Here is a 144179-nt window from a genome sequence, read left to right as displayed (position 1 = left end):
GCCGTAATTGCTGAGAGTAATTGTAGGATAAAACCTCCTTTTCTCTGTGTGCGAAACTCAATCATTCATGATCATTTAATTATTATTGAATGTTGTTATTACGTGCATAATAGTAAATAATAAGTAACATCCAAAGACGTTATTTATTAATTATCTTGTCTTCGGTAACGCAGCGACAAATAAAGGGTGATCGACTGAGCAAAAAGCTAACATTACTTTCTATGTTCAAATTTGTGTCAATTCCTAAGAGACCAAACTGCTTAGGTCATCGGTCCCTAGACTTACACACTACTGAAACTAACCTATGCTAAGAACAACACACACACACCCATGCCCGAGGGAGGACTCGAACCTCCGGCGGGAGGGGCCGCGCGGTGCGTGACATGACGCCACAAACGGCGCGGCCACTACACACGGCTTAATTATTATGAAAACCCGAAATTTATTCGCCGTTTCACTGAAGATGTTAGTGGCTGCTCGATCTGAGGTATAGATATAGCGAACAGTCGGGCATATACAGTGGATAACAACATAAAGGTCTTACGTCAGAGAAATCGACGACAGCATGTCGTCGGAGGACGGCTACGGCACGTAAGTGAAAAAAATGAAATGATCGTATGGCATTGTTTGCCGGAAGGCCCTATGCGGGAAAGTTCCGCCGTCGTATTGTAAGTGCTTTTTAGTTGACGCCACTTCGGTGACTTGCGCGTCAATAATGATGAAATGATGAAGAACACTAAACACCCAGTCATCACGAGGCAGAGAAAAAACCATGACCCCGAAGGGAAGCGAACCCGGAAACCCCATCGCAGGACGCGAGAAAGCTACCGCAATACCGCGAGCTGCGGACAGCACGTAACTGACTTGCGTGCACTCAGGTTTTAACCCGAAAATTGCTTCGTTTATTTCTGTGTTTTGTGTTATTTTGGGCAACTCAGGTACCCCTGGTTTATTCATCCGTAGTGTTTGTATGGCCATAATCTTGTGAGTTAACAGTTCTTTGCATGCTGACACTCTAGTAAATATGTTTTCCATAGTGATATTGCATCCCATGCCATATAATGTACTCAGAATTCGATGGATGATATCAGGCACTTTATTTGATTCTGTAAATGGTCCCTGTGGTTGCATGCCTACGTAAATCTCAAAATTATAGGCATATGAATACTTGATGTCCACCATCATAATGATCTTTATACCGAACTTTATTGGTTTGTTTGGTATATACATCACTAAACCGCAGCGTCCCTTGAAAGTGATTAATTGCTCATCAGTCGTAAGATTTTCGCTTGGAGTGTAATATTGCTTAAAGTTCTGAAGCATTATGTTAGTAATTTTGTGTATTGCATCCAGACGGTCGTTTATTGGACGAGCCTACCTGTCTCTTACATCATAAAAGTGGAGAGCTTGGAATCATCTCTCTGTCATAGTTGTATACACTAATTCAATGCCAGTACTTTTCGAATTATCTCAAAAGCCCTTCGGATATCTTCGCGCTGCACCGAAAGTTACAGTTACTAATTAAATGTCTATAAAGGCCTTGATTTCTGTCAGGCCACAATGAGATGCGTCTCTTTCGCTTTGATATTTGCTTTTTATGGTGTCAGTGTCAATGTCTGTCAAACGAACGAGAATGTTCTAGATATCACCATCGCAAAACAGCAGAAATGTCAGAAGAGCTATTTTAGCGTTTATTGGGCCTGGTGGACGAGCCATAAATGTGAGATCTGGTTTCTGATGTGGGTGGTGGGAAATTGCTCCATTTCGTCCCATTACGAGATTGAAAGGTAACCAAAGCCGACAGAGGTATATCTTCATCAGCATTGTCTTCTTCGCCTTCCTGTTCCGTGTCAGACTTGTGAGGCGGCACAGTCGGGACATTTTGTTCCATGAGTCCTTCTTCCCCCTCACTTTCGTTCAAAACGTCACAATCTTCTTTATCCTCCAGTAGCCATCTGTGAATCTGTTCATCCATCTTATTTATATAGACCGATATCTGAAAATACAATATAAAGACTAAGAAATGATTGTAACTAAAAAATGCGTACAAACGACAATAACATCCACAATACTTTTGTAGTATTCATTACAGTAATTGTACGATATTAACCTGGTGCAATCAGAAAGTTAACGACCACGAACAGTCGTGCGGGGTAGAGATATAGCCCACGTACTTCAGCGACAATTTATTTACACGTCTTTGCACCGCGGGAGTCGGCACGTAACTAGCGCGACGTAGGATTCATACCTGAGGAATACGTGAAACGGCGCCATTCTAGCCCACCAATTGTTGAAAACAAACGAGCGTTTTTCTCGCTGGGCCATATGTAGCCTGCGCGTGCGGTTTACTGATGCGAGATGCTCCAAAACTAGAGAAATTTCCATATTCAATAAAGCAGACCGTATCAATGGTTTCTTGAAGTTTTACGTGGAAAGTGAATTCGAGTTGCCGTATTCACAGCCATTCAGCTTGCTGTTTCTCAGAACTGTGATCCAACTGTATTCAGAATAACATAGCAGTCGTAATCTTTTCACTAAATGATACAGATAATAACTGCATGCACTCGACACAAATTCCACTTGACTTGGAGGCAATTAAAAGTAAAGCATCTGCAACAAAGTTGAAAACTCTGTTTATCCTCCATAATTTTAAAGTATAGGTACTGATAACATCTGAATTGGAAAAAGTATATTCGTCAGCTATTCATACACAAAAATCCAGTGACGCCCGCTTCTTATTTAATTTCTAGGGCTCAAAACAATGTGACAATGTTTTTGCGTATTCTACTCATTAAAGTGTTATGGAATAGTATCATGGAGTAATTCATACCAACAAAGAAGACACTGATTGCACAAAGCCTAAAAGCTCGACGTCCCAGATTAGGCCTCATTACTTGGAACAGATGACACTGGAGACGAACACTGGGTGGTGATCAAAGTCTGATGAGCAGACGGTAGTCAAAGGAAATACAAGAAGAATAAACTCAGATGTAAATGGTTATGTCCTTTGAAACCCAAGTAGCTGCTTCGTATGTGAAATGTCCAACTAACCTACACTCCTGGAAATTGAAATATGAACACCGTGAATTCATTGTCCCAGGAAGGGGAAACTTTATTGACACATTTCTGGGGTCAGATACATCACATGATCACACTGACAGAACCACAGGCACATAGACACAGGCAACAGAGCATGCACAATGGCGGCACTAGTACAGTGTATATCCACCTTTCGCAGCAATGCAGGCTGCTATTCTCCCATGGAGACGATCGTAGAGATGCTGGATGTAGTCCTGTGGAACGGCTTGCCATGCCATTTCCACCTGGCGCCTCAGTTGGACCAGCGTTCGTGCTGGACGTGCAGACCGCGTGAGACGACGCTTCATCCAGTCCCAAACATGCTCAATGGGGGACAGATCCGGAGATCTTGCTGGCCAGGGTAGTTGACTTACACCTTCTAGAGCACGTTGGGTGGCACGGGATACATGCGGACGCGCATTGTCCTGTTGGAACAGCAAGTTTCCTTGCCGGTCTAGGAATGGTAGAACGATGGGTTCGATGACGGTTTGGATGTACCGTGCACTATTCAGTGTCGCCTCGACGATCACCAGTGGTGTACAGCCAGTGTAGGAGATCGCTCCCTACACCATGATGCCGGGTGTTGGCCCTGTGTGCCTCGGTCGTATGCAGTCCTGATTGTGGCGCTCACCTGCACGGCGCCAAACACGCATACGACCATCATTGGCACCAAGGCAGAAGCGACTCTCATCGCTGAAGACGACACGTCTCCATTCGTCCCTCCATTCACGCCTGTCGCGATACCACTGGAGGCGGGCTGCACGATGTTGGGGCGTGAGCGGAAGACGGCCTAACGGTGTGCGGGACCGTAGCCCAGCTTCATGGAGACGGTTGCGAATGGTCCTCACCGATACCCCAGGAGCAACAGTGTCCCTAATTTGCTGGGAAGTGGCAGTGCGGTCCCCTACGGCACTGTGTAGGATCCTACGGTCTTGGCGTGCATCCGTGCGTCGCTGCGGTCCGGTCCCAGGTCGACGGGCACGTGCACCTTCCGCCGACCACTGGCGACAACATCGATGTACTGTGGAGACCTCACGCCCCACGTGTTGAGCAATTCGGCGGTACGTCCACCCGGCCTCCCGCATGCCCACTATGCGCCCTCGCTCAAAGTCCGTCAGCTGCACATACGGTTCACGTCCACGCTGTCGCGGCATGCTACCAGTGTTAAAGACTGCGATGGAGCTCCGTATGCCACGGCAAACTGGCTGACACTGACGGCGGCGGTGCACAAATGCTGCGCAGCTAGCGCCATTCGACGGCCAACACCGCGGTTCCTGGTGTGTCCGCTGTGCCGTGCGTGTGATCATTGCTTGTACAGCCCTCTCGCAGTGTCCGGAGCAAGTATGGTGGGTCTGACACACCGGTGTCAATGTGTTCTTTTTTCCATTTCCAGGAGTGTATATAGGTGAGGTCTGGAAATATCTACCAAGCAATAGAAATGAAGAAGTCCAGCAATGGTACAACCTTGGCATACATTTCTTAAGATTCTGGATATTTAATATGAGAATGTAATGGTTATTCAAATAATTTGTTTTTAGCACGGTACGTTTTTAAGACGGATAAAAAAGTATAAGATAATTGTTAAATGTTTTTTACTCCAGTCTTTGATCACAATATCAATTCATTTGACGATGACCGGTTTCAGTCCGTTATGACCATCCTCAGATCTTTTTTTACAACATGTCCTAAAGTGATAAGGCCATAATGGCATCGTCGAAACATGTAAATATAGTCAGCACAGCACCGTCACATAGATCCAAAATGAGGTGTAGAATAGGCCACATCGTCCACACAGTCATTATTGCTGTTGACTACTGACTATAAGATAATTTCTCCTAGCCCCATACATACAGATAGTCCTACAGATTTGTGCTTGTGGATTTGAATTTTGTATTAGCTATGGAAATACTTTAGAACTTAAAACGTAAAACGTTGGCTGCTTGCAACTGATAATAGCAAGGAGCTGAACTATTCAAGCATTAATTAAGTACTACGTGCACTCTACGTTTTCTGTTGTAAATTCCACGAGTACTTTGATAGCTATTGAAAATTCGCAAGCACAAATTTTCACGGTTATCTGCAGAGGGTTAGGAACCTGTGTGGTGCCCGCAGATATTATTTTACACTTCTTGAACCGTTTTAAAAACGTGTTATATTAGAAAGTTCTTTAGTTAAATTATAATTTTCTGCTTTCTCAGTCTATATGTGTGTAAAATTTTTCATTCCATTCAAAACATTTCGGTGAGTCCACAACAGTCATGTGGTAAACTACAGTATTATTTCAGTTTCTGTTCAAATGAATCACCCAATACAGCGCTTCCTCCTGCGATTATTTCAGGGAAAGACCTCTGACGTAAACACCAGAGAGAATCGCGCTCACACAGGGCCTTAGCTGCCACTAAGGTAAGTACCGGAGAGAATGTCTCTCACACAGGGACTTAGCTGCAACCGTATTTACCGCAAGACATTCGAAAGTGGAACAAGAAAAGGGGCTAATAGCAATGGTATACAAATTACTCCAGGCCTCACTCCAGACACGAAAAAGGGTAAGTATTGCAATGTCACTGAGTTCTGAGCTGTGTAGGGAGTTTCATGTCTCTAACTCAACTACAGTATACTTTAAAATGTTGCAGAATTTGTACCAGACATATAGATAAAAATGCGACCTAATAAAAACCTGTTAAAATGATGTACTACTTTCGAAATACACTGAGCACTGAGAAATGGATGTAAGGTATAGGAACAGGCATGTAATATGCAATATGTTTAGGAGACCAAGAACGAAGCGCTAACATTCAAAAGGTTGTAAGATGGTGCTCCAGATGCAGTCTTTCGGTTCTGCTATTCGATCTTAACAGCGAACAAACAATCACAGAAATAAAGTGAAGCTCAGGAGTGGACTTAAAATTCAGTAGGCAAAGATGTCCTTGGTAACACTGGTAAACTCACAGAAAGTGAGGATGAAGTTTAGATGTTAATAGGAATAAACAATCTAAGTGGCAATATTGTGTATTGTGAGTGTAACAGGACGTCCTCCTGTAGCATTACTTTTCCTCAACAGTAGTTGTCGATACCAGTAATATTTTTCGAATTTTGGGCAGATCAGTATTACCTCAGTTGCTTTCCTGAAAACTTTGATATAATTTTATACATAGTATGTTATATTTCAAGCTAAAATTCAGGAAAAGCAATTACTTTGTAAAATATTTTAGTCTCGATATTATAATCGATAGGTACTGTTCTGAATGTACAGTTAAAATTATTTTTCTTAGAAACATTTGAAATTACATGGATGTTTTTGTCGTGCAACCACTCCGCCACAGGCTGGGCATTATGACCAGGTGCTCGATCGTATTGAAAGATGCAATCGCCAATTTGTCAAAGAGAAATTGAAACGTCCCCTTAGAAAAATTATAAATGACTGTGTTTAAACTGACACAATATTTTTAGCGCAACACAATCTGACTTTCAAAAATTCCTACAAAAGAATGGCCCTGACTAACAATAACCTATACCTTTCATGAATCACTTACCTCACAAAAATCTTCGTTACTCGATCTACTGCATTGCAGCGAGCGCCACTACTGCCAGCTAAATAAAAGATTTTAACTACTGAAGGCACTAACTACTGATAGGCATAGTTGGCAAATGAAAGATTTTGATAGAGAACAAACAATGTATTTACGTTAATAGTGTTCAAAAGTCATACTATATATATATATATATATATATATATATATATATATATATATATGCTCTCAAAATTCCGCCATCTCTCTCCCCACATCCACCACTGCTGGCGGCTCACCTCAAACTGCGCAACGCTGCGCGCTGTTAACAGCCAACAGTCCAACACTACAACAGCGAATATTACAACAATGCCACCCAGCCACAGACTGCACACAGCACAGCCAGTGATTTTCATACAGAGCGCTACGTGGCGTTACCAATATAAAAAGCTGAACAGCCTACTTACAAAATCAGAACCGCGCTTTCGTGGCTCAACAGTAAGGGTGAGGACGGGAGGGGGGTGGGGTGCGGGGGAGGAGGCAAAAGTATCACAAGTCACGAACACACGTGAGCGAGCATATACTTCGAACTATACTATCATTCTAATGATGAGATAACCGTTAATGCTCTTAAGCTGACAGTTATTAGCGTACATCACACTTCGTGTTACAGCAAGAAAGCCATCACCGTAAGATACAACAGTAGAATTGTATCTACTCTCTCTTACTCTTTTAATGACATCATTATCATTATATCGGTAGTACAAAATTTTAAATAAAGCAATCTATCAAACTGCGTCAAAGTAGTGTTAAATGTAAAGTTTCACCATTTCTCTAAAGGTCCACGCAATGTTTTGACTATATAATGCTGAAAGGAACGGCATGTCAAGAATATCATTGTGCAGACAGAACAACTGGTTGGTTAAACGGAGTGACAGTGGGTTGATTGTTAAAGGTCGAAGCGTAGCTCCGCAGGGTCATTATTTTTAGAGTCATGAGTGTTCTGACTTTATGTTGTCCGTCACTAACTCATCTCTTGTTCCAACCTCTTCGTCTCAGAGTAGCAGTTGCACCATACTTCTTCAATTATTTGCTCGACGCATTCTCATCATTATCTTCCCATTCACTTTTCTCCATCCCCATTGTACGATAGAAGCTATACCCTGATATAAAAAAATGGCTGTGAGCACTATGGGACTTAACTTCTGAGGTCATCAGTCCCCTACAACTCAGAGCTACTTCAACCTAACTAACCTAAGAACATCACACACATCCATGCCCGAGGCAGGATTCGAACCTGCGACCGTAGCGGTCGCGTGGCTCCAGACTGAAGTGCATAGAACCGCTCATATAAAGAACCACCTCTTCTTTATTAAACATTCCAATTATCAATTTTCTTCTACAGTATCTAATCTCTAATACTTCGATCTTATTCTTATACGGTTTTCTCACAGCCCATGATCCACAATCATACAATACCGTTCTCAAAACATACATTGTCAGACACTTCACCCTGAGATCAAGGTCTATGACTGAGAGCAGCATGTTTCACTTTGGTCGGAATACCATCATCGCATGTGTTAACGCGATTCCTACGTCCTCGTTCCTTCATGCCACACGTGTTACTGTTCTTCCAAGGCAGAAAAATTCCGTCTCTCGGTCTGCTTCGTTGTGCCCTTTCTGTTGTTAAGTCTATCGCTGATCTCGTTCCTGCTGCCACTCATTACCTTCATCGTCTTCGGGTTACTGTAAAGTAACAGTGGGTGCTCATGACACTCTTCATTCCATACAACACGCCCTTCGATTATTCTTCACTTTCATTGAGGACAACAACACACATTCTCAGTGGCTGGTGCGAGGACTCCTGGACATATCTCAAATATCCGTCGATGTCATTATACACTGCTGGAAATGGAAAAAAGAACACATTGACACCGGTGTGTCAGACCCGCCATACTTGCTCCGGACACTGCGAGAGGGCTGTACAAGCAATGATCACACGCACGGCACAGCGGACACACCAGGAACCGCGGTGTTGGCCGTCGAATGGCGCTAGCTGCGCAGCATTTGTGCACCGCCGCCGTCAGTGTCAGCCAGTTTGCCGTGGCATACGGAGCTCCATCGCAGTCTTTAACACTGGTAGCATGCCGCGACAGCGTGGACGTGAACCGTATGTGCAGTTGACGGACTTTGAGCGAGGGCGTATAGTGGGCATGCGGGAGGCCGGGTGGACGTACCGCCGAATTGCTCAACACGTGGGGCGTGAGGTCTCCACAGTACATCGATGTTGTCGCCAGTGGTCGGCGGAAGGTGCACGTGCCCGTCGACCTGGGACCGGACCGCAGCGACGCACGGATGCACGCCAAGACCGTAGGATCCTACGCAGTGCCGTAGGGGACCGCACCGCCACTTCCCAGCAAATTAGGGACACTGTTGCTCCTGGGGTATCGGCGAGGACCATTTGCAACCGTCTCCATGAAGCTGGGCTACGGTCCCGCACACCGTTAGGCCGTCTTCCGCTCACGCCCCAACATCGTGCAGCCCGCCTCCAGTGGTGTCGTGACAGGCGTGAATGGAGGGACGAATGGAGACGTGTCGTCTTCAGCGATGAGAGTCGCTTCTGCCTTGGTGCCAATGATGGTCATATGCGTGTTTGGCGCCGTGCAGGTGAGCGCCACAATCAAGACTGCATACGACCGAGGCACACAGGGCCAACACCCGGCATCATGGTGTGGGGAGCGATCTCCTACACTGGCCGTACACCACTGGTGATCGTCGAGGGGACACTGAACGGCAAGGGAACTTGCTGTTCCAACAGGACAATGCACGTCCGCATGTATCCTGTGCCACCCAACGTGCTCTAGAAGGTGTAAGTCAACTACCCTGGCCAGCAAGATCTCCGGATCTGTCCCTCATTGAGCTTGTTTGGGACTGGATGAAGCGTCGTCTCACGCGGTCTGCACGTCCAGCACGAACGCTGGTCCAACTGAGGCGCCAGGTGGAAATGGCATGGCAAGCCGTTCCACAGGACTACATCCAGCATCTCTACGATCGTCTCCATGGGAGAATAGCAGCCTGCATTGCTGCGAAAGGTGGATATACACTGTACTAGTGCCGACATTGTGCATGCTCTGTTGCCTGTGTGTATGTGCCTGTGGTTCAGTCAGTGTGATCATGTGATGTATCTGACCCCAGGAATGTGTCAATAAAGTTTCCCCTTCCTGGGACAATGAATTCACGGTGTTCTTATTTCAATTTCCAGGAGTGTACATGCTGGAACAGCGCGTTTTCTGTAAATTCTCTTGGGTCCTACGTACTGGTGCACAGGTTTGGTCTTTTAGGTTATTGCAGTGGGGTCAAATCAGGGGAACGTTGCGGCCAGCTATAGCATCTTGCCACAGTGAGGAAACGCGTGGATGAGGTCTTTTCTAGAGTGAAGTGAATAGTGAGCCTGCCACCAATCACAATAGTGCCACACACATCTACGTATTTCAAACGGTACGTCCTCTAGGAGAGCCGGTAGCACTTCGGTGAAATACTGAGCGTAACTGTTGCCCGTTAAGATCTCATAAGTAGTGCATGGACCAATCATGTAATCTATAATAACCAGACGCGGAACGTTAATAATACTAAACTTCGTCTCTGATGTTCTACCAGTCTCAGTCAGTGACACTTAACACAGATGGTAGGTATTTGCGCGCTGGGCTGAATTATTCCTGACACACTCGCAGTTTGCCTGGAACTAACATGGCGGATTGTTGGATTATGAGCAACAGCTGCCACAATATTTATTTCGTTCCTCAGCTTGTTCCAGGCTTGTTCATTGCCCTCTGTAAAGTATTCTAGCACCATTCCGGTGACAATTTTCTTCACATTTGCTCAGTTTCATTTCTGTTGGACAGCTTGCGTTGGGATACTTCCGTATGATTTAATTGTTGTCCTCTCTTCCCTTCTGCATGGTAACAGTGAATGTAGTGTCTAGTTTCTCTTAGTTTTTGTGACTTATTTATTGTTTCAGTCAGAGCTGCACGCTACACACGTGAATGACACAGACGGAAGGGGAGCTAAATTTCCTCAAAGCCCCTTTCATACATGTATCACGTTGTTACAATTCCCAGTTTGCTGCTTATGTGATATGACGTTCTGAAAACAATCCATTTCATGAATGTTTATCATTTACAATTGCGACGCTAACAGCACAAATTTCTGTAGATCTATTTGCAAAAGCATAATTGGTACTGGTATCTCTGTGATTAGCATAGTTACTAAAAGAGATTGTACACCATTTAGTGTGGACTTTCTTACAACCGATCTAGGCCAAAACAAAACTGCCTGTCTTGGTGCCAGAAAAAATATGAATTTTACAGTTTAGCTGAACAACTTATATGGGGTAATTCGCGAAGAAATGCAAATATTTTAATAAGTTATTCTACAAATAAAACTAAAGAAAAAAGTTCATATGAACATTGGTCCGCAAATGTTTAGTTACGGAGTTGAGGTTAACAAAAGATTACGCCTGAAACTTAGCAACTTCGCTAATTTGAAGCCATCGCAAAACTGTACAAGGTTAAAGTAAAGTAAGATTTCCTTTTATTTTGTTGTTATTGATCTGGTGAATCTAATAAAACATGTCCCAGACGTGTATCTGCACTAGTTTTCCACAAGATCCAGAGAAACAAAGACGTAATTTCATAAAATTTTTGATTTATTAACTACTTGGACCAATTTGTTTTTTTAAATTCCAGAAAATTGCACGAAGTTTACAGCAGAAGTTGTAGAGAATTTAATTTTGGAAAATAATGGTAATAACGTTAACTAAGACTGTGACGTCACGAAAGGCAGTGCGGCTATATATAGAATGCAGCAGCAACCGGAAGACAGTCACCACTTGACAATGGCCAAGGAGTACGCGGCCGAAAGCTCGTGGATTTTAAATCACATGACGCGGCTCGAAGTCCGAGAAACCTTTAATAGTTGTATGAATGCGCCAGATAATCTGCTTTCATTAATACTGTATCATTATCATCATTTAAGACTGATTATGCCTTTCAGCGTTCAGTAATACTGTAGCAGACATGAATTCATGTGAAACCGGAAAAACAAAGCTGTTGTTATTATGTTCTTTCACTGAACAATACAGAAAAACACCACATTTCAGGGTTAGGAAACGACTGAAACAACTCACTAACGTTTGCCAACAATCACATAAATGTTTCTACATTCTTAATGTAAAGTCAACAAATTTCCGGCAGCCGGGGTGGCCGAGCGGTTCTAGGTGCTGCAGTCTGCAACCGCGCAACCGCTACGGTCGCAGGTTCGAATCCTGCCTCGGGTATGGATGTGTATGATGTCCTTAGGTTGGTTAGGTTTAAGTAGTTCTAAGTTCTAGGGGACTGATGACCTCAGAAGTCAAGTCCCATAGTGCTCAGAGCCATTTGAACCAAAAAATTTACTTCTATAGTGGATGTTCTGGAAAACTGCTGCAGATACACGTCTGGGTCATGTTTTATTAGGTTCACCAGACCAATACCAACAAAAAAATGGAAATCGTGCTTCACTTCAGCCTCGTACAGTTTTGCGATGGCTTCATATTAGCGAAGTTGCTAAAATTCAGGCAAAATATTTTATAGCCGTAGCGGACCTATGTTTATTTGAACTTTTTTCTTTAGTTTTACTTGTAGAATAACATATTAAAATATTTGCATATCTTCGTGAATCACCCTGTATTTTAATTGTGTAGTAAATAACGTCGGGAGGGCTGCGATGCTCTTCTCAGACCATACTGCTGTCTGGTGGATAGCTGCAACACCAAACCCAGTAACGAAATCCATAAGGACCTGACTGGTGTGCAGGCTCTGCAGTTCACACTGAACGTAAATAAATGTAAAATGCTGTTCAGAAATTGGTGAAGAGGTCCACGACTGTTCGATTACACTTTTGAGGATAGAGATAACCGTAAAGTACGCAGAAGTAATCTGCGAGAATAATTTAAAGTGGAATGGCCATGTAAAACTGGTTGTGGGAAAATCAGATGCCTGGGTAAAATATCTGAATCTTAAGGAAATGTCTCGACCACGGAAGAACCGGCTTACAAAACACTCACGTTTTAGAGTATTGCTCCAATCTGGCCCCTTTAGGATTAATTTAGAGCGTAGAGGAGACTGGAAAAAAAGCAGAAGGTTTCGCCACGAGATCGCATACTCGACGCGAGAGCGTTATCGAAATGCCAACAAACGCCAGCGACAGACGCTGTAACGGAGAACAGTTACTTCACGTAGACGTTTACAACTCAAATTCACAGAGTGTACGTCCTGGGAGTAGCCGAGCAGCAAATTGCTGTCTCTCTCATGCGTCTTGCGAAATTATGTTGACGAGAATGTCAGAGAAATTATACTTCATACGGACGTTTAGCGAAAATGATTTTATTCACGCGCCATTCGTGCATGGAACACGAAATGAGGAAAAAGGATAGTGGTACAGAAGTAGCCTCCATCCAACTCAATAAAGTGACTTGCTTGAGCTTTTATGTAGATTTAGATGTAGATGTAGAGGAAAGGGAAAGAGAGGCATCTGTCGAATACTATCCATTCGACTTCTGATTATTCGAAACAATCAAGACAGGAGGACTGATAATGTCTGCGTTCAATACTGTCACTTTTTCAAGCCATTAATTGGCAAATGAATTCATACCCAGACGTTTGACCTACTGGTTACTCCGCGTTCACGATACGTTTCGTACGGAACTCGATATTGTGGTATATAACTCTCCTCGTTTCTTGTTTCTAACTGAAATGCTCGTCCCGCGGAAAGCAATCCACGATCCGTTGAGCAGACGGTCATACGTGGCTATTTTTATGCAGCAGTCTCGCTCCGAACTATGAAACGTAAAATTCCATGTTTGGGTGTGATGCGTGGAAACAGTGGGAAGCTAACTACAAATATTCAAATTTCATTTAGAGCAATTAATAAAAGTTGCATTAATACGTAAAACGAGCTGCTAGCCATTCTGTCGCGAACGTAAGGTATTTTAATACTTCCTAGCAGACGGAAACCGCGAGCTAAGCTACAAAAATTCAGTTTGGATAGGATATACGTGTATACAATATATATGTGCCATGTGGGTTCGTATTGTTTTGCACGGAGTGACAAAATACCGAAGCAGATGAAAGCAGTGCTCCCGGTCAGGACTTGACAGCCGTGTTCAACTTTGCTTTCCGCGCACCTTATACCGTCCGTTCAGACGCTCCAAAACCGGTTTTTACTCCTGGCGTACGAGCGACGTCAGCGCAGTCTTCAACTACGGTGTCATCTTGAACTAACATGTGTAAACAACGATGTGCGTTCAGCCAGTCACTTGTGGGCAGGCATTGTTAAGTAGCGGACGTACTCCGTAGTGTGTCAGTTGTTGCGCCACAAATCGCAATGATGCAACCAGCACCGATTCGATTTGACGTTTTACGCGGTAAAAATGCTACGGAGACACTTGAATCCATGAAAAAGGCTTACGCCGACAATTCTAGACGCTCGTTTCAGTAGTTAATCCTGTTAAAGCACAGTTGTAACGTGAGAACAACGAGTGGTTAGGACATCCCACCTCAAGTCATTCAACGGAAACAATAACAAAGTTCGCAATCTTTTAAAAACCGATCATCACCCATCATGCAGAAGAGCCATCGCTGAAAAAATGAACATATTCAAATCAAGTGTTGAAGACATTCTGCAATACGTTTTGAAGGGGAGAAAAGTGTGTGCAAATCTAGTTCCACACGCTATGCTTCCACTTAAAAACAACGACGGGTGGACACCTGCTGGGACTTGGTTGAAATGAAAAACGCGGACAATTCGTCCTCGGAAAAAATCGATACGTTTGAGGAGACTTCGTGTTATCATTAGGAACCTACTTGAAACGACAATCGGCAGAATGGGTGCCTGATATTTCGCCAAGCCCGAAGAATGTGCGGATGACAAAAATCGAAAGTGAAGACAACACTCAGCGCCTTTTTCTGACACTCACGAGATTATCGACAGAGAATTTGTTCCCACCGGTACCCCTGTAAATTCCATTATCTGAGTGCGCTGGATCGGTTGCGCTTTAGGATTTAGAGGGTTTGATCCTAATAATGGAAGGTGAATGTGTTCTTCCTGCTGGACAACAAATGCGTCTGCTCAAACTGCTGCATTTGCACTGCGGTTTCTAACGGAAGTGCCAGTTCTCAGTCTTATCCATATTGACCCTATTTGTTGCCGAGTGAATTTTTTATTCTTCAGAAATAAAAATTCCAACATTCAAGTCGAGTTCAACATCTCAAACAACTTCTTTCATAGTTCCGCATGGTTGTATCAAGGTTCTTTGCGTTGTGCTGAAATTACGAGAGTATGTATAACACACGAAGCTTTAAAACCGCTATTATTACTTTTCTTTATTTTCTATTAATCTAGCCCCGAAGTTTTCGGACTGACGTGATAATTCACTCTACGTGACGACTGACCATTGCGATGGAGTTTTCATCGAAAACATTCTCAAATAAATCAAACGTAATATATTTCTCTGCCCTTTTTGATAATTTTGTGCACCAAGTTTAAATGTGTGCCGGCCATGAAGTTACCCCATAGACTTTTGTACGAGCGACTAGATTGCATTATTAGCTTTGACACAAGAACTACATGCATGTTGACTAGGAGAAAAGTCCAAGGGTTTTCGTTGCTTCGGCGCTCTAGAATAACAACAAAAACTTAAAACATAAGAACAGCTTATCATCCAGTGGCGCCACAACACGCAGTCTATGTACACTGCGCTCAACGATCGGTTACAGATAGTGAGTTTGTTTGAACTAAGGCTGAAGTTAGAAGAACAACAAACACAGTGCACAGCCCTCTAGAAAAACTGTGTCTAATATTTGCACAAAATTGCAGGTCACAACCGTCTACAGAAACGGTAGCAGAAGTGATACGCTCTACCACTGATATCTTAAAATATAAAATTTGAATCTCAGCTCAGACCTCTTGAGGTACCTACAACAGAACGGCCTTCTCCATGCCAGTCAGTACGCATTCCGAAAACATCGGTCATCATATCAAAGCAAACAGGTAGATGCAGCAATTCTTGAGTTCCGAAAGACATTTGACTTACTGCCACGACAACTCTTACTTCCGAAAGAGCTCCCCGAAAACATGCATCTAATCAACATGATTGCTCTGCAGGTCACACTTAAATGCCTGGCACAGGACATCGAACCAAATTCACACAATTTTTCTACCAATCCATTTTCGAACAGCGCATGGGACAAACGAATACATGCTATGAATCTTCCCTTGTGAACTCTGATTTCTGTTACTTTATTACCACGATCGTCTCTCCCATTGTAGCTGCTTTAGTCAAATTGTTTTCGCTTGCGGTGGAAGAAGTTGGAGATTGAAATACAGTGAAAAAATGAATCTGCAAACTGAAACGCCGTTATGTTAATGACTGCCACTCGAACTCGCTTACCATATCCGTGATCCTCTCTTCCCTACTTCGCGATAATACAAAACGAGGTGTCCTTCTTTGGACCATTCACAAACCTGATGCTGTCCAACAACGGCAGATCGGAAAGCCTACTAAAACAACTGAAGAAAAAAGCGGAGACATAAATACAGAAACTTACGATACAGGAACCATAACGTCAATTATGGCTAGATGAAAACTTAAAGATGAGACAAGTGTTTACCAGATTGGCAGTACACAATTTCCACCATCTTATCCGCAACGACAAAAGTCTCATCCACAAGAGAAACCTAAATCGGGCAAGGTAGAAGAATCCTTTTACCCATTCGCCAAGTGTACAAGTTAGGTGAGTCGACAACATATTCCTGTCATGTGACGCATATATCAGATGTGTTTTCCTGTGGAGGAATCGGTTGACCTATGACCTTGCGATCAAATGTTTTCGGTTCCCATTGGAGAGGCACTTCCTTTCGTCTACTAATCGCACGGTTTTGCGGTGCGGTCGCATAACACAGACACTAAACTTATTACAGTGAACAGAGACGTCAGTGAACGAACGTGCAGATCATAACTTTGCGAAAATAAAGAAAGTAAACTTTTCACTCGAAGGAAGACTTGAACCAAGAACCTCTCGTTCCGCAACTGCTTACGCTAACCACGGGACCACGGTGCCCCTGAGATCAGATTATCGTTGATGTTGCCTATCTTGCACATGGACTACTCAGTTTGTATATTTTGCTTATTTTTTTCATAGTTCCACACAACTTCTTCTTGTTTTCTCGATTGTTCTGTGTTCAGTTTTTCAAGGCCTATCCACTGTGCCAACTTATAACTAAATCTGATGGGGGTGCGATAGGGGGGGATTCCCTTCTCGGCAGGAAGACTCGGTGCTCTTCTTCTATTGGCTGCCGCGTGGCGGGGCGCCCTCGTGACGGCCCGCAGCAACTTTGCTGCCAACCTGCGTTTCTTCTCGTGGCAGGCGCAGTATCACAGCTATCGATACTGCATATATATCACTAGAGTTAATAATTAATAAAATAAGAAATGAAAATGAAAGAAGAGAAGTTTCAGCATTGGGTTAGTGGCATGAAGTGCACAGATCCAGTTACACGAATACATAAATGTCTTAGAAATTGACAAGTCCCAATATCCACATTATGTGATACACATTTTTATCACACTCTTTCTATGCACTTGTGGGTATTTCGTTTTCTGTGATGTAACATAAACGACACAATAAATAGCTCACTTTAACTAGAGGAAGGTGACTGGGCAGCCAGTTGGCACAGTGCGTTCACGCGGGTCGCCAATGTATGCCGCCTGGAACAGCTCGGAAACTGTTATCTACTGTGTTGTGACTTCGCTCGTTTCCCAGAGTCTCCTAGTGGCATGGCCCGACTAACGATGCGATCACGTACCGTGGGTTGCCAGCAGCTCACGAAAGTAGAGAGGCAGGGGGCAGGATCTCTCCAACACAAATTTCGCTCTTCGCGTCGTAAAATTAGTACTCACACGCAAAAATTAGTTTAAAACGGTGCAATACACACACGTACGGAAACATGAAACATCTGTATACAGAAAACTTCAAATATGTTACAGATATCACAAATTACTTTTATAGCTTTAACCATAAATTAACGGTTAGACATATGTTCTTTTAGACACATCCTCGCCAATTCTTAAGATCGCAAAAATTATTTTCAATGAGGCAGTTAACGTTAAACACTTGATAAAGACTGGGTGAACGATTTCAAGCCGGCCGGGGTGGCCGAGCGGTTCTAGGCGCTACAGTCTGGAACCACGAGACCGCTACGGTCGCAGGTTCGAATCCTGCCTCGGGCATGGGTGTGTGTGATGTCCTTAGGTTAGTTAGGTTTAAGTAGTTCTAAGTTCTAGGGGGCTGATGACCTCAGAAGTTAAGTCCCATAGTGCTCAGAGCCATTTGAACCAGTTTTTGAACGATGTCAAGTGGGACACAATATAGGTAACAATACGAGAATCGTTCACTTTGTAGGACTATGACGGCATGCCCACTTTTGCAAATTTGAATATCATTTATAACAGACTGTTCGTCTCACAATAGACGTGTTACTGAAACTTCCAGTTACAGTGTTGTTTTACATACATGTTTAATGGTGCTGTCTACATCGATACACAAAACATGGCATAAAAGTGATAGCATCTTGGCATATGACAATAATGGCTGTATACATAATAGCAGGATATGCCATAACCCGGGTCTAGGTTACTGATTTAAAGTAAGCAAGTATTTGTAACCTTGAAGATCTGAAGATCGCGGCTTAGCCGTGCCGAAACTACTAATCCAGTGTACCTACATGAGATCGAGGCAATAAAGACTTCATATCTGAAGCCTTCTTTATGCTGAATTCGTGCCCCCTCTTCAGCTAATAATCTTAGGTATCCGTAATATATATCTGTCTCTCTCTCTCTCTCTCTCTCTCTCTCTCTCTCTCTCTCTCTCTCATTGGACATTTCGCTGGATGTATAACTTTTGCCTGGTGATTGGTGCTGTGTAGTGACGTCTCCTCACGTGCGCGACTAACTTGTAGTGTCGATTGTTTCTTTCTGCTGCAGGGCTACGGCACTACTTATGTCTGGTGTCGCGAGTCGCTTTGTTCACGTCAGCTTAAGCACAATTTTAATGTCTTCCCGTTTTCTGCTCTGTGGCGTTTCAGCACACTGTTGACAGGGGTAACTGGTACGTTATCTGTTCACGAAGCTTTTCATATAACTTCTTAGAGTTTGCTGTAGTATCCAGAATCCAAAACTACTGTAATTATTCGGTTATTCAATCACTGGATTAAAAGATTCATCTACAAATTGCACTTCATCTCTCAGTAATTCAGTTTTACTATCTTCATTTTGGCACCTAATCGTTTGAAATCTGATATCAGACTCACGAAACTGTTCACAAGTTATGGAGGGGGTCGCATCTGAAACTACTTCTAGTTTACTGGTGATATGGCATGTTGTCGGCGTCTTTTATCTGTATGTCGGAGCAGTGAAAGGTTCCAAACTGTTATATCATTCATGACCTGCTTTTTCCACCTAGAAAAATCATTTTCCTCCTCGTGTCATTACGAAACCGTTCCTCATTGCGCACATTTTCGCGAGTGTTCACATTATTGCGTGTCTCGGTACCACTACTGACTGTCGCTTTCCTGACTGCGCGGCCAAAATTATCTCGTCATGGAGTGTCACATTCCTGGAAAGGTTAATAACGATGAGACACGTTTTTCACCGATTCAACAGGCCTGTCCTCATGGTCAATATGTTCTAAACAATCTACAACTCTTCATAAAGCTTCACAATCATCAGACGTTCGTGATGTTGCCAACTGTTTTCTTATTTTCCATGGTAAATGCTTTATGAAAATTATGATTAAATCGCTCATAGAATCATTCAGATAACTATTACTCCCCCCCTAGTGTTTCTGAAGAAAATTACGCATCGACCCTTCGTGGCAGACGTACTTCTGCATGGACGATAATTATGATTTGATGCTTCATTGTTTCTCGTGTGAGCAACATTTGAAGAGAAATGCATTTGCAAAGTCCACAAGTACGGAATACTGATCGGACAACTGTTTGCCTATTTTCTAGCACCTAGACCCATGTGTTGTACACAAATATGAATTTTGTTTCTGATTCACTCTGAAATGCTGCAAACACAACTCTTGATTGTTTCGTGAATTCCATGTGATGTAACGGTTTGCAAAGATAAAATAATTTAAATTGTCCTCGACTAAGCATGTTATCGACAATAATATTTCTACAACAAACTGTACCAAGAATATCTTGCATGACCGTTTCATCCTATTGTCGGATAACATTTATATCGGCTGGTGCGTTGGATATTTTTACATTCTCCATTGTCTCTTCCAGTTCCCGCATTTTTTACACTAAATCGGAACATTGTTGTTGTGAGCCCGACACTACTTTTATCTGTCCTGGCCACGCTAAGTCGACAACAGCAGGAATTATAATGTCGAAGGAGCCAAAATCAAATCGAGACCACAACACAAGGCAGATGTCTACAGGGCATGTAATTGAGAGATCAAAAGAGATTGCTCTAAACATGCAAACGTCACAATCACTTAATATAAACACGCCAAACTGCTAAGCTACTAAATACACAACTAACTTCAGTCGGCGTCTGCGGCCATTCTTCCCCGTTCGGTGTGTGCCCACATCGCTGGTTCTTCGTCCTCCTTTGCCATGGTTCTGTCGGCAGACACAGGCACGTAAAGATAAAAGTGCCCAGGCCTATGACTTAAAAAGTCTGGGGAAGGACGAGGGAGAAACTGGAAGCCTGGCCAGCGGTTCAAAATACGGCAACCGCTCATCTCGTCCAACGTACTGTGCAGATGGCATCTGAGGGAGTTAATCAACCTCCATTGGTTGTTCCTGACACACTGTGGAAGACAAACACCGCCGTGAACCTAAGTCATACTCAGGTTGTGGGGGTGTGGAGTCCTATTGCCTCATATGCAGGGGGTTAAAAACTGACTTCGTCCGTACAGAGTAATCACACAGAGGGTGCTCCTGAGGTGGCGGCTCACTACGCATCTGTCGCTACCGTAAACGGTTACTGCGTCTCGTGCACCTATCGTCTCCGACAGCGACTTCAAAATTTGGCCGACCCCTGTGCTGGACTGTCATCCTTCCTGTCCACTCTGGTAGTCGCCCAAGCGTTAGAACCCGAACCATCGCACCCTTCTGGAAACTGGGCGTAAAAGAAGACTGCTTGGGACGCGCGTGTGGCACAAAGGATGCAAACAGGTTTGAGGCTGTCATCTATGCACGAGTTCTGCCTGACTACGTCTATTTACCAGGCTGGTGCAGAACCTGGATAATAAATGCGGACGCACCTCCTGTACTGGCACTGTTTGTACTGCCTTCCTCATATGGGTCTTAAAACTCCAAACCATCTTCCTGGCCTCAGGGTTCGATACTGGATGAAAACGAGTAGTGGTCAGGTGCAGGGTACCATTGTTTCAACAGAATGCCTGGAAGTTCGACGCAAAAACCGGGGGTCATTATCTGAGGCCGGTGTGACTGCCGCACCATCTGTGGCAAAAATAGTTGTAAGTGCCATGATGGTTGATCTCGCTGTTGTGGTTAGCATCTATCCCATACAGGGGATGTTTCACAGGGTGTCCTCCAGTACCAAACACATCACCCAAAAAAAAAGAGAATGACGAAATCCACGTGTACTCTGCAAGACTACACTGGTCTTGTGGCATTGATTGAGACACTACAGGCGACTGTGTTTACATCTTCACGGCAAACCCTTTTAATTAGTAACCCTTCCAGTTGGCCACTTGGCCCATACACCTGTTTAATTGATTCTGCATCTGGAAAATGATTAGTGTTGTTGGCATGCATTAGAGGTTATCACTTTTATCAGAATGTAAATAACCTGAATGCTCAAGTAATTTAATGAAATGGTGGGCTTGTAATTACTATAGTCAATTACTGTTGGGTGGTTAACATATCAACATGGGACAATCTTTTATAAAAATTGTGGCATACAATAAGACAAAAAACACAAGTTAAGTGAGATGATAAATTAATCATGAACAGTTGGCAACACAAATAGTTAACATTCCATTGGGGGGCGACTGGTTGAGAATGACTAATGTTTGTCTGATTAATCTATTTACTCTGCTCAAAACATGGATAACTTAATCTGAAATAGAGTTTGACGTTGCCACAGCTGAGAACGAGTGGTGAGAAGTAATTCTGTTTTCCCTAACAAGCCTGTACAGCAATACTATACCCCCCCACTGTCTCAGGTGACGGTCGCGATGCAAGCGTCTGCAGAGTAGCAGTGTGTGGCGCCCACAATTTGCTACCGCGGACACGAAATATACACTCCTGGAAATGGAAAAAAGAACACATTGACACCGGTGTGTCAGACCCACCATACTTGCTCCGGACACTGCGAGAGGGCTGTACAAGCAATGTTCACACGCACGGCACAGCGGACACACCAGGAACCGCGGTGTTGGCCGTCGAATGGCGCTAGCTGCGCAGCATTTGTGCACCGCCGCCGTCAGTGTTAGCCAGTTTGCCGTGGCATACGGAGCTCCATCGCAGTCTTTAACACTGGTAGCATGCCGCGACAGCGTGGACGTGAACCGTATGTGCAGTTGACGGACTTTGAGCGAGGGCGTATAGTGGGCATGCGGGAGGCCGGGTGGACGTACCGCCGAATTGCTCAACACGTGGGGCGTGAGGTCTCCACAGTACATCGATGTTGTCGCCAGTGATCGGCGGAAGGTGCACGTGCCCGTCGACCTGGGACCGGACCGCAGCGACGCACGGATGCATGCCAAGACCGTAGGATCCTACGCAGTGCCGTAGGGGACCGCACCGCCACTTCCCAACAAATTAGGGACACTGTTGCTCCTGGGGTATCGGCGAGGACCATTCGCAACCGTCTCCATGAAGCTGGGCTACGGTCCCGCACACCGTTAGGCCGTCTTCCGCTCACGCCCCAACATCGTGCAGCCCGCCTCCAGTGGTGTCGCGACAGGCGTGAATGGAGGGACGAATGGAGACGTGTCGTCTTCAGCGATGAGATTCGCTTCTGCCTTGGTGCCAATGATGGTCGTATGCGTGTTTGGCGCCGTGCAGACGAGCGCCACAATCAGGACTGCATACGACCGAGGCACACAGGGCCAACACCCGGCATCATGGTGTGGGGAGCGATCTCCTACACTGGCCGTACACCACTGGTGATCGTCGAGGGGACACTGAATATTGCACGGTACATCCAAACCGTCATCGAACCCATCGTTCTACCATTCCTAGACCGGCAAGGGAACTTGCTGTTCCAACAGGACAATGCACGTCCGCATGTATCCCGTGCCACCCAACGTGCTCTAGAAGGTGTAAGTCAACTACCCTGGCCAGCAAGATGTCCGGATCTGTCCCCCATTGAGCATGTTTGGGACTGGATGAAGCGTCGTCTCACGCGGTCTGCACGTCCAGCACGAACGCTGGTCCAACTGAGGCGCCAGGTGGAAATGGCATGGCAAGCCGTTCCACAGGACTGCATCCTGCATCTCTACGATCGTCTCCATGGGAGAATAGCAGCCTGCATTGCTGCGAAAGGTGGATATACACTGTACTAGTGCCGACATTGTGCATGCTCTGTTGCCTGTGTCTATGTGCCTGTGGTTCTGTCAGTGTGATCATGTGATGTATCTGACCCCAGGAATGTGTCAATAAAGTTTCCTCTTCCTGGGACAATGAATTCACGGTGTTCTTATTTCAATTTCCAGGAGTGTACAAAGTCACGGCCGGCGAAGACTCAGACGGATCGCAATTACTGTCTAATCGAGTCCTAAATTCTTCGCAGAAGACACTCGCGTCCGCTGCCCATTATTGGACCAATCTGATTCATTGATATGGCAGTGTGCACAACGAGATCAAACGTCAAGGCGGCAGACCTAACGCGAATTAGATTGCCCTCGGCACAGTGAGTTGTTCGAGATGACTGAGGTCGAAATTGTCGGTACAGCTAACTCTCCACGGCTGTCTCCCCAGTCAAGACCAATGCCAGAGTGAAGTCACACCTAGGGCTAGTGTTCAAGAGCAACCCAATCATAATGGCAGTGAAGACCAGAATCCTCTACAGACCGGAGTCTGAATCAGAAGAACAAATATCTGCGCTCCTCCCTTCCCATTAAAACTTGGTCAAAAACCCCCACAAGGATTTCGTGCCAATGACAAGACTCAACGAGCTCATGTCTCCCATCTAACTCATCTGCTTCACCCTTGGCCAATCCTAAACAAAGTTAATAACATTCTTCTCTTTTCTGTAGAAGCAGCCAATTCCAGACGAGTAATTTCCCGCACAGAGAGGAAAGATGTTGCTTTCTCGACGCTTTTTCTACTGCCACTTTAGGCACCGTGTTTTGATGAGATCACAATGAAATTAATACCCTTAGCTGCATACAGGCGTTGATATAAGTCAACGGGGACAGTTGAAAATGTGTTCCCTGACCGGAACTCGAACTCGAGATCTCCTCGTTACATGGCAGACGGTCTATCCATCTGAGCCTACGAGGACACAGGGGATAGTGTGGCTACAGGGACTTATTTCTGGCACGCTTCCCGTGATAGCCACATTGGCAACATTGTCCCGCACCATATTCATAGTGCTCGTGCCCATCATACTCATTACTCGCAGCTTTACCGCCGATTCCCGAAAGAGTTTGGGCACTGTTTCTGCTTCCGCACAGAAGAAGACGGTCAAATGGCAAGTGAGTCTTATATATATATATATATATATATATATATATATATATATGAAGATGGTACCTGTTCTTTCGGACATGCCTACAGCGAATAACACGCTTATGACAGACATCGTTATGTGGACCGCTCAAAAGTTACAGTGTACCTGACCAGGAGCCTATGCTAAACGAAGAGAAGTGCTTTTGTGTTCTAACGCACACCATTTCAGAGTGGCCATAAATCATAAATGTTGCGTTCCATTTATAATTCTTTCGAAGGCCTGAGGCTTGGCAAAAAGCTCGGCAAGCGAGGGACGTCACCAGCTGATGGCTCCCTCGATAGCGCCCAGTCTACAGTGAACATGGGAACTTGCGAAATTTTAAGGCTGCCATCCCTGCTCACAATGGAAGTTTGCGGAAGTTTACGACACTCTCGAAACGGCTTGGCTAGGAGAATACATTTCTACTGCGCCCCTTTATCTGCCATGGCTAGAGGCACATAACAAGTAGATCCAGAGAGATGTGTTTTTTCATCTCTTCGGTCAAAAGCATTGTCTGCTCACTGGTGCGAGAAATTCTTGGGACCAGGTCTCTGTCTCCAGTAAGTGCTTTGAGATCCTTTTTTCTCTAATAGCTGCACATGGCTTCCAAGCCCCAAATGTCTACTGTCAGATTAACTGTTAAATGACCAAGCTGCTGCTGGTTCTCAACTCTAAAAAATGCTATTTGAATAAGAGCCATCATAAAGATGCTGCATACATTAGCAACGTACACGCTTCCATCAATGCCTGCTCATGTTGTTAACTTTTTGTCATGTCACAAAAATGACGTCGTGGGTGTAAAATAAACTTTAAAGAGTAGCATTGAATATGAAAAATAGTGAGAGAGTGACACGTCCTCTCTCAGCTCCATCCCCCAGTCCTACAGATGAACTGGCTGAGGCCAAGACAAAAGCTTCTGGTGAGGGCTGCCTGGTTCCGCGAACAAGTGTGACACTGCCTCACTCCACGTTCCACATGAGTGTTTACTGCAGGTCACTATACATGCTGCTGAGCTAACACTTTCATGCGAGAAAAATGAAGCAACTGAAGGACATGAGGACAGAATGAAGGAGTAACTACCAACAGACATTTATCATCTTCTGTTATAAGCGACAACACTCACTGAAGTACGCTGAGCTCTTCTGAGACTGAAATAAGAACGAAAATAGGGATGGGTGTCCTTAGGTAGGTCCAGTAGCCATCCCAACTGAACTGCTGCAACCGCACTGTCCAACACTGGGTCATGACTTATGATTATCACTACTTCCCTAGCAGTTATGGGAAAACCTTGCAACGTTGTGTGTAACACATTGTCAATTGCAAGACAAACAATGTCCTACCTATCAAACTCTGCATGGGGACCCACAGGCAACGTGGACATTGCATCAGCATTTGCATGCTGTGTGGTGGGCCAAAAGCAGAAATCATAAAAACAACTGTTAATAATGCCCAGGTCTGCAGTCTCTGAGCAGTCTTGTCAGGGAGGCCAGTATTAGGATGGAACAACGATACAAATGGTTTTTGATCTGAGGCTAAGTGAAATTTGGATCTTACAGGAAAAGGTGTATTTTCGTAGCACCATAGACTATGGACAGCGCCTCCATCTCGTCTTGGGAGTAATTCCTTTGGAAGGGCGACAGTGCCTTAGACGTGAAAGAAATCCACTGCTCTGATCCATCCAGATTTCTGTGGGACAGTACTGCAACAATGCCATACAAAGATGTGTCAGCAGCCAGTTATAAGCTTTTGAGTGGTGTGTAAACAAAGTTTGAGCAACAAGAACGGCCACTGACAAGTTTCGGACCAAATACATTTCACACCTTTCTTACAGAGCTGTCTGAGTGGTTGTGAGACATCCAGTTCATTTGGTATGAATTTGTTATGTTAGTTTACCTTGCCAAGGAACAACTGCTACTTCTTCAAGTTCTGAGGGGAGGGAAATTTATCAATCGCCTTGATGTGGTCATCGAATGATTTAATGCCCTCCTTCCCTTTAACACATGGCACACGTACTTACCACTGGGTGCAAAAAACGTACACTTTTCCTACTTAGAACGCAGTGCTTGAAACACTACCATCATGTTTCGGAAATGATCTTCCCATGTGGCACCCATGACAATAAAATCCTCCAGGTAAGTTGCACGCTTTGTGATATCTTGAACTTTCTGTTCAATAAAACGCCGAAAACATTCTGGGGCTGATGCAACACCAGATGGTAACATGTTAAAGTTGTAGAGAGCAAACGCTGTTTTAATAGCCAAGAACTGCTGTACTTACTGTTGTAAGGCAACTGCAGAGAGGCTTCCCCCAAATCAGTCTTCGAAAAATAGTGTCAACCAGCCAACCTCGCCAATACCTCCTTGGTGCGAGGGTTTGATTAAGCTAGTTCTCATTGCGGGTTTAAAATAGCCACAGAGCCGAATTGTATTACGGAGTTTTTAATCACAAAGAAAGGGGATGCCCAATGAATCAGTGCTACAAGCTAAAAAACTTCTAAATCTGTCCAATTCAGCTTTAACTTCATGCCAAATGGCAAAGGTCGAGCATGGCGAAACTTAGGTGTTACTGAAGGCTTATGCTGTATGTGGGCAAGAAAATCTCTTGCTTTATCCAACGTTCGCTCAAACAACTGTTTATAGTACTGAAAAAGCGACTCATGGTCGTGAAAAGGAATTTATGAAGACACTAAATTAATGTGATTAACAACTTGTAAATGAAATGTCACAAACGGGCCAAACCACCAATAATGTTACTTGGTGCTCCACACTTTTATATTATGCCGCCACAACCAACTGACACTTCAGCGAAACGCGTTGGTGGTTGTAGGAAACCACTGTTTTGTCAACTGCTTGTAAAGGAGGGCACCGGATAGATAGCCACAACGATGAACGAGGCCGCAGCCCCAGTATCAACCTGAAACTCAACGGAGAGTTTCAAAATACAGAATTGCATGCAAGGTGACAGGCTTTGGGGGCGGGGGGCATGTGAAGACCGCAGTTTCTGTAGTAAAAATCGCGGCAAAGTGGCAGTCGAGAATCTGGCGTGTTTACATCTAAGATGGGTGTGTGTCAGCCGTCTTGACAGCAGCAGAATCGTCCTAGTTTCGGGACTGACCGACAGATGGCGGTACTTTAAAATGAGTACTGTCAGTTTGGTGTCCAGCCACGTGACGGGGAAACTCAACGGAGGGCATGCTGGTTCATGGCGGGCTTTCTCCGGGCCGCTTTTAGCATAGAGCTAAAGTGAATGTATGATGTAGTAGAAATACATAAAATGAGATCCCAATGCGGCACAAAGGAACTTGTAGGAGGATTTTAAAGCAGAAAATTAGCCAGTTGTGCTCATATAAACGAGCCTCCAGTGGCCCTGGTAGTTTTTGAATTATAATAAATTCAATACTATAATAACTAAGCAAGACTGTAATTTGAACATCTTGGAGACGCTTTGACAAAATTTTGCGAACGAGGTGTCAAATGAAAGGTCTGAATGAGTAGTATAAAGACAGCTACGTAAGATTTTTACGTGTTTTAAAAATTCAAATAAGGAGTTGGAATGCAGTTTTCGTGATTAAAAACTAAGAATTTTGATAGGTACAAGGAACTATAAAGATAGCGGCAGAACGGAAAAGTAGACATAAGGAAATAGGTAATACAATAATAATATCAGGTATTAATGCATTGAAAGTATTTGAAATAATGAAAAGTTCTATATAAAGAACACGTGAATCTTAATAGTATGAGAATAAGATCCCATACAGAAATTCTGATGATGAATCTGAATTCAGCAGAAAATTTCCGTCTGAATAGAAGTGTTACATGCATTTTATTGCATCTATACTAAGTGTAAAAGTAAATTTTATGTGCAAACAAACTTGATTTGATTTCAGAGTGTTCAAACAGTCATTCAGTTGAGTTGAAACGCGTAGCACGTGTGACTGGAAATAGTCCGTGCACGAATTGGAATTAGAATATTTTCGTACCGCGAAGTGGCGTGGAACTTGTGACTTTCAGCAGTTGGGTTCTGCTGGACTTGAAGAATTCTCTGTGGTGCGTTTGTGAGACTTGTGAAAATTTCGCGCAGGAGTTGAACTTAGAATATTTTCGTACCTCGAATTCGAGTCGAACTTCAACTATGAACAATCGCTGTGGGCCATAGTGATTTCAGCTTGCGGTTGTACTTGGGACAGTGTTTGGTTTATTATTATTTTTTTCAGGAAGTATTCTCCGCTCGGAACTTTGTTCATCTTGGGGTTTGGGTCTATTTTAAAAGAAAAGTTAAGTGAATAATTGCTGAATGATTGTGATTAATATTTGAGTACCGCTGTTGAACTTACTCGGTAAATGTGTGAGTTCAAATCAAGAACACTTAACAGTATTTCAGTCATATCTGTCCTGAACAAGTTAAAATAAACTCCAGTTGGTTAAAACTGTGTTGTGTTCACTAAAAATTATTCCTGCCTGGTAACATCTGTTTTCATAAACATGACATTAATTTAAAATTATTGGGGATAGTGCAGCGGATATGGTTGGCACCCCTCAGACGTAACGTAGCCAATTTAGTAAATAACTCCAACCACATTTTACGGAACCTCAAGGGGATGCGTGCTATGTAGGTGCTTGGGTGATAATTTTTTTTGTGCTTCTGGCTCGAGTCATCTAGTTTTACTAGATAACTGACTGAACTAAAATTATTGTGATCACCCAGTGCAACCACTGTGTTTCTCCCGATCTCGCGCGTAGAGAGAAACCGTAGCACATCGCAAATGGTTTTCTCGGCCCAGCGAAGCTCGCAAATGGGCATTTCTCGTCCGTAGTACCTGGACTGCAGCACACGCATGTGCCGTCTGCCAGATGTGTGAGCTTGGCGCGAAAAGAACAACATTGCTCAACATTGCCAACAAGACGCTGCGTAGTACAGACAGCAGCGCTGTGGCCCTTGGGGTTGCATTGGAAACAAATTTCATTTTAATGGTGACATTTCCGCCACTTATGTTTGATGAGGCAGCCGGGGCAAGTACTAGAATCAAAGGAACCGTCTGACGCGAGGAAGAACGGCCGTTACTGTCTTCCTTACGGATCAAGAATTGCGACGACCACAGCGCAATGAAGTCGATCCGACGGCGGGGATAACGGATTTCTGGCATCCACCTTATTAAGGTGCTTAACAGAGTGGCGGCGAGACCACTTCTGAACAATTAAAGGTGACCCCGGCACGTCAGGCCCTATGGAACGAGTATCTGCTGTCTCGTCTGATGACGTACTACAGGAAGAACTACAGTCCACTTCCGTTACGTGGTACTCATCAACAACAGCTTCCTGGGCTGCCGCAGACGGCTTGTACGACCCTTCTAACTGCACCGCATCAACTACTGAAGGGTCACGCCACTCTAAAGTCTTCGCTTGAAATGATTTATCCGGGGCCAAGCGAATAACTCCATCAAGGATAAGTGGACCTGCTTAAGATACAACACGCTGACTACAGTCAAACTTACAATCTCCAAACAAACACTGTAACTCCGTTACCCTCTTCGCGTATGACTCGTTATTCCGCTTTCGATGTTGACTGGACGCAAGGCGCGCTGCCGCATCATGCGATTTACGTTCAAAATAGGGACAGAAGGCGGCACACAACTTATCAAAGTTCAACGAGGCAGGGTTCATGTGCAGACAAAGCTTCGGTACCGAACTGTATAGAAAGGAAGACAGGAGGAGTGCACCCGTATCAGCCTCTTTTATTCCTTTGCAGTAGAGGGAGAAACGTCTCAGGTAATTGTCCCATCTCTCTGTACCTATGTGAAATGGCCCAATACGCGGGGGGTGGGGGGGGGGGGGGGAGTGGGGGGGACCGGAGTCGGTGGCACCTGTTGCCTAGGTTGCTCCCGTGATTCCAACACCTGTATAGGCTCAGTATGTTGTTGCTGTAGTTGCTGCTGTTGAATTTGCATACGCTGCTGCCGCAAATCATTAAAGCCATCAATTTGCAATCAGACCGTTATACGGGTGTTTTCCTGTCACTGCCACTCCAAGTCTTCAACAGCGGAAACGTCCGATATCAAAAATCAAGTCGACACAGGTGTACAAACCAGAACGTCAACCTCGCTCGTAAACAAGAGATCAAACGGGAAGAGTTATAAATCAGTGAAAACAGTCTCGATCGCGCTTCCAAATTATGTATTTGTTGGCAACCGATTTCGGCCCTCTACTCGGACCATCTTCAGGCTTACACCGCAATTACGGCTGCAGGTGGTGGCAGACGGAGCGAGATCCGTAGAAGTACAACTGTCCGTATTTCTACGGATCTCGCTCCGTTTGCTGCCACCTGCAACCATATTTGCGGTGTAAGCCTGAAGATGGTCCGAGGAAAGGGCCGTAACCGCTTGCCAACAAACAAAAAATCGAATGAAAACGTGATCTAGATTGTTTTTGTCGATTTTCAACATTTTATATCGATCGCTGTGCTCCAGGCAACAATGCTTTCTATAATTTAGAACAAGAAGAAATTCCCCTAAACATGCAAACGTCTAAGTGACCGAATATTCGCACTTGAAGCTGCTAAGATAGTTCAAATGGTTCAAATGGCTCTGAGCACTATGCGACTTAACTTCTGAGGTCATCAGTCGCCTAGATCTACTTAAACCTAACTAACCTAAGGACAACACACACATCCATGCCCGAGGCAGGATTCGAACCTGCGACCGTAGCGGTCGCTCGGCTCCAGACTGTAGACCCTAGAACCGCACGGCCACTCCGGCCGGCTGCTAAGATAGTAATCACACTACTGACATGAGTGGGCGGCAGCGTCAACTTTGCGTCTAGGAAACCAGAGGCTGTCTCTACCCTGTACAAATGGTTGCTACCGACTCCTCTCGCTGGCCCTCTTCCCAGTTCGCTGGCTGCCCACATCATCGGCCCCGCGCCCTCCGTTGCCATGGCATCATCGGCGGACGCGAATACAAAAATTTCAATGACTGGTTTCCGCTGCCGTCGCGCGCACTTTCAGCACGAACTGCATCATTCTTGTTAATGTACTATGCAGTAGAATTTGTCACACAATTTCTTGCCCTGAGTTTACTTGTGTCTGAATCTTAACTACAGCTGCTCCTTTCTGCTGGCAGTGTCTCATGACCTAGCTTATAAACTCAGATTCTTTCTCGTCGAGATATTTACTATATTCCTGCGCAAAATTATAGAACTGAATCTGCAACTCCTTATGAAAATCTTCTGTTTTTCCCTCAAACCTTTTGTCGAAATCTATTTCACTGATTGACTACCTTCCTACAGTTTTTATTCCGATTTTCCTCAAAATCATCGATCTTTCTGCTAGTGTCCTTAAGGTGTTCGTTCAAACCCGCGCTCAAGTTTTGATTAATATCACCGAGTTTTATTATCATAGGTGTCATGTTTGGTATTCCAATTGTAACGCCGGAAATGCATATCCTCCTATTTGCATCTATTGTACTATAATTTTTTCCTTATTTTTGTTACCTGAATATATAACATTTCTGTGTCTTCGTATATTGTAATTGTTTTACTATTTATGTATACATATATATATATTTATGCATTTATGTCGATGTATAATTGGTTTGTTTCGTAAATATTATTTGTATTTTTACGCTGGGTCTTGCCTAGGGAAGACTGCTATCGAACGATTACATCGATAGGTCGTGTGAAGAATCAAAGTGTGTAGGATCTTTGGTAGTGTTAACTCTGTCGCGTGGAGCGCGGGCAGAGGCAGAGAGAGTCTGGCTGGAGTAGCGAGTGGAGCAGGTGTGTTGTGTGAAGCTCCCGCGAGTTGCTGCGCTTTCGGGGTTTGGCAGCATGTAATTGCGCTCGATTTGCGATGATAGTTTCTGACATGGTGTCGCGGACGGGAAGCATTAGCTGGCGCACATCAAGAGCCCGTTTCGCCTGGTGACCGTGTCGAGAAGAAGGCGCGCGAACATCCAGCTTCTGCAACAGCGACGGCCGACAATGAGTGACTGTCGCAATCCCCTCGATCGACGGCTTCAAACATTCAATCAACCAACAAGGAAGACTGGAAGCACGTAAAGTTTTAGAACTGTATGGCAGACCTCAGCTTTTCAAACTGTACCATTTTCGTAACTATAATTACAGCAACTTAGCGTGAACATTTGTTGCTCATTGTCCCAATTGCATTGCCAAGCAGGGTCCCTTCCTTTTCCGAAATGAACCCGAGTGTCGTTGAAATTCAAAGGCCAGAATCATTGATTTCACTGCTTTAATTTCAAAGTTCAGTTAAGGTATTCATAGCTGGCTACAATATTTAGATTACACAAGCACAAATTAAGAGTGCGAGTTTTGTTACCATATTTTAGCTTACCTGTGACTGCAGCTCAGCTTGGTACGTACTAAATTTTACTATTGTTCAGAATCATTTAATTCAAGTTCAAAGTTAAATCTCTTATTTCTAAATTGCGTAGATTCAAGTAGCTTTTGAAATGATTGTTGAGGTAGTCCAAGACTAACCGTGTTTTACTGAATTTCAATGTGCTTCAGAAAGAAAGCTCACTATTAACTTCAGTCACTAAATTAACTTTCGATTTTCCTGTTTTATTAATTCTTTTGCTAAATTAAGTCAGAGTGTAGCGAAATTTATTACTTCTGACAAACTTTCAATTTTCACACTACACGTGTCAACCTTCAGTTGCCACGTTTCTAGTGGTAATTTATCTTTCTTTTTCAGTTACTATAGTAATTGTCCTTAGGACTGGCGACCGTAATTTCCCCAAATTTCAAATATCTAATTACCGCTAGTTAATTGTTAACGTAACGGCCGCACATTTACTTTCTTTATTAACTTTACCCCTTTTCAAAATTTATTTCCACCTCCCTCTTTACCGACAGATTAACTTCGGTGACGATTGCTTTTCCCAAATTCCCATTAGGTACACGCGGTTTCATTTTTCACTGTCATTAAGGTCGATAAGTGAGGGCGAGGTTACACGTGGCGACCTGGTGACAGAACAAAATTCAAATTTGAGGTTGTTCTGGACACGAATTTTGCATTGTGCAAATCTCGTAACAAAGTACTGGTTACGAAATGTTCGCTACGTCAGCCAGAATATTAGTGTGAGGAATCCTAATTAGATTTGAGATTTGGCATTTATATTGAAAATTATTAAAATGAGTGAAGGCAACAATTACCAAAATTTGGTAGGCTTGGATAAGGAACAATCGGTCGAACAGTGGGAAACGCGCACCGCGGTACCCATTGTTCAGGGGCAGGCGGCTAGCATGAAAGATGCGACCGCCGAAACGCAACAAAGAGCAGAAATGGAATTCCACACTTTAGAAAATGTTTCGGAATCGGAAGTGAAAATCAAATGTGAATCCCTTGATGACGAATACGGGGGGACAATTAAAGAGGAAGCCGCTACGGAAGTAAAACCGGTAGTTTCCGGGAATTTAACTGATTTATTGAATGTTTTGATTAACGAAATCAAGAGTCAATCGGCCAAGCAAGAAGCTCAGTATGAAAAAATTGAACGAAAGCTAGACAGTCAGAACAAAGCTATTAACGTTGTTAACAACAATGTTGGAGTTGTTAACACGAAAGTTGATAAAATCAAAGAAGATATTGTTGTGATTAATACCGAAATCGGTAATCTTAAACAGGAAATGATAGGCGTTCAGGCGGAAATTGCGAGCATTAATACTCGTTTTTATTCCGAAATTAGCAGAATCGAGAAAAGTGTAGGAGAATCAGTTGCTCCGATCATCGAGAATAAGGTGACGGAACAAATTCAATTAGTGAAAAAAGAGGATCAAAAGAAGGTGGAAACTTTAAAGGCTTTAGTATCCGAAGTAGATACCAAAGTGACGAAGCAGGCTAATACCTGCGAAGAGAAAAAAAGGGAAGTAGAAACGCTTGCGACAACCACTTGCCAACTAATTACGAGAGTGTCGGAATTAGAAAAGAAACTTGACAAAAAACAGAGCTATGTGCCAATCTATGCACATAGTTCGGAATTGTTGACGAAAGAGGAGCGGTTCGTCCCCTTGAAAAAAGGCGGTATACACGCGACGGATTTCATTAAGAATTGTGAAAGAGTTTTACCCAGATCATGGACTAATGAGAGAAAAATTAATGCGATTATTGATGTGTTGGCTGGTGATGCCAAGCGTTGGGGCTTAAACCTCAACATTACGAAGCTGACTTTTGACGAATTTAAAAATTTGTTTCTGGCTGAATACTGGTCAGAGCAAAAACAGCAAAGTGTCTGGCGCGAATTTGTCGTATCGAGGCCTTTCGATGCGAATTCTCGCGGTTCGATGAAGGAGTTTTGTGAGGGCTGGATCCGCAAGTTGGAATATTTGCGTGATCGCCGCACGGAATCCGAAATAGTCTGGGAACTCTACAAAAAGCTTCCAGCTGATACAAAACGCTACGTAGGAAGCAATTGCAGGACAATCAATGATTTCCTGGAAAGAGTTGAGGACGAGGACAATTGGCGCAATACTCGCGACAGTGGTAGAGGCCGTGGTAACAACAACGGGTACCACAGCAACCACAACAACGATAACCATGGGAATAATGCATACCGCAACCATGACAGCAATAACAATAATGGTTCGGACCGTAATAACAATCGGTACAATGCAAATAATAACAGGATTGACGGAAACCAGTATCATACTAACGTGATACGGGCTTCGCAGAATAGTAATAACGCCAGAGGGTGTGATCAGCCGCCTCAGCAGCATCCGGGGACCGTATCTGCTGGGACGAGACAGGGAAACCATTAGCCGCGCCGGTGAGGGGCCGACCGGGCGTGGAGAAATTTTGGCGGCCCAATAACAGTAGAAAACCCAGGTGTCGTCGTTATGAAAATTTCGTATGGAATAATCAACGGCGGGAGAGTGTGCCAGTGTTAAGAGAAAGGAGTGCGCCCACAAGTAGTAGATCAGCTGTATACACGGCAGTAGGAAGTACATTCACTGTCAGTGAGAACAATTTAAGTAGTGTTCCGGAAATCGATTATAAAGTGGCAGCTGTAATACCCACAGCGGAACTGGAGATTGAGTTTAAGAATGATTCGCAAGTGTTGAGAGATGATCAGATGTCGGATAAAACGTCCGTCATCGAGCGAGGGGATGCAGAGAGGGATGAGGTCTGGTTAAGGCAGTTCGGTCGCTTATACGACGAACTAAGAGATTATAGGGGCCTGTGTGGGAGAAGTGTTTATGGGGAGCGCGTGCAGGATTTTCCGCGTCTCGTCCCGCAGGAAGATAGTGTTTGTGAAATGATAGAAAGTTCTGGCCCTAACCGGCAGAATTTACTAGAAATAATTGATGTTAATGGGGAGCACGAGCCAGATTCGTCGTGTTTCGTCCTACAAGAGTTAGATGTTGAAGTAGTAACGGGAAGTTCTGGCCCTGACCGGCAGACTTTACCGAAAGTTATAGTGGGAGAAGTGGCCGACCCATCCGAAGCAAAACTCCAGTTTAAACATTGCGAGAGTATTAAGGAGAAAGATTACGAAAATTTTAGTGATAGCCGGACACGATTGGTAGAAAAGCACATAGATTACAGCGTGTATGAGGTTAGAGCTGACATTATACGGTCAGACGATAACAGTGTGGGTTGCGCAGATTTAGAGGAAGTAATTGCAGATACTACTGGGCACATTTCTCCAGGTAGATTGGCAGATGAGATCAATCTGACCAAAGAGGAATCAACGAAGGTGACAATTAGTGAATTGATAGCAAAGCAACACTCACTAGTTGACGAGTTACAGGAAAAGGTTTCGGTATTGGAGGCGAAGCTACACACTAAGCCTCAGGACAAACGTGTTGAAATTAAAACTGTATGTGAACAGAAGCTGAAAAAGCCGCCATATAAGCCGGATTTAGGATCAAAGCCGGATGGTTTTTTCTGGAATGACCTGGATATAGACGAGGATTTACTGTGGGAAAATAAAGAAACAGCCGAGGACAAGTGTAGACAGATAGTGGTGTCTGTTAATATGCACGGCCTACAACTAAACGTGTTGATTGACACCGGTGCAGAATTGAGTGCTGTATCTGCGAAAATATTTGAGTTACTGAAAGACAGACCCGGCATCGTAGTTATGCCAGTAACAGGAGTGAAAATTATCGGTGCTACTGGGAAGGCGAGTAAACCGGTCACAAAACAGATTTTTGTCAACTTCGAGATATGTGGGGCACGATTTGAACAAGAGTTTGTCGTCGTGCCAGACTTAAGTACGGAAGTAATTTTTGGGTTAGATTGGCTATTAAAGTACCGTGCAGTGATTAATTGGGAAAGCAAAACTTTGACATGTACGTCACAAGATAAAACAATAGTAGTTAGTGTTGATGAGGCAGGAGACGGTGTGCATAGGCAATACCAGCCTATACACATTGTTAACTGGCCGGATGACATTGACGTAGGAATGAATTTGAACTACCGTAACGTGAGGAATTTCGGCATTGACAGAAGTGTAGAAAGTGAATTGGAAGAGATAATCAAATTCCCTCCACGGATTAACATTAGTATTGGTGTGAAAAAAGATCGTTTGCGAGAAGTAATGAAGCTAAAAGCCGATGCTCGCATACGTCGTCATGACGCTAAAGCGCGTTTTGCTATTTTTGCAATCGGAGACTTAGTACTTGTAAAAGCTCATGAGAAATCGAGCGAGATAGACCATGAAATCTCTAAATTTAAGTTTGTTTATAATGGACCATATAAAGTCATTGATATACGTCACACAAATGCTAATTGCTTAGAGTACCCAAGCTCTGGAAAGCTATTAGGTATACGGAACATTGTAGACCTGAAATTGTACCAACCAAGGATTGATTAATACCACAGAAAGGGTAATTTCTACAGTATGTAAATATAGAGTGTAAGATTTAAGGATGTGCCATGTTGCGATGCTTTTGCCTGACCTAGAGGTCATTAAAGAAGTTGTAATTAATAAGTAATTAATTTTGATTAATCAATTTAATTTTGATCAATTTAATCATGATCTAATCAACTGAAAAATCCAAGCTGCTAGTTTAAGTTTTCAGCTGAGTCACAGTAGATTATCGTCTAAAAATTGGTTTATGGTTAATTAGGCGAATGCTAAATTTTGTTGATGTTTTGAGCATATGCATTTCCGCTGTTTCTTTTTTGGGACATTTTCTGAGTCTGTTAAGGTTACACGAACATCCTCAGACAATGTGTGGCACGTGTAACGCCGGAAATGCATATCCTCCTATTTGCATCTATTGTACTATAATTTTTTCCTTATTTTTGTTACCTGTATATATAACATTTCTGTGTCTTCGTATATTGTAATTGTTTTACTATTTGTATAAATATATATATTTATGCGTTTATGTCGATGTATAATTGGTTTGTTTCGTAAATATTATTTGTATGTTTACGCTGGGTCTTGCCTAGGGAAAACTGCTATCGAACGATTACATTGATAGGTCGTGTGAAGAATCAAAGTGTGTAGGATCTTTGGTAGTGTTAACTCTGTCGCGTGGAGCGCGGGCAGAGGCAGAGAGAGTCTGGCTGGAGTAGCGAGTGGAGCAGGTGTGTTGTGTGAAGCTCCCGCGAGTTGCCGTGCTTTCGGGCTTTGGCAGCATGTAATTGCGCTCGATTTGCGATGATAGTTTCTGACATGGTGTCGCGGACGGGAAGCATTTTCAAACTGTACCATTTTCGTAACTATAATTACAGCAACTTAGCGTGAACATTTGTTGCTCATTGTCCCAATTGCATTACCAAGCAGGGTCCCTTCCTTTTTCGGAATGAACCCGAGTGTCGTTGAAATTCAAACGCCAGCATCATTCGATTTCACTGCTTTAATTTCAAAGTTCAGTTAAGGTATTCATAGCTGGCTACAATATTTAGATTACACAAGCACAAATTAAGAGTGCAAGTTTTGTTACCATATTTTAGCTTACCTGTGATTGCAGCTCAGCTTGGTACGTACTAAATTTTACTATTGTTCAGAATCATTTAATTCAAGTTCAAAGTTAAGTCTCTTATTTCTAAATTGCGTAGATTCAAGTAGCTTTTGAAATGATTGTTGAGGTAGTCCAAGACTAACCGTGTTTTACTGAATTTCGATGTGCTTCAGAAAGAAAGCTCACTATTAACTTCAGTCACTAAATTAACTTTCGATTTTCCTGTTTTATTAATTCTTTTGCTAAATTAAGTCAGAGTGTAGCGAAATTTATTACTTCTACAAACTTTCAATTTTCACACTACACGTGTCAACCTTCAGTTGCCACGTTTCTAGTGGTAATTTATCTTTCTTTTTCAGTTACTATAGTAATTGTCCTTAGGACTGGCGACCGTAATTTCCCCAAATTTCAAATATCTAATTACCGCTAGTTAATTGTTAACGTAACGGCCGCACATTTACTTTCTTCATTAACTTTACCCCTTTTCAAAATTAATTTCCACCAGTTTCATTTGCATTTTTCCTTTCATTTAGATGTAACTATTTCCTCACTCTTTACCGACAGATTAACTTCGGTGACGATTGCTTTTCCCAAATTCCCATTAGGTACACGCGGTTTCATTTTTCACTGTCATTAAGATCGGTAAGTGAAGGGGAGGTTACACAATTTTGAAAAAATTCCTTTAGCACATTCTCTCTTCCTTCGACGTCAACTTGATTATTCTCTATCTCCGACCGATAGTACAGACATATAGACAGCGTATTAGCGGGGCATTCGTCTTAACGGACAAAATTAGCACCCCCATCGTGCACATCTTGTGAATGTCTTCCTTCAGGATAAAGACATCGCGCGACTAGAGCGGCTAGCATCGAACAGGCCTGGGATAGATTGAAAAGGGCTGTTTATGGATGACGTGACCCACGAACTACCCCGAGGGACCTACGCCGAATAGCCGTTGAGGAATGGACAATATGGACCAACAATGCATTGATGAACTTGTGGTTAGTATGCCACGACGAATACAGGCATGCGTCAGTGCAAAAGGACATGTTACTGGGTATTAGAGGTAGCAGTGTGTACAGCAATCTGGAACAACACCTCTGAGGATCTCGCTGTATGGTGGTACAACATGAAATGTGTGGTTTGCATGACCAAAAAAAAAAAAAAAAAAAAAAGGCGGAAGTGATGTTTATGTTGATCTCTGTTTCAATTTTCCGTACAGGTTCCGGAACTCTCGAAAACGAGGTGATGCAAAACCTTTCTTGACGTGAGTATGTGGCCGAAAGAGACAGCCCTTCAGGAATTGTGAAACGAACCCTGTCGTCCAGGACTGTGTGCCACAAACAGCGCAGAATCGCCACGAGATGGGGAAATTAACAGGCGTCTATTGTGCCGAATGAGGCCTAGGCGCTGTAGTGTGCGAGTGAGACCGACACCTACGTCATAGGGAAACCCCGTAGAAGCTGTTGAGGCCAGGAAGAAGTAGCAGTGTTAAATGCGGTTCAACCCCTAGACGAGTTTGAGCCAAGACATTTCGAAAAAGAGGAACCACATGTGAGCCCGAACATCTTTGGGACGTTAGCTCGCACAGACAATGTTAATACTGTAGCAAGCTCAGATTTTTGCAGATGTAGCATTTACTTAGAAAGAAGTAGAATTACAGAAAGTTGCACAAACATATACTTCAATTTTCATAAGATTGCACATTCGTTCAGTGACTGGCCACTTGTTTTATATGTTCAGAAACGTAAAGTTTTGCAACTCACAAAACGAAAATAGAATTTTGTCCGATGACTACAGTACCACTGAATGAGGACTACAGTCAGCTCAGACAAATATGTGAATGCAACTAGCTGCGGGAAGCCGTAGTAAAGCAGTTGAAAAACTGCAGTTCTTCGTTAGGATGCTGTTATAATGGAATCAGACTGCAAAGAAGGGAGTTACTTAACAGTTGTGTGATCCGTCCTACAATATTACGTAACTGTGTAAGACCAATCCAAAGATACTAACGTGCAGCTCCGAACCAATTCAAAGAAGGGCAGCGTGAATGGACAAATTTTCGTATGACCCACGGGAGACCGCCATGGAAGTACTGAAAAGCCCGTCCTGACAGACGCTGAAATCAACTACTATGCTTAGGGACCATAAGAAAAAGGTATCTATACTAATTACGCTCTGCACAAAGGCGTTAATCATAGGGTCTTCTTAAAATCCTTACGCGAATGGGACTGGGTTAAACCATGATATTGGGTACAGTGGGGCGTACCCTGTGCCATGTACTTCAGAAGAGTATAGAAGTAGATCTAAATGGACAGTTACTGACCAAGAGCGTCCTGGGGCTAAGGAAAACTTTTAGTATTTTGGAAGACGATTGGAACTTGTAAGCAGCCGTAAGAAAGTTCCAGTTCCGACCCTGCTAAAAACCTGCGTTACACATTTTAACCATTTTATTGAAAGAAAACTACCTTACTAGATTATATTTTTTCCTTGCCTTTAGGGCTAGGGAGGCGCGTCCCTCCCTCCCACCTCTCCCCTGGGAAATGATGACTTCTGTACTGACAAATAAAAAAATGCCTCCAACTTCATGACTCCTCAGGAATTGGCACTCCAGCTTTACTGTAGGTATTGAATTGTTCAGAACACTTCTCCCCACAGTTCCAATTGGCAGTATTATTACAGTGTTATGAAAAGTACCGTGCGCAGACAGTTGGTAAATGCGATTTACGCAACGGCCTGGTACAGGAAGGAGTCACACCGAATGAAATTCAACAGAAAATGTATTGCGCAAGAAAGTGTGGGTCCCATTGTTGTTTCTATCCGTTGTCGAAAGATCTGTGCACAATCGTTACCCCAGATGCTAGGACTTGGAATGACTTCAGATTTTCCAGGAACTACATTCACTTTACGAAAATGAAAACGACTTCATTATGCCTTCAGTTGTATCAGAGAAGGAAACACGAATACAAAACTACGAATCGGAGACGAAAGGTGAGTCCCTGGACTGTCGACACGAAGGCAAGCGCAAAGAAACAAATGCAGGATCTAGTAGTCGTCTCTCAGAATCATGACATGACGTTATCCATGATCATTAACCTGAACAAGGAAAAAGAAGCACTTGAGAGCGACGCAGCACGAAGCTGTAAACTTTAATACCACGGCTAAGATGGATCAGACAGGAATGGGGAAATGTTTTCCCGCAGTACAGCAACGTAAGAGAACTTCATCGCAGCGAAACGTCAACCACTTTAGCTCACCACTACATGGCACTCGATACTGTTCAGTGACCTCTGACTAGCACTGTTTGCAGTCATGGAAGAATTGCGGGGACAGCAAGAAGTTGAGGCAACTATGGGAGTCTGGTTACGGCAACAAAGTGGAAACTTCTTTGCTGATGGGCTCGGAAAACATGCTTCTCAGAAGCGTATGGAAATCAACTGTCTCGTGATCATGTGCAAAATTGAATATCAGTAATTAAAGTACAAATTCTAAGGATAATTTCTGTGTCTTATCTGTTAAAATACTTCCACCGAAACCCAGGTTACGAATGAGGAAACATTACCTTTTCATTCAACCACCACGGATGTAGACAACTTAGCGACGTGATATGTTTCCAGTCAGAGACGTACACTATGGTTCACGCTTAATGAGAAACCATACAGCGGTTGTACTAGAAACATACCACATTACCATACCTAATATACACTCCTGGAAATGGAAAAAAGAACACATTGACACCGGTGTGTCAGACCCACCATACTTGCTCCGGACACTACGAGAGGGCTGTACAAGCAATGATCACACGCACGGCACAGCGGACACACCAGGAACCGCGGTGTTGGCCGTCGAATGGCGCTAGCTGCGCAGCATTTGTGCACCGCCGCCGTCAGTGTCAGCCAGTTTGCCGTGGCATACGGAGCTCCATCGCAGTCTGTAACACTGGTAGCATGCCGCGACAGCGTGGACGTGAACCGTATGTGCAGTTGACGGACTTTGAGCGAGGGCGTATAGTGGGCATGCGGGAGGCCGGGTGGACGTACCGCCGAATTGCTCAACACGTGGGGCGTGAGGTCTCCACAGTACATCGATGTTGTCGCCAGTGGTCGGCGGAAGGTGCACGTGCCCGTCGACCTGGGACCGGACCGCAGCGACGCACGGATGCACGCCAAGACCGTAGGATCCTACGCAGTGCCGTAGGGGACCGCACAGCCACTTCCCAGCAAATTAGGGACACTGTTGCTCCTGGGGTATCGGCGAGGACCATTCGCAACCGTCTCCATGAAGCTGGGCTACGGTCCCGCACACCGTTAGGCCATCTTCCGCTCACGCCCCAACATCGTGCAGCCCGCCTCCAGTGGTGTCGCGACAGGCGTGAATGGAGGGACGAATGGAGACGTGTCGTCTTCAGCGATGAGAGTCGCTTCTGCCTTGGTGCCAATGATGGTCGTATGCGTGTTTGGCGCCGTGCAGACGAGCGCCACAATCAGGACTGCATACGACCGAGGCACACAGGGCCAACACCCGGCATCATGGTGTGGGGTGCGATCTCCTACACTGGCCGTACACCACTGGTGATCGTCGAGGGGACACTGAATAGTGCACGGTACATCCAAACCGTCATCGAACCCATCGTTCTACCATTCCTAGACCGGCAAGGGAACTTGCTGTTCCAACAGGACAATGCACGTCCGCATGTATCCCGTGCCACCCAACGTGCTCTAGAAGGTGTAAGTCAACTACCCTGGCCAGCAAGATGTCCGGATCTGTCCCCCATTGAGCATGTTTGGGACTGGATGAAGCGTCGTCTCACGCGGTCTGCACGTCCAGCACGAACGCTGGTCCAACTGAGGCGCCAGGTGGAAATGGCATGGCAAGCCGTTCCACAGGACTGCATCCTGCATCTCTACGATCGTCTCCATGGGAGAATAGCAGCCTGCATTGCTGCGAAAGGTGCATGCTCTGTTGCCTGTGTCTATGTGCCTGTGGTTCTGTCAGTGTGATCATGTGATGTATCTGACCCCAGGAATGTGTCAATAAAGTTTCCCCTTCCTGGGACAATGAATTCACGGTGTTCTTATTTCAATTTCCAGGAGTGTATATTGACCTCTGATGACTACGGTGATCAAAAGAGATGCGACAATTCCTGCTAGTGTTCACAAATGTGGTCTTGGAAGATGCGAGCTGGGTGAACAACGGCCTTGTCGTCTTGGAACATACCATCACCACTGGGGATCAAAAGTTGTACCATGGGATGGATATGATCAGACAAAATCTTCACATAATTCTTGGCACTAATGGGGCCTTGCAAAGCATCAATGGGGCCCTCGGAATACTACGACATGGCTACCAAAATTATCATAGAACGCCCACCATCTTTTACTCTCAAGAAGTAAACTTGACGAGAACTTGGAAATATTTTTGAAAAAGACTCATTCGACCAAATAATGCTATTCCATTACTTCACATTTCAGGTATATTGGTTTCGGCGCCACATCTTCCTGTTCCGGCATTTGCAGTATGGACGACTGGTTTGGGAATCGCAGCCCGCCGTGTAATTCCCTGCTTACGGAGTTCACTTTGTTGTTTAGGATCTGACAAGGTTCGTGACTGCGAAATACAGTTCTGGAGTGACCTTTTGAGCTGTTGTACTCAGTATTTTTCACCACAATCCCCTTCAAACACCCTGCGTGATCAGCACTTAACACACACTTTCGTCCCGGTTGTAGCTTAGCAAATGATGTTTCCCTCCTTTCCTGTATGCGGTATAAATCTTCGATACCAAACTATTCGGCTCTCTTGGTTACGGAATGACCCAACAATATAACCACCAACAATTTGCTCACATTCGAATTGACTTAGCTCTGGCATAATGCACTCACAATTACGAGGCTGAGTGAAATGAAAACCTTAAATTTGTAATAACAAATCGATATTTCACGCCGTTATCCTGTAAGTTGGTAAGCGTGCTACAAACAGCGTGCAGAATGGCCTGTAGGTGGCAGCATAGTGCAGATGCACACATACCGTCGCAGTATCAGTATAAAGATGGCCGCCTCACTTGCGTCTTGCACCAGGGAAGAACAGCGTTCTGTTATTCGGTTTTTGCGTAGTGAAACCTAGTGAAATTTATCGACGAATGAAGGTTCAGTACGATGATGCATGTTTGTCACAGCAGCAAGTCTACGAATGGAGTAGGAAGTTCGCAAATGGTCTGACTTCAGTGGAAGATGCTCCTCGTCCAGGTCCACAGAACAATGCAGCAGTTGAAGCCATAGTGAAGGAAAACCGCCGATTGACACTGAATGACATTGCAGCATGTTCTCAGATTAGTCATGGGTCAGCACACCACACTGTGCATATGCCCCCGTTTGACAAAGTGTCTGCAGGATGGTTGCCACGGCAGCTGACTCCTGATGCTTGTGAAGAACTTCTTTGGCGCTTTGAACGAGAAGGTGATGGCTTCTTTGCAAGAATCGTTACTGGGGACGAAACCTGGGTTCACTTTCACCAACCGGAAACGAAGAGAGTGAGCAAGGAATGGCGCCATTCGGCATCATCAAAACCAAAGAAGTTTCGAACAGAAACATCAGCAGGGAAGGTTATGATGACTCTCTTTTAGGACGAAAAAGGCGTCATTTTGGAGCACTACACGCCTAGAGGGACCACTGTCACCAGTGCTTCATAACCATATCTTCTAAAAGATAATATGTGGCCTGTAATCAAATCAAAGCGACGTGGATCGCTGTCAGCAGGTGTCCTTTTGCATCATGACAATGCAAGGCCCCACACTGCCCGTACAACAGTTGCAACAAACACAGACCTGCATTTTGAGTGTCTTCCTCATCCACCATACTCACCAGACCTTGCCCCAAGTGATTTCCATATGTTTGGACCACTCAATGGGAGGAAAGAAGTTCCGTTGTGATGAAGAGGTACTCCACACGGTGTATGAGTGTTTGCGTGGACTACCAAAAGAATTTTTTTCTAATGGAATTTATGCACTTTGTAAGCGCCGGAGGACTTGCATTGCCCGTGGGAGAGATTATGTTGAAACAGCATTGTACCACTTCTGCTCGATAAATAATAATTAAAAATATTTAAGGTTTTAATTTGAATCACCCTCGTATACAGAACTCTGTCCCGAGACCGAGTAACACTCACAGAGTACTGAGTACATTGAACATGCGCCTTTCGTGTTCAGATACAACAGTACAATCTGTGATCTTGCCTATCACCTGCATTTATGTTCAAGCACCCATTTCTGGCGAGGTTCCTATAATTTCGTTCAACCCATGTATCTCTCTGGCCACATCACGGCTCAGCATTCGGTCAGAAACGCAATGAACACTGATCCTTAATGACTGGTTACTGTCGCTATGCCACGAACGCCACGTGCCATTAATCCAAACGGCACAGTTTGTTCGGTTTTAGCGCTTACAGAAAAGCTGTTACGAAGCGAGAGCTTGTAGGACCTGGGTCTGTTCGCCAGCAGCTGCGGGAGTCTTCAGTGTTTGCACAGCAGATTGCCTCGCGATTATATTACGTCACTGCCACGGTCAAGTACAAAATACTTACTTGCCGTGACTTGCGCGGTCCCTTATCTGCCCTCCGACACCGCTGCGCATCCGAAGCCGTCCTGGCGTCTGCAGTGGCAGGCAGTAGCCATTGAAAGCTTCATTCGCCAAAGACCGAGTCGCGATAGACATTCCGCGGCAATCAGTCAGCGCTTGCCCAAGTAGGAGTGAAAGGGCGCGTGGTTCGTGTCGGATGACGTATCGCCGTTCTGGATCTGAGCAGCGCTCAAACAATAGTGCGAGATTCGTATAAACGTACATTAAGCGTGACCGATGCCATCTAATAACGCGTGGTAAGTTACGAACATTTACTGTTTCCGACGTACGTACGCTACAGCGTGTGCCGAATAGTAAATGCGAAGAGTCTAGATGAAAGTAACGCCTTCAATCTGCAGCTGAGAAGTAGAAACGTTTCTCCTCACAACGAAACTGTTCACTGCAGAGTTGATATTTAGGCACATCACTGCATCCAGTTGGTGACTGACGAATGCAGACACTGCCCCGGAATGTGGCTCTGGTATAGTCTGGTGCTGCTCGTAGTGGCTGCTGCCTTGTTACTTCTGTACCTGTACTCCGTCAACCAGCACTGGATGAAACTGGGGATCCCGCACCCCAAGCCGGAACTTTTCTTCGGAAACACACGCCGCTTTTTTCTACTGAAGGAATGCCTGCCAGAGGCACTAGACAGGGTCTACCACCAGCTGGAGGGGCTGCCGTTTGGAGGATTCTACCTCATGATGACGCCGTGTCTTGTCGTGAGGGACCTCGGCCTCATCAACAGAATATTTGTTGGGGACTTTGGACATTTCCATGACAGGTAAGAGCATACCATTGACAAACACTGGTATTGGAGAAATTGATTTTTTAACCGTTTTGTTATGGCAGATGTGCTGAAAATGGTTGTCTTAAAACACGATAATTTTTCGAACCAGCTGTTGCAGTACGAAATATAGGTACGTAAGTGAATCCACTCTTTCTCAAGTTATGAGAGAGCAGAAGCTTATCTACATATTGCACAGTACCAAACCACAGTTCTTAGAGTCGAAGCAGATCAAAGGGATAGTTTGGTCGCGGCGGAGGTTCGAGTCCTCCCTGGGGCATGTGTGTGTGTGTTTGTCCTTAGGATAATTTAGTTTAAGTAGTGTGTAAGCTTAGGGACTGATGACCTTAGCAGTTAAGTCCCATAAGATTTCACACACATTTGAACATTTTTGAAAGGGGTATGGTGAACGACGAATGAATGAGACATCATTGTAGCCTAGTGTCCATTTTATTCATTCTGTTCATAGAGCAGCAGGCAAGGAAAACTAAGAACAAATTTCTATGCTCACGGTGTCGGAGATGACAAACAGCTAGAGTGGACTGGACTGTTGATCGCAATAGAAATAGTATCTTTAAAAGAGGATATTGTACGGAAACCACCAAAAGTGAAATTATGAAAATGAAATCTAGTATTATAAAGTGGTTGATGCTAGGGCAAGATTATAAAATGAGGCACTACAAATAGGAGGTCAGATTTACTATAAGGGCAAGTAAGTAATTAACAATGCATAAAGTAAGCAATAAACGAAAACATTTAATAGCAACAAAAAATTTTCTCTAAAAGTGTAATAATTTAACATCAAATACAAATTTAAGTACTAGGAAGTTTCTTTTGAAAATATTTGCATGATGTTAATCGTTGCATGGAAGCGGAATGTAGACGATCAGCTCTGTCTAAAAGTGGAGAATAGAATTTTTTTCAAAAATAATAACGCAGACGAACCTTCAAGATTAGATATCTACACTGTGTAAGTACTGAAGACCTTTGACGACCACTCCGTGCAACTAGCATCGCAGCCAAGTCGAAGGCATCAAAGCCAACGGACTTACACGAAGGCGAATGGGCATGTGTAGAACAAAGGAGACGGGAAGCTGCTCTGAAGCAGCTCTCCACGCCATTATATAATTGGAAGTCTAGTCACCTCTGCACAATTACCGCTTTTATATATTGTAAGTAAGGTGCCTGTTACTCGCCTTTTCAACTGAAATTTTCACCTGTCATTTTTCATCCATTTGTTTTAGACGTCATCATTGGCTTATAAGTCCCCTTTGTTATTTGTATGTCCATTCGCTTTTGTGTACGTGCGTTGGTATCCGTGCAGGCACTTCTGTACCTGATTTTCTTTTTAAATACTTGTCACAACATATCTACTGAGTGCACTAAACATTGACGCTTCCACCTTTCGATTCCTTCCACTTGGCTGTGATGCTAGTTGTACCGACAAATGGCTCTGAGCACTATGGGACTCAACATCTTAGGTCATAAGTCCCCTAGAACTTAGAACTACTTAAACCTAACTAACCTAAGGACATCACACACACCCATGACCGAGGCAGGATTCGAACCTGCGACCGTAGCAGTCCCGCGGTTCCGGACTGCAGCGCCAGAACCGCTAGACCACCGCGGCCGGCAGTTGTACCGACAGATCGTCAGATGTCATCAGTACTTACATAGTCTACAGATGCGATCTTCAAGGTTCTTCTGTGTTGTTATTGTTCAAAAAATTCTGTTCTCCAATTTTCGACAGAGCCCATCATCTACGTTTCACTTCCATGCAATGATATTTTCAGAAAAAAACTTTCTAGCACATACATATTTGTATTCGATGTTAAATCGTTACTCTTTCAGAGAAAATTTTTTCTTGTTACTTAATGTTTTCATCTATTTTTTACTGCATGTGTTGTTAATTACTTACTTGCCCTTATAGCAAATTTCACCTCCTACCTGTAGTGTCTCATTTTGAAATCTTGTTGCCCTAGCACCAATCACGTTACAATTTCAAGTTCCATTTTCCTAATTTTACTTTTGGTGGTGTTCTTATGATATCCTCTTTTCAGGACTCTTTTCCTATCTCGTTCAACTGTCCATCAAAGCCCTTTGCCATCTCTGACATCGTAAGTTTGAACATTTGCTCTTTGTTTTCCATGCCTGCTGCTCTACGAACAGAATGAATAAAATGGACGCTATGCTACAATGATATCTCTCTCATTCCTCGTTCACCATATTCCTTTCATCTGCTTCGACTCTGAGAACCGTGATTTGGTACTGTGTAATACGTAGATAAGCTTTCGCTCTCTCATAACTTCAGAAAGAATGGATTCGCTTACATATTTATATTTCGTGGATAGTGTGCTATGAATTGCATCGTCAAAGCACAACTCCCGCGACGAAACTCACACTTTAGCGTCTTCAAATTAAACGAGAGACTTGTTCTTGGACTTTGTAATACGCCACAGGCAGGCATAATCTAATCGCAGACTAGCTAATATAGTAGTTTCAGCTTTGCAGAAATGTTCACAGGAGCGTATTCTTCTTCAAACAGCAAACATTTGTCGTGTCATTCACATCTCTGTAAACTGCTTATTTCACAACCTCTACTATGCAAGTTATCTTGAAGAGTTTCATCATACTGTAGATGAATAATTGCTCAAGTGGCCAGTACCTTTTGTGGAACACTTCATATTCAATCTGAGTCACTCGTGTAAAAGTGAACACTGATATCCAATGTTTGCTACCTGTAGCACGTGTTGTTCTGGAAATCAGAGATTAAATTCTTGTGGACTCCAGTTGCTAATTTCTGTGCTGCAGGAAGACACTGTTCAAATTGAAATTCCATTTTAGATATGATGTGGCTTTTATTTCAAGAAATGTATCACAAGTTTGCTGTATTGAATTTCATACATTCCTTCCTGCCGGTTTTGTTTCTAACCCATCGTCCAGGAAATCAGTAGAACAATACAATTTTCACATGTCATACAACATGCTACAAGTGCACATTATACTATATTTTAAGTCAGAACACATACAAAACGATCACCGAGTGGGTCACTATGGCATACTCAATTGGTCAGTAAAATTTTGATGTTTACGTATGTCAAATTAAAATAACGCACTAATTTTACACCTCATACCGGAATTTACCTGCAAAAAATTTCGCATGTGCTTCAGTTGTACAACACGGGACGATAACGCACACACGTTACAGCATATTTGTGCGTGCTACGTCACTTAATAAACAACTTTTTCGTCTCACACTGGATTTTAGATGTTTTACATATATAGATAGCATAATTCTGAACCTCCGTATCTCGGAAATGGATAAAGATATCAAGAAATTTTCAATGTTGTTTGATTTCTGGCTCATAGGATGTAACAATTATAGCCATTTATTGTGCGTAGGCATCTTGGAATCCGCCGCTCGGTTTTGACACGAAAACATGGTAAAGAAGTGCTATTTTCCTAGTTTTCTCTGGAACTGTCATTGAACTAATGATGCCTCCATAAACCCCTTATAACACTGTAGACCAAATCAAATGCAAAGAGAATCAACCGATCTGCTCCATTTGCCCAAGTGCGAGGAAATTTGTAATGTTTATACTTTTTTCCAAGTACTGGGTATAGTGACAGTAAGACGATCCTTCTGTTGGGTATACAAATAGTCCCCAGCCGAAGGGTTATCATAAACAAATAGCAGTACCTTTCGATCACCAACAGAACAAAAGGTATGAGCATCAGAAAAATCCCATTTTTACACGCAGCGTTTTGAAAGATATTTGTTAGCATGCTGTCGCACGCGTATCGATTCTGTGCAGGCTTCCTACCGGTGTGCAGAAAGGTACTTTTAGTAACTCTACAGCCCCAGGTTTTGGCACTTCAGCTGCGAATGTTGCGTAGCAGGAATGACAGCTGTCAAGCCACTGTGTGAGAGCGATCGTTTCTGATTTTCCCGTCATCGCCATTTCGCGAGATATGCGCTCTAAAACCTGCTATGTTGCCTTGGGATCCACGCTGTCGCGATTTTGACAGTAATCTTCCACACAATTCTCGACGCCTCTAATTTCATCAGCTGTGTATCTATCTTCAGTGCAATTATATCCAAGTCATGGTGACTCTTCGTAAATAAAATCGCACGTGGTACCACTTCACATTACAGATAACAACCAACTGTTAAACTGCCTGTAGTGTCAAGTGGTCCCATGTGTGATTTTATTTACGATGAGTCGAAATCGATCTACAGTAAACAGATTAGAAGCTTACGGCCTATGCTGTCTCTCCTCCTATCTTGTATCTGAAAACTCAGAGTTTTTTTTGTATGTTCACTCATGCCCATGATATTTAACAGCTTGCCTATAGTGAATAAAATGTAAGCGAGAGAGCACAATTTTGTTCTCCTACTTTTGCAACCAACATTTCTGAATTACTCAAAAAGAAATGAGAATAGTTATTAATTTTGATATTTTTCGTCAATCTTACAAGGTTTTAACACTCAAATTAACCTTGGATTTCGGCGAAGTGTCCACTGCAATAAACTAGTCAAAACTTTTGATTAATATTGACACGCCACTAGAACGAAAATAAAATAACAAACAGTAACAAGTCAAACGTCATTTCTTCTTAGTTATAAGGGCGTTTCATTTATACTCCTATTTCGTCGCAGTACTGTACAGGCATTTATACTGCTTATAATTGCCATTTGATTATCAATAAGACTTTCGAAAATAACTTGGATGGAAGGAAATGATAAGCTTTTAAGTAATACTATCAAACATTCCTATAAATCGTGTCAATACACAGTTCAGAACCATTTAATATAAACTTTTCCTAACATAAATGGTCGTGTCTTGACAGATCTAACTAGAAAGAAAGACATTCTTGCCTTTTGAACTAAAGTATAGACATATAAGCAGCGAGTAATTAACACATTACGGTATCCTTACGTCTCATATTAGACATGTAGCTGCTGCTCGCCATATAGAATTCCTTGACCACAACACTTGATGGGCTTGTCGCTCATGCAATTAGTGCAAAGGCTCAGCCTAGGAAAGAAATCTTGTATCCACGGTAGTTGCATAGTAAAGGCGACTTAGTAATGTAGATACAAAAAACCGGCTGCCACAGTCACCGCTGTACAATATTTTAAGGCCCAGAATTATCCACTCGTGTACACTGGCTGGTGACAGCACTGCGCCGTCGTTATCTACAACTGACTGCCGCTGAATGCTAGTCTCTTTAAGCAGTGCGCTAAACTCAGAAACGTAGGACTGCCCCGACTTTTGAGGCCGAAGACAACGGTCATAATTTTCTTAGCAAATCCTTCCCTCCGGACGATATCAGTTATTTACAAACAAGAATAAAGAAAATAAAATAATGTACAACATAGTTTTGAATTAAGTAGTTTTTTGTAATCAGCCTTCCGACTGGCATCATGTGGCCCGCCACGAATTCCTTTCCTTTGTCAAATGCTTCATCCCAGAGTAGAGCTTGTATCCTACGTCCTCAATTATTTGCTGGATGTATTCCAATCTCCGTCTTCTTCTACAGTTCTTACCGTCTACAACTCCCTCTAGTACCATGGAAGTTATTCCCAGGTGTCTTAACAGATATCGTATCATCCTCTCCCTTCTTCTTGTCAGTGTTTCCCACACATTCCTTTGCTCTCCGTTTCTGCGCAGGACCTCTTCATTCCTTACCTTATCAACCCACGTAATTAAATTCGTCTGCAGCACCACATCTCAAGTGCTTCAATTCTCTTGTGTTCCGATTATCCCACGGTCCAAGTTTCACTACCGTGCAATGCTGTACTCCAGACGTACATTCCCAGCAATTTCCTCCTTAAGTGAAGGCCTATGTTTGATACAAGCTGATTTCTCTAGGCTAAGAATGACCATTTTGTCAGCATTAGTCTGTCTTCCTTGCTCCGCCCGTCATTGGGTATTTTGCTGCCTAGGTAGCAGAATTCCTTAATTTCCTCTACTTAGTTGCCATCAATCCTTATGTTCAATTTCTCACTGTCCTCAGTTCTGCTGCTACTCATTACTTACGTGTTTATTCGATTTATTCTCGGTTCTTATTACAAACTCATTACACTGTTTATTTCACACAGCAGATTTCGTAAATCTTCGCTTTCACTGAGTATAGCTATGTCATCAACGAATCTTATCATTGATGTACTTTCATGTTGAATTTTAATTCAATTCTTGATCCTTTCTTTTATTTCCATCGTTGCTTCTTCCTTGTATAGATTGAACAGTAGGGGCTAAAGACTATATGTCTATCTTACACCCTTTTTAATCCGAGCACTGTCTGTTTGGTCTTCTACTCTTGTTATTCCTCTTGGCTGTTGTCCATGTCGTACACTAACTTTCTTTCCCTATAGTATACCGCTGTTTTCCTCAGAATATCGAACATCTTGGACCTTTTTGTCATTGTCGGACGGTTTTTCCAGATAGACAAATCCTTCATTTTCCTTTCATCTTGTTTCCATTATCAGCAGCAACGTGAGAATTGCTTCTCTGGTGTCTTCAACTTTCTTGAAGCAAAACTGATCGTCACCTAACACATCCTCAACTTCCTTTTCCATTCTTCTGTATATTATTCTTGTAAGCAATTTAGATGCACGAGCTATTACGTTGATTGTGCGATAATTCTGGCACTTGGCAGTTCTTGCAGTCTTAGTGATTTTGTGGACAATATTTTTCCGGAAGTCAGATGGTATATGGTCAGACTCCGTAAATTTTACACACCAAATTGTATAATCGTTTTTTTGCAACTTTCTCCAATGATTATAGAAACTCTGATGTAATGTTATCTATCCCTTCTGCCGTATTTAAACTTACGTCTTCAATAGCTCTTTTAAATTCTGATGCTAATACTGAATGCCCTACCTCTTCTATATCGGCTCATGTTTCATCTATCACACCAGGCAAGTCTTCCAAATCATAGAGGGATTTAAGGTACTTATTCCACGTAAATTTATTTCGTTCCTAAGTGACTTGTATATCTGTATTCCTAAATTTTCCTGGACATTTTTGTACTTCCTTCTTTCACTGATCAGCTGAAGTAAGTCTTCTGTTGCCAATGGTTTCTTCACAGCTACCTTCTTTGTACTTATATTTTTCTTGCCAACAACTATGATTGGCCTTTTTAGAGATTTCTATTCCTCTTCAACTCAAGTGCCTTGTGAGCTATTACTCATCGCAGTATCAGTTTCACTATCACACTCTCTTGGGTCGAGGTTTTGTATATATATATATATATATATATATATATATATATATATATATATATATATATATATATATATTCACCGTCAGCTTGCGACGTCGACATGTATACCTGAAATGTCGTCGTCGGTGTTGGTTTGCTATCAGTTCTGATAGGAACAAGCCTATCACCGAACTTTTCAAAATAAAATACCCTCCATCCTGCCTTAATATTGATATCGAATCCTACTCCCGTTACACAATTTTCTGCTGCTGTTGACAATGACCTATACTCACCTGACCATAAATCCTGGTCTTCTTTCTAATTCACTACGCTGAGCCTGGCTATATCTACATTGAGCGTTTGTATTTCTTCTTCAGATTTTCTAGCTTCCGTACCACGTTCAGACTCCTCACATTTTATGTCCCACTCATAGAACGTTATCCTTTCGTTGGTTATTCAATCTCTTTCTCATGGTGACCACCCCCTTGGCAGCCCCTTCCAGGAGATGCGAATGGGGGACCATAACGGAATCTGTTGTCAATGGAGAGATCATCATTACGCTTTTTCAGTTGCAGGCCATATGTCCTGTGGAATCACGTTATGTGAATTTAATACAGTGGTTTACGTTGCCTTCTGCAAGCTGATGCCGTTAGTCATTGATGATTATTCAGCCCTTAGGGGTAGTTTCCCACTCCAGGGACAGGAGAGTGCCCAGAACGTCTTTCCGCTCTTCCGCCCTGTCCCACAAGGACGTTGACAGAATGGGAGTAGCATTTTATGCCGGAAAGCTTCGGATGCGAAAGCTGATGATTTTTATTCAAAACTGAAGTGGTGCCTTTGTTCGAACCCGGGACCAATGACAGGGTTGCTCCATGATGAGATTGTCAGCACCCATGTGAGGTGGGGTTGGCAGACGAGATTGACCGAAAAACGGAGGAAAGCATTGAGTTTGAACAAGCAGTAACAAGTTTTATAATTACTTACCAAGTCCTACAAAAGGTTGAAAAACTAGAATGCTACCAGATTAGATGACTGTCGACCGAAGGATTAATAGGGACTGAACATACGAGGAGTGATCTCGTTATTACGAGTTACGTTTCTCTCCAAATCCGTCCATCGCCTAGTCGTCTGAGAGGTCTGAATTATTCTTCACGAACCAGAAGCCTTCACTGGCACCTGTTGACTCAGAGTGACTCATGAGAGTATACTCAGCGCTGCCAACATGATCACTAGCAATACACTACACCCACTTGCCCAACAGACATTTCCTATTTGGTAATGCAACTGAAATCAGGGGCACAGATGGAATAAGTAGAGTACAATACGTGATCCGACACTGACGCTGTGACTGGTAGCCAAGATGTTAGACCATTTAAACACATATCTCACCACCCTGACCAAGCGGCTCTGAGATGTCTGAGACAGCTATTTAACTCCATAGTTTAATGGCAAATGTAGATTAATAATGCATTTCTTTGTAGTTATGATTTCTTAAGTACTGCTTTCATTTCATGTAATGTGTTCGACACACTGTTAGTTTCAGCACTGTTACAGCAGGCAGCAGCTATTAACACGACTGAGACAAGAGGCACTAAATTATATGACAGACAGAGTAAGTCTCACCTGAAGGAACCAGTACAGTGTCACATTTAATTTGCTTTACTTCAGGTGCTACAGGATCACACATTACATGTTACCGTTACTGAAAAAGTATTTTACAGTGCAAGTAGTTGTATGACGCTGTGTGGTAGGAAGCTCGATAAAGCTAAGCCATCTGGAAGTCTGCTTCTGTTGTTGTGATGAGACCACCTATAGTTCTCTTAGTCGCATGTGTCACCTCTTGTCTGGCAGGATGAACTTCCCACATTTCAAGAGGGACCCCATGACGCACCACCTGTTCACGATGGGCGGCTCCCTGTGGAAGGAGATGCGTCTGCGAATGTCACAAGTGTTCTCCGTGGGCCACACGCGCCGCGTCTTCTTCCTGGTGCAGGAGTGCTGCTCGCGCCTCCAGAAGTCCGTGGATGCGACCGTCCGGCGACAGCCGGGCTGCGAGGTGGAGCTCAAGCAGCTGCTGTCCACGTTCACCACTGACGTCATCGGCGTGTGCGCCTTCGGCATCGAGTGCGGTGCCATTGATGACGTCAACTCGCAGTTTCGTCGTATCAGTAGCATGGTGAGTGCCACACTCTTTCTACAGTGGCTTCTAGACAGACATGCGAGGCACCGAGCGAAGTGGTGCAGTGGCTAGCACTCGCATACAAGAGGACAAGGGCACAGCTTCGCGTCCGGGCAACCTCATTGACGTTTTCCGTGATTTCCTTAAATCCAGGCAAATACTGGGATGGTTCCCTTGAAAGGTCTCCGCCGATTTCCTTGACCATTCTTGAAACAGTCTGTGCCTGTGCTCCGTCTCTAATTGTTAGGTTTGCATATTATTTTGGTCTCTCTATAATTTCTGTTGCTTACGCAAAAACTGATGTGCGTAGTTCACACAGAGCAGAACCATGCAGCTAAGTAATCTTTGACTATTGCTACAATATCTTTGTGTTGCTAGAGCGCCTCTGCCTGACAGCGCTAATATTGAGATGCGTAGCTCACACAGAGCCTTCGACCATAGATACTAGTAGACTAGCCTTGCTGTGCAGAAGCAATAGGGCTGGTGTGGCTCCAACATAAACCACGTGACTGTTGGCAAAACGTGGCGGGATTTCAAATCAGCGGTCTGCCATCCTATGTTTGTATCGTATTTCACCCACATTTCTCAGTTGACTGCCAAACGCTTCCAACAAAAATTACTTTTTTATTTGCGAAAAATTATGTCAGAACTACATTTGACCTGGATTTGTTCACAGTACCATTTATAAAATCTAACAAATACATCGAACGCCCCTCTGGTGGCCAGCGGGACGAAATTACTATAAACTATCAATTAAAGTAAAATGTCGTTAAAATTCTTTTAAACGGTAAGAGTGGGCTCCTGTCAAAACTTCTAACATTGGATTCGCCGCGTTTTGAGCTCTAGCCACTTATAAAAGAATATGGGATATGGGAATTACGTCAACTATAGGTGCCAAAATTGTCGACTTTAGGAGCAGGTCCATTTTAGAGTATCAATTTTAGGTGCACTCTAAAGGTTCAGTTCCTACTATTTTTACAAAAGTTTAAATTATCAATTTAAAAAAAAAAAATGATATTTTAGATGAAAGGTGAGACTTTGAAGATTCAGAAAATAATTTTGGAGCTTACATTTATTAAATAGTATCAGAAGGTAGAAAAAAATTCTCTTCATGTGTCGACTATAGGTGCCCTTACCTTACTATAATCTCACTTGTATATACAAAAAGGCGCGTATGTGCAGATGGCTTAAAGTTTTTCCATTTCAGGGCCTGTATCCAAAGCTGCCTTCGGTTTTCATCCTTAGGGAACCTATGAGTAGGAACGAGAAGCAGTTATACTTACTTCTGTAACCGAATTATCACAGATACTTTCGAAAATGGAATATGAGTCTGACTTTACGGGCATCACTTTCAACACTTTAATTTACGTGATACTCTATTTCAAGTGTAAAAAAACATAAAGGTCACTTCAGCAGATTTCCATAAACGCACCTGCACCATCATAGGAACACTTACACGTGAAATGTAATGCCATTTCCCCGACAATACGCTGAGTACAGCCGTAAGCGCAACACGCAACAACCATGTTTTGCCAACATTCACGTGACTTCAGCCCTGAGATGTTGGAACCACGAAAATGACGTCAGGGCCAGTCTATTATATTTATGGTCGAAGCACAGAGCCAAACCATGCAGCTGAGTAATCTTTGACTGTTGATAAAATATCTTTGTGTTGCTACATCGCCTTTGCCTGAGAGCGCTAACAAAGTTACGCGCATGCTTACATAAGCATTTTTGAGTAGCAGATGTGTTTTCAACAATGGTCAGGAAATTTTATTTGTAGCTGAGATATGACATTGCTGGAATTGTAGTATGATTATTTTTGATTCAGTTACGGAGAGGGAATCTAAGGAGATTATTTATGAGTTCTGGAATGTTGACGTATTGAGATAAGCACGCTGCCACACAGCATTGTCTTTTGTTACTGAGATTGTTGTGATAAAACTCAGGTAGCAGGTTTGTTACATGGGTTGCTCTGATAGGAAGATGAGATTACCCCTGCTTAAAGTTATTCCTTAATGTCATGTTATGTACACTATGTGATCAGAAATATCCGGACAACCCCATAAACATTCTTTTCTCATATTAGGTGCATTGTGCTGCCATCTACTGCCAGGTACTCCATATCAGCTACCTCAGTAGCCATTACATATCGTGATAGAACAGAATATGGCGCTCCGCAGAACTCACGGACTTCGAACGTGGTCAGGTGATTGGGTATCACTTGTGTCATACGGTCTGTACGCGAGATTTCCACACTTCTAGACATCCCTAGGTCCACGGTTTCCGAGGAGATGGAAACGTGAAGGGACACATACAGCACAAAAGCGTACAGGGCGATCTCCTCTTTTGACTGACAGAGGCCGCCGACAGTTGAAGAGGGTCGTAATGTGTAATTGGCAGACATCTACCCAGACCATCACAAAGAAATTGAAAACCGTATCAGGGACCACAGCAAGCACTATGACAGTTAGACGGGAGGTGAGGAAACTTGGATTTCATAGTCGAGCGGCTACTCATAAGCCACACAGCACGCCGGTAAATGCCAAACGACGCCCCACTTGGTGTAAGGGGCGTAAACGTTGGACGATTGAACACTGGGAAAACGTTGTGTGGAGTGACGAATCACGGTACACAATGTGACAATCCGATTGCAGGGTGTGGGTATATCGAATACCCGGAGAGCGTCCTCTACCAGCGTGTGTAGTGCCATCAGTGAAATTCGGAGAAGGTGGTGTTGTGGTGCGGCCGTGTTTTCCGCTTTTCTTGGAGAGGGCTTGCAGCTCTTGTTGTTTTGCGTGGCACTATCATAGCACAGGCCAACATCGATGTTTTAAGCAGCTTCTTGCTTCCCACTGTTGAAGAGCAATTTGGGGAACGAGATAGCATCTTTCAATACGGTCGAGCACGTGTTCATAATTCACGGCCTGTGGCGGAGTGATTACACGAAAATAACAAAATCCCTGTCAAAGACTGGACTGCACAGAGTCCTGACCTGAATCCTACAGAACACCTTTGGGATGTTTTGGAAAGCCGACTTCGTGCCAGACCTCACTGACGAACATCGATACTTCTCTTCAGTGCAGCATTCCGTGAAGAATGGGCTTCGATTTCCCAAGAAACTTTGCAGCAACTGATTGAACATACGCCTGCGAGAGTGGAAGCTATCATCAAGGCTAAGGGTGGGCCAACACCGTACTGAATTCCAGCGTTACCGATGGAGGGCACCACCAACTTGTAAGTCATATACAGCCAGGTGTCCGGATACTTTTGATCACACAGTGTAAATACGAGGGTCACTCAAAAAGAAATGCACACTATTTTTTTAAATCCATCATTTATTCCACATGTTTGAAAGATTTAGAGTGTGTATATACATTCTTTAGGAACAATATTTTCATATCTCCACATAATTTCCATCCCTCGCAACTGCCTTACGCCATCTTGGAACCAGCGCCTGTATACCCGCACGGTAAAATTCTGGACCAACCTGTTGGAGCCACTGTTTGGCAGTGTGCACAAGGGAGTCATCATCCTCAAACCTTGTTCCACGAAGAGAGTTTTTCTGTTTCCCAAAGAGATGATAGTCAGATGGAGCCAGGTCAGGACTGTAAGGCTGGTGTTTCAGTGTTGTCCATCCGAGTTTTGTGATCGCTGCCATGGTTTTTTGACTGACATGTGGCCGTGCATTGTCGTGCAACGGCAAAACATCCTGCTTTTGCCGATGTGGTCGAACACGACTCAGTCGAGCTTGAAGTTGGCACATATGCATCAGAATTTATGATGGTTCCACCTGGTATGATGTCCACAAGCAAGAGTCCTTCGGAAACTAAAAACACCGTAACCATAACTTTTCCAGCATCAGGTGCCGTTTTAAATTTTTTTTCTTGGGTGACTTTGCTTGATGCCACTCCATTGATTGCCTCTTCGTCTCTGGTGAAAAATGATGGAGCCATGTTTCATCACCTATCACAATTCTTCCAAGAAATTCATCTCCACCATTCTCGTAATGTTCCAAAAGTTCGCTGCATACCTCTTTTCTTGTTTTTTTGTGAGCCACTGTCAACATCCTGGGAACCCACCTGGCACAAACATTTTTTTTAACACCAACACTTTCAGTATTCTGCAAACACTCCCTTCCCCTGTCCCAGTGTAGCGTGACAATTCCTTCACTGTGATGAGTCTGTCAGTAGTCACCAAGTCGTGAACTCTCTGCACATTGTCTGGAGCGAGTGCAATTCGAGGCCTGCCACTGCGAGGACAATCCTCAATATTGTCGTGCCCGCTTTCATCACGTAACCTGCTTGCCCACCGACTAACTGTACTGCGATCGACAGCAGCATCTCCGTACACCTTTTTCGACCTCTTGTGGATGTTTCCCACTATCTCGTTTTCACAGCACAGGAATCCTATGACAGCACTTTGCTTCTGACGGACGTCGAGTGTAGCAGCGATCTTGAATACCTGCTGTGACGGTACCACTCGCGGGAACAGGTTGAACTAAGTTTGAAAACAAGCGTGATGTATACACTGTAAAACTTTCACACATGCCGAATGAAAACTGCATTTTTACAAAAACAGTGTGCATTTCTTTTGGAGTGACCCTCGTACTATTGCGAAAATTCAAGTGATTTTTAAAGTGTTACTCTTGAATGTAAAGTTTCATTTGAAGTTTTATCGCAAGTCATTTCTTACCAGTTAAAATTCCCAGCCTTCAGCCGGTTTCTGTCCGCCGCGATAGCTGAGTGGTCAGTGCGACAGCATGCCGTGCAAATGGTCTCTGGTTCGATTTCCGGCTGGGTAGGCGATTTTTCTGCTGTCAGGGACTGGGTGTTGTGTTATTTTCATCATCATCTCATCCCCAACGACGCCCAAGTCACCGAGTTTACATCAACTAAAAAGACTTGCACGAGGCGACCGCTCTACTCGACGGGAGGCCCCGGCCACACGACGTTTCAGTTGGTTTATTACGTTTACTCGGAATCGGAGCACAGCATACTGCAGCAGAGCAACAGGAAAAAAAACTGTACCATGAAGTGGAAAGTATGTGCGTACATAATGAACTGAATGAAGGGTGGGAATTTTAGTTGGAAAGAAACAACTTCTGACAAAATTCAAATGAAATTCTGCATTCAAAATTAATGCTTTTAAAATCAGCTAAATGTTCACAATAGTACGAGGGCAGTTCAATAAGTAATGCAACACATTTTTTTCTCGGCCAATTTTGGTTGAAAAAACCGGAAATTTCTTGTGGAATATTTTCAAACATTCCCGCTTCGTCTCGTATAGTTTCATTGACTTCCGACAGGTGGCAGCGCTGTACGGAGCTGTTAAAATGGCGTCTGTAACGGATGTGCGTTGCAAACAACGGGCAGTGATCGAGTTTCTTTTGGCGGAAAACCAGGGCATCTCAGATATTCATAGGCGCTTGCAGAATGTCTACGGTGATCTGGCAGTGGACAAAAGCACGGTGAGTCGTTGGGCAAAGCGTGTGTCATCATCGCCGCAAGGTCAAGCAAGACTGCCTGATCTCCCGCGTGCGGGCCGGCCGTGCACAGCTGTGACTCCTGCAATGGCGGAGCGTGCGAACACATTCGTTCGAAATGATCGACGGATCACCATCAAACAACTCAGTGCTCAACTTGACATCTCTGTTGGCAGTGCTGTCACAATTGTTCACCAGTTGGGATATTCAAAGGTTTGTTCCCGATGGGTCCCTCGTTGTCTAACCGAACACCATAAAGAGCAAAGGAGAACCATCTGTGAGGAATTGCTTGCTCGTCATGTGGCTGAGGGTGACAATTTCTTGTCAAAGATTGTTACTGGCGATGAAACATGGGTTCATCACTTCGAACGTGAAACAAAACGGCAATCAATGGAGTGGCGCCACACCCACTCCCATACCAAGAAAAAGTTTAAAGCCATACCCTCAGCCGGTAAAGTCATGGTTACAGTCTTCTGGGATGCTGAAGGGGTTATTCTGTTCGATGTCCTTCCCCATGGTCAAACGATCAGCTCTGAAGTGTATTGTGCTACTCTTCAGAAATTGAAGAAACGACTTCAGCGTGTTCGTAGGTACAAAAATCTGAACGAACTTCTCCTTCTTCATGACAATGCAAGACCTAACACAAGTCTTCGCACCCGAGAGGAGCTCATAAAACTTCAGTGGACTGTTCTTCCTCATGCACCCTACAGCCCCGATCTCGCACCGTCGGATTTCCATATGTTTGGCCCAATGAAGGACGCAATCCGTGGGAGGCACTACGCGGATGATGAAGAAGTTATTGATGCAGTACGACGTTGGCTCCGACATCGACCAGTGGAATGGTACCGTGCAGGCATACAGGCCCTCATTTCAAGGTGGCGTAAGCCCGTAGCATTGAATGGAGATTACGTTGAAAAATAGTGTTGTGTAGCTAAAAGATTGGGGTATAACCTGGCGTATTTCAATGCTGAATAAAACAACCCCTGTTTCAGAAAAAAAATGTGTTGCATTACTTATTGAACTGCCCTCGTATTTATATAACACGACTTTACGCAAGGGGAATTGTACCTTTCCATCAGAGCAATCCATATAACAATCCTGCTATGTGAACTTCGTTACTACATTCTCGATAACACGGAACAATGCTACATGCTTGTGTGCTTACCTCGATCTCTCAACATTCCTGAAAAACTAACAAATATTCTCCTTGGCTTCTCTCTCCATAATTGCATCAAAAATAGTCATACTCTAATTCCAGCTATCTCCTATCACAATTATAAAGAAAATTTCCTGACCATTCTTCAAAATACATCTACTACTCAACACTGCTCAGTTTAGGCAAAGATAGTGTATGAATAGTCAAAGATTACTCAGCTACATGACTTTGCTCCATGTTAGCTGTGGCTATCGATGTTTATGTGAAAAACCCAATTTCCTAGAATGATCAAAATAATATGAATACCTCACACAACGACCTCGATTTCGACAGGTCATTCAATCTTAATCTTCCTACCTATCTTTCATAAGAGATGTGTTCATAATATATCGAACTTCCCTCTTTCCTCTGTCGACCAGCAAAGCGCGAGAGACTTTCTTCGTTGGAGATATGGTAGGAATGTTCATGCACAGCCGTGAAATTTTTTCGGCCAGCAGAATGTATCAGTCGCTGGAGATCAGCCTATGTGTCGGATTCCAGTAAACTGTGAAATAAAGAAAAAACCGAGCAGTGACACGGAATCAGATTTGGCAAAAAGCTTCGCTATAAAAGTGCAAACAATTTGCACTTCATCAATTCATCAATTCATCAGGCTTTCTTGAACGATGCCATGAACAACTGAGGTACGAAGGAGTGGTGCAACAGCTTTTGAAATGGCCGCACATCAGTGGATGTTTAAGCGAATCAGCGAAAGCTTGGAAGGTCGAAACGACAGCTTCACTGAACAAATGCGACATTAGTCACCAAAGGTCGCAGCACCATAGTACGAGAACCTGCAAATGAGACAGGAGTATACGTTGATTTTTTTTTAGGCAGAAGAAGAGTATCTGCAAAATTCGTACCGAAGCAGCTGTCAGTGCAGCAGAAGCACGCTGTCTGAAAACCACACAGGACTTGTTGAACGATGATCGACGGTCACACTCTGGCGTCAACACCACCAGTCGCTGGACATTACGTGTTATTTCAGATACACTGCAGTGCATTTCATAATCTCCCGATAGTATCTTTTTAACACAGTTATTAAAAAATGTCGAGTGTCGTAGTTTTCGTTTATTTAGTGTCTTCTGGTACCTAAAATTTACGTTCAGCGGACATCTGTGTTGCGTCTACATTCTCGTGTTTCCTTACGGGTGCCTGGCATCTACAAATTACCTGCACAACCCACCGAAAGATAAGTTATCAGCAATTAGCAATGAATTAAAGTTTAAGTGTGTGTTAGTACTTTTTAGCTTACTGTTAAAGTAGCGTCATGTGTGACAAGTTTGGATGTCACCGTGGCTTATTGGTATGCGAGAGACATGTCAGGACTGTTGGTTGATGTTTCACTGGGATGATTGTATCGAGGAAGCCATTGACGTAGCAGATGGGGGCTTCCATGGAGTTGTAGATCACGTAGTCGTATGAAGAGAAGCATCGAAAAGGGAAGAAATATTTGTGCCCATCACGTAGAAGTAGAAATGAGGTATTTTGAATTTAGCTGGCGGCAGGGGATATAACTATTTTCTAGTTGAGAAGTTGTGAAAAGTAATAAGCAAAAGGAGAAAACCTTAGAATTTCACATTCCTGTCAGCAATCAGTTAGACTTGTTAGTTGAAATAAGAGAGCAGCCTCTAACAGTTTTTGAGCAAAGTAGAATGCTTTAAGGCTACATTAATAGAAAAGTCAAGTGGAAAGAACAGAGTCCATACGCGTGATACTAGTCGTGGGAGGCATGTCTACCAAATTCTACAGGAAAAGCTAGATGTGGGTTGATACGTCACCAGCATAATGACATCTAGTGGCAAGCCTAGCCAGGTGAACAAGAACGTAGAGCCTTTGCGTAGAGATTTTGATGAAAAGGATCAGGTACTTATAGGAAGAGGAGCTGAAAACAGTGTGCCTAGCAACTTATAGTATAAAATAAGAGCAGCAACAGTGCACGCACGTGTGGATTTTGTAAATGTTTTACAGCACCTTGACCAGCCCTGCGTTACGATTACTGTCAGCCATGTAAACAAGGAACTCAGTGAATTGCTTTTGAGTGAATCAAACTCCCACATCTGTGCTGAGTCTATTGCTGCAGATGAAAGACAGGGATACGTAAATCATGACCTGTACTTAGACAGCCGGCCCGAGTGGCCGAGCGGTTAAAGGCGCTACAGTCTGGAACCGCACGACCCCTACGGTCGCAGGTTCGAATCCTGCCTCGGGCATGGATGTGTGTGATGTCCTTAGGTTAGTTAGGTTTAAGTAGTTCTAAGTTCTAGGGGACTTATGACCACAGCAGTTGAGTCCCATAGTGCTCAGAGCCATTTGAACCATTTTTTTGTACTTAGACAGGAGGGAAGGAAAGGTTAACTTTGCATCTTGCAGAGAGTGTAACGGAGACTACAAGAACACCATCCAGAGCCTCAGTGATCCGTATCCGGTTCACCCTTTCGTGCACCGGATCCAACGCTCTCTTCAGCAGCTGGTGGACGTCAGTTCTCCGGTTAGCTTTATATGGGTTCCTGGCCATGTCGGTATCCCTGGGAACGAAGCTGCAGATGCAGTGGCCAAGGCTGCGCTCCTCCAGCTTCTTGTTGTGTCCCTTCGTCAGATTGTAGCAGGGTCATTTGTCGGCGCATTTTATCGCTGTGGCATGCCGATTGGGCTGCACTTACAGACAACAAGCTTCGGGCCTTGAAACCTCTTCCCGTGGCTTGGACGTCCTCCTCCCGCCCTTCTCGGCGTCCTGCCCGGATTTTAACACACTGCGTCTTGATCTTGGCCTGCCCTGTAGTCTAGATGCCATTTTAGCGGATGACCCACGAGCAGCTGCTCGCGTTCTTCATTTTATCAGCTTGACCAACCTCTCTAAGGACCTTTGATTATGCTGTTTTTTTTTTTAATCCTATGCCTGTCAGTCTGTCTTTTATCGTGTTTTCCCTTTTAGTTGCTGTTTTAAACTTGTGCCTGGCGGTGCATTCCTAACGTAGTTTGGGCGCAAATGACCACTGAAGTTTTGCGCCCTAAAACCACAAAAAAAAAGACAAAGGGCTGAGACTACTGAAGTCAGAAGCTCAAATTTTGTCGGTTAGAATCAGGTTACAGACAGACCGTCTTCAAAGAAGTTAGAACAGTAGAAGACCATAAGACAGGTATCAACACCGTGTCACGTGTGTTGATACATGGGTATATGGGCAAGTCCCAAAAACCAAGATGCAGCCGTGACAGGAGAAACATCCGACATTCTCGATGGCAGAAAATTCACTGCAAATCCGCAGCACGTCGATATATACTGAAAAGCCAAAGAAACTGGTACCCCTGCCCAATATCGTGTAGGGTCCCCGCGAGCACTCAGAAGTGCCGCAACACGACGTGGCATGGAGTCGACTAATGTCGGAAGTAGCGCTGGAGGGAACTGACACCATGAATCCTGCAAAGGCTGTCCATAAATCCGTAAGAGTTCGAGGGGATGGAGGTCTCTTCTGAACAGCACATTGAAAGGCTTTCACATATACTCAATAATGTTCATGTCTGTGGAGTATGGTGGCCAGCGGGAGTGTTTCAAATCAGAAGAATGTTCCTGGAGCCACTCTGTAGCAATTCTGGACGTGTAGTGTGTCAAATTTTCCTGTTGGAATTGCCCAAGTCCGTCGGAATGCAGAAAGGACATGAATGGATGCAGATGATCAGACAGGATGCTCACGTACGTGTCACCTGTTATTCGTATCTACACGTATCAGGCGTCACATATCACACCAATTGAATTGCACACGCCCTACGCCATTACAGAGCCTCCACCAGCCTTGGACAGTCCCCTGTTGACATGCAGAGTCCTTGGATTCATGAGGTTGTCTCCATACCCGTGCACGTACATCTGGTGGATACAATATGAAACGAGACTCGTCCCATTAGGCAACATGTTTCCAGTCATCTACAGTCCAGTGTCTGTGTTGAAGGGCCCAGGCGAGGGGTAAACCTTTGTGTTGGGAAATCATCGAGGGCACACAAGTGGACCTTCAGCTCCGAAATCTCATAGCGAAGAAGTTTCGTTGACTGTTTCGCCCATTGACTCTTGTTGATGGCCCTGCATTGAAATGTGCAGCAATTTGCGGAAGGGCTTCTCTTCTGTCACTTCGAACGATTCTCTTCAATTGTCGTTTGTCCTGTTCTTGCAGGATCTTTTTCCGGGCGCAACTATGTCGAAGATCTGGTGTTTCACTGGATTGCTGATATTCACGGTACACTCGTGAAATAATCGCTACCTCGGAGGTGCTATGTCGCATCGCTCGTGCGCCGACTATAACACCAAGTTCAAATTCACTTAAATCTTGACAACCTGCCATTGCAGCATAAGTAACCGTTCTAATAACTGCACCAGACACTTGTTGTCTTATATAGGCGTTGCCGACGGCATCGCCGTATTCTGCCTGTTTACGTATCTCTATGTTTGAACACGCATTCCTATAACAATTTCTTTGGCTTCCGTGTATTTCGTTGACGCTGATGGTGTACTGCATCATGAGTATGCACCTGCAGGCCAAAAATATCACACTGGAATATTACTAGCAGGTTATTTGTCAACGTCATAATGTTGTTGTGCCGGAAATGAACGAATCTGTAGCCAGGAAAAACTTGGCAGCTTCGTCATGATGACGCTCCCAACCATTCTGCGCATCTGATTCAGACTTTCAACGCCAAACAAAACACTTCTGAGGTTAGTCAAGCTCTATAATCTACCACCATCGCTTCGTATTACGAATATGTTTCCAACAGTGGTGGAGCGGCAGGAGAATTGTGTGCATTACGAAGGAGACTACTGCGAAGAGGACAAGGGATTTTATCTTCAAATCAAGTATCGTGGCAACCGAAGATTAGATACTTTATTACTCCGTAGTACGTGGCAGAGCCTACTTCACACGTATATTACCGACTGAATGTCCCATTGCATTCGTGTACAGTGACGAAAATACGACTGCCTTTTCCCTCAGCGGCCGTGTCCTAGATCTCTTTTATTTCTCCCCTTGGTAGATAACGTATGTGGCAGGAGAATTGTAGCGCTGTTTTTCCTCTGGTTCTTTAAAGCTCGAGGGAACTACATCGGATGCCTTAGAAAGACTCATATTTATGCTCCGCATGCATCTCTGCAATGATGGAAATAAAGGAAATGTTCTAGGTGAAAGGGTACCATTGCTACGATTCGCTGGTGACATTGCTATCCTGAGTGAAAGTGAAGAAGAATTACAAGATCTGCTAAATGGAATGGACACACTAACGAGTACAGGATATGCATTGAGAATAAATCGAAGAAGGACGGATGTAATGAGAAGCAGCAGAAATCAGAACAGCGAGGAAGTTAACATCTGGACTGAAGGTCAAGAATTAGATGAAGTTAAGGAATTCTGCTTCCTAGGCAGCAATATAACCAATGACGGGCGAAGCAAGGAGAACATCAAAAGCAGGCTATCACTGGCGAAAAGGGCATACCTGGCTAAGAGAAGTCTACCAATATCAAACTTAAGTCTTAATTTGAGGAAGAAATTTGTGAGACTATACGTTGGGAGTACAGCATTGTATGATAGTGAAATATGGAATGTGGTGGACCGAAATGGTAAGGAATGAGGAGGCTCTGTGCAGAATCGGAGAGAAAAGGAATACGTGGAAAACACTGATAAGAAGAAGGGGCAGGATGACAGGACACCTGTTAAGACATCAGGGACTGCCTTCAGTGGTAATGGAGGGAGCTGTAGAGGGAAAAAACTGTAGAGGAAGACAGAGCTTGGAATAAATCCAGCAGCTAATAGAGGACGTAGGTTGCAACTGCAACTCTGAGATAAAGAGGTTGGCGCAGGAGAGATATTTGTGGCGGGTCGCATCAAATCAGTCAAATATGTTTTTGTTGTGTCTAGACAAGACAGTCTAGACACAAGGCGAGGAAACCGAAAGAGCACGCGTCAACTCACACCGACTGGCGTGAAGTCTGGAACAGGATACGTAATGAATGCTATAAAGAAAAGTACGTAGCTCCAGGAATACTTAAATTCAATCCATCATTTGTATACAGCACTCTTGATGATACAAGTGAGACTCTCAGATATGGTTAATGGCGCCTTGCTAGGTCGTAGCCATGGACTTAGCTGAAGGCTATTCTAACTATCTCTCGGCATATGAGAGAAAGGCTTCGTTAGTGTAGTCGCTAGCAAAGTCGTCGTACAACTGGGACGAGTGCTAGTACGTCTCTCTAGACCTGCCGTGTGGTGGCGCTCGGTCTGCAGTTACTGACAGTGGCGACACGCGGGTCAGACATGTACTAATGGACCGCGGCCGATTTAAAGCTACCACCTAGCAAGTGTGGTGTCTGGCGGTGACACCACAGTTTTGGTCTCATTTTATAGTCAAATCCTTCAAGTTTTTTACTTTGTTGTTGGTTTTACCTTGTTCCTGAAATGGTAAGGTGTGACTTCCATTGGTTATACATCCAGTCTGAAGTCGATTTCTTGCAAAAATCGCTGCAGCACATCAGGCGTGAGTTGCTGAATTGCGAGCATGTTCAACCTCTGAATTCCGGTGGAGAATCCGGTAAGCGTAGAACAAAGCCTATATCCTTCATGAATCCCTAAAAGAAAACGTAAAAATGTGTTTGAGCCAGTGAACATGTGTGCGATGCAATTGGCGCACCTCAGCCCGTCTGATTACCAGGAAAGGAGATATTTAGGATATCCCAGACGTCAAAGAGGCACCGTGGTAATGCACCACCTTCCATTAACTCTACGTTTTGCTCTCATTCATCAAAGTCAGTATCGCGGATCAAATTGTTTTCCAGCCTATCTAAATGCGCTACTTCACTGATAGTTTTCTCAGCTAAAAAGGGAAGTCCATAAACTTCGTTGCTCCTCAGTGCACAAAACACAATCCATTATGAGCTATCACGTTCATTTTTCTGGGATTTCCTTGGATTTACAATGCCCCAAATATAACAGCTCTGTTTATCAACTAAAGGTCGACTCTTCATTAAAGATAATCTTTCCTATGATATCTTCATCTTCGTCCAATCGATGTAACATTTAAATACAAAAGTCATTACAAGTCTACAATTATCATTTACTTTTTGCACCATTGTGAACTTGTGTCATTTGAAGTGCAAGCATTCTCTTAACACACTCCAAACAGTCATGTGTTGGACGCCTGGTTCTCGAAAAGCTTCCCGGGTCGATTTTATAGGACTGTTCCCAAATCTTTGCCTCACTTGCTCTACGACGTCATGATACGCATGGGGATGGCCTAATGATTTATTATATCTTACCGAACATCCAGTTTCAGTGTAACACTTGGCCACTCGTAAATCGTAGGATGACTGAAATGATCTTTACCATTGTCTCTACAAAAATTTCGTTACATAGTTGTTGGAACCAAAGCACATAGCGAGCACACTAGGAACTGGTGAAGTCTGCCATTTTTGCTGCAGCTGCTGCTAGCGCTCGCAATCGAGCGATTCGAAAGTCGTGTACTACGTAAGTCAAAACTATTTTCCTTCAAAATGACACAAGACTAAGTCAGTAAGTCGTGTAAAAAAGTTTGTCAGAATTTTCTAAATTGTAAAGTGACAGTGGTATGATGCTGCTTTCCTGACAACGTAATATTTCGCGGCGACATTTTTGAAAGATTGCTTCACGGATTGCTTGTCGCGTCAGACTTGAATTCTATGAAAGGCCTCCGACAACTTCCTGCGTTACCATCGTCTAAACAGTGCTCCTGTTTGTTTGGTACTCCATTTAGTTGGTCGAATTAAATCATGAGACACGAATTCACTGAACTTCCATATGCTGCCAGAAATTATGTCGGTATATATGATGGAAGAACATTGATAGAAATTTCGATTTCATTAAATGGTGGGTTACTAAGCTGTTTTATGTGGTCTATTTCAGCATCAAGCGCCTGTCTCCATGCACCACTTAGCTGTTACACATTCTGATTTCAACAGCTTCTTTGATGACAGAATTCCGGTAGGAAGAGGTATGGAATAATATTTCCGTACCATCAAACGTAAGCCTATGTTTGTTAATGAGGCTGTGATCGACAACACCAGATTTGCGGAAATTGCGGATTTAATGTAGCAACTATCGTTCTGAAACCGTTCGTATTGAATATAGTACCATTTATATTGATCAGTCAATACGATTTCAGAAATTTGCACACAGCAACGTCTCCACATTAAATACCGCGATTTCAGCAAACCTCCTGTTGCCGAATCATGCCTCATGACGGAACGGATGATGTATTATCCCATTCCTCTTCCTACTAGAGTTGTCTGATAAAAGAAACCATTGGGTTACGGACATTCGGTTCCTTCGTGACGTCTCCACCTCGAAAGACGAACGAGCAAATCTATAACTGAAAGTTAAACGCAAATCTGCCTTCCTTTCTTTGTCACGTTGAGAAGCATCCTCAGCTGCTGGAACAATGCTTCTTCTATAGCTTTCCCGTTTTCCATTAGTTCCTATTGTATAAATACGTAATCAGTTTATATGTGAAATCCTATATTCGCTGAACGCGAAAGAATCTAATAAATCGCAACGTTCGCGTGGATAAAATTGCTAAGATTCTTCTGACAACTGCTACGAACTGGTTAGAAAAGGATAGAAAATTGCACATCGATTCCTTTTATTGCTCCCACTATCCGCTTCATCTATTCCACTATAAGATTTACTCTGGAACGAGCTAAAAAATCTATAGTAATTTCACTGAAACGAAAATTAATTCTGGCCAAACTCCCTTACCCCAACATACAAAACAAATGAGACTTTTCGCTCGTAACCACTGTTCCAGTCTTTCCTTTTCATTATTTGAAGGACAAATAAAAATAATTTCGTCACATTGCCGACAGCGGATTTAAGGGACTTCGCTACATCTCCAGTGTAGCCAGAGGCACTATTTATCCTCTGGCACAAAACAGATACATGCTGTTGATTGGTTGTATTAATATCTAGTATGTGATGTCATTTAAAGATATACTGCACATTCCCGGAACTTTTCCAACAATTTTCTGCCTTCTGTTCGTCCCTCTACCATTTATTTCACGTGCCCTTGATATTACGGATAAACATTTATATTTTATGATGTGATTCAGATGTTCTCAAATAGCCTCTTAATGGGATACTCTCCAGTTCTTTTTCTGTGTTATAGGTAATATTTGTCATTACTGAGAGAATTTTCATCATTTTCCATCCTAACCAGCATGTAACACATATCAAATCGTACCATATTTGGCGTACACTTCAGAAAGTTAGTATTCGTCAGAAGGAAATAAAGTTTGTACTTTTGACTGTGACCTTTCCGTAGTTATCCATCGTATAATGAGAATGGTAAATATCTTCTTTAACTTAAAGAAGAAAGTTAATTGAGGAGATAATGCCACAGTTACACATAATACAGAGAGTTGTGGAATTAGCCGCATTATATTGCTACTTACTTTCCTAACAGGCAGAAAGTTATGATTCAGTAACACCACAAGGACTATGTGATCTTTAGCTTGTATACAGCACTAACTACATTTCATATATAACTGCGTAAGCATCAACAACTTTTGTACCTTTAAAAATAATCAGGATCAAATTCATTAGTCTGATTTTGACGTGAACTGCAGTAATAATGTCAGTAGTTTCAGTTCCACTTTATTAAATACCAGAAAGGAGTTCCGTTTTACGTGGTACGAGTTAACCAGGAAAATTTAAATTTAACAATGAGCGTCTGAAAAAAATTGAAACAGTAGCTCTACGCCTGAACCTGAGTCAGTCGTAAAGTTGAGAAAGAGAGAGGATTGACAGTGCTGATGAGTAAGGTGACGGAAGATGCAAGTTAAATATTAGAGTTGTGTAAATCGTTACTTTTCCAAATTATCGCCACGAGGGACACGATGCTGAGTGAGATTAGAGAATCTAGTGTTCTAGCTGCCCCAGTAGAGACGGCTGGAGTACGAGATATACTTGCGCTGTGCGTCACCACTGCAGTTTTAGTCTGAAGCTTAAGCTGCAGTTACTCAGCCATCGATTGAAAACAAATTTACACAGCTGAGTGGAGAAGTAGTAAGATAAAACGACAAATTTAAGAATCTGCACCTAAGCAAGAGGAAGAACACGACCAACAATGCGCAGATACGTGACTCTATAGTTTCACGAAGTTCCGATAGGTGGCAGCGCTGTATGTGGCCTTCCAAATGGCATCTCTAACGGAGGTACATGGTGTTTCAAAAATGACCGGTATATTTGAAACGGCAATAAAAACTAAACGAGCAGCGATAGAAATACACCGTTTGTTGCAATATGCTTGGGACAACAGTACATTTTCAGGCGGACAAACTTTCGAAATTACAGTAGTTACAATTTTCAACAACAGATGGCGCTGCAAGTGATGTGAAAGATATAGAAGACAACGCAGTCTGTGGGTGCGCCATTCTGTACGTCGTTTTTCTGCTGTAAGCGTGTGCTGTTCACAACGTGCATGTGTGCTGTAGACAACATGGTTTATTCCTTAGAACAGAGGATTTTTCTGGTGTTGGAATTCCGCCGCCTAGAACACAGTGTTGTTGCAACAAGACGAAGTTGTCAACGGAGGTTTAATGTAACCAAAGGACCGAAAAGCGATACAATAAAGGATCTGTTTGAAAAATTTCAACGGACTGGGAACGTGACGGATGAATGTGCTGGAAAGGTAGGGCGACCGCGTACGGCAACCACAGAGGGCAACGCGCAGCTAGTGCAGCAGGTGATCCAACAGCGGCCTCGGGTTTCCATTCGCCGTGTTGCAACTGCGGTCCAAATGACGCCAACGTCCACGTATCATCTCATGCGCCAGAGTTTACACCTCTATCCGTACAAAATTCAAACGCGGCAACCCCTCAGCGCCGCTACCATTGCTGCACAAGAGACATTCGCTAACGATATAGTGCACAGGATTGATGACGGCGATATGCATGTGGGCAACATTTGGTTTACTGACGAAGCTTATTTTTACCTGGATGGCTTCGTCAATAAACAGAACTGGCGCATATGGGGAACCGAAAAGCCCCATGTTGCAGTCCCATCGTCCCTGCATCCTCAAAAAGTACTGGTCTGGGCCGCCATTTTTTCCAAAGGAATCATTGGCCCATTTTTCAGATCCGAAACGATTACTGCATCACGCTATCTGGACATTCTTCGTGAATTTGTGGCGGTACAAACTGCCTTAGACGACACTGCGAACACCTCGTGGTTTATGCTAGATGGTGCCCGGCCACATCGCACGGCCGACGTCTTTAATTTCCTGAATGAATATTTCGATGATCGTGTGATTGCTTTGGGCTATCCGAAACATACAGGAGGCGGCGTGGATTGGCCTCCCTATTCGCCAGACATGAACCCATGTGACTTCTTTCTGTGGGGACACTTGAAAGACCAGGTGTACCGCCAGAATCCAGAAACAATTGAACAGCTGAAGCAGTACATCTCATCTGCATGTGAAGCCATTCCGCCAGACACGTTGTCAAAGATTTCGGGTAATTTCATTCAGAGACTACGCCATATTATTGCTACGCATGGTGGATATGTGGAAAATATCGTACTATAGAGTTTCCCAGACCGCAGCGCCATCTGTTGTTGAAAATTGTAACTACTGTAATTTCGAAAGTTTGTCTGCCTGAAAATGTACTGTTGTCCCAAGCATATTGCAACAAACGGTGTATTTCTATCGCTGCTCGTTTAGTTTTTATTGCCGTTTCAAATATACCGGTCATTTTTGAAACACGCTGTAAATTCCAAGCATGGAGCTGTCGCTGGGTTTCTTTAGGCGGAGAAGCACACCATCGCAGTTATTCAAAGGCGCTTGTAGAATATCTGCGGAGACCTGGCAGTGAACTAAACCACGGTCATCGGAGCAAGGTGTCGCAAACCTGTCCGATCTCGGGCGTGCCAGCCTGCGGCACACAGCTTTGACTCCTGCAAACCTGGACGGTGCGGACTCTCTTATTCGACGGATCACAATCAAACACCTCGGTGCTCAGCTGCACGTGTCTCACAAGTCTGCGCACCCGAGAGGGGATCAGAAAATTTGACTGGACTGTTCTTCCTCACCCATCCTACAGCCCTGGTGTGGCACCTGCCGATCGCCACACGTTTGGTCCAGTGAAGGATGCTGTCCGCGGGAAGCAGTACGTGGATGATGGGGAAGTTATTGATGCAGCAAGACATTGGCTCTGACGTCCACCATTAGAGTGGTACCGTGCGGGCCTACAGGCCTTCTCAGTAAGATGGCGCACGACCGTCTCATTGAAAGGACATTTAATTGTAAGATCTGTAAGATAACCTATGGTACAAGACTTTCCCACTACGTCCACGACGGGGTGCTATTAAAATGTCGGAGAGCCCAGGCAGTAGTTACAATGTAAGGGACAATAATCAGAAGATAATTAATTTAATTTTGTGTTGGGGAGGGCACTTAACTTGGGTAGTTCTTTCGGCACTATTGACCAGCGTGCTGTAATGGTAAGGATTTCTGCCTAGCAAGCAAGAAGACCCTGATTGGAGTCCCGGCCACAGCCCAAATTTTAATTCATGTCTTCTGCTTCGATTATTAGCTTACAACCAACTTGCTTTTCAAAAAAAAAAAAAATGTTGTATCAGTTATTGAACGCCCCTAGTACAATGGATAAGTCTTTTATTAGGAATTTCTATGATACGAACAACGCAATAAAATACCGGATTGCTGAATACTTCACAGCTTTTATAGCGCAGATCTGGACTTTAGTGCTGGGAAAGGAAATTCCGAAACAGACTGATCTGACAAACAGATATTGTTTTATACAATTCAAGGGTAAGCGGGTATCATGTGTAAAGGGGGAGACTTTCTCTCAAAACAGGTTATAGCATTATATTTTTACATAAGAGTGAAGCAACACAAAGTGGTCAGGAGTACTTTCTGGCAACACGTAATAGAACAGATGTCGTCAATGTGATTAGTGCGTCAGAAGTAGTGTCATGGAAAGAGCTGATCAGTGTTTAGTTACACTGCTGTCCATTAAGATTTCACCGACATGACGGCGGCGTGCAACAAACGTTGTGTGGCACGAAGTGAATTAACTGGTTGAATATGCAGAAGTTAAGCATTTAATCACAATAGCATTTAGTAGGTAGCAGCAAGTAGAAGTAAGAAAGGAAAGATTACACAATGGATTTATTTCTCATTCAATAAACCGCTTCACCGTCTGCAACGAGATCTGCCGGAGTTCGGCAGAGTGGTCTCTCGAGACAACACTTCATCGTGTCACGATACTTCTATTCGTGTCGGTCGCGGTCCCACGCCAGGCAAGCGAAAATGGACTCAATGCGTTCAGGAGGAACATTCTTGACGCCAGTCACGTGATATACCTTGAGTTATCTTTGTATGTCCATGCTTGTACAAGATGGTGATTGGGACGTCGGTTGGTCAATTTGAAGTAAACAGGAGTACGCCTTCAGCCGTAAATTTTGAACCTTTGATCGAGCTACCTGTTTGCATGTTACATTACCTCGTCATCTGGCCCATGCATAAACAGCAATACAGTAGGTGACAAAAGCCCAGGGATACCTCCTAATATCGTGTAGGACTTCCTTTCGCTCGGCATAGAGAAGTATCATGGCTTGGTACGGACTCAACAAGTCGTTTTAAAGTCCCCTGCAGAAATACTGAGCCGTCCATAATAGCGAAAGGGCACAATTTTATGCACGGACTGACGTCTCGATTATATCCCATAAATGTCGACTGGATTCATTTCGGGTGACTGGGGTGCTAAATCATTCTCTGGAATTGTCCACAATGTTCTTGAAGCAGATCGCAAACAACTGTGGCCCAGTAACGTACCGCATTCTCGTCCATAAAACTCCAGTCGTTGTTTGGGAACATGAATTCCATGAATGGTTACAAATCCTCTGCATGTAGTCAAACATAACCACTGCCACTCAATAATCGGTTCAGTTGGACCAAAGAAGCCAGTCCATTCCATGGAAATACATTTCACACCATTAGGGTAGCACTGTCCTAAAGGATGCGTTAGTCGTACGTCCCACATTGATTTCTGTGGGTATTTCACGCAGTGTCGCTCGTCTGTTAGCACTGACTGTCCTACGCAAATGCCGCTGCTCTCAGTCGTTAAATGCAGGCGGTCAGCCACTGCGTTGTCCGCGGTAAGAGTTAATGCTTGAAATTTGGTATTCTCGACACGCTCTTCACGCCGTGGAGCTCGGAACATTGAATTCCCTAACGATTTCCGAATCATAATACGCCGTATGTCTAGCTCGAACTACAGTTCCACGTTCAGAGTTTGATAATCCCGTCGTGCGGCCTTAACCACGTCGGGAAACCTTTTCACATGAATCAAATGAGTACAAATGGCAGCTCCGTTAACGCACTGGCCTTTTTGACTTTGTGTACGCTGTACTACCGCCATCTGTGTACCGCTGTCCCACGACATTTGTCACCTCAATGTGCAAACAAGCCTAACAATCAACGCTAAGGAATAGTTTGGGAAAGTAAATGTTGCCAATGGGTCATGTAAGTCTTATAAGAATCAATTAATATTATAAGGAAGTTAACATGAAACAATAGCCAAATACAATTTAAGCAAAGTGTCTACCAATGTCAATGCGATAATTAGTAATATTAAAGTTGATCCGTATAAAATTCTTAATAGTGATAGGAAGCAGGTATGCACTGTACCCGCAATATAAATAGTATACCATAACAAGAATCAGTACATATCATCTAGAAGTTAACAGACAAAATATGTGTCTCCTATACAATAATAAAATAATCTGTAACAGTCTGCTATAGGTAACTGTAACGAACTTCCACTATGTAAAAATACTTAAGAAACATGGAAAAGACGAATAGGCAAAATCAGGACTAAAATAATACCTAAGTAAAAAGTATATTCATTAAGTGAATAAACCACATGTGGTCGGGTAGGTACTAGATCAAGATGAAATTGCTTGTGCATGAAATTAGTATCTCTGTGTAGGGAATAACACTATTACACAACATAAAATTGGGGGAAGAAGGTTACTGACGTATGCGAGTTGAATGGAAGAGTAGACTAAGAAGACAGCAAAATGATCATTTAATCTAAAGAGAAAAACAACAAATTTGAAAACTGCATCGAAAACTAGATAACCGTGAAGTAGAATAACTATCTACATCTAGTCTCTACACTGCGAACGACTGTGAAGTGCTTGGCAGAGGATACGTCCCACTTTCTCTCGTTCCATTTACGTATTGAGCCTGAGTAAAATGATTGTTAAATGCCTTTATATCCACTGTAATTAATCTAATCTTATCCTAATGATCCTTATGGGAGGGATATGTATGGGGTTTCAGTACAAGTATCTACGAGTATTACACAGATGGTCCTATGTAGAAAATAATACAACCTCTACTGTATTGACTATTGCGAAAATAACTGTAGATACCAACAGAAAGACAAAAAAGATAGTTCAAATGGCTCTGAGCACTATGGGACTTAACTTCTGAGGTCATCAGTTCCCTAGAACTTAGAACTAATTAAACCTAACTAACTTAACGACGTCACACACATCCATGCCCGAGGCAGGATTCGAACCTACGACCGTAGCGGTCGCGCGGTTCCAGACTGTAGCGCCTAGAACCGTCGGCCATTCCGACCGGCGGAAATACAAAAAGTAATAAATAAAATTATAAAACAATAAAAATTTGTAAGACTCTATGATATGTATTATTTCAAATGTTGATAGTTAAAAATGGATTCGTGACTTAGTACGATTAATAATTTTAAATATGTTAATGTTAATAATAAAAATGTACTGTTGAGTGTAACCATAATTTATACTTATATCTATAGAGAAGTAATGTATCACACGTGAAACGTGAACACAGTCGTAAGCTACCACAACTCTGTAAAAATCGAGCTGTATGGATAACATTGAGTAACAATGCAACATATGCAACAGTCTATATGAAGAGACGCTGCCAGGAAAGAGCTGAACAAAAACATCTATGTCCTTTTGGATCGACACTTAAAGGGAAACAAGCACAACACCCACAATACAGTGTGATTAAAACATACAAAATATTGATAGTGCAAAACTCAAAAGTCATGTAAAATTGAAAGGCAAATGAAAAATATACGAGTAGTACTGTAGTATCACGGTAGAAATCAGCCATAAATGTACCAGTGAGCAGGTTCAGATTAAAGGAATAGTGATTATGCAAGGACAAAGAAAACATGTAATTTCAGTCAAATAGCTGTACATACATAGAAAGATCTTAAATTCATCAAAAACATTATAGTGAATGGAGATGCGTTTCTACATGGTGATATAACCAAACAGCTGATGAAATGAAAGAAGTGTGAGTTAGTTCAATAAGAATATTACAAATGTAAATTAACTAACAGTCTGTGTGCAAGAAGGCAACAATACGTATCTCAGGACACAGCAACGTAAGATATTGCATACGAAGTAGCGATCGATAAAAACTACCAGAACATGTGTATAAAATATCTACATAGAACAGCAAATAATAAGGAACTCTTGTAGATAAAATACATGATATAGTGGAATGAATAAACTAGTGATAAAATAAGAATATCAATTTTATGACGCAATGTAGAATACCTCAAATATATCCCGTATCGAGCCATGGATTAAGCCAAGATGATAGAGAAGTACACTGTGATAAAAATCATGGGATAGTGATATGCACTTATACAGGTGCGTACACAAGTTATAAAAGGCTAGTACATTAGAGAAGCTGTCATTTGCACCGAGGTGATTCATGTGAAACGATTTCCCGACGTGATTATTGTCGCACAACGGGAGTTTTCGCACTTGCAAAGCGAAATGGTAGTTGGACCTAGACGAATAGGACATTCCACTTCGGAAATCGTTAGAGAATCGAATATTCTGACATCCACAGTGTCAAGAGTGTAGCGAAAATACCAAATTTCAGGTACTAACTCTCACCACAAACGATGACAGTCTTAACTTAACGACCGAGCGCTGCGGCATTTACGCAGAATTGTCAGTGCTAACAGACAAGCAACAGTGCTTGAAATAACCACAGAAATCAGTGTGGGGTGTAGAACGAACGTGTGCGTTTGGTTAGCGAGCCGAAATTTGGTGTTAATGGGCTGTTGCAGCAGACGGCATATGCGAGTCACTCTGCTTACAGCACATCATTTGCAGCACCTCTCCTGGACTCGTGACCATATCAGTCGATTGACTCCAGATTTCAGACGGTAAGGGCTGACGGTAGGCTTCGAATGTGGCGCAGAACCACGAGCCATGGAGCCAAGTAGCCAACAAGGCACTGTGCAAGGTGGTGGTGTTTCCATAATGGTTTGGGCTGAGTTTACACGCACTGGACTGTGTACTCTGGTCCAACTGCACCCACCACTGACTGGTAATGGTTATGTTCCACTACTTGGAGACCAGCTGAAATCTTTCAAGGACTTTATGTTCCCAAATTTTTATAGATAACAGTGCGCCATGTCACAGGGCCACAACTGTTCGCAATTGGTTTGAAAAACATTCTGGTCCATTTGAGCGAATGATTTGGCTACCATCGAACATTGAAGGAACGCAATCGCAAGGTCAGTTCGTGCAAAAAATTCTGCATCGGCAACACTTCCGCAACAATGGACGGCTATAGAGGCAGCATGGTTGAATATTTCTGCAGGAGACTTCCAATGATACGTTGAGCTCATGCCACGTCGACTGCTGCGCAACGCCGGCCAAAAGGAGGTCCGACACGATGTTAGAGGATAATGTATGACTTTTATCATCTCAGTGTATGACGATGTAATGTAACACCTAAACCGGTGACTTAATAAAGAGTTAAAAAGTTACTTGTGGGGATGTAGTGCTTTTTACCTTGGTTGAGGAAGTGTGCTTGTTTACAGCGAGACATCCACACGTGGAGTGCGATGACATCTAGAGTTCTGCCGAGTCTCAGACTGGCGACCATTGTTGTGCCTTCTCTTGACGGGCAGCAGAGAGAGGTTTGGTGACAGTGGTACGCCCAACAACAGAACTTGACGCAGTAGTGGCACCCTCTGTCTTTTCAGGCGGACCACGATTATGCGTACGGTATCACGAAGGACATACCAGAGTGTGAAAGCACCGAAGAGAACAAATTTTGGCATATTATATGCTATCATGATGGTACGATATTTGCCACTGTGAACCCAACGCGGTCACGTCTGGTTTGTGTAGGAGGTAAACTGGCGCGCATATGATACATTTCTAACTTCTTACTGTCTGTGGATCTGACCTGTATTCGAGTTTTCGTGAGGCTATCTTTCAACAAGATAACGGAAGTCCTCACGTTGCCCTTGCTTATTATCCTCTCCTACTTCGACACAGGGATTACCTTTATCCTGGCCACCACCTTCTTCACATCTAGGACTCACGGAAATGGAATGGCCACACACAGGAACGCCGGCAATAGCCCTCCGCCGGCCGGTGTGGCGGAGCGGTTCTAGGCGCTTCAGTCAGGAACCGCGCGACAGCTACGGTCACAGGTTCGAATTTTGCCAGGGGCTTGGATGTGTGTGATGTACTTAGGTTAGTTAGGTTTAAGTAGTTCTAAGTTCTAGTAGGGACTGATGAACTCAGATGTTAAGTTCCATAGTGGTCAGAGCCATTTCAACCATTTGAATAGCCCGCCGATAAAAATGGCGGACTGTTCACAGGGTTGAAGTAGCATGGAATGTTGTCCGTCACGCAGCTCAGTTCGACTGGATGCTTAGCCAGGTCAAGTCCATTGCTTCTGCTAGAGACGGCAGCTTTGTGAGATAAATTTCATACCATCTTTTTCCGCAAATCACTTACAAATATATTCTTTCTATTATACTCTATAAGCACGACATATAAATTTTCGTCGTTTGTTATCCCTCCTGCTTCCTGGTGTCGCAATTGTAACGACAAACAATGCGTTATGCTATACAGGACATTTAAGTATACACATTTACCGTGTGAGAGCGTTCTATTTGTAAGAACACAGGAGTGCATACTACCTGTATTTCGGGCACAATTTTTAACGTTTCTGCCACTCCGCCGATATCATCAGTTAGCTTTCCTGTGTAAAAATTACCCTCTTGTTTTCATGATTTCTTGAAAGTGTATACTTATTATGCCTACCTGTAGTTCCTTGCTTATCGTTACGATGATATTTGGTATCACCTTCAGACCGCTAAATGTCACTAACAAAATTTATTCAGCGATGGTCAAACTAGAAAAAATCACTACGTTTCCCATGAAACCTGAAAAGCATAGTTTCAGTGCGATTTTCTCTGCTGTCGGGCAGAGTTTAACGTTGGCGATTGCCTTGCTTATGTGAATAGACATGACTCTAAAAGGGATAAAATAATTAGCCAACAGTATCCGCTAATGTAGCATCACATATCATGTGTACCTGCGCGTACCTTCGCTATGCTGGAGCATGATGCACTCAATTTATGGTGTTTATTCGATGTTCTGAATGAGAATACCTAAATACATAAACTCTGTTCGTGTTCTCGTGTCCTTGGTGCTTTCAACTTCGTACTTATCATGTAATTCTGCTGATATATATTTGCCAGCTTGGAACAGGAAGAGAACAAAATGTAAAATTATCTGTTCATTCCACATCGTCTGAAGTATATTAACTTTTACTGTGGGACGCCATGTTGTAATCTCTGGGAAATTCATTTCTGATACTTCTTTTTAATACTTTACAACCTTTTGTTTAGTATTACAACGTTACTATTTGTTTACATTCGTATTTCCGTATTGGCAAATACAAACAAATACACGCAGTTTTGCAGATATGAAAAGCGATATAAGAATTAGTTATTTTTAAAAAAATGTGTGTAAGTTTAAATACTTTTTTCATATATTCCTTGACCAATCGTGCACATTAATGTTCATTCATAAAAAAATGCAGAATGAAACCGTTGTAGTATTATATTTCCGGAGGTCTGTAAATTTCATTTTTGTTTTCTCCGCCTGTTCATCAGATAACTATATTAACTTTTTAGAATTTATAACAAAACAAGATATACGGCAACTTCCCGAGTTAGTCGAAATTGACGATTCTGCCTTCTTTCCAGTAACTTTTATTCCGATTTTCGGCTGCAAAACATCTTATTCCGGTTGTTGTTGTTGTTGTGGTCTTCAGTCCTGAGACTGGTTTGATGCAACTCTCCATGCTACTCTATCCTGTGCAAGCTTCTTCATCTCCCAGTACCTACTGCAACCTACATCCTTCTGAACCTGCTTAGTGTATTGATCTCTTGGTCTCCCTCTACGATTTTTACCCTCCACGCTGCCCTCCAATGCTAAATTTGTGATCCCTCGATGCCTCAGAACATGTCCTACCAACCGATCCCTTCTTCTAGTCAAGTTGTGCCACAAACTTCTCTTCTCCCCAATCCTATTCAATACCTCCTCATTAGTTACGTGATCTACCCACCTTATCTTCAGCATTCTTCTGTAGCACCACATTTCGAAAGCTTCTATTCTCTTCTTGTCCAAACTAGTTATCGTCCATGTCTCACTTCCATACATGGATACACTCCATACAAATACTTTCAGAAACGACTTCCTGACACCTAAATCTATATTCGATGTTAACAAATTTCTCTTCTTGAGAAACGCTTTCCTTGCCATTGCCAGTCTACATTTTATATCCTCTCTACTTCGACCATCATCGGTTATTTTACTCCCTAAATAGCAAAACTCCTTTACTACTTTAAGTGTCTCATTTCCTAATCTAATTCCCTCAGCATCACCCGACTTAATTTGACTACATTCCATTATCCTCGTTTTGCTTTTGTTGATGTTCATCTTATATCCTCCTTTCAAGACACTGTCCATTCCGTTCAACTGCTCTTCCAAGTCCTTTGCTGTCTCTGACAGAATTACAATGTCATCGGCGAACCTCAAAGTTTTTACTTCTTCTCCATGAATTTTAATACCTACTCCGAATTTTTCTTTTGTTTCCTTTACTGCTTGCTCAATATACAGATTGAATAACATCGGGGAGAGGCTACAACCCTGTCTCACTTCTTTCCCAACCACTGCTTCCCTTTCATGCCCCTCGACTCTTATAACTGCCATCTGGTTTCTGTACAAATTGTAAATAGCCTTTCGCTCCCTGTATTTTACCCCTGACACCTTCAGAATTTGAAAGAGAGTATTCCAGTCAACATTGTCAAAAGCTTTCTCTAAGTCTACAAATGCTAGAAACGTAGGTTTGCCTTTTCTTAATCTTTCTTCCAAGATAAGTCGTAAGGTCAGTATTGCCTCACGTGTTCCAACATTTCTACGGAATCCAAACTGATCCTCCCCGAGGTCGGCATCTACCAGTTTTTCCATTCGTCTGTAAAGAATTCGCGTTAGTATTTTGCAGCTGTGACTTATTAAACTGATAGTTCGGTAACTTTCACATCTGTCAACACCTGCTTTCTTTGGGATTGGAATTATTATATTCTTCTTAAAGTCTGAGGGTATTTCGCCTGTCTCATACATCTTGCTCACCAGATGGTAGAGTTTTGTCATGACTGGCTCTCCTGAGGCCATCAGTAGTTCTAATGGAATGTTGTCTACTCCCGGGGCCTTGTTTTGACTCAGGTCTTTCAGTGCTCTGTCAAACTCTTCACGCAGTATCTTATCTCCCATTTCATATTCATCTACATCCTCTTCCATTTCCATAATATTGTCCTCAAGTACATCGCCCTTGTATAAACCCTCTATATACTCCTTCCACCTTTCTGCTTTCCCTTCTTTGCTTAGAACTGGGTTGCCATCTGAGCTCTTGATATTCATACAAGTGGTTCTCTTCTCTCCAAAGGTCTCTTTAATTTTCCTGTAGGCAGTATCTAACTTACCCCTAGTGAGACAAGCCTCTACATCCTTACATTTGTCCTCTAGCCATCCCTGCTTAGCCATTTTGCACTTTCTGTCGATTTCATTTTTCATATCTCCAAGAAATACGCTATGCACAGCTGCATTCGCGAAATCTTCTATCTTTCCAAATTTGTCCACAACGTAATAAGAACTTTTTATATTTCTGGGAGATAATATTGTGCAATGCAAATTAATAATCCTATTAATTCCATTTTTACATGAGTTACTAAAAATGTCACGTATTTCAGATATTTTCCGACGTTCGTTATTGTTCACGATATCTATTTATTAACTAGATAGGAAATTATTATTATGTTTCGAAAAACGTACTCCGCTTTCCATAAATACATTCGCATTGTACAAAAAGCCAAACATTTATTGTCTTAAAAACATGACATATTTCAGAGTTTCAGGAGTTAATTTCATAACTAGTAAACACAAGCTTGTTATTAATTTTATCCTAACGTTTTAGTAAGTATGAAATGATGCAGTTTTGTTTCAAGTGTTCACTACTGAAAACAGGAAGTCAGTGCAAGTATTATTTTGAACTATTACCGTTTCTGTAACGTACTAGAAGCCGTACAGTTGTGGTTGAGCATATACTGTATTAGCAGACACTAATGCTAGCACAGTATGTAATTCAGATTCATAACTACATGAGTGATCCTAACGTAAAAGAAGGAAAGGGCGACATTATAATGGCTCCAAATTCCAATTTCGTTTTCTCTGCCAATAAATCAGATGTCTATCAGCAATTCAATTGCGGCCTTAAATATTCATATAACATTATTTCATTGTGGTATAAATATAATAATCTGTTTGGTACTTTTCCAATTCCTGTTAAAATTCTTCAGTTTCTTTCTAATTCCTTGGGTGAACAGGAAGAGTAGACGTAGAGGCGGAAAATATCCATTTCTGTTAATGTGCGATGATAATGATAACTGCGATAAAGATACTTTTATTTCTTACAGGTTTTTGACACATCGACCCCAGCTGCAATTCGGCAAGTCGTCGCACAAACATTACCAACTGTTGCACTGCTCCCCGGAATGAGTTTCTTTTCCAATCACGTAAAGGAATTTTTCGACAGAATTGCAACAGAAACCTACCAGTACAGAGAAAAACATAATGTTCTTCGCGATGATGTGGTTCACCTGTTGATGACGCTGAGACAGGAAGGGAAGCTAACTACAGAGGAAGGAGAATGTATAGGTGAGTAGTTGACCTCTGTCTGTGTCTCTCACTTGGTGGCTAGGATACCTGCGAAAGTTATCTATTGTCTTTATTAAATGAACCATTATCATAACTGCCTTGTGACCGTTAGTAAAGATTTCGCATCAAGTGGGGAAATGTGTAACTCGTCAGGGTCAAGCAACTGTATTGCATAGTTTCATTTTTCGCTTCATTTCGAAAGCGCACAACCGTGAAAATAAAATCTGCTTCCACTCTTTGTTGCTCCATTCTGTGCATTTTGAGATACTTGAACCCATTTTGGCATACTGTCCACTAGGTTATTCAGACTTTTCTGCTCAAGCCGTCTCCACTCTTAGAATGTGGCACTCTTGATGTCATCCAATGTGTGTTTACGTTTTCTGGATGACGGACTGCTGTTTTCAAATCCCAAGCATGTTTAAGTGGCCTGATCCAAGAAAGATACTGCATGCCATTACATCATTCCGTTCGTTTAATTCCTGCTTCCTAAAGAACAGTGTGCGAAGTGGGATCGGTTTCCAAGTGCTCTATCGTCGTGATACACGAACGCATCGTAGGTAAGCTGACTGTGAGACTGCGTAGCTGGTTGGAGCTTCCTGTCCAAACTGGTTGGAGCTTCCTGTCCACGTGATACGTGATCCTGATTACCTTCTACAGTGATGGTGAAGTTCGGATGTCCTTGTGCGATACTGGTCCAAAACGGATGCATCCACTCCCTTCTGAATACATTTGACTGCGTCCTTGAGACGTGCCAATGGGCACTCTTCATACTCCTCTACGAGGGTCACCAGTCATCAGACAGTTCCTGCACGACGCCACTGGTCCATATTCCATTCCATCTACGTGGCCAACAACGCCGTTGGGAAAATCCACTGTCATTCACAATGGGCTCTAACAGCCATTTTGATCGAGTGAGTAGTTTCCAGACTGTCCTGACACAGTCTCAAGAGAGTCCAGGAAGATTGAGGACAGTTCTGTTGCAGAGATACTTTGTGGCTAATCTTAAGTGTTTTTTGTCTCGTGATAGATGTTGAATGCTCAACTTTCCGTGACGACAACGCTGCTGGTTGTAAAGCACCAATGCTCCTACGGTCTAGGATGCAAATGACAATTAGACTTATGTCTACCGACCGAGAGATCGTGCACAAGTATTCATCTTGAGACTGAAGATCTAGTGTCCGTGTTTGCTTGGCAATAAATTCGTTTTTGCATGGAATCCTCCTTCAGCAAGTAATTTTTCTTTCTTTTTTCACACAGACATGATTCGTTGAAGTTTCGGCATCATAAGGGGTTTCCTTTTATTTTATTTTTATCAAACAACAGGAAAATGTTTCTTTACTCTATGTACATACACAAAATTGAGTTTTTAAGAATGTACCCACGAATTCCAAATTAGGAAATACTATTTACGTATGCTTTGTTACCACAGTCTGCGGTTTTTGTATTTTTCTATGTTTTGCGCTACAGTTCTGTTGTCTTGTCATATACAAACATTGTTTCATTCTGTGTGTAAGAGTATGTGTCTCTTGGTATTTGTGTGTGTGTGTGTGTGTGTGTGTGTGTTTAAGCATGAAAAGACTGTACTTTTTAGACTTTTACGTCACTGTTTACAAAACCATGTAAATAAGATGGCGGACAGGGAATATGTTGTGGGAGAGTTCTGAATATTTGAGAGGACTATCTGACACTGAGAGGGTGTTTGTTGGAATGTTAAGGGGGGAGGGGGAGGGAGCGTGTGCATGTGTAGATGTAGATCCGCACGCGCGTGTGCTCGTGCGTGAGTGCGTGTGTGTGTATGTGTGTGTGTGTGTGTGTGTGTGTATGTATGTGTGTGTGTGTGTGTGTGTGTGTGTGTGTGTGTGTGTGTTTACCTTCAACAATGACTTAGTGTACTGGGTAGTTTTCCTCAGTTATGTGTTTTTCTTTTGATGCCTGTTGCTCTTTGTTTCATATGCATAAGACGTTCTGCGAATGCAGAATGGTGGATGTTACGTTCTAGCCCCCATCTGTGAACTGAGTACCTAATTCTGAAATATTTGGTCGCTGTCCACTATAAATTCAACTGAAGTCTGGGATGTCAGCTGCTAAATACGAGATGTATTTGTCTTGTTGGTATTATTTGTCGTTGGTTTTCTGTGTATTCAGTTATCTGGAATGTAGGATAGTTTTTAGTCTTTGTTTGTTTTGTAGGTGAGAGTGCACCATGTGCTTGTTAGTATTGATATTCGTTGTTCATATGTGTGTGTCTTCGTGTGTGTGTGTGTGTGTGTGTGTGTGTGTGTGTGTGTGTGTGTGTTCCACATGTTTGTTTTCTGTATGTCTATATTCTGTCTGTCTGTGCTGGTATGTTTATGATGATCTGTTTGTTTTCGTCTGCTAGGTGTCCCCTCAATTTTTAATTTCGTGATTTAATTTGTGTAAAACGTTTGTGTGCATCCAGTCTTCATTTTTGTAGTTGTCTTTACTAAGTGGGGTACACAAGCCCCATTGTATAGTTCACGACTAGAAACACAGTGCATATCAGCTAGACATGATCCAACAACCAAGTACGCAATTCGACAGTCAACGTTTCTACATGTTTCAAGACCTAGTCCTAGTCCAGCATGTGAACTACACTGCTCAACAAAAGCTTGGAATAATATCTTAAAATGTAATCTACGACACAAGAGGTCTCATTGACGCACTTCGTACATTATTCAAACTAGGGCCCATGTGCTGGATAATGTTTACTAATGACATGCTTTGTGGCCGTTTCCCAATCATGTAAACACACCACAGGCGCAACGGCACGCAAAGAGAAATCCATTGTCAACAGTAGCTTCATTCAGTTTTTGTTCAGCACTGCAGCGACATGCCACCCACAGGCATGCAGCACTTCGCCAGAGTCAGGATACTGGCTTTAATTTCAGTAGGTCATACACAGAGTAGTGTGTCTAAGGTGTGGAGAAAGTACAGAGAGACGAGAAATGTAAACGATACCCTTCGCAGTGGTCGTCCTCGTGTGACAACACCAGTTCAGGGTTGTTTCCTCCAGCTGTCGGCTCATGGGCGTCCAACATCACCTGCCACATATATTGGAAATGACAACAGGGACTCGTATTTCAGACCACACGGAGCGTAGAAGTCAGCATCAGAGCCGTATTTGTTCTAGAAGGCCTATGAGAAGATTTACAACGATCCAACGGAACCAGGCACCAGACATGTCAGGGTTTGGAGAAGTGCTAGACGACACCAGTAACGCCGATACTTTCAGGAAGTCCATCCGTTTGCAGGTGGAAGTATAATGTTTCGGCGACAATGATGGGACTGCGGACCCCTCTGATTCTCACCTAGCGGCAATTTGACTGGTCCACAACTACCTCCAAGAGGTGCTACAAACGAATTAAGGCCCTACAGCCCAGAAGTCGGTGATCACTTCATCGTAATCCATGACAATGCAAGATGGCACTGTACTCTAGCAGTGTCCCGCTATCTTCAGAGATGCAACATCAACAGAATGCGTTTGCCAGCACATTCCCCAGATATGAATGCAACTGAGCATATGTAGGACCTGCTGACGGTGGCCATTGCACAGCGTCCGAATCCACCTGACAATCTTCATGACTACACTGTGGTGTAGGACCTCATACACCAAGATAAACTTGATGGTCTCATGCAGAGCATACCTCATAGAGTGGAAGAACTCTTCCTTGTTTGGAGAGGACATACTCACTATTAAATGACCGATAATCATCATCATGAGACAGATTTTCACCGTCTCAAGATTTACACTTAGGAGAGAGCCCGCATTTTTTGCAATGATTTTTTTTTAACTAACGGAAATCGTTTTTATTATCAGAAGTAATTATATTTGCTTTGTTAAGAAGGCACTGTACAAACCTCAGTGGGTGAAGTATAAGAAGTCATTGTAGTAAACTCTGTGATTTTCCAAACTTTCATTGTGCTGTGTACATAAATAATGCATGTACACCCTTACCTTCATTACGGAAACGGCTACAAGAAACAGCACTGCAAAGTACCGAGGAAAAGATTTCGGAGAAAAATAGAACTTGATCTATGGAACTCATGAAGGCGGTGCAGGACTTTGTGTAGTACTTATTTTTATGATGACGTGGCAGTAGACCCATGAAGATCATAATGAGAAACAACATACAAATGTTACAATTACTAGCTCGAAACCAGGTACTGTCTTCGGGATTAATATTTGGTGAAATGCTGATCAGTGACGCAGTGTTGACGGCATGGTCAGGGAGTGTTGACTGAGGTAGATCGTGCTTCTTACTGGCTGCCCATTAGACTGAGGAGCAAAACGCAATATGTCTGGGAATTCATCCCATCAGATCGCAACGCCTATGCTGGTCTCTTCCTGCAAAGCCACAAGAACTGAGATGGGACTTTGTAACACAATTTCACTCCGGATTACGACAGACTGTAGTGAGGCAGCTGTCTGCATAATATTAGAACGAACCAGCAAAGGTCTGGCAAGAAATGTCATCCTGTGGACCGCAAGGGACTACTCTCCTGGTCAAAGGACCTCAAACAGCACTTGCATCCTACATCGTTAATTATTTATTTGATATATTCCAGTCTGTGTCCTTCCTTACAGTTTCTACCCTCTACAGCTCTCTCTAGAGCCATGGGTATCACCCTGTCCCTTCTTCTTATCAATGATTTTCCCATCTTCTTCTCCTCGTGGATTTAGCGCAATATCTACCCATTTCTTGTGTTATTAGTCAACCTGACTTTTTACACCCAACGATGTGCTCCTAATTTGCTTTCTTTTGAAATGTTTCTGCAATTTAATACCCATGTTCGATAACCATGGGCATGAACTTTCTTTTTGCCTGCACTATACTGATTTTTCTGCCCCCCATGTGTTATCTTGCTTCCAAGATAGCAGACTTCTCCCTCCTCGACTACCTCGTGCTTCCCAATCCTATTGAGTTCACTGCTAATTGCTTTTCTGCTACTCCTCATTATATTCATCTTTATTCGGGTTAGTATCAGGTCATTTAACACGTCCCCAATTTTTCTTCCCTTTCATTGTGGATGTCATCAGCGATTTCACTGGCCGATCCTACGTTATAAACAAGTAAATAACCACCAGATGTGCTGGCCCGACGAGAGGGACTGTTGGGAGACTATGAACAGCCTGGACTGCTACAAAGAGCCCAGTAGCTTTCCTTAAATTCCTAATTTCAAGTAACTTCTTGTGCGAGTAGAGCTCCTGGAAGAAGAGATATCACGGAAAATTTGTGCGAAGCCTGGAAAGTACGAAAGTGATTCAGTAGGAACTAAAGCACTGAGAGCGAGTCGTGGATAGCTCAGTCGCTAAGAGAATTTCCCAAGAAATCAAGGTTCTGTGTTCGATTACTGGTGCGGCATACTGTTTTCCCCTACCAGATAGTCTCGTAACCAAAGCACGCAGTCACAGGCGAAGAAAGCCGTCCTCAGTAAAACAGCTCGACTGATGTTAGATATTGACACTGAAGTGACGATGAATTTTCTCAAAGCGTGCTTCTTGAATAGAATATCGTGTGTAAGGACAAAGTGGACCTTGAGAATTCCGGATATGAAGAAACTACACACGATTTAAAAGTAATGCTACTGAGGAGTGTTAAAAATGTAGTCTGCAGATAAACTAAGAAACAAAGACGGAAAACTTACATGAACGGCTGAGAGGTTTGTGTATCGTCTGCCGTGGAGTCCAGGAAAGTCACCATAGTAGGTGGAGACGAAGAATGGAACATGCAGAACAAATTGTACTGGGTGTATAGTGTCGTAGCTATGTAGACATGAAAAGATAAACAGAAGATAGGAAAGGATGGCGGGTAGCAACAAATCCGTCGAAATGCTGATGGCTTAAAAAACCAGTTACTAAATGGTCACCAAAATTTTTCAGTCTTTCCCGTAAATAAATGACCCTTAATCAGTTACGAGAAGAAATGTAACGTCTATCGTGAACACAGAACATGAAGAAATTTATGACGTCATAACATGCAGTTTAACCGTTAAAACTATTCACCGGCATATTAAATATATACGATACCGTTGGTTTTCCTCAACGCGCTACGAAATCCGAATGAAATCGAGCAGACACCATATTCGAATACTATTTACTAAACATAAACTGCTGCGTTTTGTATTATACACTACTGGCCATTAAAATTGTTACATCCCGAAGATGACGTGCTACAGACGCGAAATTTAACAGACAGGAAGAAGATGCTGTGATATGCAAATGATCAGCTTTTCAGAACATTCACACAAGGTTGGCGCCAGTGGCGACACCTTCAGCGTGCTGACATAAGGAAAGTTTCCAACCGATTTCTCATACACAAACAGCAGTTGACCGGCGTTGCCTGGTGAAATGTTGTGATGCCTCGTGTAAGGACGAGTAATGCGTACCATCACGTTCCCGACTTTGATAAAGGTAGGATTGTAGCCTATCGCGATTGCTGTTTATCGTATCGTGACATTGCTGCTCGAGTTGGTAGAGATCAAATGACTGTTACCAGAATATGGAATCGGTGGGTTCAGAAGGGTAATACGGAACGCAGCGCTGGATCCCAGCGGCCTCGTATCACTATCATTCGAGATGACAGGCATCTTATCCCATGGCTGTAACGGATCGTGCAGCCACGTCTCGATCCCTGAGTCAACAGATGGGGACATTTGCAAGACAACAACCATCTGCACGAACAGTTCGACGGCGTTTGCAGCAGCATGGACTATCAGATCGGAGACCATGGCTGCGGTTACCCTCGACGCTGCATCACAGACAGGAGCGCCTGCGATGGTATACTCAACGATGAACCTGGGTTCACGAATGGCAAAACGTCATTTTTTTGGATGAATCCAGGTTCTGTTACAGCATAATGAAGGTCGCATCTGTGTTTGGCGACATCGTGGTGAACGCACATTGGAAGCATGTATTCGTCATCGCCATATTGCCGTATCACCCGGCATGATGGTATGGGGTGCCATTGGTTACACGTCTCGGTCACCTCTTGTTTGCATTGACGGCACTTTGAACAGTGGACGTTACATTTCAGATGTGTTACGACCCGTCGCTCTACGCTTCATTCGATCCCTGCGAAACATTTCAGCAGGATAATGCACGACCGCGTGTTGTAGGTCCTGTATTGGCCTTTCTGGATACAGAAAATGTTCGACTGCAGCCCTGGCCAGCACATTCTCCAGATCTCTCATCAACTGAAAACGTCTGGTCAATGGCTGCCGAGCATCTGGCTCGGCACAATACGCCAGTCACTACTCTTGATGAACTGTGGTATCGTGTGGGAGCTGCATGGGCAGCTGTACCTGTACACGCCATCCAAGCTCTGTTTGATTCAATGCCCACGCGTAGCAATGCCGTCATTACGGCCAAGGTGGTTCTTTTGGGTACTGATTTCTCAGGATCTATGGACCCAAATTGCGTGAAAGTGTAATCATATGTCAGTTCTAGTGTAGTATATATGTCCAATGAATACCCGTTTATCATCTGCATTTCTTCTTGATGTAGCAATTTTAATGGCCAGTAGTGTAACTTCCAGAGTATGAAACTATGCTGTTTATAGGCACCGACTCCTTAAACGTGTATAAAAGACGCGTAGTTTCTGATAGCACTGTTTAGATATGTGTACTTTGATAGAATATCTGACAATGAAATTACTGGAAGTGGTACGTCGCTGGTTAAAATTGCTATTATACCTGAAGATACACGACAAACGCTCAGAATATAAGCTTCTCCAGACTCAACTAAATAGCTACACTCTCCATATATCATTTCAAAGTCATTTTCGTAAAAACGATATAAAACGAGGCTGTTTAAATTATACGTGTACTTCATTAATTTTAACAGCAAGGAATGTATGTTTTTTCAGTTCTGCTCATGCCGATATACTTAAGACTTTCTTTTTTTTATAGATGCTATCAGATTTTAAATAAAAATCCTTTTATAAAGTAGAAGAAGTTTTCCTGAAGAAATGATTTTAATTTGGATTTAAAACCTTCTCTGCTACTTTGCTTTGTTACTGGGCAAATGATTAAATAAATGTTTTACGTATATTGAACTCTTTCCTGAGGATCTGAAAGTTTTATAATGGGTAACAAAAGTTATTTTTTCCCTTAGTATTGCAGATATTGATAAAACTATTCTACTCCAATTCTGATATAATTATGATAACTACTTTTACTAGCGAAAATGTGCATTGTTCGAAGATGCAGTTAAAACGCACAACCCCTTGAAGAGATACCAGTTATTATTCACTTGCACGCTTTTCTGCAGTTAATACTCACTTTTTAAATGGTGACTTACCTCTGAAAATTATTCCATAAATCAGATTTGAATATCAATACGGAAAATGTGTTAGGAGATTTACTCACTTGTTTCCAAGTTTTATAAAATGCATAACACTGTGCTGTTTGTGATTATGTTATTCATTCTGCGACCAGTTTCGGTTCTAGACCATCATCAGTGGCAGCTGTACAACATAAAATAGTGGACAATGTGACAATACCAAGCGAAATAATAAAAAATAGGAAAAACTGTTATATCGGTCGAAATATTTACAAAAATTATTACAAACGTGTCACATGTCATATATCCTTTGACATAAGTTACCACTGAAACCCATAATTCCCATTAAAAAATTGTAACAACATTAAAATATGATGGTACATTCACAAAAGGACAACATGTGATGTACAGCAATACAAGTCAAAGAACTTAAAAGTCAACGATGAAATCTTGACCAAACCAAAAGGAGTTGTCATTAAACACTTTTGTTGTAATCAGATTACAACATTGAACTTCTACATTTGATTGACCTCACATAAAAAATCAATAAAATAACATAGAAAGTAATAGAATAACAGGACTGATGAATGTAAGAATATACAATATTTTACAATCCAATGAAAAATGTAAAAACAAGCTATAGGGCAGTCCATGAAACTAAACTCAGTCGAGTCATATCTGACTAAAGTATACATTAAAAAAATTAATACAAAGGAAATATAATTTTTAGGGGCCTAGAAAAACAGAAAGGAATGCAAAATATGTAGATGTAATGCATCTAAAATTTTTATACGTTTGCCACAATTTAGCCATTTTTTTAACATGAAGAAACATGGTATACATATAAACTGCTACACATTGGTTAGAGGAATATGTCATCCAGTGTCTACAGAATCATAAAATTTAATTTTAATTACATTTATCTTACAGATAAAAATTAATAAGAGATGTGGTATGAATCTACACTTTAACACAGCGGTTCAAAAGAATTTCACGAAGCCTAGCAATTATATGATGAGAAAAGGTGAATGAACTTGTCCGATGTTGAGCAGCTCAGTAATATGATCATTCCAGCTCAAATATTCACCAATATTTACACACACAATTTTCGAGCACTTTACTCCATTTACTGACTCCCATTACTGTGCTACATCATTTGTTGGTATGACACTATTTGTTGTATGGAACTGAAACAGAGAGGCAAACAGTTCATGGATAAATATCATTAACAATTCCTGCGGTTGTTTTCACTCTAAGAGGATGTATTGTAACTAGTATCATCCGCAAATACTATCAATTCTGCTTAAGGAATATTAAGTGGAAGGCCGTGCAAGTCTATAGTAGCTGCAAAATTGAGCCCTTTAGGAAACTGTTGTCACTAAAATTTTGAATCTTTCCAATAATGTCTGAATATCAGCACAAAATTTTCATCCTTTTTGTTATGTGTGACTCAGAGCAGTTGTTTGTAAGGCCAGCGGATCCATAAAACGTAAGTTTTTGTAAAAGATTAAAATGATCTAAATAATCAAAAGCTTCGAAAAAATCACAAAAAAACCAACTGTTGCTGTTGTATTATTTGAGGCCTGCAAAATCTCTGATCAAGTTTGAGATGAATGTTGTTGATAATTAGGTAAGCTATTAAGAAATAGAAAATTCCATGACAAATGTGTTATATGGCGACGAAGTGCACTTGTTAGCATACTGTTCTCTGTATTTAGAGATCTGGCAAACGTGAAGTTCGAACCCCTCAAACGTGTTTGTAGCTCTGTAAGTTGCTATACTGGTTATCTGTATTATTTGAGGCCCGCAAAATCTCTGATCAAGTTTGAGATGAATGTTGTTGATAATTAGGTAAGCTATTAAGAAATAGAAAATTCCATGACAAATGTGTTATATGGCGACGAAGTGCACTTGTTAGCATACTGTTCTCTGTATTTAGAGATCTGGCAAACGTGAAGTTCGAACCCCTCAAACGTGTTTGTAGCTCTGTAAGTTGCTATACTGGTTATCTGTAATGGAATATTTTTTATATTTTATTTCTGTGGTAATCACGTTTGCATCCATATACAATTCCACAATGGTATCCGGGATTTTTTTGTGAATCGCTAATAAATATAACGGAGCTACTTCAAGTATTTCCATTTTCGAAATCTAAATTTGAGTGTTTGGTATAGCAGGTGCAACCAGTTGCCAATGCCCACAATCGATGTTGGCACAAATGTCCTATTTGATCTATCTTGAGCAGACAGTAAGGATGTAAGAACCAGTGACTACATTCATGTCCGCATCCATAACTATTTCTATGTCAACATCTATGACAATGTAGACATGCATATCTGGAAGAGAATCTACTTACACTACCAAATAATCGTCTATATGGATACCAATCACTGCTTATATATGTGTCTAAGAACATCCACACGTCTTCACCCATTTGCAAATCGGCATACAAACCCAGCTCCACATTCCTGTGCCTATCTACATCCACATTCAGCTATGTATCTAAGGATTTGTTGATATCGCCATCCTAACCACCCAAGGTTGCATACATGTCCTACATCCACATACATATTAATGTTCACATGAAAGTATAGATGCACATCTGTACCTGCATTCCCATCAATATTTCAGAGTACGATCCCACATTCATTTCCATGACTACATCCATATCTATGTCCACATCCATTTATACATCCACATCAGGATGTATGGCTATCCTCACCCACAGTTTGCATCTAAGTGCAAGTCCATCTCTACCTTCTGCGTCTACATTCAGATCTTCGTCTGTATCTGCATCTACATTCATGTTTGTGTTCACGTCCATATAGATTTTCATGTCTTGAGTGAGTATGGGCTTACATGCAGCTGTCCAGAGTGTTGTTCAGTGGACATGTACTTGGAGCTCGTACTGTGTTTCAGAGATCAGCGACAAGCTGATGGCGGCGCACTTGCTTATGACCTTCGCGCTCGGCTTCGAGATGACTTCGACCACCATGAGCTTCTGCCTGCACGAGTTGGCAATGAACCCGGACGTGCAGACCAAGGCGCGAGTCGAGGTGGATGCAGTACTCAGCCGACATGGCGGAGAAATGACGTACGAAGCCCTGCAGGAGATGCGTTATCTGGACATGGTGGTGGCAGGTAGGGGCTCAGCACATATGGTGTTTTTCAGTAGGTAGTATATTTACTCTAACGTTATTGCCACCCACAGGACAACAACGATATCACTCTGAAGAATTCACTTTCTTTCTCGTGTCTATAAATCATGAAATATTTATAGTTTTTCGAGTAATGCACAGCTAATGTAGCAGCTCATTCACAAGCTTCCCTTATTCAATTGAGGCTTCACTACACTGGAGCAGCAGAGTTTGCGTGTCTTGGACCTGATCAAATTCACAAAGGATTTGTAAGGGATGTCGTCCTAATCCTCGAGGCTCTCAAGGGTCATCACAGTAGCCTGTGGCCGATTGAGGATTCTCCGGAATCCTATTCCACTATCTTCTCGGTATTATCGTGCAATGATGCTTCTTCATCTACACATACACGAATATTTTGCAAGCCGCTGTACACTGAATTAAAGAGGGTACATCGTACCGGTATTACGAACTTCGTGCCCTCATCCATTCGCGTATTTCGCGAGGAAAGAGCGACTGTCTTTACACATCCGTCGCTACCTAATCTCTGGTACCATCTTCTCGTGAGTCATACGTGGGTTACAAGTTCATGGTAGCGTAATGGTCACAAAGTCATCTTCCTATATGGATTCACTATATGTAAACAATAGGTTAACTGGGAACCACAGTCATCCAATTTGAGATCTCCGAGCATATCAGATATAATTTCGTATCAGCTAAACCGAACTGTTACAATCCTAGTACCGCTTCTATGAAGTCGTTCGGTGTGTGTAGTCCGTCGAACTCTAAATACCCGGGACATTTATAGAACCGGTAACAGTAGCATCTTCTGTTGGATTACTTTTACAAAAATAAATGTGGTGTTCTATTCGCCTTCCATAGTAATGCTTCCTAAAATATTACTTAAGCTCTTACAGAATGTGACATGGTCAAAATGTTCGCCACTAATCTTGTAATCAGATACGTTCTGATCTTTCTGCAAGTTCTTATGACGATCTTTTCCTGCGCACAAGTGCATCAATAGTAAAGAATCTTATGCTAGTCCTGGCCATTACTTAATATTGTGGTTGTGTCCTTCAACTAAAATACTCACTTAACTCTTTACTTTATTCCAACCCTCTTCCCTGAGTTTCTTCATCACGAGACAACTACTGCAACCTAAATTCATCTAAACCAGCTTACTGTATTCTTCACTTGCTTTCATCTGCAATTTTATCCCCTGCCCCTCTCCCCCCCCCCCCCACACACACACATGCACACACTTTCTACCAAACTGACGACTCCATCGTGCCTCAGCCTGTGTCCTATCACCCGACTCCCTTTTTCTGTCAAAATGTTCCATAAATTCCTTTTTCCCCAGTTCAGTGCAGTACCTCCTCACTATATACTTCCCCCCCCCCCCCCATTGCAATATAATATTCAAGATTCTTCTGTAGCACCACATTCCAAAATCCTCTGTTTAGTTCTTGTATGAACTTTTTATCGTCGACGTTTCACTTCCGTTTTGGGCTACATTCCAGGCAAATATCATCCAAAACACACTTAAATTTTTCTACTACTGAATAGAGGGAAGTCTTTGCTTGACGTTGCTACCCAAAATCTCGAAATATTTACATCAAATTTTTATACGTTGCTCTAATAAACTTTCGAGCGGGCATAGGTTATGTATTTCTGTAGTCGACACGGTACAGGTTTTCTGTTACATCCGACGCCGAAAAAAAATAATGCTGTACTGTTAAAATGTGTGGTTTAGTTTTTTCTAGTTTTGAATAATGAGGGAAAATGTATATACATAATTTATGTACACAGAAATGGGTGGTTCTGTTTTATTCCTCTCAGTCGGTTTTAACAGAAAACTGCAAAGCTGCGTTTATGGCTTACTGGCTTCTGATTATAATACTAGAATGGAATCTGAATCGTCCGAAACTTTGTAGTCCTACCCACTCCCATATTAAAGGCAAGCGAAATAATTTGTTTGCAGCTACTATCCTGACAGATGCAGCACTTCTAAAGGTCTCTCTCACACCCTGTATAACAATAATCCCAATCGATTAACCCATTCATTTTTAGAGACTTCACTGCCCAATTAATGTTTCCTTTGCAACGCCAATTAACAAGCTTCAAAGTCAAAGAGAAGAGGAGGTGGACAGAGAAGAGATAGGAAATTCACATAGAGAGGGGGAAAGGAAGAAATGGTCAGAGAGGGAGGAGAGGAGGAAATGGACAGAGAAATGACAAGGAGGAGAATGGCAAAGATAGGAGGGAGTAGGTGATAGGCAGAAAAAGGGGAGGAGGAGGAGGAGATGGATAAATAGAGCGGGAAGAGAAGTGGACAAACAGAGGGGGATGAGGAGATGGACAGAAATGTACATACAAGTCACATAATAATTTAGCTACTGAGAAGCATTGCCAGGTGCGCTAGTATTATATGTTTACAAATTCTTCTTTGTCAGAATTGCTTTTCTTGCTGTACCAGTCCAAATTTTACATCTTCTCTCATTCCACCAACATCAGTTATTTTGCTGCCAAAATAGTAAATCTCATCTACTACTTTTAGTGTCTCATTTCCAATCTAATTCCTTTATCACCACCTGATCAATTCTAGTGTATTCCATTGTTACAATTGTTGATGTTTCTTATATATTATCTCTTTTCAAGCCACTCTCAATTCTATTCAACTGTTTATTTAAGTCCTTTGCAGTCTCCGACTTAAACACAACGTCGTCGCAATGTTAACATTTTTATTTGTTCTCCCTGAACTTTAATCCCTTGCGTGCTCTATACAAGAAATGAATAACACTGGGGATAGGCTACAAATCTATCTCACTCCCTTCACAACCTCTGCTTCACTTTCATACCCTCCAGTACTGCTAACTGCCATCTGGTTTTTGGGGGAATTTTATGTAACCTTTGGCTCCCTATATTTTACCGTTTTTAATTTCAAAATTTCAAAGAGTGTATTCCAGTCAATACTGTCAAAGGCTCCCTCTGAGTCGTCTAGTGCTATAATAAGTTTGCCTTTCCTCAAGTGCCTTTCCTTATTAGCCTTTTCTTAATCTATCTTCTATCAAGTCAAGATCGGTAAGAAAGCATTATATTGGGTGACTGGTTTCAATAGAGCTATGCTGTCATCATTGGGTCTTAGGCTTTAAAATTTCTACAACATTGTGTCCATCAGTGTTGCCAGTCGCTTCCAGACCTGTGATTGGCTTGAGTACTTCCTAGCAAATAGAATATAATAAATATTTTACGAAATGAAAATTACTTTTTCCGTAACACATTAGATAGTTAGAAATTTTGATAATTCTTTTAATTACGTATTTATTCAGTGTCGTTTATGAAATTATATTATTTTATTAAAGAAGTATAACAAAGTTTACTTTTAAACTACAACAGTTAGTACACTTAAAGAAAATAAGCATAAATAAAATAAAAACACCTTCCAGTTTCTATATTAAATAGCGAAAAATAGTGGGGTGTCTATTAAGTGGTTACTTTAACAGGGTAAATAACCCAAATAAAATTACCCCATTAAATACAGTATAACATTAATTAATTAAATCCATTGATCTAACAACTTTACTATAGTCATAATCTGCTCATTCGGAGGTGCATTGTTACGTTAAAGGCTTAACACAGAAAGACAAGTGGTACTGTTAGAAATTATTTATATAAGAACTTCCGAACCTATATGAAACATTTCCTCGCAGACACCCCTGACAAAATGGTGGAAGGAAAAAAAAATACGTATATCGCTTTCTATATTTTCACTGTTCATGCAGTAAAATATCAGCATCAAGAATTACATTTTAGTTTATTGGTTATTTCTTACTAACTCTATTAGAAACGTACTTTGCAGACAGTATCCACATAGACAACTGAATATACCTGCAAATTTTTATTACTGTACAACACATAGTTAATGAGCTATGACACCATAAACGTTGAGATGCGTGACAAACTGGCATTTATTTAGTATGGAGCGCAAATCGCCGAGAATATATCCAGTGTTTAAAAATGAAACATTTAGCGAATTCCAACAGACTTTAAGCATAATTTGATGCCCTTTCTAAAGTATGTAAAATATTGCGCACATCCACTCATTGGTAAAGCAATTGGACGTTTTCAAACTGTTGTACACTGGAAGTCAAAGAAACTGGTACACCTGCATAATATCGTGTAGGGCGCCCGCGAGCAAGCAGAAGTGCTACAACACGACGTGGCATACACTAGACTAATATATGAAGTAGTGCTAGAGGGAACTGACACAATGAATTCAGCAGAGCTGTCCGTAAATTCGTAAGAGTACGAGGGGTCAGAGATCCCTTCTGAACACACGTTGTAAGGAATCCCAGGTATTCTCAATAATATTCATGTCTGGGGAGTTTGGTGGCTAGTGAAAAACTCAGGAGAGTGTTCCTGGAGCAACTCTGTTGCAATTACAGACGTACAGGGTGTCGAATTGTCCTGCTGGAATTGCCCAAATCCGTCGGAATACACATGAACATGAATGGACGCAGTTGATCAGACAGCATGTTTACGCACGTGTCACCTGTCAGAGCCGTATCTGGACGTATCAGGGTTCCCATATCACTCACGCACCACACCAATACAGAGCCTCTACCATGCTGACATAAGGATCCATGGATTCATTAGGTTGTCTCCATACCCACACACGTCCATCTGCTCGATAGAACTTGAAACAAGACTTTTCTGATCAAATAACATATTTGCCGTCATAAAAAGGTCCATGTCTGTGTTGACGGGCCTAGCCGAGGCGTACAGCTTCAAGTCGTGCAGTCATCAAGGGTACACGAAAGGGCCTTGAATGGTTTGCGCGCTGACATTTGTTGATGGCTCAGCACTGAAATCTGCAGCAATTTACGGAAATGTTGCACTTCTTACACGTTGAAAGATGCTCTTCAGTCATCATTGGTCCCGTTGTTGCAAGATCTTTTTTCGGCCGCAGCGATGTCGGAAATTTGAGGTTTCACCGGATCCCTGATATTCACAGTACACTTGTGACATTGCCGTATGGCAAAGTCCCCACTTCATCGCTACCTCGGAGATGCTGTGTCCCATCGCTCGTGCGCCAGTATAACACCACTCACCACTCACTTAAGTCTTGCTATCTGCCATTGTAGCAGCAGTAATCGATCTACCAACGGCACTAGACATTTGTTTTCTTACCGACTGCAGCGCCGTGTCAAGCCTGTTAACATATCTGTGTATTTGAATATGCATGCCTACACCAGTTTCTTTGGCGCTTCAGTGAACTAGAGATTTCGATTCTTTAAAGAACGGAGGTTATAGGCTGTATCATAAATGTTCTACATTCGGCACGTTGGGAGGGAACCTAAGGTATCTAGGAAGTTGGAAGTGAGCGCTCATTTATAGAGAGGTGCAGAGTAACATGGACAGTGTGATATTTGAAACCTGTAATCCTGTTGGGGAGAGGCCAACGCACTCTAGTACTCTGTGCAAAGGCGTCCATGAATTTCTGTTGGCAGAAACTCTGCGCCTCTACCCACCGATGGCCTACCTGATGCGGCAGTGTACTGAGCCGTACCAGGTGCCGGGCAGCGACCTGCGCCTGCGCGTGGGGGACGTGGTGTACGTGCCGCTGCTGTCGCTGCACCGCGACCCGCGCCTCTTCCCTGAGCCGCTGCGCTTCAACCCGGAGCGCTTCAGCGGCGGGCACGCCCACCCAGCCTACCTGCCGTTTGGCGACGGGCCACGAATCTGTCTCGGTGAGTATGCGCAACTAACGTGAGCCACACCCAGAGTCCCACCAATTCCGACGGTTGTTCCCGAGCAAGTCGGAGGCCATTCGTAAACGGATTCGATATAGCTGTCCTAAATTACTCCATCGTGACAACTCATTGAAAATCAGTTAATTACTTAAATTTTGGTTTCTACTTTGGTCTAGGTATAATACACTCCTGGAAATGGAAAAAAGAACACATTGACACCGGTGTGTCAGACCCACCTTACTTGCTCCGGACACTGCGAGAGGGCTGTACAAGCAATGATCACACGCACGGCACAGCGGACACACCAGGAACCGCGGTGTTGGCCGTCGAATGGCGCTAGCTGCGCAGCATTTGTGCACCGCCGCCGTCAGTGTCAGCCAGGTTGCCGTGGCATACGGAGCTCCATCGCAGTCTTTAACACGGGTAGCATGCCGCGACAGCGTGGACGTGAACCGTATGTGCAGTTGACGGACTTTGAGCGAGGGCGTATAGTGGGCATGCGGGAGGCCGGGTGGACGTACCGCCGAATTGCTCAACACGTGGGGCGTGAGGTCTCCACAGTACATCGATGTTGTCGCCAGTGGTCGGCGGAAGGTGCACGTGCCCGTCGACCTTGGGACCGGACCGCAGCGACGCACGGATGCACGCCAAGACCGTAGGATCCTACGCAGTGCCATAGGGGACTGCACCGCCACTTCCCAGCAAATTAGGGACACTGTTGCTCCTGGGGTATCGGCGAGGACCATTCGCAAGCGTCTCCATGAAGCTGGGCTACTGTCCCGCACACCGTTAGGCCGGCTTCCGCTCACGCCCCAACATCGTGCAGCCCGCCTCCAGTGGTGTCGCGACAGGCGTGAATGGAGGGACGAATGGAGACGTGTCGTCTTCAGCGATGAGAGTCGCTTCTGCCTTGGTGCCAATGATGGTCGTATGCGTGTTTGGCGCCGTGCAGGTGAGCGCCACAATCAGGACTGCATACGACCGAGGCACACAGGGCCAACACCCGGCATCATTGTGTGGCGAGCGATCTCCTACACTGGGCGTACACCACTGGTGATCGTCGAGGCGACACTGAATAGTGCACCGTACATCCAAACCGTCATCGAACCCATCGTTCTACCAGTCCTAGACCGGCAAGGGAATTTGCTGTTCCAACAGGACAATGCACGTCCGCATGTATCCCGTGCCACCTAACGTGCTCTAGAAGGTGTAAGTCAACTACCCTGGCCAGCAAGATCTCCGGATCTGTCCCCCATTGAGCATGTTTGGGACTGGATGAAGCGTCGTCTCACGCGGTCTGCACGTCCAGCACGAACGCTGGTCCAACTGAGGCGCCAGGTGGAAATGGCATGGCAAGCCGTTCCACAGGACTACATCCAGCATCTCTACGATCGTCTCCATGGGAGAATAGCAGCCTGCATTGCTGCGAAAGGTGGATATACACTGTACTAGTGCCGACATTGTGCATGCTCTGTTGCCTGTGTCTATGTGCCTGTGGTTCTGTCAGTGTGATCATATGATGTATCTGACCCCAGGAATGTGTCAATAAAGTTTCCCCTTCCTGGGACAATAAATTCACGGTGTTCTTATTTCAAATTCCAGGAGTGTATTATGAAATACAGTGATTGGACAGAAATATGAAATTGCCTCAACAATTGTGTGTTTGAACATAAACGCAGATACTATCCATTCTTGCTAGTTGCGCTGTTGAAATGAGTCATTAACAACATCTACGCAATATAGTCAAGACGTTTCAAGTGTCAGCTGTTCTCAGAACTGTATTCTGTAGGATATCAAATGAAACACGTTCAGTCGTCGAGTTTCCAAACTTGTTTTACTTGGCAACCAGTTTCGGCGATTTACTACGCCATCTTCAAGACCCTCACATACGTGAAGGAAGATTCCACCTCGATTCTGATTAAAACAGGTCCAGCAGTACAGGTATAAGTAGATTTCTGCTTGCCGTAGCGATCATTCCAACCATCTACTATTACCAGTATTACTGGCCTCTGTTTTGATCAGAACCTTGGTGGAATCTTCCAGCACGTAAGTCACGGTCTCGAAGATGGCGTAGTAAAGCGCCGAAACTGATAGCCAAAGTAAAAGCGGCTCAAAGAGCGGCTGAAAGGCATTTGGTTTGACAACCTATATTGAACAGCCGAGTCCCGCAACCATCTCTGAGAAGATGGACAATCAGAGTGTTCTGTGTAGTTTTTGGTGCATTACACTGGAGCTAAGTGAATTCGTATGTGGACAAATTTTTGGGGTTCGTATGTTGGATGCTTCCGTAACCATCTGCTCTATGTTTCAAGAGGTACAGTATTGAAGATTTATACCGTATACAGGGAAAGCAGAAAACCATCATACGAAATGATTCAAGTGTGCTTTGAATGATCGTGACAGACGCTCAGTGAAGAGGATTTTGACGAAAAATAAGGAGCTGACTGTTGCAAAAGTATCTGCAGAACTCAACATCCCACTCCCAGACTCTTTCACCAGCAAAACAATTCGAAGTGATCTCAATAAAAGATTCGACTGTGGAACAATGGATGGAAGTCATTTGGTCGGATGAGTCTTGTTTCATACAGTTCCCTACTTCTGGCCAATTTACGTCCCAAGAGTGATACACGCCGGGTGTTCGGTGTTGATTTGGGCAACTATATTGTAGTATCCCATGTGTCCATGGGTGTTCTGCAAAGTCGCATTACCGCCATCCCAAATTTTCTCCCCAAAACGCGATGCTGTCCTTCTAGAAGAAAGGACTGTGTTCAAACAGCACACATCGTCAAAAACTGGTTTGGCGAGAACGAGGATAAATTGTAACGTCACCATTGGCCACTGTAATTACCAAATCTCAATATTAATTATCCCTAGTGGCCTGCTTTAGAGAGAGAACTAAATGATGACTTTCCATCTCGATCCGTTTTTCCTGAACTTTCCACTGTTTTGCAAGAAGAATAGTTGGTGATTTCCATGAAAACTGTAGAGGCCCTGTATTTCTCCATTCCAACATGACTGGGAGCTGTTTTGAATGCCAATAGCTTTCCTACACTAAATTACACTTGGTAATGTGCTGTGCTTTTGGTGTTTCCTTTTTGTCCACTGCCTGTATAGCTATAAAAGGTATACTTGACTTCACTTTCATATATAAGTATTCTGTTTTGTACCACTAACCTAGCTATTTATTTAAGTAGCATTGTGCACTAGGAACATTACCTATATTAGTGGTTGTGTCCTTGAGAAGAATCAGTCAACTAATATAAAAGCATATGCCATTATCTGATTCAATGAAGAGCAATTCACAAAATTAAAATATTCAACCAAACAAAACAAAGGAACTTTGGTATTCCTTTCCAGATTCTTATATAAATTGCTGACCATTTTCTCCATTGTTTCGGCCACTCGTTCGTCACATACGCGTTTTTTGGTCACGTGCCCTCCACTTCCCCCTCTTTGTCCACATTTTCCAGCCCATCTCTCTGTGCACCTGATCCTGCCACCACTTTCTGTCCATTAGCTCCTCCCCCAGCTCTTTCTCCATCTCTGACCATATCGTCCTGTCTGTTCTGTCGGTTTATGTCCTCTTCCTCCTCTCTCTGTCCATAACCTCCTGCCTCTCTCCCTTTTCCACCTGCACACTTCCCTCTACATCTCCCACATGCCTCCCGCATCTCCCCCTACTCCTTCCTCTCCCCATCGATACACTCTTCCCAATGCCCTCTCGTTTCCCATCTCCTCCTCCCCCTTCTCTCTCTGTTAAACTCCTCCTGCCGCACTGTCTCTATCTCGTCTTGCCCCATTTAACTATACCTCATCCACCCCTCATCCTATCGATGTCTACCTTTCCCCATCTACCCATAGATTTACTCCTCCCTCTCTCTCCCCATCCACCTCATTCACCTCTTCTCTCTGCCCCCTCCGGCATCTTCTCTCTGCTCTTTCCCTCGTCCTCTCCTCCCGCTGTTCATCCACTCCCACCACCCAATCTCTGTCCATTTCTCCTGCCTCTGTCCCTCCACTCCTCTATACACCTCAAACTACGCCAAGGCATATAGCCCTTGTGAAAAGGTCGATAAATCACTATATTATTGCTGCCACAACAAGCCTTTCTGTAAGCTGCCACACAAAGCAGGTCTATAAGGCAGGATGATGCTACTCCAACATAGCATAAATGTCATGTGGGGTAGAGTAGACATCAGGGACTGGGAAAACCTTTCTTCCCTCTGACATGTAGGATGCCCTGCAAAGCACTTCAATGAGGCAGCCACACAACATGCTTGTCACTTAGGCAGCCTCTATGGCTGAATCTGAAACAAACCTGTACCTTGTACTGTACCCCTGCTCCTACTGAAGGTAGACGATTACAAACATCACAGTACTGTTACTAATGAAGTTTGGTGTTTGTGTGCAAGATTATGTTGAAATCGATCACAGGAGTCTGGGAGGAGATCCCCGACGTACATATTTACATCCTTTTGTCTGCTTTGTGTATATAGTAGATTAAACATATACAAACAATCCAGCTATTTATAATTGAAAAAGAAAACATTAAGTCCTGCAATAATGGATAGTATTCAGTAAAATAAACATTTTTATCATGATCCGTGATTTCACCTGATAATTTGAAGCCTTTTTCATCAAAAAACAAATTGTCTACCCACTCTGTCTTGTGTTTTCACATGTAAGTTATCTCTGGAGTATCCCAAACTGTAGACCAGTGGTAGTCTACCAAAACAGAGGGAGTCTTCTTCTGTGCATATCTGTTCCCCATTGGCTACAATATCATGAGGAATAGTTCACCATGTGCATAACGCCACTGCGACTTTCAGAGAATAAGTCAAGGTGAACATAAAGGAAGGGTACCCAGAGACATGTTACAGCCCAGCTTTTCATAAAATGGTGACAATTCACACACGAACTTCTTAAATTTTTTTGCTCACCTACACTCCTGGAAATTGAAATAAGAACACCGTGAATTCATCGTCCCAGGAAGGGGAAACTTTATTGACACATTCCTGGGGTCAGATACATCACATGATCACACTGACAGAACCACAGGCACATAGACACAGGCAACAGAGCATGCACAATGTCGGCACTAGTACAGTGTATATCCACCTTTCGCAGCAATGCAGGCTGCTATTCTCCCATGGAGACGATCGTAGAGATGCTGGATGTAGTCCTGTGGAACGGCTTGCCATGACATTTCCACCTGGCGCCTCAGTTGGACCAGCGTTCGTGCTGGACGTGCAGACCGCGTGAGACGACGCTTCATCCAGTCCCAAACATGCTCAATGGGGGACAGATCCGGAGATCTTGCTGGCCAGGGTAGTTGACTTACACCTTCTAGAGCACGTTGGGTGGCACGGGATACATGCGGACGTGCATTGTCCTCTTGGAACAGCAAGTTCCCTTGCCGGTCTAGGAATGGTAGAACGATGGGTTCGATGACGGTTTGGATGTACCGTGCACTATTCAGTGTCCCCTCGACGATCACCAGTGGTGTACGGCCAGTGTAGGAGATCGCTCCCCACACCATGATGCCGGGTGTTGGCCCTGTGTGCCTCGGTCGTATGCAGTCCTGATTGTGGCGCTCACCTGCACGGCGCCAAACACGCATACGACCATCATTGGCACCAAGGCAGAAGCGACTCTCATCGCTGAAGACGACACGTCTCCATTCGTCCCTCCATTCACGCCTGTCGCGACACCACTGGAGGCGGGCTGCACGATGTTGGGGCGTGAGCGGAAGACGGCCTAACGGTGTGCGGGACCGTAGCCCAGCTTCATGGAGACGGTTGTGAATGGTCCTCGCCGATACCCCAGGAGCAACAGTGTCCCTAATTTGCTGGGAAGTGGCGGTGCGGTTCCCTACGGCACTGCGTAGGATCCTACGGTCTTGGCGTGCATCCGTGCGTCGCTGCGGTCCGGTCCCAGGTCGACGGGCATGTGCACCTTCCGCCGACCACTGGCGACAACATCGATGTACTGTGGAGACCTCACGCCCCACGTGTTGAGCAATTCTGCGGTACGTCCACCCGGCCTCCCGCATGCCCACTATACGCCCTCGCTCTAAGTCCGTCAACTGCACATACGGTTCACGTCCACGCTGTCGCGGCATGCTACCAGTGTTAAAGACTGCGATGGAGCTCCGTATGCCACGGCAAACTGGCTGACACTGACGGCGGCGGTGCACAAATGCTGCGCAGCTAGCGCCATTCGACGGCCAACACCGCGGTTCCTGGTGTGTCCGCTGTGCCGTGCGTGTGATCATTGCTTGTACAGCCCTCTCGCAGTGCCCGGAGCAAGTATGGTGGGTCTGACACACCGGCGTCAATGTGTTCTTTTTTCCATTTCCAGGAGTGTATTTGCTAAGGAAATGAAACAAACACATTTAAAACTTTCATAGGGAGCGTCATCACCTTATGACATTTCATCAAAATGCTTGTCTATCTGTGAGCTAACAATGGTACCGTCTTTGACTTTTAACTAACTTAGTCGTGAGAACTCTTCTCGTTAGTATTTTCCTTATTTTTGGTAGGAGTAGCTTTAATAATATCCAATTTAATTTTTAACCTATAACGTAAATCCACGTCTGAATCATCTATTTCCTTCTCCAGCCAGTAATTAAACAAATACAGAGAAGGTATGTTTTCGAACTCCATTATACGTATATCTTTTGGTGACCGAGCGGTTCTAGGCGCTTCAGTCGGGAACCGCACGACTGCTACAGTCGCAGGTTCGAATCCTGCCTCGGACATAGTTGTGTGTGATGTCTTTAGGTTAGTTAGGTTTAAGTAGTTCTAAGTCTAGGGGACTGATGACTTCAGATGTTCAGTCTCATAGTGCTCAGAGCCATTATTAAACCGGTATATATCTAATTTTTTCCTGTAAACTACCCCTTTTATTCCTTTAACAATTACTTCTGTTTTTCTGGTCGTTCTTCTAGACGAGAGCATTCCGGGACTTTAGTTTTTCCTCTTATTTCCTGCATGACACTGTTGTTATAACACTCCACATCCTCCTGGGTGTTGGTTGCAAGTTCTTCTGCTGCACATTCTTGCGGTATTTTGGTATACAACTTTAAGTTTACAACTTTCGCAAACGAATTGCCATTAAAGTTTGTTATTGTGTTGATTTTAAGATCTGAAAACGTATGTTCTGTTGCTAAATGTATGACATCGAGCCCACCATATTTCGATATAATGTATCCATCATTTTTAAGCAGCTCTAAGGAGGAATGCAGTTAGTTAAACAGTTTCCGGCCAGTATTCCAACATATGGCAACTTACCACTGCTCTTTATAGTAAACGCTATTATCTTGATTCCCCAGTCATAGCTAGATTTCTCTATACACTGTGTTTAAAGCCATACATAAACCTGAACATAAACCTGACCTGCACACCCACTATAGATCCTTCCTTTTCAATTTGCAGCTTATGTTTTTCCTTATAGCAGTTGTCTTCTCTGTATAATCTATTTTTTTTCTTTACTTCGATGTCTTCACTTTCCAGTTTCCTTTTCCGTGCATGTAACTCATTGACGCCACATGGAAGCAAGAGCCACGGAGTAAAGTGGAGCACATTGTAAATACTGTTTATTGCTGTCTAATACACGTAAACACTCGTGCACAGGGTCGAATACACGATCCATTCTGTAATTGTATATTGTAGCCATGCTGTTTTGCCAAGGAATACCTAAAAGATTCTCGTAGTCACAAATCTGGAGACTTTATAAAATGTATCATGTGATTACCAATATCTTGTGAACTGACATATAAATTTACTATATATCTTTACTCTACAGTTGGAGCTTAACCACGTCAGTCAGTCTATTGAAAATGTCTTATCGTTGTCCATAATCACATTGCTGCTGTCCTGGTGATCTCCTTCCATGCAGAAATCCTGGGTTGATATTAAATAGTAGCACACCTCCATTTTGTTAAAAAGTCCGGCGAAGTCTTGGGTTATGTCCAAATCCAAAAGGTCATAGTCATCTACATGTAGCTGTTGTAATATTCGAGGGAGCTCCCCTATTAGAACATCCATTTTAAAGTCACATAATTCAACTTTATATGGTAAAACCACAGCACTTTTATATTTCTTCGAAGTAGTTTCCAGTGCTTCCTTGTCGATTTTCTCCCGTATCCCTCTTGCTGTGACACCGTCGGTCCCGTGTAAGAGAAAAGGCAGCTTACAGTGGCGAAATTGGAAAATATACCACGGAGGTAATAGTTAAATGAGCCACACATCTCCTACTTTAACATTACAGACCGTCGTCTTTCCAAGTCTTCTTGACAGTCTACTTGGTCACAGAATTTAATCACCATAATATCATCGCAAAACGGTTCTGTACTAGGTGTAATCACTTTTACATTCTTCTCGCCAAGTAGTTTACTATTTTCAGTCTAATATATGTTGCTAATGTCAGTAGACAGATTATGCAGGTTTCGCTGTAATAACCACAAACGAAAGCGCTCGACCGTTGGTCTTGTCTTCCTCCCTAATAGCTGAGGGATGTTTAACATTTCCATGTTGACACTTTCAACTACTGCAGAAGACTGATCAGTTACGGCTGTCAAGGCTTCTTTTATACCCTAAAGATCCAAGATGATTGCACTTCCAGTCACGTGATTTCCGATCATACACTCTACTTAATTCCTAGCGAAGTTGCGGTATTTTGTATGCAAGGTGTCCATGGCTGGGAGGGAGACCGCCCCTCGTAAGTACCACCCTTGTGTATGCGATAGAACCAACGCATTTGCTGGAATGTGTGGTACTGCACTGTACTTGGGAATTTTTTGGGACAGTATGGTACAGGGCAATATCCACATAGTAAAGTATGGGGTTATACTTGTACATGGTTTCGCATGGGGTGGTAGAGCATGGAGTTCTCACAGTAGCTTATACTGCTGCACCCGGACACGGTTTTGGGAGGGGTGGTACAGTGCAATAGACAGATGTAAGAGCATAGCGCTATATCCAACCATGATATCGGGATTATGTGGTTTAGGAGAGGTGTCTCTGTGAATTCCTAAGGGACCAAATTGCTGATGTCATTGGTCGCTAGAATTAACACGCTACTTAAAATAACTTATGCTAAGAACAACACATATGCCCATGCCCAAGGGAAGACTCGAACCTCTTGCGGGAAGGGCTGTGCAGTCAGTGACATGGCGCCTCAAACTGCTCGGCCACTCCGCGTGGCACGATCATGTTCGACAATTCTGTACATACCCTCATATGACGGGAGTTCGGAACTCGTAATGCACCCAGGATCGTTGCCAAATGCGACCATTTTGGTCGTCCTGGTGATGCTGTATATGGATGAATAATGTTGTATGGGCGTAATGACGTTCAGATCTTTGAACGCTGGTTACCGTTATTGTCACGCAGTATTGCTTCCCCATGTGCATCTCTTCAGGTGGGTACTCGGCTCTGATTTTATTTTGGTGGTTGACAAAGCGCAATGGCATCAAACAGTGCAGGTGGAAGAACTGTTGGAACGAAAATATATTCAGCAAATAGACTGGCCTTACCTTTCCCCTGGTGTCAGTATCATCCAGCATGAGAGGGATGCGGTGGGAAGACGTACTGCGGTACGTTTACGTGCACCAACGACACCCAGCAGTTGTCAATTGCGCTGGTGTAGGAATGGAACGTCGTATCACAACTCCCTCCCGAATTTGTGGCCAACAAGCAAACACGTTGCAAAGCATGCACTGCTATCCCCGGCAGTCACACACCTAATTACTGTCTTTTGTAATGTCCAAGGGATCATAATGAGTCGCGATGACATCAGTGCAGCTACTATCTTTGACTGAGTGTAATTTCTGTTCATCTCATCGCAGATGTCTTTCAGTTAGCCTCTGTATCTTCTATGTGCAATACAAGTTTCATCGAGCTATGTCACTTCACAGCGAGACATCATGAGGAAGTTACTTTCGTCCCTAATTTTTGTACACCAATGTAAGACTCTTCAGACATATTGCGAATGTCAACACATATATGCTGAAGACACGTGCTTGTTTATCGCAGACCGCCTAGTATCTTCTATGTGCAATACAAGTTTCATCGAGCTATGTCACATCGAACCGAGACATCATGAGCAAGTTACATTCGTCCCTAATTTTTGTACACTCTTCAGACTCTTCAGACATATTGCGAATGTCAACACATATATGCTGAAGAGACGTGCTTGTTTATCGCAGACCGCCTTAACCTGTGTTCGGTGTTGTCCTGCAGGTCAGAAGTTCGGCCTGGTGGAGGTGAAGGCCTGTCTGGTGGCGCTGCTGTCGCGCTTCGAGTTCCGCCGCTGCTCGCGCTCTCTGGACAGCCCTGTGCCGCTGGAGCCTCGCAAGGTCATCCTGGCCGCTGCCAGCGGCCTCTACGTGAGGGTCACCCCCAGGGCCTGGCTGCCTGTCAGCTAGCCACCTGAAGACGCGCTCTGCGCCGAAACGTCGAAGCGGGAGCTCTAACGGGCAAGGTGTACTCTTAAGGCAGCAGCCTGAAGTCATCCCAGGGATGGGCAGTGGACTGTACGTGCGGATTGCTCTCTTACCTAGTCACCTGATGATGAGCGATCTAAGAACGTCAAAACTGGGAACTCCACCACTGTCGCACTAGGAGTAAGACACCCACCACGTTAGCGCCGCACATCTAATCATTTGAGGATGCTCAGGGTATCATGCAACGTTACAGTAGGAACTCCAGGTCTGTACTGCAGTCTCCAGACAGCACATTTCCACTGCAGGTGTGCAGACAAGTAATACTTACCAGTCACTTCCAGGGCCGGACTGCATGTCATCTAATATGGAGACGTGCTAAATTACATAAACGTCACTCTGGAAGCTGCAACAGAATCCTTCTTCTCCAAGCTCAGTGATAACTTGAGTCGTTTACCGCCATCTTAGCTTTTGACAGCAGGCTGCATGGGAGGCGTCGTTTCGAGGGTCAGGTTACCTCTGCCAGAAACAGAGCATCATCGAAATGTCACTGCTGGAGTTCCTACATCAGACACTTTTCTCGCAGGTCTATGATATCAAGGATATCTTCCTTTGAGTAGTGACATGAACTTCCAGGTCACTTCCGAAACCTTGCTGCTTCTTGTCTCAAGATGTGCACTAATGCACGAACGTCACAAGGGGTAATGTATCACACTTGCATATTCGACAGTCGCGTACCGAGTGACATAAGAGAAGAAGACAGTATGTTAGAGTCACTTCCCAGGAATTCGTGCCTCAAATCTAACCACTTGAGGTCAATGAGATGTGTTGAAACATCGCACTTCTAGCTTCTATCCATTCACGCAGTTCCTTTCAATCTGCGCAAAATAATTCAGGTGGCTACAAGTAGGCTGTACATTCAGGTCCTCCACAGAGCCTGGTGGCCTTTCATTTTACCATGAAAATTCACAGCACTGCAGAAAGGTCCTATTGGTAGGTCCAACATTGTCACACGCTTTTTCTTTAGTAGTATGCCCCTGGTGATTGGCATAATCATTTGATGGTAGCCAGCAAACATCCATTTCGTGTCTGCCAGGGGAATGGGTGTTTTTGTTGTCCTCATCATTTCATCATCATCATAATTATCATTATCATCATCATCATTCGTGATAGTGGCTACAATGGAATGTGGTAAAACTGGGACTTTCTACAGTCGCCCCACAAATCAAACATCATCATGATCACCCTGTTCGTCGCTACCTTGTACACAGTTATCAGAAGATATACGGTGTTGCAGAAATGTCACAGTCTGGACCTCCATCATAGTAGAACATAATACTGAAGACAATCGTCGTAGCGGCCAGCAGGCAGCACATACGAGCCATTACGAACATTTACTCACCTGAAGATGAGAATGTGCGATGAAACGTCGCCGTGGGAGATAGAGCGGTCTGCTGGTTACACTGATCCACTAGATCAGAGCAGTATTGTAACCTTCCCGTACAAAAATAATATGGCTCTGCCAAAACAATCTGAATAAACTGAAGAATTCTTACCTCATGATGGTGTCTAAAAATCTGCTCGTAAATGGCACAGCTTAGTGCAAGGCTGGCCTATCTACTGACACTGGACAACATTTGTCTTAGATCTGAACTGTTAGAAAAACTGACTTTGCTTATTGACATAGATGCACAGCTGGTCGTCTGATTACTAAAGAACACATGACTATAATCTGAGAAAATGTTTGAAATATTTAAATTTAAATAAATGACTGGATCGGGACTGGTAAAAACTATATTCTGAAAATCCTTTACATTATTGACAAAGATCTGCATTCCATTATATGAAAAACTGAATATTACAAATCTAGGTCAACTGGTGCTGACGATTCACATAAAAGATTGAAACAAATTCGTATTAACATCTCAGACAATTGACTTAAGTATGGGCGTGCCAATAAATATAATAAAATTTACATTACAATACATGGCTATGAACTGCGCTGTACCAGCGACAGACTACAACTGCACTGTAACAGCGAGCGACTGCAACTGCCGAGATTGCTCTAGCCTGCGACTCTATTGGAGCAAAGATATTTTCTCTCGCAGGCAGCGCGAGAGCAATACATCGAAATTACATTTCCCCCAGCAGGGTGGTGAACCCCTTACAGTATCATGATAGTAGCGGCAAGTGGACCGCACATGGTCACTCATAGAGGCATCTGGAGATACTGCACTGCACTGCAGAAACTTCTAAATGGAACCTCCGGGACAGTCGCGTGCTGTTCCAGAAGCTTCATGCCACCAGAGCCGCTCAAGAAAGGCGCCTCTCTGTGGTGTGCACGCCGTCACTCCTTAGGGCAGTGTACGTCTCAACTAGTCGCCTGAATTCGTGCTGTGTCACAGAAACATCACACTGGGGAGGGGGGTAGGGCTGCAGAACAGTGGCAAGGACCAGAACAGTAGCGCTGATCCACTGAAGGTTCGACATTTCATCGTGGCGGTGGCCACAGGCATCAACTAGTCATTTGAAGATGCGTATCGGTGCAGAAACGCCGTAGTAAAACCTACAGTAGAGATTTCTAGTCTTCTGGCAGCGCCACGCCACTGATTCTGACAGCAGCTGCAATCAGTGTGAGGCTAAGATATTTGTAGTCACCTGAAGACTTGCAGCGAAACAGAAACGTCGCAGTGCGAGTTCCAGCAAAATTATGCTCTTCTGGCGGTACCACCCGGCTGGAAGCGCTTCGTGACGTCCCTAGCAATAGCCGACAGGCACAGGCTTTGTGTAACACCCAGAGCAGTGCAGTCACCAAACAACGCAGCGGATGATGCTTGGTGTTGCAGAGACGTCGCAATGGTGTTCATCATCTTTTCTCCTTATGGAGACACCTGAGAGGCGAATACAGTTCATCGAGTAAGCTATTATATACGTCGCTTAGCTCAGTGATTTGTGTAATTAGGCCAGCACACAAATAACTGAGGAATGTGAAATGCCCCATGAACTAAGGCGCTTAATAACCACGAACACATGGAAAAGCCAGTATTAAGAAGATGTAAAATTTTTTATGCACTACCTTAGAACGTCTTTGCTTGGAATCAACTGAGGTTTCATTTCTGCCACTTTGTCTTAGTTCTGAGCCCTGTCTGATTAGGACAGAGTTAATTTTACTGAAGAATGTGATACATTCGTTTTCTACAAAACTGTCAGCAGTGCATATGTAATAATTAGAAATAAGGAACAAAATAAAAGATTTTCTATTACGAGGCTACAATTATTTTAATTCCCTCGAGCAACCACCTGTGTGTATATACAGAAAGTAAATAGTATACAGAGAGTACAAACGAACAAAATTCCGTATCTGAGTAATGACACAGCTTGAGATGCAAATGTAGAAAATGCTAATGAGGGAGTCGATCTTCTCTATTACATGCAAACTGTCACTTTATTCCTAGGAGAATTTGAAAATTTGTCAGCCCATGAGTGTCATGATATGAAGGATACGCTTATTATATGATATTCTTGGGGTGAGTAAAACGCAACCATAAAATAAATACAACAGAACAGATGGAGCCAGTGCTACTCCAAACATAATGGTGGATCCATAATGAGATTTTCACTCTTCAGCGGAGTGTGCGCTTATATGAAACTTCCTGGAAGATTATAACTGTGTGCTGGACCGAGACTCGAACTCGAGACCTTTGCCTTTGACGGGCAAGTGCTCTACCATCTGAGCTACCCAAGCACGACTCACGACCCGTCCCCACAGCTTCAATTCTGCCAGTACCTCGTCTCCTACTTTCCAAATTTCACAGAAGCTATTGTGCGAACCTAGCAGAACTAGCACTCCTGGTACGCAGAAGGGCTTCTGTGAAGTTTGGAAAGTAGGAGACGAGGTACTGGCAGAACTGAAGCTGTGGGGACGGGTCGAGAGTCGTGCTTGGGTAGCTGATGGTAGAGCACTTGCCCGCGGAAAACTAAAGTGACGAGTATTGACTCTCCGTCCGGCACACAGTTTTAATGTGCCAGGAAGTTTCATGATGTTGGATGTTCCAACACCTCCTCCTTGTAATCCTTCAGCTTTCACTCTGCTTAGTTCCTCTTTCTCGTAGATGCTTTTCCTGGTAAATGGATGACATTGTGTGTGTGTGTGTGTGTGTGTGTGTGTATTTCAGACCGCTTCCTCCGTACAACTGTTCCAGACGAATTTAACAGTATTCGCCATTAGTAGTTTCCTTCTTTGTAAAATAGTGATTGAAAGCAATACCTTATGCGTCACAAACAACTATATCTGAAGTGATATTTCACGATATCTCTGCCAAATTGATGGTTTCCGACTTTTGGGTTTATGTTCAAATTAATGGTGATATTGTATTTCTACTATGTTTCAACAGCATCCCTAGTTGTCTTCACCTGATATCGAGAGGGCTTTTCTCTGCTAGCTTCAGGATTCAGCTAACACTGCCGCAGGCGGAACTACTAGGAGAGAACTATTAAAAGCCCTCAGATAAGCAGGGTGAGGGCGTCAACACCATTCTGGATGTTGGTAAATGTGAAAATATATCATAAGTTGTGTTTATAAACAGACTTTATGGGTATAAAAAATTGAGAACACTCAGTGTTATTGTTGCTCTGAGATAGAGAAGATGGCACAGGAGAGGAATTTGTGGCAGCTGCATGACACCAGTCAGAACTACAAAGAAAAGTGAATAATTAAAATATCTGTACACTTACATGAGTGCGTGGTGTCTGTTTTATCGGTCTTGTCAGAAGGAACAGACACCATTCGTTCTTTCGGATGAGGTACCCGTAGCTGTGGTACATTGTACGTAAATTGAAGGTGGAAGGAGCAGAAAGGAAAGGAAAGGAAAGGAAAGGAAAGGAAAGGAAAGGAAAGGAAAGGAAAGGAAAGGAAAGGAAAGGAAAGGAAAGGAAAGAAAAGGAAAGGAAAGGAAAGGGAAGGGAAGGGACTGTTGATGTCAGTTGCATCGGGACCTGAGGTGGAATCAGAGGCGACGAGTGAAAATTTGTGCCGGACAGAGGTTTGAACCATGGATTTCCTGCTGACTTTGCAGTTGCGTTAACCATTGCGGAACCCAGACACAGAGTTTATGGCAAGTGCGCGGACTACCTCGGCACACTTCTCGGCCGACCCACACTCCCGCCTAGCGCCGCCTATCCGCAGTCCCTGTCCATTATCTCCCATGATCGCTACTTAGACATTGCCGCAAGCGGTCGGACGTAATTATGAAGAATGTGGATTCCTTACCCTCCTTTGGTCCCCATCTACTCTAACTGGTCCTGTAAATCCTGAATACTGCCGCTGGGACGGAGTCGACGTCCAAACTGGTGCCAACCACGCTCTATCATCGGCAGATCATGCGCCACAGGACTACGTTAACATGGCGTAGAAATTTCACAGGGGCAAGTGGCATGTATCAAGGAGCATTGTCCTATAGAAAGTGACACCACGACACTACCGCATGATACGTAACACACGGGCATGCATGATGTCCCTGGCGGACCACTGTGCCGTCGTACTTCCATCAGTCACTACCGGCCGTTACATGAGTGCTTATCCGATGGCTCAACACACCGTGAGTAACATTGCTGTGGCTCTGCGAACCACTGAAAAAATTGTACTTCTTCCCAATCGGGTGTCATACTGGCCAATAACGGTCGTTTGTTGTAGTGCAAAACTGCTGTTCAACTACACAGAACACAGTGCGACTCCAGTCATCAGCAGTTCATACACCCCGGTCACGCACCTCTTCAGATTCTGTCGCCTACATTGTCGTGCTAACAGCAGCTTATTATTATTATTATTTCTTGTTTTGAATCATCAGTCTTCAAACTCGTTTGATGCGGCCCGCCAATCATCTCCAGTGCAAACCTTGTAATGTAACAGTAGAAATTCCTACCTATGTCCTGAATCATTTGCTTGATGTATTCGAATCTGTCTTCCTCTACAGTTTTTACCTTCAGAAACTCCCTCGTGTCTTCACGGATGTCCTATCACCCTGCCCTTCTTCTTGTCATTGTTTCCCATATATCTCTTTCCTTGCTGATTCTTCATTTCCTCTACATCCCTTACCATATTAGTCTAGCAAATTTTTTTAACAGTCATCCGCAGCACCACATCTGAAATGCTTCAATTCTCTTCTGTTTAGGTTTTCCCACACGCCTTCTTTCATTAACATACATTACTGTGCTACAGACGCACATTCTCGGAAATTCCTTCCTCAGATTAGTATCTTTGTTTGATACTGACAGACTTCTCTTCGCCAGGAATGCCGTTTTTGCCAATGCTTTGTGTGTCCTACTTGCTCCGTCCATCATGAACGCTGCCAAATTAGCAAAATTTCTTAACTTAGTCTACATGGTGAGCCCTAAATATGATGGAAGTTTCTTGCTGTTCTCATTTATTCTACTTCTCATTACTTCCCTCTTTCTCGATTTACTCTCAGTCCATATTCTGTACTCATTAGACTGTTTATTCCATTCATTACATCCTGTAACTGATCATTGCTTCCATTGAGCATAGCAATGTCATCAGCGAATCTTATCGATGATATCTTTTTACCCTCAATACATCCCACTCTGAAATATTTCTTTTATTTCCGACATTGCTTCTTCCATCTGTAAATCGAAAAGAAGAGGCGAAAGACTACGTTCCTGCCTCACGCCCTTTTTACTCTGAGCACGTCTTTGTCGATGTTCTTCCTGTCTTATTGTTCCCTTTTCGTCTTTGAACATATTTTCTTACCCTACAACTTAACCCTATTTTTCTCAGATTTTCGAACACCTTGTATCAATTTACACTGTCGAACGCTGTTTCCAAATCGACGTGTCTTAATTTTTCTCCAGTCTTGCTGCCATTAACGACCGCAACGTCAGAATTGCCCCTATGATACCTTTACCTTTCCTAAAGCCAAATTGGTCGTCATCTAACAGATTCTCAGCTTTCTTTTCCTTTCTTCAATATATCTTTCTTGTCAGCATAATGGATACATTAACGGTTATGCTGACTCTGCGATCATTCTCGCACTTGTCAGCTCTTGCTTTCTTCGTAATTCTGTAGATGATGTTTTCTAAAACTCTCATGGAATATCCTTAAAGCGTTTATTAACGACATTGTCAACAGTTTTGTACTTACATCAGCCACGTAGGGAGTACCTGTGGCCTAGGGATAGCGTCTTTGATTCATAATCAAAACGTATTCGGTCCGGGTTCCGATTCCGCCACTGCTTAAATTTTGGTTGATAACCACCATTGGTGGCCGAAGACTTCGAGCATAAGAAGTCACCCTCATTCTACCAACTGCCTTGCGCGGACAGAGGTTCAGGGCACTCTCTTGTCCTAGGGCTGGTGTGGTGTTTTTTTTATATTTTCATATTTTGATTAAACTATTATTGTCTTGTGAAGACTCAGAAATCTGTTGTGAGTTTTGCACCACTTCTTGGCGGAAACAGCAAAGACTTTTCAAAAACTTAAGTACTGTATGTGATAGTTTGTATGTCACCTGAAATCGTTTGCAGAAGGCGTAGCGTTCTCAAGATTAAAAACAGAGTTCGCATTGCCACTTAATTTATTTGTATCATGATCATGTTCCATCACGACTGGATATGAGACATAGCAACTACGAACAGAGAAACCTAAGGGACCAGACAGAGCTGGAAATTTTCTTCGCTATAATACACCACACATCAAAAGAAATTGGATTTGAATTACGCCGACCGGAGTGGCCGTGCGGTTCTAGGCGCTTCAGTTTGGAACCGCGTGACCGCTACGGTCGCAGGTTCGAATCCTGCCTCGAGCATGGATGTGTGTGATGTCCTTAGGTTAGTTAGGTTTAAGTAGTTCTAAGTTCTAGGGGACTGATGACCTCAGATGTTAAGTCCCATAGGGCTCAGAGCCATTTTGAACCATTTAAATTACAAACAAGGTAAATGGTAATGCGCCTTCTGCCTTAACTACGACGTTTGCCGACATGCAGTCTGTCCCTGGTAGCTGTATGAAAACTATAAGAACACCGTTACTTCTGTTGCAATTAATAGGAGATGGATAGCACAGAAATACTTTAAGTAACATGCAGGCACTACACCATTCGAGAGTACAATAACTAATTTCATTATCTTAGTCAGTATTGCTAACAATAGGCTCCGTAAATTACAATTTTATATCTTGCTGGCTGTTTCTTTAAATAACGTCCTTTAACATTTTCGACATTTCATCTAAGCTGCACACACAAATTCTTACACAGCACTCCACAATATTAATGATTTATAATTACTAATTAGTTATAGCGGACCGCGCCATACACGCATGCGCTGTCTTTAAAAAATATATCAGGACTGTGGTAACAGAAGAGGATTACAATTCTTCAGCTGTCAAAAAATAGGAAACACAAAATATCGCTATCGACATAATTTAAGAACAATTCGTATTCTGCGCCGTGGCGCGTAAGATATTCTTTGAAATATCAGGTGGTCCCTGCTCAGCGACAATCTAAGAAATTTTTACACAAATTGTATGGCTTTTATGAGCCTGCATTGTTAGATTATCGAATGCAAGTTTATTTAAGCTATCGGAACAGATACTAATATTATAGTGGGAAACTGCCCTAAAGGTGGAATAATCATCAATGAACAACGGAATGAGGATGCAGAAGGCAATGGAATCCACTGCATTAAAGACACGTAACGTGTATCCACAGGACATGTTGCCTGTAATAGGAGAAGTGTCATGATGATCTCTCCATTGGCAAAAGATTCCGGAATAGTCGCCCATTCGGATCTCCGGGAGGGGGCTGCCAAGGGGGAGGTTACCATGAGAAAAAGATTCATTAATCAATGGAAGGATAACGTACTACTTGTCGGGGCATGGAATGTCAGAAGCTTGAACGTGGTAGGGAAAGTAGGAAATATGAAAACGGAAATGCAAAGGATCAATCTTGAATATGTGGAAAACACTGATCAGGAGAAGGGACAGGATGGCAGGACATCTGTTAAGACATGTGGAAATGACTTCCATTGTACTAGTGGGAGCTGTAGAGAGCAAAATCAGTAGAGAAAGACAGAGACTGGAATACATCCTGCAAATAATTGAGGACGTAGGTTGAAAGTGCTACAGTGAGATGAAGAGGTTAGCACAGGAGAGGAATTCGTGGCGGCCGCAACAAACGAGTTTGAAGACTGATGACAAAAAAAAAAGGAAAAAAAAAAACAAAAAAAACACAAGTAGTTTCGAACGTCACAGTTTCATTTTTAAGCATGTCCTACTGAGGCTACAAAAAGGGATACATAGCTATCAGTGAACTGTGAATATAGAAGTGTTATTATAACAAAAAGTTCAAATGTGAGAGATACTGTAAGGTTTGTAACTTGTAGCCTAGTATAAATATTTAACAAACGCTCTGAGAAATTTAATAAAGTCGCTGGTTCGCTGTGAACAAGATATTGAAACTGATGCAGTAATGGACTATCTCCAGTCTCATACATTCTAGGCCCTAACGCGAATATTTGCTTTGTTCCGCTTACACTTACGCCAAGAACTAGAAAGAAGAAGGGTTTTACAGTAAATGTAAAGGAAAAATCAGAAATCTGTTAAAGTTTTGGACAAATTACGGCAACCTCTCGCCTCTTGTTTTATTATTCAAGTTTTATTTTCAATCACTGGTTTCAAATCATCTAGCGATTCATCATCAGATGGTACACATTCATTGCATGCTTGCAGCATTGTAGGGTCTTGGATCTGTTGCAAAATGTATAAACGGTAAATGTACGCGTTACTTTATAACATCGATTTAGTCGGCATTTCTTACAGTTAGCAGTTTCTCTTGGTTTGCTCTTGGTTCACACATTGATAGGCTCAATACCGTTTCTTCCAAATCCACCAGAAACAAACGCAAAATAATTTTATTTAAAGAAGCGGATAAAGTGTCACTAGAAGCCTTCCTAAGAGACAAACTCCATTCCTTCCGAACTGACTATGCAAATGTAGACGAGATGTGGCTCAAATTCAAAGATACAGTAGCAACAGCAACTGAGTGATTCATACCTCATAAATTGGTAAGAGATGGAACTGATCCCCCGTGGTACACAAAACAGGTCCGAACGCTGTTGCATAGACAACGGAAAAAGCATGCGAAGTTCTGAAAAACGCAAAATCCCGAAGATTGGCTAAAATTTACAGACGCACGAAATTTGGCACGGGCTTCAATGCGAGATGCCTTTAATAGGTTCCACAACGAAACATTGTCTCGAAATTTGGTAGAAAATCCGAAGAAATTCTGGTCGTATGTAAAGTACACAAGCGGCAAGACGCAGTCAATACCTTCGCTGCGCAGTACCGATGGTGCTGTTACCGACGACTGTGCCGCTAAAGCGGAGTTATTGAACGCAGTTTTCCGAAATTTCTTCACCAGGGAAGACGAATGGAATATTCCAGAACTAGAAACACGAACAGCTGCTAGCATGAGTTTCTTAGAAGTAGATACGTTAGGGGTTGCGAAGCAACTCAAATCGCTTGACACGGGCAAGTCTTCAGGTCCAGATTGTATACCGATTAGGTTGCTTTCAGATTACGCTGATACAATAGCTCCCTACTTAGCAATCATATACAACCGCTCGCTCACCGATAGATCTGTACCTACAGATTGGAAAATTGAGCAGGTCGCACCAGTGTTTAAGAAGGGTAGTAGGAGTAATCCATCCAACTACAGACCTATATCATTGACGTCGGTTCGCAGTAGGGTTTTGGAACATATACTGTATTCAAGCATTATGAATCACCTCGAAGGGAACGATCTATTGATACGTAATCAGCATGGTTTCAGAAAACATCGTTCTTCTGCAACGCAGCTAGCTCTTTATTCGCACGAAGTAATGGTCGCTATCTACAGGGGATCTCAAGTTGATTCCGTATTTCTAGATTTCCGGAAAGCTTTTGACACCGTTCCTCACAAGCGACTTCTAATCAAGCTGTGGGCCTATGGGGTATCGTCTCAGTTGTGCGACTGGATTAGTGATTTCCTGTCAGGAAGGTCCCAGTTCGTAGTAATAGACGGAAAATCATCGAGTAAAACTGAAATGATATCAGGTGTTCCCCAAGGAAGCGTCGTGGGACCTCTGCTGTTCCTGATCTATATAAATGACATGGGTGGCAATCTGAGCAGTTCTCTTAGGTTGTTCGCAGATGATGCTGTAATTTACCGTCTAGTAAGGTCATCCGAAGACCAGTATCAGTTGCAAAGCGATTTAGAAAATATTGCTGTATGGTGTGGCAAGTGGCAGTTGACGCTAAATAACGATAAGTGTGAGGTGATCCACATGAGTTCCAAAAGAAATCCGTTGGAATTCGATTACTCGATAAATAGTACAATTCTCAAGGCTGTCAATTCAACTAAGTGCTTGGGTGTTAAAATTACGAGCAACTTCAGTTGGAAAGACCACATAGATAATATTGTGGGGAAAGGTTGCGTTTCATTGGCAGGACACTTAGAAGATGCAACAAGTCCACTAAAGAGACAGCTTACACTACACTCGTTCGTCCTCTGTTAGAATATTGCTGCGCGGTTTGGGATCCTTACCAGGTGGGATTGACGGAGGACATTGAAAGGGTGCAAAAAAGGGCAGCTCGTTTTATATTATCACGTAATAGGGGAGAGAGTGTGGCAGATATGATACGCGAATTGGAATGGAAGTCATTACAGCAAAGACGTTTTTCGTCGCGGCGAGATCTATTTACGAAATTTCAGTCACCAACTTTCTCTTCCGAATGCGAAAATATTTTTTTGAGCCCAACGTACATAGGTAGGAATGATCATCAAAATAAAATAAGAGAAATCAGAGCTCGAACAGAAAGGTTTAGGTGTTCGTTTTTCCCGCGCGCTGTTCGGGAGTGGAATGGTAGAGAGATGGTATGATTGTGGTTCGATGAACCCGCTGCCAAGCACTTAAATGTGAATTGCAGAGTAGTCATGCAGATGTAGAAGTAGAAAACAAAACTTACGTTTTCCAGTAACGTTAATTATACACCACTTCACAAATTTAGTCATAGGTAACAACTTCCACAGGCTTTAAAAAACTTAATAAAGGAAAGATCATGATTAAAGTTACATTCTAAGAGTTCACGTTGGAGCAGAGAGTTTCTTTGTTCAGCTCTTGGTTTGCACATTGGCGACAATAAGTATGGATCAATTTATATTATACACTACGTGATCAAAAGTATCCGGACAACCCCTAAAACATATGTTTTTCATATTAGGTGCATTGTGCTGCCACGTACTGCCAGGTACTCCATATCAGCGACCTCAGTAGTCCTTAGACATCGTGAGAGAGCAGAATGGGGCGCTCCGCGGAACTCACGGACTTCGAACGTCGTCAGTTGATTGGGTGTCGTTTGTGTCATACGTCTGCACGCGAGATTACCACACTCCTAAACATCACTAAGTCCACTGTTTTCGATGTGATAGTGAAGTGGAAATGTGAAGGGGCACGTACAGCACGAAAGCGTACAGGCCGACCTCGTCTGTTGACTGACAGAGACCAGCGAAAGTTGAAGAGGGTCGTAATGTGTAATAGGCCGACATCTACCAAGACCATCACACAGGAATTCGAAACTGCATCAGGATCCACTGTAAGTATTATGACAGTTAGGTGGGAGGTGAGAAAATTAGGATTTCATGGTCGAGCGGCTGATCATAAGCCACACATCACGCCGGTAAATGCCAGATGACGCCTTGCTTGTTGTAAGGAGCGTAAATATTGGACGATTGAACAGTGGAAAAACCTTGTGTGGATTGAAGAATCATGGTACACAATGTGGCGATCCGGTGGGAGGTTGTGGGTATGGCGAATGCCCAGTGAACGTCATCTGCCAGCGTGTGTAGCGCTAACAGTAAAATTCGGAGGCTGCGGTGTTTTGGTATAGTCGTGTTTTTCGTGGAGGGAACTTGCACCCCCTATTGTTTTGTGTCGCACTATCACAACATAGGCCTACACGGATGTTTTAAGCACCTCCTGGCTTTCCACTGTTGAAGAGCAATTCGGGAATGACTATTTCGTCTTTAAACAGTATCAAGTACCCGCGGAGTGGTTACACGACAATAATATCCGTGTAATGGACTGACTGCACAGATTCCCGACCTGAATCCTATAGAACACCTTATGGGTGTTTTGGAACGCCGACTTCGTGCTAGGCCTCCCCGACCGACATCGATTCCTCTCCTTAGCATTCCGTGAAGAATGGGCTTCAATTCTCCAAGAAACGTTTCAGCACCTGATTGAACGTGTGTCTGCGAGAGTGGAAGCTGTCATCAAGGCTAAAGGATAGGCCAGCACCATATTGAATACCAAAATTGCCGATGAAGGACGCCACCAACTTGTAAGTCATTTTCATCTAGGTGTCCGGATACTTTTGAAACATAGTGAATTTATTCTTGCAGAAATAACATAAATTTGCATTAAGAACTTGAGATATGCTGCTTATTAAACCTATTAAACAACGAGCTTGCATGATATTTCGACTACTATTTTAGTGCTGGAATTACGTTGGACATTTATCTTGATGTTTAATATACGTTCATCATATCTTACGGAATAAACATTAACGCTCTGTATTAAGTGTGTGTGTGTGTGTGTGTGTGTGTGTGTGTGTGTATGTACTAGAACAAGATAGAGACTGATGAGTAGGTGTATCATTGCAAAAAGGTGTTTTGTGTGTGTGTGTGTGTGTGTGTGTGTGTGTGTGTGTGTGTGTGAGAGAGAGAGAGAGAGAGAGAGAGAGAGAGAGAGAGAGACAGAGATAAAAGATTCTTTGAAATTTTGAAAAAAATGGGTTGTTTGCTGATACCCTTCATTCAGTTAAAATGGTGTGGGGTGATTTAATGTTATGAGTAGGAACCTGTAATTGTTCCAGAGGATGCCTCTTTATTCCTTTGTCGACACTGTGTACGATACGTAGTTTTTTTTATGTCGGTGTAAATGAATGAGTGTTTTGCGCTAGCTGGGCTGCAAAAAGGGGTTTATTCAAACGTTTGAAACGGAGTGTGTCTTTGTGCTGTGTTACGAACGCGGTGACGGCTCGGCAATATCAGGCCGGCCGCTAGTGGTTGAATCGTTGTACGTGAGAGCACATACGCGGGGCGTCCTGCAACGTATCATGTGACTGAGTGGACGCTGTCAGTTGGTTTGACAACTGGCGCAGAGTGAACGTGGTTTGCGGTTTATGTTTCAAGTTTCGATGTCAGCAATTTTCATCACTGCTCTAAACGAAAGTAGTGTTTTGTGGGATAGGAGAAATAAAATTATAACAATGATTTAATATCGTACTGTAAATGGGACGAAGCTGCCAAAATAACTGGTACTACAAGTAAGTACATATGACACATTTATTAAATAGTGTACTTTGTATTCCTTGTGTAGAATTTTGGGGAAAACCCAATTTATAATTTACCCTCCCTTTTACTGTTTGTCAAGATGAAGCATTATACACTGTCTGACAAGAAAAGTAAAGAACATAGAAGAGTTGGTGGGGTGTCATTGAAATAAACCTGTGTTTAGAACCATAACTTTTATACTAATCATGAACCGATGCAGGATCCCCTCCTAAGTGTTCAGAAACCAGAGTATCTTATTTCTAAGAAACTAGTAATTTATTTCTGTGTATTAAATGTGCAAAAATTCAGTGCCAGTCTGTGTAAATATTACTGTCTAAAATACCTGCTTCACAGGTGATGAAAAAGGCACACAAACTGAACTTATTTGAAACATAATTGAGCCTTGATTGCTACCACGAACGATTTTTTAAGTTAATCGAGCTCAGTATTGAATAATATGCTTTGGAGGATGAAACCATAAACTATTCCAAGTGAGGCTAAGAATTAAATTTAGCTGAACTGAATCTTACCACTGAAATAATGATAGAGTTTGACTAGTGATACAGTATTAGTTTATGGGTCCCCTCCATATTCTTCTCATATTAGAAAGATAATTGGAATATTATCATTAGTAAAGATACCTGATACATTGGTATAAATGGGAGTATAAACAGTGTAATTGTAGTATTATTTAATTTTATTTGAGATATTTATATATGAGTTAAGTCAGAAGCTCATCCATGTCCAATTTTAGTTCGGTGCTTCCCGCAGTAACAACTCCATAATGAGTCAAGTAATGATCGTGATTGTGACTGATATTATTATGAGTTGGGTATAATTTTTCTTTCTATGACTACTGGTTTGTGCATTAATGGTAACTACTGCTACCCATAACTTAGATCACCCTGTATTCGTGTATATCTAGTGTGCTGTTCAAAGGGAGTCTTAATGAAAGTCACTACAACAACTAATCTTCAATTGTCTTGATCATAGTATTTCTAATTAATGTGCCTAATTGGGCTGGAGACCGTTTACTGTTTCATTCGTATGAAATTTTTTACTTTCATGGAGCCCCAAAGTTAAGGCCTGTATAGTTTTTCTGTTAATTACAATATATGTTCAAAATTATTGTCCGATACCTTCATCCATTAGAGACACGCATGGTCAAAATTAAACATCCTCCCAGAGGCGAACATTGGTTTGTGTTACAGCAAAAGAGTGTTATATGTCAAGGTGCCGGCCGACCAAGTCTGACCACTACAAGGTAGACTCTTGGTACTGTGCATCGAGCACATTGTAATCCTTTCATTTCTGTGCCAGTCATCCGACATCAAGTAATGGATTCATTGTACTATTCAGTCTCTTTACAGCAATATTTGAAGCACAGCAGCGGGGCAATGGAATTACGGTAGGCTGCCATTAACACCACAACAGAAACGGCTGTGTTTCGATTGGTAAGCTTGGGATGCTGATGAATGGCATAGCATTCTCTTCACCGATGAATCACGCTTCTGCACTATCCAGAATAGCCATGTTCGGAGCGTGTGACGGAGGCACGGAAGATGTCCATTCTTCCAAAGTTTTGAGGACCGCTTTCGTGTCAGTGCTGACGTCAAGGTGTGAGGAGCCATTGGGTATGACTCCTGGTCATTGTATTTGAGGGTGGCACAACAGTGGGTCACTGACATCCTGCTTTCTTACGTGTTACTTGTCATGAGACAGTATCGTGGAGCCATTTCTCAATAGGACAATGCTCGTCCACATAGCGCAAGTTTACTTGTGAACAGTGTGCATGACTCTGACATACTTCCAAGGGCAGCACGCTCCCCAGATCTGTCCCCAATGCAGTATCTGTCCCCAGCTCAAATATCAACTCTCGATACTGTACATTGCATCGTTTCGTAAACTCTACTGCAAACTTCACATTCCACAGCAACGAAGTTCTCATTGAATATTATGACCCATTTAAAATTTGGTCTGGAGATGCATTTTCTTATGCCACAGCGCCAATCGTATTCGGTTCTAATGAAAATTTCACCGTCTTCCCTTAAATTCTCCACTGTTTTGCCGAAAATTGAATTGTTCGTTAATTTAAAGAAATCTTTCTCAAAGTTAAACATCTCGGAAGCCCTCAGAGTCATATTCAAATAAAAATACTCCTTCAACCAGGGGGATTTCATGAAGGCGGTAGCTCCGGTGGTTCTAAGCAGCCTCATCCCCACTCTGAGACATTTCACGAGTTTATGGAAGTGCATAATGTATCTCCACTTATATCCCAGTGTTGTCATCAGTTTTGGGTGGAATCTCCCTGTGGAACTAATTGCTCCAGACACTATAGCAAATCGTCCCACGTGTCATGCAAACTAGAAGGGGAGGGGGCGTTCTGCCTAAAGCACATCGGAATCAGTCGCCACAACCTCGATTTTTCCAGCTAATCCCTTTCATTCTTCTTTGGGCAGCCACGAGAACTTGCCAATCCGCAGTGATTATTGCATGATGTGCCTGTATAGGTCATTAACATCCACGTACATGATGTAACTCGAATCAAGGGCCGTATTGAACCTCGAAACATACGAAAGTTCTTTGTGTTGGCGTGCCTATGGACACATTGACAAAGACCCCACAGAGCCCTCACTCAAGGGAAAGAAGCGAGTTGGCATCGGTCAGTACCTTGATGGTGCGCTTTGTTTTCTAGTGCATTGCATCCCAAGACAACCCAGGTGCTGTGTAGTAAAATGTGGGATCTGGAAAATATGTGGCCATGCATAGGCTCCAGAATTTCTCGAAAACATCCACGAACAAGTCTACGTAAGTGTTTATGTAAAGGTGTGCACTCTCTCCTAAAGCGGAGATGCTGATTTTCTGCCAGACATTCACAGCAAACTCATACTCTGCATCGATTATGCATCACCTGTAAGGTTGCTGGAGAATGCTATTTTAGCTAGCTTGATTTCGTTGAGTTTTGTCACACTATCTAGGTCTCGCCTGGAAAAGCGACCATCCTAGTACAAGCTGAAATTTTTCCTGCTCGGGGAATGCAGCTCAGGTGATGACTATATCCTTCTGAAGCACATTTTCAACAATTTTCTTGAGTGATGCCTGCATAAAACGTAGCGAGTCAAGGAAGCAGAGCTTACTTCTTGGCGTCATCGGTTTGGAGAACGAAATATATTTTGCAACAGCCTCAGGTGGAACACTGACCTAATCCTTCTCCATATCAAAATTATCCAGGTTCTGAATATGAAAGTGAGTGTGATGCCCGTTTAATTTATGAACGAAAACGGCTATGTGTTGTGGTAATTGATGCTTCACGTTGCATGTGTTACAGGTAATGCCACAGAACTTTCCCGTAAGATGAGAGTGGTTCCTATGAGGAGTTTCTGCATTTCTCTCTAACAGCAGCCCAGAAAAGTAACAACCGCAGCATTGTAGAAATTTTTCTTCTCTTTCGATTTGGTAATGGGAAAGACGTTGCTGAAATCTTATCAGCCTCTTATGAGATATTTTCTAGCACAGTGAGAAGAAAATCCGCAGGATTATCCCTGACATAAGATTTGTGTCAGTTAAGACTCGAATCATAGGGTGATGCAGTCTTGTACACTGTCGCACATGGTTTGTGTTTTCCTGTGAATGTAGTATGTGAAGCGGTTGGGTCACCTTCACAGCAGGTCAGAGGACCGGGAAGGCATTCAAAATTGGCATACACCACAAATGGGCAGTGCTACTTAATGGTAAGCATCCTTAAACTTTTGAATTTGTTTTCCTCAGTAGGCATAACAAAATGTACAAAGTTCTTGGAAGTTTAGTCTTCTAGTTGCTTTGCTAATAACATATCTGAGGAAAAGGCACTAAGGCAAGTCAAGCAAATATGCTTTTTACACACGTGTTTACTCAATTGGAAGCAAATGAGTTGGGACCTGTCCCTGAGCAGCAGTAATAATAAATCTATTTCATCTTATTTTACTTATTTCAGAATAACAGTATGATCACATGCTCGGTACGCTCACCAACAAATTTTGACGAATGGAGGGGTCTGATGATTACATGTTTATCATGTTTGTAATATAACGCTTAATCGAACTTGTCTTCAAAAGAACATATCTGTACAGTACTATTAAATCATCTAAAGTACAATGAGAACTTAAAATCTTATAGTATATAATACGTCAAATTAAAAAATGCTAAATGTTGCTCTTAGTGTGCGTGGAATGCGAAACGGTTTTTATGTATCTGTAGTATATGTTTTAAATATATACGTGTTAAAATGCAACAAGAAAACCTGCGAATTGTTCTTATTAGCCGCAATGAAGGGAAATTCACATTTTTCGAACAATTTCTAGCAAATGAATGTGAATGAAATAATAACGGCTTTCAGCCATAGACGTTGTAGAACTTGAATAAATGCAGCCATGTTTAATAGGTGAAGATACCTGTTTCTAATGGGCAGTTTATAGTGTCTCCAAAGATTTACTACCAGTTTCTTGCGAAGTCAGAGAATTTTTTATGCGTTAGTAGCTGCCTTGTACGCTGATGGCGCGTCGGAGTTCAACTGCCCACCGATTCTTTAGATCCTACGTGAGAAGAAATACACACTGCAGGTCGACCAAACGGTTATTTCGAAGTATCAGTTACCATGTGTACGACTATAATTTATAGCAGTTACTTTTAACAGTTGTTTATGACTGTCAGTTTTTTTACTACCGAATTCACCATACGGGGACTGAGTTAAATAACTAAGTAGATGGAATCCATCAGTTTACTTTATCAGTATAAATAAAACTGCTGGTATTGCGAACTGGCTGAAATATCGGCTGAACCGTGTGACAACCTTACTTAATTAATTGTTCATTACATTTCAGTTGATGTTTGAAAGGTTTTCGGTGTTTGATGTTATATCGATATAGGCTATCAGTCGCTAGTAGAAATAAATTCTCGAAGCTACTACATACGTTGTAGGAATTATTGACACAGAGCTATTAAAACTGAAATATTGAACATGTGCTTTTGCTAGTATGAACTAATATCTAAGCTGAATATTGTAGGCAAAGTACGAAGCTGTATGTCTGCCGCTGTTTACATGGTGCTGTAAGTGTAGGGACATGAAATACAACACAAAAGTAAATGTAACATGACAGATTCGTTTACTCCATTTAAGCAAGATATTCCATTTGAACGAAACTGGGAGCATGGTAACGAAGTTTTTGTGAGATTTTAGAAACTGCTTGATATAATCAAACTCTCTGCAGCTAGCGACAAGGTCCTAAATTTGTGATGCAAGACACGCCTTTCAAAAGGATTAAAAAGTATAAAATAACTTCTCCGACCCCATACTGATTTCTAACCCCATAAACATAGTCGTAAAAATTTGTTCTTGTGGATTTTTAAATAAATAAAAAGACAAACGAGGACCACATATAATAGACAATTGACGCATGAGCAGTTCGCTTAAGTCACAAACAATTTTATTGGACTGCAAATGATTTCAACTGTTGTGTGGCTTTTTCTCAAGGACAGCTACCCTCTACGCTCCATACTACTATCTATTGCACGTGGCCACAATTTTTCGTTTTATATTTTTCAGGTGTTGTCATAGCTCTTAAAATTTCACAAGCACAGATATTCAGGACTGTCAGTATGAGGCTGGGAATCTGCATGGGCCTAGGGGAAATTGTTTTATACGTCTTAGTTCGTTTTAAAAATGTGTTATATCCACAAGATTTTTATTTAAATAATTGTGTTCTGTTTTCTAGTCTTTAGTCTTTTTCAATCGATTTCAAACGGTTTAATAACAGTGCATCAGATATTTGTAAATTTCAGGTTTATTTCAATTTCTTTTCATCTTTGTTCATCTTTGTCAACCAGTATATTGCTTTCCACTACGTATATACCGTATTGCGAGAAGACAGTGAAGGTGAAAATTAGAGAGATTCGAAATCACACGGCGACTTACCAGCAATCGTTCTAGCTACGGAAGATTCGCGACTGGAGCAGGAGAAAGAGGGAGACAGCAGTGGTACGGAAAATACGCTCCACCACACAGACAAGAAAGCGAATCAGTATTGCATTTTCATCCGCTTCTAAGCCGTGTTGAACCTTTCAAGTGTCTAGCTCATCTGAAAGTGAGTTAAAAATCAATGTGTACTGAACATGAAGAAGACGGAAGAACAAAGTACCCTTCGCCTCACACCAGACAGGATAGCGAGTTAATATCGCACTATATTCCGCTTCTGAGCCATGTCGAAAGTTTAATGTCTCTACCTCATCGGGAAGTTAGCTTAAAATCAACTTGTATTAGACAACTGATAGGCAGAAAAACAGAGTTCCCTCCGCCGCACACTAGAAAGGAGAGCGAATTAATGTTGAATAGCCATCCGCTTCTGAGCTGTGTTGAAAGTTCAGATCTATGTCTCATCGGGAAGTTAATTTGGAATTAATATGGGGGGGGGGGGGGGGGGGTTGGAGCTCCCTGTCGGTCGGGTATGAAAAAACTTATGTAACTCCAGTATCTATCCTCTTTGCAAACAGCATCGTCTGCTACGACCTACTGGAGTCTGACACACGGTTATCAACTTCCTTCTAATGGTAATCCGTAACTCCCACAGAAAAATAACTGAACGAGAAGTAACTGCCACAGAAAAGTAACTTACACGTACACTCATCTACTGACGGTTGTTTCCATAGATGAATCGCGGCCTGACAGTTAAAACCATGGAACATAAGGTTATAACACTCACAGAAATATAACTGATTAACCGTCTACTGACGATTATTTCCACTGTCGCACGAATTACTTATGGTCTCACTACTTAGTTATATAGCACGACGACGAAGTACACACTTCGATAAACAGATGGAATGCAGCCTGACAGCTACGTGGAGGTAACAAGAGAAGGGAGTTGTCATTACGTCATAAACTTGAAGCCGACGTCCACCATCGCAAGAAGCTCAGAACATTAGTGGCACCGCACTCATACCTCCATGGTTCACGGCGGTGATACTTCTCCGTGACGTGTCCGTGACTAGTTTCGACCGTGTTGGGTGCATTGATTGTATGGAAACGTACTTGTTTCACGAAACATGCCAGCATTGTGAACTAATCGATACACTCGTAACCTAAAGGTTAAGGTAATCACAGTTCATTCGTAAGTGGATCCGAAGCAATATTTTCTTTTGTACACATGAATGGTTTTATTTATGTCATTTGTCTTTAGATTTGCCGCACTTCATTCAGTGTCAGTAGTTTTTCTTCTACCCTGTGTTTTTCATTGCCTTCCAAATAAATCGCAAACCTCCGACATCCGAGCCACACTGTATCGACGGGCTCGTCAACGCACAACGCACGGCTACCTAAGTGCGCTGATTGTTGGAACAGCATCTCATGCCATAAGTTCCTTCCTCCAATGGTTATTCATAGTTCACATTTCCTCACCCTGTAAAAAATATTCTGTCGGGTAGAACAGCCGGACACAGCGGTCATGAGTGTGTGAGTTTTGTGTGTATGATTGTATGAATGTGTATGTGTGGTTTGCTTCCTTCCTGAAGAAGGCTTTGGCGGAAAACTTACGTGAATGCTCTTTTCGTCGTGCCTGTCCGCTGCTCGGCGAGCGAGTAGCAGTCAGTACGTTTCGCAGCAGAGTTATTTCCTCCTGAAATTTGTTTTAAATAATTCACTATACTTCAACAGGAACAATGACGTATGAATTACAATACCAGAAGAAAAAAAAATTCATTAGGCCACATTAAAAACTAATAAGTGATCAGCATGGAGACGTGTTTACAGAAAACAATTGACGTCAGTATACAATGATTCGTTGGACATCATTATGATTTATAGCGCAAATGTCAGTGGAACATGAAACTAACTAAATACTGATATATTACAAAGCATGGCTTACGGTTATGTACTCTGAAAAACTCAAAATGAAATTTGACAGTAAAATCAAGCAGACGATCAAAGTAGACGTACATTCCAGTTCTGTGTTTGGTTGTTCCTGGAAAACTAACAAGAGTTACTGGCGAGAAATATTCCGGGAAAAGTAGCAAATAGGCTTTTGTTGGAAAGTTAGGTCTACATCTTACACTGGTTAGGCTATCATTAATAAAGAAATTACTTACGTATATCTTAAAGCAAAATATCCATTTATGGGGTCTTAAACGTTTGGAACCATTCCCATTATCAAATTTATAACCTCCACAATGCTGGAAGACGTTTAAAAAATTATTTCCTTTTTTATCTTGTAAATTGCCATTATTGGCCCCACACTGAATGACGTATCATATGTAACATATCAAAGTGAGAAGACGTGTAAACTATAGCGAGACTAATACACTGACAATCTAGTAAAACAAGAACTCTATTCTGCGTGGAGATATATCTCTATGCTGTTCTGTTCCTTTGACATTTCAATAATTGCTCACTTTGTTGACATGTATGAGATACCATAGCATACCTTGCTTCTTTCCTCATTGCACACGTTTATGGGGTAACAAAGAACGCATAGGAAACTTTTTAGCAAACGTGAACATTAAAAAGGTAGTCGACCGGCGTTGCCTGGTGAAACGTTGTTTTGATGCCTCGTGTAAGGAGGAGAAATGCGTACCACCACGTTTCCGACTTTGATAAAGGTCGGATTGTAGCCTACCGCGATTCCGGTTTATCGTATCGCGACATTGCTGCTCGCGTTGGTCGAGATCCAATGACTGTTAGCAGAATATGGAATCGGTGGGTTCAGGAGGATAATACGGAACGCAGTGCTGGATCCCAACGGCCTCGTATGACTAGCAGTCGAGATGACAGGCATCTTATCCGCATGGCCGTAACGGATCGTGCAGCCACGTCTCGATCCCTAAGTCAACAGACAGTTCAACAACGTTTGCAGCAGCAGCATGGACTATCATCTCGGTGATCGTGGCTGCCGTTACCCCCGACGCTGCATCACAGACAGGAGCGCCTGCGATGGTTGAGTACAGCAACGAACCTAGGTGCACGAATGGCAAAACGTCATTTTTTCGGATGAGTACAGGTGCTGTTTACAGCATCATGATGGTCGCATCCATGTTTGACGACATCGCGGCGAACTTACGTTGGAAGCGTGTATTCGTCATCGCCACACTGACGTATCACCCGCCGTGATGGTATGGGGGTGCCATTGGTTACACGTCTTGGCCACCTCTTGTTCGCATTGACGGCACTTTGAACAGAGAACGTTACATTTCAGATGTGTTACGACCTGTGGCTCAACCCTTCATTGCCCGCCGCTGTGGCCGAATGGTTCTAGGCTCTTCAGTCCGGAACCGCGCTCTTGCTATGGTCGCAGGTTCGAATCCTGCCTTGGGCATGGATGTGGATGATGTCCTTAGGTTAGTTAGGTTTAAGTAGTTCTAAGTCTATGGGACTGAACACCTCAGATGTTAAGTCCTATAGTGTTCAGAGCCATTTGAAACATCTACCCTTCATTCGATCCCTGCGAAACCCTACATTTCGGCAGGATAATGCACGACCACATGTTGCAGGTCATGTACGGGCCTTTCTGGCCAGCACATTCTGGAGGTCTCTCACCAATTGAATGGCCAATGGTGGCTGAGCAACTGGCTCGTCACAGTATGCCAGTCACTAATCTTGATGAACTGTGGTATTGTGTTGAAGCTGCATAGGCAGCTGTACCTGTACACGCCATCCAAGCTCTGTTTGACTCAGTGCCCAGGTGTATTAAGGCCGTTATTACGGCCAGAGGTGGTTGTTCTGGGTATTGTTTTCTGATGATATGCACCCAAATTGCGTGAAAATGTAATCACATATCAGTTCTAGTACAATATATTTGTCCAATGAATACCCGTTTATCATCTGCATTTCTTCTTGGTGTAGCAATTTTAATGGCCAGTAGTGTACTTGAAACAGCTGTTGCATGCAAAAGACTTGAATAACGAACAAGAAGCAATCGCAAACAGTAGCCTGCTAATATATTGAGCTATTTAAGATGGCGGCAGGCCCCTCCCACTCTGGCTTCAAAACAACATACAGAGTGTGTCTATAGCATACGTGAGCGACAGAAGCAAACGACAGCGCGCGGCGTCTGGATACGCGGCACTCTAGTCACAACCAGCAGCATCGGGTGAAAAGGTCCGGTGTCCTACGTGCGAGCAACCATTTCGCGCTACAAGATGGCTGCTTAGAGCCGACCAGCTGTTTCTATAAAACGGCACCACCACACTGTAGAATACTGTAGCTGGAGAGTAAGGCTACAAAATTATGTTTGCTTAGGAAAACAAGGTAAACAGGAATGCTCTGTATGAAATTCAGAAAGGGAAGACTCTTCATGGAGAATTTCATAATTTATATCATCAATGCGAAGATCGCCGGATAATTCCTCGAGTACACGTGAGCGGGCAGAGGAGCATTCCACTATCTCATCAGTAAATCAAAGACGAATGTTTTTTACATGATCAAGAACTTCTAACTGCCAATAAATGCAGAGGAATGACTGACTAGACTAAATAACAAGAATGAACGCTTACTAAACATACTGAGTTCTGGTGTAAGAGTAGTTTTCCAGATTTGAGTATACAGCTGCGGAAGGGTCGTGGGATCGATGATCAATCCCTGCTACTCCCTACATTTTAACTGACTGAGCTACAATTCTGTATACTAAGTTTTATGTAAACTGTTTGCACTGCATCGCGAAGTATATTTTAATGTCGTGCCAAAGTACTTGATCTTTAAGTGTATATACACCTACCCCAGTACATCACACACATTAAATTCCTAATGAATTACAACGAACAATCATAAACTTTTACAGACAGTTGAAGTTTCGGACGTAATTCATAAGCAGCCAGCGTTAAGGCCAAGCGTATCAGTTAATCAGAATAGTCTGTATAAGTAAAGGATACAAAAGTTTTGAAAAGAAAGTCAAACGTTTTTTGAAATGATTTGCCTAAAAGTATGAAATAAAAAATATTTGGGAAACGTTTGAAGCACCTCATTTTCTGTTCATGATTTCGATCATCATTCAAAGGCACGTAGAACATTTCTCTGGTCTATTTATTTCTTTAGACAAATCATTTCACAAATATTTGACCGATTGCTTTCGTTTTTTATTTTCAAATTCATTCAGGAAGCATGACCTTAGTGACTCCTCGTTTGCCTTCCTAACGTCTTTTGTTCTGGAGAATCCTAGCTTTGGTACTTGATTAGAAGGAAGCATTTTTGACATTTAAATACGACACCAGTGTATCTTTTTGTGTGCAAAACAGCTAGGACTTGAACAGATGAACTGTCTGACACTTCATTTACCTAGCTTGGCAGCAGCTTTTCGTGAAATAATTCAATTTTTCCTCAGCTCATAAATTAAGTTCTCCTTACTCACCCCGATTATATCTCATGCTGGTCACTTTGATACCCCATTTGCCTGTTTCTCTCTCTTTGTTTGGCTACGAAAATTCTGACAAAGCCCCGTTGTGTAATTTGTAAAAAGTATTGTTTTCGCTCTGCTCACGTGCTTACAAAAGTGCATCGAGTGTTAATCATACGTTAATATAGTCCTTTCTGCGTGATGTCATTTCCAAAAGACGCCATTTCGATATCTTATGAGATACTACTTTTTTTTTTTTTTTTTTTTTTTTTTTTTTTTTTTACGGCCACTTGATTCCCGAAGCGCAGGAAAGCGACCCGTCCGCTGGCATAACAACCAATATATCAAGAATGAAAAGAGTTATGATTCCGGTTTCAACTTTAAATACAAGTTATATGTGTTGGATATATTTCCTGCGCAGTAATGTATGGCATTAATGTAACCATACTGAAATTCTACGCAATGTGATTTTACCTCTGCAAATTCTTAAAAATTTCGTGCACTCATGTACTCAGTTACGTGCAGCATAATAACTATGATGAGTAACGAAATAAATGGCTGAAATGGCGCTGAGCACTATGGGACTTAACTGCTCAGGTCATCAGTCCCCTAGAACTTAGAACTACTTAAACCTAACTAACCTAAGGACATCACACACATCCATGGCCGAGGCAGGATTCGAACCTGCGACCGTAGCGGTCTCGCGGTTCCAGACTGTAGCGCCTAGAACCGCACGGCCACTCCAGCCGGCAACGAAATAAATTCAGATCTTTATCGAACAAAGATGTTAAGGTATAAGATGCGGAAGAATCAAATTTTTTCACCGAACAGTTATCTTAAAATCTGATGATAAGTATTCCATAGCTTCCGTCGCGTCCGCTCCACAGCTTTGCCGAGAAGACACGTGGCTGTCGCTCTCACTGTCGCGCGTGCTGCAGCAAGATCCAAACACGTTTGAATTCAAACGTCGCTAGTTGTAGCCATAGACTTACTAAATAAAAACTAGACCGCGCATTGGCGCTAGTGTCGCGTCCCTACTTGATACAAGCCGCCATTTGCAGGGAAACAGTGCGTAAATATGGTTCGTTCGTGTGCTGCTTTTAATTGTAATAGTAAGAATGGAAGCAAGACGAAGACGGAAACAATGTTAAACTTCACAGGTCAGTCATTTCTGGTTGTTCGTTACTTTCTATTACTTGTATATAGCATTTTCATGGAGAAATAAAACATCGTGAGCGTTTGTTTTTGTTTACGTTTCACCCTTACAAATGATTTTCTAAATCGGAAATGGATAGCTGCTTCTCAGAGGGAGAACTTCCAATCGACAGCAAATCATTTTCTGTGCTCGCTTCAATTTGAAGAGAATTGTTACATGGAAAATTATGTAAATAGACATCAACTGAAGGACGATGCTCTACCGACAGTATTTGGATTTCCAACTCATTTCAAAAAGGTATAGTGTCCTGGAAATCGTGCAATATAGGCCTCGGTTAAATAGTGTGGAAATACTGTCAGTGTGCATTATTTTGAACGTTCCTTTTCCATGTTACCAAGGCAAAGAAACCGCCAAAGCCAAGAAATGTTGAGACAGCAGAAAACGTGTGTGAGGATGTGCACGTTTCTGGTTACACTGGAGGCCACAATTACTCACTTCCATCAAGTCCAAGTAAGCTGAAGGAAAAGTTCGAAAAAATTGAAGAAAGGAAGAGCAAAAATTGTGCGATATAAGACTAAGTGAAATACTGTTTAAAATTGGAAATAGAGTTGTTGTATCATTTCAACTCTTGCATTTTACCACCAGTGTATGAATAATCAAAACAGCAGTAAATGTCTTACTTATGTATGTGTACATAATTAAATCCTGTGAACTTCATTATGCCAATTAATGTCTATAGTGTGGTGGTCCTTCCTCACACCTCTTACCTCCTTCTACTGAACATTACATCAGCATTATTCTATGGGGTGTGGAATGAAGTTAGAGATGTAGATGTCAGTGTAAGACAGTGAAAAGTCATTACTTCATTGAACTCAAGTGCTAATTCTATAACCAAAATAGTAAATTTAAGATTTACTGAATATATTTCAAGGAGTTGCCACATATAAAGTTCTTTGAGTGTTTTGACCTCCCCTAAAGGACATTTAATGTGCTCTGGTAAGTTACTGAAAACATGGATAGCTGACTCCTCTTAGTACCTTTAGGTCTTTGCAGAGGCTATTTTGGTCCTAGTATTTTATTTCCTCGCTTTCACCATTTATTTAAAGTGAGAAATGTTGATAATGATAAAGGGTATTAATGGATAGTTGTCAAAATCGAATAATCTGTTGTTACAGAGTATTCTTGAAGTAACACTACATCTTGGTTGTGATAAACCAATATGTGATGCTTCTGAGTTGTAGGTTAAATTGGAAAGTAACAATTTGTTTGCAAAGCCAATTAATGAAAATGCTAAATGTAGGTGACAGCAGATTGTTCTAAAGCCTAACTGATGTCTATATTTACACTGTATCTAATAAACTTTTTGCTACAAAAATAGCAAGCTACATAGGGAAAAAGTTGCATTGTTAGATTACAGACAAAGGTACTTTGTTGTATGTCAAGTACTTATATTGCATTTGCATGTAAATTACTAAAAATACAAACAGGGTTAATGTACTAAGTTGAACTGAAAGAAGAACTAGGCACATGATAGGTATTTACGTTTTAATTAAGTAGAGGTAGGTCGAATAACTGCGTTTAGATACTTAACATGTGTTGTCAGGTGGTGATTATACTTCGTAAATGGTCAAATATTTGACCAAATGTGCTTTCAGAGGTGCTATCAGTGTTAAAAACCAATGTGCGAATGAAATTTCTTCGGTATTTAAAGTGATATGGGTTATTACAATTAATCATACCAAAATTCGAGTGTAGACAATACTGTGCTAAACAAAAGTAAGCGTGCAAAATGTACACAGTAGTCGGCAAAAAGCAAACTGGACCTGACAGGAAAATTACGCGAATTAAATAATAATCGTACTGTCTGCTACTTTAAAAGTTTCATGTAATTATCTAATGCAAATAACTCGATGTAAACTTGCTCGACCTTGTCAGGAAAGAGCCTTACATTCTTAAATTTCGCGTCTCTATGCAGACGTATTTCGGATTTTAGGAAACTTCATTCAATTAAGTATACTTTTAAAATAGACTCAAATACTCAGTATTTTTTAAACAAACGTGTTTAATTTGTGCTTCAATTTGTTCTTGTTGTGTCTCATATACTTCAGATCACAACCCCAGTACTAGGATTCATCCCTGCAAATGGCAGCGATCAGGTGTTTCAATTGGGGGACAGTTGCCTCGCTTCTCCGTTACGGCGTGGCAGGGGCTTTGTTGTAACAGAGAACAGGCAACGCCACGTAGGACACTTCCGTAACTACACCGAGCGATTGTGTTTTGTCGCCTGAAGCTGTCGCGCGGTGTCAGTCGCTTCTGTCGCTCACGTAGGACACGACCTGCCCGCTGTCAGGTCTCAGTTGATGCGACAGCCTAGCGTAGTACGCTCTTTGGTAAACAGATGGCACCACGCACTGTTGGCAGTTATTTGAATAGCCGTTAGTATTAGATGTGCGGTTATTACGGTAAATCCGACTTCTCAGTAAAAGTTGATTTCTATCAATTAAGTTATTTTTATCATCTCTAATACATACTTTACTCTTAGAGATTGACTACCGAAGTTTGTAGAATGTAATACCTTAGACTGATCGTTAAGAGTCGACCATATTCTGAAATTAGATTTTGGGTATAAGTAAAGGCGAGAATTGTTAGAAGAAAACTATCTGATTTCTAATTAGACACCCATCTATGTCCTAAGCGTTTTAACCATATTAAGTGATTGAATTAAAACAGAAATTAATAACAAAAAAAATATATGACACTGGTGTAATATTCTACAATATTTCTTATTTTAAAAACACATTCTGGGCTGTTACGTCATTGTCAAAAAGAGCGTAACAGCCGAACAGCGGTTTGTAAAATAATTACTATTGTTGAGTATTACACCAGCGTCGTGAGCTTTTTCATTCATAATGTACAAAATATTCTAGAAAGATTCGACAGAACTGTCAGTTAACGCAATAAATACATATGCAACGGCTATGGTTTAGCGCGTTGTCTGTTACGCGCATTAGAACCAACGTCTTCGGTAAAAATTTTAATTATAACGTATGAAACAAAAAAATAATGGCGATATCTGTCAGATCGGAAAACTGGCATCAGGTATTACATTCGCTTGAATACTTCAACGTCCATCCAGAGAACGATGAATAATATGTATAAAAGGCAAAAAGAAAAAAAAATCAAAATATTTCATAATTAAATCACAAAATAATATACCAGCTGCTACAACCGCGAAGAAACATCATTTATAGCTGCTCTTTGAACAGGACGTTTATAAGTACAACCGCTTTATGACATACATCCCAACCGATTCAATGTATCCATCGAGGCTAGAGGTCGTGCTGCGGCATACTCACAAAGGGAGCTCAAACCGCGCTATTATTCTAAAATTTGACTCGACATTATCATCACCGAAATAACATGACATACCCCTTCAACGCAGTAAGTTTCATGTAGTTTCCTCATCCACTTCTGGGTTTTTCATTTTTCTTGTCCGGTAGTGTATCTCTGTCCTAAACAGTCTTTTGGTTTTGGTAATATTTAGGTATACATTCTGTAAAAATGTAATCCAAACGTCATTTATCGACTGCTTCTCACGTATAATGTTGTAAAATAACGTTATAACTTCCACGATATGTACTCCAGGTTGGATGTAAGATTCTAGATTTAAATGTTACACAAGTAAATACTCTTGACGGAGATAATCGATATTTTTAGTGTCATCTACATCTGTTGTTCCTTCTGAAATGGCCTCATTAAATTTTC

At 42.7% G+C, this 144179-nt stretch overlaps 1 protein-coding gene across 1 annotated transcript; it reads left to right on the top strand.

Annotated features, from left to right (window-relative positions):
• The first annotated feature begins 45953 nt into the window (after window positions 1–45953).
• LOC126163085 (probable cytochrome P450 6a13) lies at window positions 45954–115355 on the top strand. Its single transcript, XM_049919996.1, has 6 exons — window positions 45954–46697; window positions 55761–56085; window positions 85654–85894; window positions 97116–97337; window positions 102841–103080; window positions 113328–115355. Exons 1-6 carry the CDS (start codon window positions 46387–46389, stop codon window positions 113510–113512), a joined length of 1524 nt encoding a protein of 507 aa, XP_049775953.1. The 5' UTR covers window positions 45954–46386; the 3' UTR covers window positions 113513–115355.
• The last annotated feature ends 28824 nt before the right edge of the window (window positions 115356–144179 follow it).

This window comes from Schistocerca cancellata, chromosome 2, assembly GCF_023864275.1.
Source record: "Schistocerca cancellata isolate TAMUIC-IGC-003103 chromosome 2, iqSchCanc2.1, whole genome shotgun sequence".
NCBI classification, from domain to species: Eukaryota; Metazoa; Arthropoda; class Insecta; order Orthoptera; family Acrididae; genus Schistocerca; species Schistocerca cancellata.
The sequence above is the reverse complement of the archived record's forward strand: the minus strand, read 5'-3'. Positions and strand labels throughout refer to the sequence as shown.

Bases quoted from the DNA above. Each gene is read 5' to 3' on its own strand.
- LOC126163085 (XM_049919996.1), top strand. From the start codon at position 46,387: ATGTGGCTCTGGTATAGTCTGGTGCTGCTCGTAGTGGCTGCTGCCTTG. The intron at 56,086-85,653 runs GTGAGTGCCACA...TATTTCTTACAG, and splicing joins TTCGTCGTATCAGTAGCATG to GTTTTTGACACATCGACCCC. The intron at 103,081-113,327 runs GTGAGTATGCGC...GTTGTCCTGCAG, and splicing joins CGGGCCACGAATCTGTCTCG to GTCAGAAGTTCGGCCTGGTG.